The sequence below is a fragment of the Microchirus variegatus genome (genome assembly GCF_963457635.1).
Source record: "Microchirus variegatus genome assembly, chromosome: 14".
Lineage (NCBI taxonomy): Eukaryota > Metazoa > Chordata > Actinopteri > Pleuronectiformes > Soleidae > Microchirus > Microchirus variegatus.
In genome coordinates, this window is record NC_139815.1 from 5,318,465 (window position 1) to 5,434,702 (window position 116,238).

Sequence of the window (116,238 nt, forward strand, 5' to 3'; positions counted from 1 at the left end):
CACTGGAGGCTCGCGGGGGAGTGCTGTGCCTATCTCAGCTGACATAGGGCGATAGGCAGGGTACACCCTGGACAGTTCGCCAGTCCACAATATACATCGCATTTATTAAAAGTATTTTATATATTAATTCATCAACACTGTAGGTGGCGGTAATGAGGCTTAAGCACTTGGCGCCACCCGCCATTCAAACAGTAAAACAAGGAGGTACGCTGCTGAACCAAGATCATACTCGTGTACTCCCGTACTTGGCTAGTATGCACTCCAGTCGTAGTTCTCAAGTACGTACTTACCAAGTATGTGGGTATTGAGAGATTTCAATTTGTGCCCACACGTTGTTCACAGAAGTAACGCTTCGCCTTCTGCGGATTCCGTAGTTGTAGTAAACAAATGGCGTCCGACAGCGAAGAGGACTTCGTGACTTATGGTACGCCCGTGGAGCCTCTGGATGAAGGTACGTTTCACTTTAACTCTTGGATAAACCGCCAACCTGCACCACATCAAGGGTTCTTTTTTAGTGAATAATCGAGACGCGACGTTTCCAGCGGTCACTACAAGAAGCTAAGCTAACAACCTGGTAGCTAACAGCAGGTTCAGAGCTATTAGCATAGCCTCCTGTTAAGAAAGCAGACTTTTATCATCCTGTCCGACCTGTGTTGACGTATAAGTATCTTTACTAGTTTCAGGGAAGACATTTTACGAATGTTGTGTAGTGTGCTGCTTATTTGGATTTACAATTTATTAATTAATAATAACAAAAATAATCAGTAGTTTGACGTCTGACATTTACTTAAATACATTGGTAATTTCAAAAGTCATCTGCGGAGTTTACTTTTTAATTAAAGTACAGCACTTTTTCTGTATTCTGTTAATACATTTAACATGAAACATATCGACACTAAATATGGCATTTAAATAAAATACATTTATTGTCTATAGCATTTGTCCCCTTTATTTTTGAATTTAATCGATGTTGAACTAGGTAGGAAATGCGGCCAATCTTTCTAAAGTCAGATGATCAATACAACTTTTTGGAATGACTTATTCCATTTTCTGTTGATTGTGTGGTGAATAATTTCAGCATCAGTGATATTCCGACCTCATGCATTCATGTTCATCTTTTATCTTCTGCAGCAAAAGATCTAAAATCTTTTTCAAAAATGTATGATGCATGAAATGTCACAAGATTATATGTGTGAAATGTTGTGTATGTTTGTGTGGCATAGATGAGCCACTGAAGAAGCCCATACCAATCCATGAGCAGACAGTGAAAGACGAGAAGGGACGAGACCAAAGGTTCCATGGTGCATTCACTGGAGGATTCTCTGCTGGCTACTTCAACACTGTTGGTTCTAAAGAGGGTGAGTCATGTCTTAGTTGACATGTAATATAAGTGAGCGGCAGTTAGTGGATGTGTTGCAATGCCAGTAGTATGGAAATACTTTAAAATAAGCAATGACAACACAAGTAGAGCAGACTGTAACCTGTGCTCTGCCACACTGTCAAAAGGATGAGGAGACAAATAGGTCCTTCAACAGAAGTAATCCATCTACACATTCCAGGAATGTGTGTGTCTGTGTGTGTGTTATTTGCATATCTCTCGAACCGATGATCCGATTGATTTCAAACGGACAGGTGTCCTGCTACGGGCATGAGTAAGTGCAGTGCCAAGTTTGACGATTTTTGGATAAGTAATGCAAACGATATTGTTAAATATATCAGTAAAAGAAGCACACATTGGCTTTCGCCACTCTACCGTAGCCACTCCCTGTCTCACTCACACAGCACTGTGGGCTACCTGAGAGGATAAACATCTGTGGGTGTCCACAGGTAAAAAGTTATGCAAGTGCAAGATGTGTGGGTGATTATTATTTTTTGTGTTTTTATTTTTAGGCTGGACCCCTTCAACCTTTATTTCATCACGGCAACAGAAAGCTGAAAATCACAATGCGAGGCCAGAAGACTTCATGGATGAGGAGGTGAGAAAAAGAGGGTAAAACATGGTTTTCAAAATTTTGGAAACCTGGGGCCTCTATATATAAAAGAGTGTGCAGCTTTCATACTGACAGATGGTGTACCCAGAAACTTTGAAAAGTATGCACATTTAGAGACTTATCGTTGTGAGCTGAATTTGCAGATCATTTCCACAAAATATGAATTTGGCAGTGTCACATGTCATCATCCAGTTACATACGTATTACGCACAGAATAAGCAGTCAGCGCTCACTGAGTTACGCCATGTAATTATTCATTAATGTCACTGATTGTGTTGTGGAAACTGCGGAGGGAGGAAGAGGGAGGCAGCTGTGATGAAGACGCCAGTGTCTCCAGTGGCTGACATGAGCGGTATATACAACACGAGCAGTAGCGGAATAACTTTTTTGCAGTTATTTCGTTTTTATATGGATTAAAATGAATGGGATAAAGAAAATGTTCTACTCAACTTTAAGTACCAACAAATTATCACCTAACTTTATTTTGTGTCTATTTACATTGCTGTGTTGCTTAAAGAAAATATCAATCTGTGGAAAATTAATTTCAGTCATTTGTGTTTATTGTTAATTTATTATTATTATTATTATTATTAATATTATTATTATTGTTGTTGTTGTTGTTGTGCATCAGGACTTTAGCGAGCATGGCATTGCTCCCTCTCAAATCACCACCAGTCAGGAGTTCTCATCCAGCTGCCGAGATGACGTCAGAGAGAAGAAGAGAGCTGTTATTTCTCAGATGGCGCTGATCCCGGGAGACACTCTCCTGGTGGAGCTAATCACACCTGCCAGGTACTTTGCTGTCATCACTGGAGGAGCCAACTAACAATTAAATTTCACTAAGCATCCGTCTATAAATAAAAGGAACATCTGTCTGTTTGTTAATCGCATAGCTGTACAACAAGTCACTTGACAGGCTTCAAACTTGGCAGGTGAATTTGGATAAAAAAAATGCACAGATAGAAATCTCTCAAAGAGCTGCTTTTATCCATCTTACACGGTGTCCTTTTTGGCGTAGAAAAGCTCTGCCACTTATTTTTTTTAGCCTATATGTCAATTCAGCCATTTAAGAGTGCTTGGGCCCACTTTAAACTCCTTTCAAACTCAACAGACAAGACTAGATCAATACTTCCCATATATATTATTGTTTTCATGGGAACATGGGGATACAAAATTAAGTGCAGATGAATAATTAGTCCACTTCACTATTTCTGAACTTGCATATCTTTCTACACACGCATGTGGTTATTACAGCTGGGCTCCATGGAATATTGTAACATTTTAGCTTCATAACGAATCTCTTATTCTCAAAGTGCGTAAATATCCATCAACATAAATAACAATTTACAAATTAAAATGAACAAATTAAAATTGAGTGGAAATACTGAAATGTTAGGCCTGCATGCTGACCAGCTAACACTGGATGTCTACATGAATATATTGAATGAAACTTGACTGACGTCAAGGTTTCATTCAATATATTCAGAGTTTCATTCCATATATTCAAAGATTAATTTCCTGAAGGGCATGCCATAGTTTATATATATATATATATATATATATATATATATATATATATATATATATATCACACAGCGGACTTATGCGAAGACGGTGTCGCTTCAAACTTCCTTTTTTCAGAGTCTCGTTCGCTGATTGACGCTGAAGGCGGCATGACTCATTGTGTATTTTAATACATTTTGACGGAATGAAATGTACCGAAATACCGCTGTTTGCCGTTGCGCATTGGACCGAACAGGGTGTACCGACCGGTTCAGTAAAATACAGAATAAAATCCGCTGCATCCCTAAAATATACATATATATGTATATTTACATATGAAATGGTTCGAACCTATGTTTTTCGATGCCATGTGGTCTGCAGCTTTGCACAGGTTAATTATTCTTGCTGTGTGATAATCTGTGATCAGTGTCTGAAGCAAATATTGTTGTTATTATCTCACAACAGCAATCATGTAGACAGTGGAGGAGAGTTTTTCTTTTTGTGTCCTCTGGTCATCTCACCTGAACTATTGGCCTGAACTAATGTCTCTACCCCCACCTCATGATTTCCAGCACTACTGCTCCATCACATCTGTTTCACAAGATTTACACAAATGCAGAGCTTGGACACCGTTTTTACCTCAGTTCTGAGTTGTGTTGGATTTTTAATCCAGGTCGTCTATCGGAGTGGAGCTGCTGAGGAAGATGGGATGGAAAGATGGTCAGGGCATTGGGCCTCGTGTGAAGAGAAAAGTTCGACAACGGCAAAGGGGTTTGTGAAAAAAATGAATAATTCTTTAAAATCAGCTGTAATTTTCACCCGTCTAGATGAACACACTGAATGAAAGATGCTTTTCTTCTTTTTTAATCACAGAAGGTGGATCTAGAGTTTACAGCTGTGGTCCGCCCCCTACTGGTTCAGAGGTGTCAGAGGTTGGTGGGGATAAAATTGCTTGGTTTTCTTTCTGTGAATATGTTGAAAATTGAACACGCACTTGGATGACAGATTTCAATAAAAGTAAAGTAAAATAAAGATAATAAAAATTAATACTTTACAGGACGATGATGATGAGGAATTTGCTCCAGAGAATGTGACCTTTGCTCCGGCGGACGTGACACCAGTGGACTTCAGCCCGAGGTCAGGAGTTCAGGGTCTGGGGTACCATGGTCTGAACCCAGGTCTGGCACTGCTGGGCCGTGGAGCTGCTGAACACATTAATCTATTTAAGCCTGAGTCTGAGACGAGGAGTCAACTATTTGGAGGTGCACAAAAAACATCTCGGAGGGGTGGAATCTCTGGACAGGTGTGATATATATATATATATATATGTTTTTCTTAGTTAGTAGTGCTATCACTAGCGTTTGCTCATTCTCTATATGTTGCTTTCCATTCCATTTAATCTGCAGGCATTTGGGGTGGGCGCTCTGGAGGATAATGATGACGATGTCTATCATAAAGACTCCATGACAAGATATGACACAGTGCTGGGCGGCGAGGAGCCCGGGGATGGACTGTATGGCTGGACGGCACCGCAGCAGTACAACAGAAGAGGTAACACTGCCTGGAAAGGGGGTCCTTGAAAAGACACGAATGATCCAGACTTGTGAGGGTTTTCTAAAGATCGATAATTCTTCAATGTTCCAAGTATGAGCTTGAGTCACCAAGGTTTTTGCACATAACAAATATTGAACCTTATATTAACTGATGTTTAGATGTAAAATCACATAATTAATGTAAGGAGCATAGACCTGATTTTTTTTTCAGTGTCTAAAATATGGTCTATTGGAGCAACATTTTCTTCTCTTCAAATGCTGCAACAATAGAAAAACCCTGAGCACACTTTATCAGCATGTTCTGATCTGCTTCTATGCTGCTGACTTTGGTTTGCTAGCTACCTGCAATGTCTTTGTCTTCCCTCATAGATACACACAAAAGCTCTGCCACTTTCTTTACTTTAAGACAAACAGAGAAAAGAGCAGACTCATGATGTGAGCAGGTGAATGGCCACTAATGGTGCGTTCACATTTATTCTTTACAACCACTGATGAATAGCAACTTTCACACACTAAAGCATATGTGTGTGTGGCTCTTTCGGCAGACACCCCCCTACCATGTTGCTGAATTGTACACGATTTGAAACCTAACCTGCAGCGACATCGTGCCCATTTATGCTCATGCTTCAGTCCGCTCTGCCACAGACAGACCAAACGCAGATGCGTTAATGACTTTAATCATTTATAATGTTAGATATTTGAAATCACACCACTAAAAATATATTACAACACCAGTAAAACAGTCTTATCAGTTAAAAAGTTAGAGTCCTTGTTTACAACTTGCAAGTCATTTTGCCATCAATTGTGGAGTCGGAGTCCAAGTTCAGGGGCCTCATTTATAGTTATATCTGAAAACTTGGCGTATGTAGGAAACACCTGCATACGCAAATAAATATTCTAATTTATAAATACATGTGCATACACATAAGCCACTTTCCCTTTTTAAATCACAATCAATTGCAAATCATCACATCTTTTTAAAGCTTCATGCTTGACCATAAATGGTTAGAAAAATGCTCCAGATTAATATTCAATGATTGGGAGTCACGATTAAATCATGGCTAACGCAGAGAGAAGAAGTGGAATTTTACACAATTAGAGGCGCGATAAAGGATTTATACAGTGTCGTCATCACAAATGCCAAAAAAGGTGTTAATTGACTGTGGTAGATGCTGTAAATGCAGAAGAGCAATGGTGCCGCTCCACAAAAGTGCATTCTAAAATTCCACTGAGCAGCCACCACTTACAGTATGTGGGTATCCACTGTCTTCTGCAAGGTGAGTTTTCTCACCTTTTTTTGTTGCGCAACGTCCTACTCCACCCAGAGGGCCTGGGCATAGAGAGAGGGTCAGAACAGAGGAAAAGAGAAGAGGAGGAGGAAGGGAATCTGGCTGTTCTATTGTTGAAGATGTTTTTAGTTTTATAAGTTTGTACAGCATGTTATGAAACATAATGATGTCATCACAAGCATGTAGCGTGAAGAGAAGAAAGAGAGTGAAGTTGTCCCCTGACCCCGAAACAGCTGTGAGGTCATCAGTAGATTATTGGTTTAGTGCTGATGAATTCAATAATGTTTCTGCAAAGTATCACAGATGTAGTTGTGCAATGTGTCATATATTTTTCTCTTGTTTGTAGACACAAGTAAAGCTTTGTCATACCTCGGCAAAATCCTGGAGGGATTTACAGTGGCTCTAGAAACTGCCAAGGAGAAAATGGTGAGACAATTCTGCTGAGATGATTCTATGTTTTAATCATGTTTCTGATCATTTAACTCCCACTGAGCTTTAGTTTTAGTTACGTTAAGTTTGTATGGTCTGTGTTGGGTAGTTTTGATATCAGTATGTTGTAATGGCTGACGAGATGAGTGTGCACCCTCACAGACTCACAGACTTTGAGCTGCGTTCATTATCAGTCATTGAAGGCTTACTTCTATCCCCCTGTGACATCACGTGTGAATGGCACACTTGTGCCCTTTTGGAACACTTTATGACCACTTTTTGAGAGTTTCTTTTTTTCAGAGGGATTTATCCACAGTCCATTTCATTAAGAAACCAATCAGCAACAACTGATGGCAATTATTAAACAGAAAAAAACAAAAATTGTGATTTCTATTTTGTATTGATTTAATTTCAGCCCTCTGACACTGAGTAGGTGACATCATCAAAACCTGAGTGTTATGGTTGTGGTTGGGCAAACAGTGTTCATTATTATTCTGTATGTTTGAGAGGAGGACACACATTGTTTCTGTTTTGCATTAGAAATTTAAACTTTAATTGACTTTGTGAAGAAAGCTGCATTCATACTTGGGTAATGCTAGCGTTTTAGACTTGGATAATTCCGAATGACATAATAAAGAAAAAATAAAGAAGTAAACGCACTCTTTCTGCAGATTTTTCCAGCCCCCGTCTTGCCCCCGGATTTTAGACCTGTCCATGGTTTCCATCCATCACTTTTGGGCACCACTACAGTTAGTCCTGCTTTGCGCCACGCTCTGGCAAACTCCAGAGGTCACATGGTCAAAGAGGAGCCACAACAAGGACGCCACCAACTGGACTCCAGCCAGAGGAGAGCACTGCTGGGAGAGGATGTCCTGCACAGTAAGTGAGGTTTAAGTCATTTTGCTTTGGAAGGTTCCTAACTGAATGAAATTACCCACATTTCTAAGTCATAACCATGATAAGAGTTGTTAAAATTATTTAAATGCACTTTAAAGGGGCTTCATTGCTTCCTTTCAAGTCTCCTTTAGATTAAAATACATGTGGACCATCCTTTACTGAAGCAAGTTATTAACATTTCTTTGTGAAAGACATATTTTAAGTGATGCACCCGTCACCTTTGACACAGACTAGATTAGCAACACAGGACACAGGGTGTTGGGGATTTTTTTAGGGGTCACCACAGCAGATGCATATTTGATTTGGCATTTTTTTTCATACTGGATGCCCTTCCTGACACAACTCTCCCATTTATGATACACTAGATCATGGGCCTCGAACTCAAATGAGCCAGGGGGGGCACTGCTGGCACTGTCATCTCAGTGGGGGGGGGGGGGGAGCACTTCTGTTTTTAAGCATCAACATGAAAGCACAAATATTTCTGAAACGCAGTTTATTTTAAAATATTGTATGATAATAATAAAAAACTATTAAATTAACAGTGAGTGCAAATGTTTTTTCTGTCTAACTGACAGCACTTCTGTTCATACTACCTACTACAAGTGCAGCTCTTCTAGCTGAGCCATATTTACTCCGATGGAGGTTGCAGTTGAAACTCTGAGTATGGCCTCAAGATGAGCATCTGTAAGCCTTGTCCTGTACTTGCTTTTATTAAAGTTCAGAGAATAGAGAAGAGAAGGGGTCTGCAAATAGATGGAAAGTGTCACGGTGTGTCTTAAAATCAGCAAATCGCTCATCAAACTCCAGTTCTAGTTTTCAATGATAACAATGGTTGATAACATGTTCATTCACAGGCACCACTGCCCACCCAATAATGCAGCTATTCTCACTATTACCAACCCTCTGCACATTAATATGTGCAGAGGGCAGCTAGTTGCTAGCAAATCAAATATTGAATCCTCAGACCCCTTTCAAAAAGGTCTTGACCAGAAAAATGAGGGGCTGCAGTGGAGATCGATTCAAATATAGATTTTATACAATTCAAATCACAAATCCGTTATTGAACTATTTAAAAAATGTAGCACCTGTAATTAAACATTTAAATAAAACCATATATTTAAATTGTTTTTATTGGGGACATGTTCATATGTCATTTAGTCATATAAACATCAACAAAGATTTAAATTTATTGTGATATTAAATATAAAAAACGGATTTACCGAATTAAACTGACCGTGGAATATCGTAATAGAAATGTTTAGTTTGGTGTAGTCAAAATATGTGGAGATGTCTGTTATGTGTTTTAATTATTCAATAATCAAATCAGTATTCAAAAATCAGGTCCCAGTTTAGTGATGGAGCTGCTGAGGCCTGAAGATAGACAGCGACTCTACAATCTCCGTAATGACTCCAAGACCACTTCTGCCAAATGCCAGAATGCCATTCACCCAGGTGGGTCAGTGACTAAGTCAACAGTTGTGTCATCGATGCAGCCTTTGCCTCAGAGCTGTGGCACCCCCTCCTCCAGCCTCCAGGAAGACTCTCTGGCAGCTTGGAAAGGTGTCCAATCGTCAACACATACATTCAGACCGTTTGTGAAGAACCCCAGCAAACAGGCACGCTACGAGCAATACTTGTCCCGCCTCAAACACGGAGACAAAGGTAAGAGCACCTGTCCTCCCATCATGCATTGCAGGTAGCTAAACCTTATAGTAGAGCAGATTATTGCATTTTTTTCAAGAAATACTTTCACAAGTGGAAAGCACCTTTTGGGGCATTCTTTTGAAAAATCCCATTAGCCATGAAAATTTCAAAATGTATTCCAATACATTTTGGTATTGGAAAAGACATTTCCAATCGTCTTTTACATCAGAATTTAATTTCCTGAGCCAATTTCAGGGATTTTGGTGTCAAATGATAGGTAAAATGTATAGTTTTTAAATCATTATAAATCCTTTTAATATCTCTTTCTGCCATTTACTCAGAATATTTTCATAAACACAACATTAGTCCGGCAAAACGTGATGGTCAATGTATTTGCTCATGAGGAGCTGAATCCTTTGCTTACTACTGTACATATCATTTGCACAGCATAGCATACAACAAACAAAATGTTCTAACCAATTATAACCTGAACATCAGAATCTATGTACATTTTTCACATTCACATCTGTAATGCCAATAAACTTTTGTTCATTATTTTAGAAAATATAGTATAGAGTCAATGGCAGAAAGAGATATAAAAAGATTTCTGATTTATTAATTAGAATTTTTACCTATCATTTGACAGCAAAATCACTTAAATCGGCATTTTGATGTAAAAGATGGTTGGTAATGGCACCATTTAGAAATTTGTCAAATGTTGGTGCTTCTTTCCAGTTGTGAATTTTTTTTTTTTTGCTAATCTGCTCTACTATTAACCAAAAGTGGAACTGATTTGTATGTCAGATGCTCTGGAGCAGAGTATGGACCCGGGGATGACAGAGTGGGAACGCAGCCGGGAGAGGGACGAATTTGTCCGAGCTTCCATCCTGTACCAGCCCACCTCCTCCTCGCTCTCCTCTCGTTTCACCGAAGCGAAGCACCAGGAGGATGATGATGCAGTGGAGGTCTGTCGGGATGAGGAGGTAGAGCTCTGTCTTGTCTGGTAGAATTTAAAGGTTTTAAAGTTCCAAAACAGATCCAGTTTTATTTGTGTTAGCACATGTTATGTGAGGCTTTGGGTTTTACCATTTTAAATTAACCTCTAGTGTGTAACTTTGTCTTCATTGTAAACACATCCAAACCAATTTTGAAAGTGAACTTTTGATATATGGTCTTAGCGTCATTCTTTCAGAAAGCTTTGCTTTGTTAAATACTGGAGCTCCATGGTTTTTTTTTTTTTTTTGAATTAATAGATTTTTTTGCGGTTGTCAGGGAGACGTTGACAACAAACAAGATGCTGTCAAGATGAAGATGTTTGGAAAACTGACCAGAGAAACGTTTGAATGGCATCCGGACAAACTGCTCTGCAAGAGGTTCAATGTCCCTGAAGCCTACCCTGGGTATGACCTCATAATCACCCGCCCAGTGCCATAGTTATGACATCACTTTACTTCTGTAACTGTCTGTCATTGGTCTTCTAGGTCAGGTGTGGTTGGTCTACCAAAGGTGAAGAGAGACAAGTTTTCAGTCTTCAACTTCCTGACTGTCACAGAAAGTAGAGAGATGACGGGTAGATACACTCAACGAAACACGATACACTATCACACAGTGGGGACTGTTACAGAAAATAAAGGGCAACACTATTTTTTTATAAATACTAATTCCAATACTGATCCAATTTTTTTTGTTTTTTTTGTATCACTGATGCGTTCATCTTTCGTCATAGTTTGGACACAAAACAGTTCTGCAGTTCTAACTGATTCTACACTACTCACAAAAAGTAAGGGATATTTGAAGAATATCCCTATGAAAAGTTCATGCTACAGTGATCATGAAAGTAGAGCATTTAAGTAGAAGGATGCAATGGTCATTTATTCATCTTAAACAAGAGCTAACAAAAGTGGTGGCAATACCACAGCAAAAAATCTCAATGTCTCAATAACTTGATCAATGTTAAAGTGTTGTCTTGGTCTCATGGTGTCAAAATTTGAACATTGTGATGAAGAGGACTGTTTGAATACAAATTGTCATTCAGAACTTTTATATCAGACAGTTGTGATTTTTGCGCTTAATCACCTTGTTAGAGAACAGCATGTTATTAATAATAAGTTCTCAAACATTGAACAATTGGACGTGCATTCATACGTTTAGAGAAGGTTAACTTAAGTTCACCTGTAAAGGTTATTGTGCATTTTAGGTGCATTCTGAAATTGAATCCAAAAGCCAAACATCGCTAACTTTTTGTGAGTTGTGTATTTATTCATTCATTGTCTATCACTTTGTCCCCCACATGAGGGTTGAGGGGAGCCAATCCCAGCTGACATAGGAAAAAAAGGGGCTGCATCCTGGACAGATCGCCAGTCCATCACAGGGCCAACATATGTAGAGACTAACAACCATTCACTCTCACATTGACACTAGGGTTGTTGTCTATCGTGATTGGCTGACTGACTGACTGACTGACCGATTGGCTGACCATCGTGATGCCACGACCCCACCCTGTCAGGCACAAATTCCAGGAATGTCTGTCTGTGTTACTGTGTTAATCTCTGGAACCGATAGTCCGATTGATTTCAAACTTGACAGGTGTCTTGACAAGTTTGAGAAGTTGTTTGGAGAAGTCACACAAAAGATATCGGTAAAAGAAGCATGCATTGGCTCTCGCTGTTCTACTCCCCCTCGTTTTGCACAGAAAGGCCCTTGGTTGTAAACCCAGACCTTTTTCCAGGCCAATTTTAGCCACTATGCTGCTGTGTGACCCTGAATCATAATATTGTTTCACCATCTTCACTTTGTGACATCACTTCCTGACCTCAGCTCCCCTAAAGCCTCCAGAGATGAGGAAGAAGTCCAGATGGGATGTTTCAGAACAGAAGGAGGAGCAGGGCAATGAGGATGAACTACCAACTTCAACTGCTTCACCTGCCAGCATCACTGGTCAGACTCAGGTATAAACTCTGACTGTTTAGAACCTTTCATGAAAATCAGAGATAGAAAACTCACACAAGTGTGTTATATTCCAATTGTTGCAGGCTCAGAAGCAGAAGGGAGATGATGATGAGGAGGAGGAGGCGCAGAAGGAGGAGCTAAGTCGGCCTCCTATGGATCTGTTTAAGGCCATCTTTGCCTCCTCTGATGATAACTCCTCTTCATCAGAAGTAGAGAGTGAGGAGGAGGACACAAAGGAGGGTGAAGGAAAAAGTGACCTCCACCCTCTGAACCTCTTCGACGTATCCACAACACCTGTGACCTCCTCCATCACCTCCTGTTCCTCCCAGCAAACAGGTAACCTCACAGCTCCTGTAGCTACCTGGTTGTTTCTCTGCTGCAGGTTCAAACTCTTACTCTTACTGATTGGGTGATGGAAAAACTGTTTGTCCCATACATTATGCAATGTGATGTCACTGTGGACATGCGATTGTAACTCAGTTTCTTTTCTCTTCAATTCACACCAGAGGTTTTCTCTCAGACATTGGTGCAGGGAGAGTTTGGCCCAAAGCTGCCACCCCCTTCAGGTGCTGACGGTGAGTGTTGGACATAAGAGTTCCAATGAGAAAACAAAAGTCGTCATGGAAACTCGTCATGCGTTAATGTGCATTCACATGCACAGCACTAATTATTATACTATGTTGAGTGAATTGTTGAATAGTATAGTATAGTATAGAATAGTAGAGTCAAGAATCAGCTGTATAACAGAATAAAGTGTGCGTGACTCTTTTCAGTGGCAGTTTGTGTTCACTTAGATTTGAGTGGATGTAAAAAAAAAAAAAAAAAAGACTGAAATCTCGTGACTCGGCTGAATAACTATACCTGCTCTTTCTCTGTTCAGTCAGAGGTGCCACCTCCCATTGTTCCTCCAGTGCAGAAGACGAACGAAGAAAGAAGAACAAGGAGAAGAAAGTCAAGAAAAAGGAGGGCAAACACAAGAAAGACAAGAAGGTAAACAATGAAAAAGATGAATTTAAATTGTTGAAATTGTATGATGGAGTATTAGGGCCACGGTGAAGAAAAAAATATTTAAGCTTTCAAGAATGAAGTCTATTATATTGTACATATATTAAGAACATATATACAGTATATACCATAAAACGTTGTGCCCTCTGTTGTACTGAGGACATGAGAGATGCCCTGCTCGAAACCTCTTGAAGTAGTACACAGATGTGACCAGCTGTAGCCCTACAGTATACCACAATCAGCCATTTCCTCCTCCACAAAAGACAGGATTTCCTCAAAGCCTGAGTGATTCTTTCTCTGGGAGAGAGTGTTTTTTTTACATAATCTTTAAAGCCTTGATGATAATGATCATGTGATGCTGATTTGTATTAATACCAAAAAGCACCTAATTTGTATATATGTATTTGTATAAGTATTTCCTTATTTGTGTAGCCCAAACCCAAAGTATAACTTGACAAGATGCTCCATGTACCTTGTTATGCAGCTGATCATCTCAGATCAGATTTCTTTCTTTCTCTTTCTTTCTTTCTTTCTTTCTTTCTTTCTTTCTTTCTTTCTTTCTTTCTTTCTTTCTTTCTTTCTTTCTTTCTTTCTTTCTTTCTTTCTTTCTTTCTTCAGTATGGTCCTAATACTCCTGTCGTAGGAATTACAGGAGTATTAGGACCATGTTTCAGTAAACATTGTTTTCCAGGAAAAAAAACTGAAGAAACATAAACACAAAGAAAAGCATCGGAAAAAGAGTAAGAAGAAGAAGACGGACAACAGTGATGAGGTTAGCGAGGGACAAGTGTCCACAGAGGAGTTGCTGAAAAGGTCAGTGGTCACAGATGTTTCCTGTTTTCAGAGTAAACATTGACATTTTTTAACTCAAAATGTTTCTTTAATTAAAAAAAAATGTGTGTGGACGAATGTGCGGTTGTGTGTTTGTCTACAGACTGAAGGGCATCCCATAGCGTTGGTAACAGACCTGGTGAAGGACATGTTTCATCAGTGAGGATGTTCTACTTGCTCTACATTTGTTTGTGACACAGGGAAATAAAAACATGTCATTGTTTGATTTTGATTGATTTGGAAAAGAAAAATTGCCATTAAATAGTACCCAGTCTTTGTATCCAGTTGTGTTATTTAATCGCATTCAGATGATACAGTAAGAAATTTCTCCCATACTCTGCAAAAAAGGAAACAAAGTAAATTTACTATCATTAAAGAATGATTTTCACCGAAACTCAGCAGAGATATCCATAATACTAGTATCTCATTGGTAAAGTTATCCTATTTTTTTAAATAACAGGAGTACTTTTTATATCATTTATTAATGTGCTGCATCAATTGTGATCAACCTTTATTAATTAAGGTCTTTTATACATAGATATCACAAGATAGTATATTTTTCTCAATCAATCAATGTCTTTATTTGTCCCCAATGGGGCGATTCATTTTGCAGCAGCAGGAGTACACAAAGCAAAAATATAAAGAATGCATATATTGCAATAAATTACAAATAGCAATACAAACCTAAGTTTACAACGCTATAGTTAGGAGGCTATTTCACCCTGACTACCTTTCCCTTCTGGCATTCAAAAGAAGAACAGTGGAAGGTACAAAGGATGTTTATATCCGTTTGACTTTGCAAATGGGAGTCTAAGCAGTGAAGCTGATGATAAAACCTGAAACTGATTATGTAAGTGATGAGAGCAGTCGGACAAGATGGAGCTTGCTTCCCTGTTCAGCTATTTGTTGTAGAGTTATTGTAAAGTTTGTTGTGCAGGCAACCACTGACACTGACAACCTTATTGAGTAGGTTTCTGTCTTTAACTTTCTAATAGAAGATTTTTATCAGTAGGTCCATTGGTCGTTTTTGGATAGATCACATGATTTATGGTATATAATACCAGTTGGGCTGTATTTTACAAATCCATAAGCTGGAGTACCCAGAGGGAACCCATGCAACTCGAGGAAATGTAATACATAAACGTTTTTTACCATCATGTAGCTTTTATTATTATTATTATTATTATTATTAATAATAATATTGTTGATATTTTTTAACATGAATTGGCAGGCTGTACAAAAATTAAATAATATCTCACATCAATACACCATTAGTCAATCTCTTCCTCCCGACCAGCTCTCCGTTTAAAGGATTAGAGCCTATCGCTTTAAGGGATCTTAAGGCTGCTTAAACTGGCAGCGAGGTGATTCATCTGGCTTCTGACTACCTACATCTGACGTCTATCCCACTTCTATTTATGCTCCCACTCGGAAAAATGATCCAGCGGCATAATGTCTCTTTCCATTGCTATGCCGACGACACAGATTTACTGTACCTCCTGCTGAGACCCAACGATCTGAGAAGCCTGGTTGCTGTTTTAGACTGTTAGACATGAACCTTAGGATGGCCCATAACTTCCTCAAACTAAACAACCCCAAATCAGCAATATTACCACTCACATCAACAAAGTTGATGAGTCCTGCTTCCTCCGCATCAAAACCATTGCAAAAATGTAAAATATTCTATCACAGCCTGACCTAGAAAAAGTAGTCCACGCCCCCTCAAATTCAGATTTTAAGATTCTGCTGATCACGTTTAAGGCTTGTCGAGGTCTGGCCCCTGAATTCATCAGACATGCTGACCCTATGCAAGCCTGTTCACAGCCATAGATCCATGGACGGGTCTCTTAACTGTCTCTCCTTAACTGTTCGGCTTTGGCATCAGCACCAGGTAGTCAAGCCTATTCAATAAATGTCATGCCCCATGTAACCTTAACATTCCTTCATAATGCATATTTCCAATAACACCTACATTAATGTGGAACCGGCAGTGTCACAAAATGGTTCTTAGTATTGTTCTGACACAAAAATGTAGGATAGCCTATATTATGCAACTCAAAAAAATGGGCCTTTAAATTTTTTTAAAATAATTTTGCACTATTCCTATCAATAGATTGATATGTTAGAGACAGAAGGAAACAGACAAGAAAAACAGATGTTCCTGTCAGAAACTTTGGAAGAACAGTATTATTGGCTAAATTAGCTGGTGTTGACATAGCCAACACATATTAGCATAAAAGCTTTTCTTTTCATGTTCATTGAGATACAGAATCTAAATCTAAGTCCTGCTTAGTTTGTAGTACAATAAACAACATCATTCATAGATACTAACCTATGTTTAGGCCTAGCCAGTGATACACACCATGAGTCCCAATCAGTAAGCTTGCGGGAGGAGCGATATGAAGGAGTGTCTAAGTGGCTGAGCAGCATAAGTCAAATGGAATTCTGATAGGCAGTTCTCTGATGACAACCCCCTCCATATACCGCTAGTTTGGTTATATGTGTGTGAAATGTGAGCCATGGCCTGTTTTAGGTGAAGAACACTGTTAAAATCCACTTTATTATTCTGCAGTTCCAATGTGTGATCAGTGTGTTAGGCTGTATGTTGCAGATGAATTGTTTTTCATTTAGTTGCTTAAATACTTAATTACAGCATTAAAAATAGGCCAAGTATTTGTTTAAAGGTGCATTATGTAATAAATCTAAAGCAACTGGCCATAAAATCCTTATGTCACAGAGACTCAGGAATAATGTTCATATAACAAACTGAACTCACCAACAACAACAGAACAGTCAAAATATTTGCATTAAAAAAAATATTTAGCAGACTGCAAATCATGTTTATGTTTTGAAATCATGTTTTGGCATGTGGCGCCACCTACCGCCGTCTACCAATCATTGCAGTCAGTAGAGTCTCATCTGCCGAGCAACCATGGGTTGCCAGTTACATCAGAAAATGAAACCTAAAAGACCTTAGTATTTTGAATTTGAGTGTAGTAACCGTTTTTGGCCACATTCTTAAATATGGAACCTTTAAGTATTCATTTTGAGTAAAATACACATTATCTTTCTGTTTTAATGTCAATTTCTGTTGGTTATTACACAATGCACCAATTGTTACATTTTGCTAAAAAAAAAATGGCAACACCCGCATTATGTAGTAACAACCACAATATGTAATAACTTATTACATAATGCAGCAACATTTATTACATACCTGAGTTTTACTGCATTCAAATATCCGAAAGAACTGACACACAAAAGCAGATCTAAAATGTGATAAAAATCTAATGAGGCAAAGCACATCAGCAATAATGTCAAAGGGATAAATGAGATAAAAATACAAAAACATAATAAATGTGCTGAGGCTTACCTAACCTAATGTTATCAAATACAAAAATGTGTATGAATTAAACTAAGATGATGTGTGATGATGATTTATATGACTGACATGCCCGAAATAAACAAATCAAATCAAATCAATGGAATGTTAAACTTAGAAAACTGGAAAAGTAGAGAGAAACTGAAGTGTATTAGACACTTTAACACAGCAAATATGTTACTTTAAGTCTGTGTGTTCACATACTCTGTGACTGGAGTTTACAATCCTCTACAATTAAGTTTTACGACGGATGTCTATAGATTTTGTCTGAGCATTGCCTGCTCAGATGGATCATCGGTTGACCATAAAGTGGATGTTTAGGTCAGGCATTTGGCCTTTGATGTGCTCCCTAGAGGAGACTGGAGGTTGAATGGCTAACCAAGGGCATAGGAAGATGTAGGAGGAGTAGGTAACCTTTATTAAGTGTGGCTTTGGTCAGGAGAACTTAGAGCTTTTTAGGAATCTGGCCGATGCTGCAGAGCCTGGGATTGACACTTGACTTGTTACAGAATAAAGATCTCTTTGTTTGGTGAAAAGTCTTGTGTCACGGAGTCTCATTCTACATCATCATCTCATCACCTGGTGTTCTGAAGAAGGAAGCCTGACTAAAACGACAAAACATCATTGGCTTTTCAAAGTGTTCCTCATTGTTCATTGAGGCTGTGCCCAAGACTGAGTGTAAAAGCTCTTGTATTCTTGTGTTAAGATCTTCATTTTTGATTGTCCACAATCTCCAAATCTCCATTGAACCACAAGAGGTCTCATCTGGCTTAGGAAGAGACCTGATGCAAGGTGTTCAGTTTTATAGATAACTGACAAACTATCTGGGGAAATGAGGAGAGATGACATCCATCCTACTATGGATAGAGCAGCTTTCTTATCTAGAAATTTGCTAAAGTTTATCAGAAATCCAACACCAACAATCAGAGTTGAGAGAATTGCAGTCACACCTTTCTCTCTGCTTCTATTCGAGCAGTCACCACTTAAAAACCTCATAGAGACTTTGTCTGTCCCCCGACCTACTAAATTAAATAAATCAACAATAAACAGAAAAGGAGTAAAAATCAACACCTATAATATTACAGATTCAAAGAACACCACATTTAAATGTGGACTATTACATATAATAACGTCACTCTCTTCAGAATTTGTTTTGATCAATTATCTAATTACCTTTATTATCATATTGATTTATACTGTGTAAATCAAACAAGGTTACATGAGGAAAAAATGTTAGTTTTAATGAGTTGACACCACCCACTCATATTAATACGCATATCACCAGAAGCTCAGGCAGAGGAGGAGTAGTCTCTCCCTCAGTAGTCAGATGGCCACTGAGGGAGAGATGGAGTCTTTAAACTGATGAGCAAATACTGAATTTTATTAGAGATTTGATTACTATATTGGATGCATTGTAAAACACATCTTCAGTCTGGCTAGAAGACATTGTATGTAGGAAATGTGGGGAAAAAAAAGAGAATATGTTTTTTGTCCGTCTGTCTGTTAACTCAAGATAACTCGAAAAGTCGCAGACGGATTTGGCTGAAATTTTCAGATGTTATCACTGGTTACAACTCCCGCTGTCTGACCCAGGTGCGCTGGCAGGGTGTATTTTGTAGGCACTGAGCTGCCTTGGTGGAGGTCTGAACTCTCCGAGTGCGAGTTGTGGAGGTGTAACACTCTCTTTTTCCCTCTGACTCTTCTACATTCTTTTAGGTTGTGTTTTATATTAAATCCGTTATCAAAAGGCAATTAACATCATGAAAGAATGCAGATGGTTTTGTTTCTTTGTTTTTTCAGGAAAGTATTTGCAGATTTGGTATTTTTTTACATGTTGTCAAATGAACTGACACACATTACAGAAAATATTTCCATGTTGCAGTCAACATTGATGATTTAAATAGAGCATTGTAACAGATGGTAAGAGGAGGGTGTCTCATGAGACGAAAACCGAGGTAGGTTAAGGTGATGGGCTTTATATATTGCATCAGCTTATACAGAATGCTAAAGGGAAAATATTATTTGTAATCTGTTACTAAATATCAAAACTAAACTGACTTTCACTTAGTATTAACAGTACAAGATTCGGTCAAATAAATTGTAAACTATAGTGTAACTGTAGTGGCAGAAAGTATTTGTAGGCTGCAATGACAGATGTTTTCTCATGTATTCTTCCACATAAAAATGATTTACCCATGCTTTCTAATACATTAAATAAAGATTGAAATAAAGACGATAACATGAATATATTCTAGTTATTTTTAAAGTGTCGAGTTGATAAATCACTGGTCCCACTTCATGTTAGATGGACGTAGAAATGACAAGCAACAACACAACACACACCTTGATAAACAACATGTTGATTTAAATGTGGTTATGCATCACTGAAAATTATAAATGTAACAATAAATTATTTCATTCTAGGTAGTTGGCAAGATTACAGCAGGGGAAAAGATTTGACACACACTGGCAGCATATTTCAGTCTACAGGACAATTATGTCCTTAAAAATTATATTCTGTCACACCCTCACATTTTCCAGCATAACTGATTATTATACAGTCTTTTAAGAAAATGCCAAATCATTGATTCAGTTAATTTAAGACAAGATAATAATATTGAAGCAGTTTCTTTCTTTGTTTATAAACAGCAAAGTGAAGATATATGAGTAACAGGTGGTTCAGAGAAGGTCATCCGTTCAAGCCCTTGGAGCAGCCTGGATAAGGCAGGATCAGAGATTCAGAAAGTTTACTCACTAAACAACAATCAAAACAAAATTATGTGCACACGACACACAACATACATGCTACTTTCTACATACATCAAGAAACTCCTGCGTCAGTTAAATTAAAATGCATACTTCCTTTAGGTTAAGGCAAGATTCTTCCCTTTCAGTATGATGTCAATCATGAGAATACTCTCTGCCATAAATCTGTCAGCACACAGATTGCTGTTTTGGATAAAACAAAGGAAAAAGTTTAAGGTTTTGCTGCTCATTATATTAGATAACTATTGTAGCTTGCATTACAAAAGTGTGTGGTTGTGTGATAGATAGAAAATATCTAAAGCATATTATTATTTATGGCATTCAAGGGTTCAAATTGATTTTTATCAAGCTGACACATTATTGCCTCTTAGGATGGCATTACAATTATATAACGATATCCATGGACTACAGAGCAATATTATCATTTATTTGGTACTAAGAACTAAAGTCTCCTTCACAGTCCTACCTACACAGTATTTTTGTGCCTTTTATGGTTCACTATGCAACATTCACACTCATGTTGTATTCACACCAGCCCTTCTCATTTGAATCCCAGTTTGTTTGCTCGGAAAGTCTGGTTCGTTTGAGGAGGTGTGAATGTGCAACCGAACTCCGATCCGCACCAAAGAAGCTGGTCCGCTTAAAACATAGGTCTCGGTTGGCTTCAAGTGAACCAAATGCAGGAAGCGGACTACAACGCAGGGCATTGTGGGTACAAAGCGCATGTAGAACCATACATTTCGAGTTCATTTCGTGATTATGTGACTGAATATAATGACATCATGACATCGTGTTTAATTAACCTCGCCAAACGCAGCTTGAATTCCAGTTAAGTGGATTGAATAATGCTAACACCTATATAACGCCACTGTGCACTGCTATTTGTCCACGTACAAAATGTAATAAAAGACTGTCAAAGTGCTCAGAAGAATAGTACAAAGCAACTGGCTGTTTGAACGAGCTGCATGGAAATGTTCACATTAGTTTAAAGGTTTGGCAGTCTGAGACATCTGGAATAATTAAATAACCCTATAGTCAAATTAACAAATGGCTTGTTCCTTTTATTTACATCCAATAACAACAAGTGATTTGTGGTCATACATTTAGTATGGTCCATTATCACTAAACCTGTTCCCTGCTAGGTTTTGAGATAATGGCTAATTCTGTACTTTCTGGCCTGCTCTTGAATGACTCAAATTCACTTGTGAGACATTTGAACAATTCAGTTTAGGTTTAAGCCAGTTTATATAAAAGTTGTGGTGTTTACTTGTTAACTGTTCAACAGCAGTTAGTGTGTGAGAGGCGTGAGCGTGGCAGTGGTGGGCTCTGTTTGGATGGTGAAGGTGTGGTGCAGTTGTCCTGGTTGTGGTGGTCCTGTGCAGCAAGCCTTTTGCCCTGCTCCTCCTTCATGAAGAGCTCCACCATGAGGATCTTCTCCTTGTGAATCTGGAGGCTGATGTCCTTGGGGATGTCTGGGATAAGCCAGTCCACAAAGTCACTCATGAGCATGACCATGTTCTGGACAGACAGAGGGAACAAAGAGCAGATTGGAAAACCTTAGAAAACCACAGATGTAAACCATTAATTAAACTGCTACAGTATGTTTAACTCCTTTATATCCTGGATGACATTATTATGTCAAGACCAAGTAAAAACAGTGAGTGAGTTTATTATAAATTTAGCAGACTTTGTTTGACAGTTGACTAGTCAAACATTGTGGGAGGTTGGTAGGGTATCGCTTTACAGTTTGATTTCTTCTTTGAGACAGAAAGACAGACAGAGCCTATTGGTCAATGCATATAGGTTCTCTCGAATCTCTCAGTCCTGCAGGTGTGATTGTTCATTACAGTTCTGTGTCTCAGGCTCCTTGTCCAGCACAGTGTCAGCCGTGTGACGCCTTCCTGCGAGTTAAGCTCCAGTGCTACAGACCCCCACCAAGACTAAGGCACAGACATTAAAGTTCTCTGTCGACCACAATAAGTTCTTTGAAGCTCCAACTTCAGCTATTTTCACTGGTGGAACTGGGCAATCTGGCTAGAAATGTCGACAAAAACTGTACAAATGATCATCCCTCTGTGCATGTTTCTTTCATTGTTTATAATTGCTGCACTTTTGAATTCCAACCCTGCCGTGGCCCTTGAACGCACCATAGATGTATCACTCGGCTCAGAGCAAACATCGGCTAAATGATCTCTGCAGTGTGTGCGTCCATAGAGCCGTGAGTTATGATGATTTACTTATGTTTTACTATGTTTATCTGAAATTTGGCGAGTTTTAAAGCCTTCATTTCAGCTCCGTTCACCAGAGCAGGGATGACCAATCAGATTGACCCATAATGAGGTCATGAAGACAGCAATATATATATAAGTAATAGAATAAATCTATGATCTACTGATATTATATCATGAGATTATTTATAGAACAGACTATATAATAATATAAAATAGTGAATATAGTAAGTGTCTTGATAGACTACATTAGTTTAACCACATCTGTATTTACCACTACAACCCTGTATAATCGGGTGAAATATCGATGAATGAGTAAAAATTTACTTAATTTATTTTTTACTCCAACCTTTGCCTGATGGAGTGGAGAATGAGTTGCAAGTAAGAATACGTCAAATAAATAATATTATAATGGTTTTTAAATAAATAAATAAATAAATAATAAAAATAATAATACATTCTATATTTTATCCATCTTGATGGATTGTAAGTGAAAAGTCTGCCTCTGTCTATCTCTGTTTGTCTTGTTTTTGTGTTGTAACCAACCTGAAAGATAATGACAAAGGCAAGGCGTGCTGCCAGAATTGCCCAGAACTCCTTTGAGAGTTCGTATGGAGTGCTGGACCATGGAGGCTCTCTGTAGTCCTTATATCTGGAAAAACCAAGAGTGGCAAAATGTGTTTTAGGTTGGATCCATGTTACTGGTTTTACTACATGTCAAAAACAGACAGTGAAATACAGTACAATGTAAACTATGGTAAATTGAGGGTGCATGTATTGTTCAAACGTATTTGCTCCGTCCACCAGCCTACTCTTTATCAAACCACAATCAGAGATAACACTGTATGTTATTAAACTTGTGTAAATTTAACAGGTTAAATGAGAGTAAGCATTGTTTGACATGAGAATGGCTAGCATGAAACATATCAACTACTGTCCCAATACATTTGCAGTTAGCAGGCTCAGTGTTCTTGAAAGTCAAAGCTTACCTGCAGACTGTAACCTTGTAGCCAAGATGCATAGGCTGCAGTGGGTCTGTGCCTGGCTGAAAGTCACTGACATTAAAGTATGACATTGTGTGATTGATGAAGCCATGCATGGTGCCATCAGGGCTGTACATGTACTGGTAGACCAGCCGAGGGATAAAGTCCGATGTGAAAGAGATGACAAAGGCCTGAAGGAAAGAAAACCTATTCAAATGTATGTCTTCGCGAAACAATGTGTTATTTTTCAAAAGTGATGCATATACAACAATGGTTCAAGAACAGCTTTACATTTGCCTTTTTTAGGTGTTTTAGGCAAAAATGACAGGAAATATGTCTTTTAGTCCCACTCGAATCATTGCGGCTGTCTCGTCCTGGCTCCGCTAGTCTACATGCTGATGTGTCCTTGGGCGAGACACTTAACCCCACGTTGCTCCTGACGGCTGTACCGTATGAGCATATTTGTGAATTTTGTGATATTTAATTCTCTTGTGAAAATATAATTCTGAATAAAAAATCTAAATATTAAATATAAATGTTAAATCTAAATCTAAATGTTAAATCTAAATCTAAATCTAAATGTTAAATCTAAATCTAAATGTTGAGCTAATATGCAAATTCATGTACCAAAATAAAAGAGGAACCAATCAAATAACGAATTAAAACCACCCTAGCGTGGGAAATAAACTTGAACATCATGATAATAACTACCTAAAAAAACAAATAAATAATATTGATAATAATAATAATGAAAATAACAAAAAAAAATGTTCAGAAGTGTTTTCGCTCTGCCCGTTTTACCAAGTATGCATCGGGTGGTGACTTGAGCGTACTTGGGAAAACAATGTATCCAAGAATGCATTTCCTCGGAACGTCGCAGCAGAGAAAACAAACCAATAAATATATTTTTTTTAAATCATTTGGCGCGAGAAATTAGTCATTTAGAATCCAAACATAAGATAAGACGTATTTATAGTTTGGCAGCGACGTTGTCGGAGGTGATCAGCTCCGCCTCTGTGGACACTCTGTACGCACAGTGCCGGCACAGAACAGCGTTACCTCAGCCTGTCTTATTGAAATGATCCGCTGGCTCAGACGTCTCTCTCATCAGACACTTGGTGTGATCGATAGATTTGTTGTTGACGTGTTTTTTTTGTTTTTAATGTAAACGTTTTGACCTGACAATTTGAAAAAACGTTTACATAGTTTAGGTAGTTATTATCACGATAGTGTATGTTCAAGTTAGTATTGTGTTGATCATGAATGATTCACTCGAAAGAACAAATCATTTGAGTGGACGAACTGACTGGGATCACTTCATGAACTGATTCATTCCTTTCTTAGTTCAGTTGAGCTCAGCAGCGATCGTGGCGGCCGGGAGTGGAACTGCCGCGTTCTGTGAATCACTTGTGAAGTCGTTCGTGCACTGAGCGGGGAGGGAGTGACTAGTAAGAAGAACTGTGTCTGCCGTGCTACTGTGTCATGATTCGCGAACGAACTGACACACAGAGATCTGGAGAACTGTGGCTGAGGACATGAATCTCGTTCGCATCACGAACGAACTGACACACAGAGAACTGGAGAACTGTGGCTGGGGACATGAATCTCGTTCGCATCACGTATTGCACTCAGGGAGGACGTGAGTCAGGTAGCAGGGCACTGGGCTCCTGCTAGCACTGAACGATTCGGTGAACTAATCTTTTGAACGAATCATTTTAATGAACGGATTCTAGTGATTCAGTACACTCAAATGAACTGCCGATCCCATCACTAGTTCAAGTTTATTTCCCCCACTAGGGTGGTTTTAATTTGTTATTTGATTGTATAAACACAGCCTGACCTCTTCAAGCTTTTATTCTGGTGTGAATTTGCATATTAGCTAAACATTTAGTTTCAAACAAAACCTTTAGATTCAACATTTGGTAACGCTTTCTTTTACAGTCCCCTAATTACCTGGTATTTAGCTGGTAAATTCATGGTAACACTAAAGTGTTGCTAGGTAATTACCAAGGGTAATAAGATAAGTAAATACAGTGAAACCGTTGCCAAAATACTGGGTAATGCACGGTAATGTACTCGGTAAGTAAAGTAAAACTGTACTGTAAAAGAAAGCCAAGCTTGTTTCCATGTAATTACACACATTTTTAGGGTTAGGTTTGTTAGATTACCCCTTGGGTAAATAGCTAGTAATTAGGGGACTGTAGGTACCTGCTTATTACCAGTTTATAACCCAATAATACACTTACATTTACCATAGTTTTGCCATAGTTTAGCTGTACATACCTTCTTATTAACAGCAGTAATAACACGCTATAATTAACTATATAGTTACCAGGTAAATGCCCAGTATTTTGGCAACAGTTTCACTGTATTTACTTTCTTATTACCATTGGTAATTACCTAGTAACACTTTGGTGTTACCATGAATTTACCAGGTAAATACCTGGTAATTAGGGGACTGTAAAAGAAAGCGTTACCCAACATTTATATTTATATTTATATTTAACATTTATATTTATATTTAACATTTATATTTATATTTAGATTCAACATGTATATTTAACATTTAGATTTAAATGTATATTTATATTTAACATTTATATTTAAATGTATATTTATATTTAACATTTAACATTTAGATTTAACATTTAGATTTAAATGTATATTTATATTTAACATTTAAATTTAGATTTTTATTCAGATTAAACATTGAAATTATATTTTCACAAGAGAAGTAAATATCACAAAATTCACAAATATTGCTGTAAATCTGGTCAAAACTAACATTAAAAAAATGTACATGTTTTTTTTGCTAAATGTGGCAAAAAGTTGCTGTTTATTTTAGCATGCACAACTTTACAACCGGTGCCTCATACTCAGGGAACACCATAGTTTGCCAATTACCCATTCAAAAGCGAAAAATTAAGCACTTCCACACATTCACACTCGTTCAGAGCTGCCAGGACCAGTTTGGGGTTCACTGTCTCTTCCACCATTAGGTGAAAAATGCAGTAACACATTGATTTACTCCTCCCTTTCCCAAACATGTTAGGGAACTATAGTGGCCTTCACAGACAAGAAATACTTTGTCTTTTTTTTACTTTCTTATTAATAAGCTACTACTTAAAATGCTCTGCCTAGTTTGTCCATTTGGGCTGCTGTAGAAACATGGAGGTGAAAGTTATCTGGCTCCATAAAGAAGGCCCTCGTAAGTGCATGTAAAGTATATGGACAAAGCTTATTCTAAGGCTATGAAAGCCAAACTAGCTTTATTTTTTAGGTATTATACACTTACACGAAGAGACCAATGGGGAGAGGTTCAGACGTTTGTAAATATCTCTAAATAGCGGAATCTCCACCACTACAGCTGACCTGACAGTAAGCCCAGTCCAACACCACTGTTCCCATCAGTGCTAGCATACAGTGGGTACAGTGCAAACTACAGAGATGGTTTCTTCAAATTCAATGTCTTGTTTTGGGTATAAAGACTTACATTAACGATGACTGCCACCTTGCTGAGGCCTCTCAGGAGGTTGTACCAGATACCTGTAGGAAGACACAACTGTCATTAGGGAGCACAGCAGCCACCTGTGGATGGCACAAGCAGCCTTGGTGAGAGGTGATGAGACTCCACTGTGTAGGTCTGTAAAGTCCAAGACGACTGGTCCATTATTTGGTCGACACGTTCTGGCTCGACCAAAATTGTGATTGGTCGACTTTTTTATTTTTATTTTTTTATGGTAAATTTCATTAGGTGCTAAGTACTAATAGGGGTGTTTTAGAGCACCCGTGTTTCACAGCTAACAGCGTGTCTTCAGAGAACACCCCTCTTGTTTTCCACTATTTTGGCTTAGTCCAACCCAGTGGTTTGTTGTCGCTCCGTGCTCATGAGAGACAGACAGATTAGCTTTGCCATTAATTAGACGTGAATATTGAGCTTTTCATGTTAGGCTACAGTCAGTCCTCCTGTCACATCCATGTCAAAGACGTCAGCAGTGTGGCAGCATTTTTCAAAAGTAGATGAGAGTAAAAAAGTGGAATGCAAGCAACAGTTTGCTTTTCACAGCTCGACTACAAACATGGCATATCATTTAAAAACGCTAAGCTAAGGTTGCTCCGTCCGTTTTGAGTAAATTAACATATAAGAATTGGCATATTTCAATGATTTAGTCTAATAATCGTTGATTCGTTTCATAACTGCAGACGCACCCACCTGCAACAGCGGCAGTGTCATAATAGTCTATTTGTGTCTCGCCGTGAAGCTGAGCTCCTATGTTCAGTCTCGCTCTGTGTGAGGACATGCACAGAGCCAAATAATCTCAATATTCCTATTATTGTGCTGATATTACTAGTTGACATAATACATTATTTTAAGATATCATGGGCTATGGTTTTGTGCTGATGCACGTAATGCAAAACGCTGTCAGATCCGTCAGACTCTGTTAAACTCCAGCCACACCAGCAAAGCCCAGCCCCCCGATTAGTCGATTTTTAGTCTAAATTTCAGGGCTTTAGTCGACCAAGAGTTTCTTTGGTTGATTACAGCCCTACCACTGTGTTCTGAGACATATTTCCTTCTCCAGTATCCAAGGTCATTTCTGTTTAATGTGAAGACTTACTGATATTTAGGGTGAGTTTAAGGGCTGTATCGCCCTCAATATTGAGATTTTCCGAGACCACCCTTGGGAGCAAGAGCTACCCAGAATGCATTGTGTGTTTTGACATAAGAAAGATGGCGTCGAAAGCAACGAAACGAGTACGCTACAGTATTTTCTTTGTTAATAGAGATATAAAAATGATGAAAACCATTGTATTATCTTAGTTTAGGCCCATATTATGGATAACTGACGTCATTGTTGCGTAACATTTATTTTTATTTTACGATCTTTTGTCAATAGCCGGCCGGTGTGGTTTACTTTTCAATAAGCTGTGGTGTGTGGTAACTGTCAGCTGAATATGTGCGTGGTTGTGGTATTTGTATGAGTATCATCTTATAACTAACTGACAACCTAATAACTTGACTGACAAACGGAACGTAATAAATAATCCTGACGTAAATGTGTTATTGTTCTTCTTTTTTGGAGTTGACAGACTGGACGCAGCTTTCACGTTATTCTGCCCCCTACAGTCTGAAGACGTATCTGCATTTAAGGGGTGTCCCATTTCTAAGTGACAAAATAACCCTCAACACTTGGTTTTGAGGGCCAGTTAAGATTAAGGGTTGAGCTTGAGGGTTAAGATTGAGGGTTAAGATAGGAATTGGAATTGGCCCTTAAAACCTAACCTTGTCAATTTTCTTGTGGTGTGATGAAACTGCATTGTACATTTTAGCTTCTCATTTTTCGATTCAAGAAGATTAAAAGTAGTTTGGTGACAGTTATTTTTTTTATTTTCAGTTATAGCTTACATACATGTTCTTCACCCAAATGAAGGCAGATCAAGAAATCGCGGGCTTCATTTTAGTTGGGGCAGTGAGTGAACACTTACCAATGTCCTTGGCTTTGGCTGCGACTGGCCTGCGCAGCTCTCTTACAAACTTCTTGGCATCCAGGCGAATCTCGATGATGTTATTCAGGAGAGCAAAGAGTGGAGCCAGAGGGAAGGAGGCCACGAAAAGAGTCACCATACCAAACTGGATGACTTGAAACAGAGAATAGAGGGTGAAGCAGCAGGAGTTACTACATGACTGTCAGGACCAGGAGCAAGCAACCCTGTGTTGAACAATGCATAGATATTATTCTTATCAACTAAGAAGCTCTCTGAGGTTCTTCATACCTATACTTCCTTTCATCCCACATGTCCATACTCCTCACTACACCTTCTGTCTACTCTTGACAGAAGGTGTCATCTTGAGATTTCAGTGATCCTGCCTGCCACTAAGGACATTTGACGTGAACTTTTAGGCGAGGCTGCAAATAAAGAAATGTTCACCTCGTACCATCACAAGACAAATCGATGAAACAGCAAAGGACATTGAGGTACAAATGTTAAAGAGGATTATATGAGTCACCATGGTATGCAATCCAGGTTTATGTGTCTACAGATGTTGATAATAATGCTTGTTTTTGTGGGATACATTTTTCAGGAAGTTGTGCCTGAGGATAGGTTGTTCATTATTGTTCTGATCTTAAGGTGCCTGTTTGAGTCTCCACAATTACATTTTTAGAATGTAGTGCTTCGACTAGAGCTCCTTGTTCTCCTTTTCATGAGGTCATACCGTGAGTCTAACTTTGAACTTCACATAGATCTCCTGCAGGAACTCTTGTCCTGGATAACGTTCACTGTGCAAGATGGCTTTCAGCTCATTTGAGAGACATGAGACACATATGTTGACCCTAACCCTATAAACCAAGCACATAAACAGAGCAATGCTCATGTGAAAGGAGAGGGTGGAGCTATTGCTCTTTTGGAAGGAAGGTGGACTTTGATAACTCTTGAAACACTTGGAAGGACACAGTTTACATAATTCATGCAGCAACTCAAAAACCCAAGCAGGTTTTATGGAAAATGGCGAAATTCCAGGTGGCACGAGGGTTAATTTTAAAGGTGAAGTAAGTAGTTTATAGTGCCATCTAGAGGAGAGGCTGAAATTTACAACAAAGAACTGCTCCTCTGCTCACCCCCTCCCTTCCCTGAGCGCTACGGTATCCTCAGCTGGTCAAATGTCGTCCTCGTCGTCTTTCTCCGTGTCAGCAGATGAGGTTTGTGAGGCGAGGGAGAAGGCGAGCTACCACGGCCGTAGCAGACGAAGCGGAGAGAGTGGAGGCGGGACTTCCGCTATAAGTAAAGCGACGCTTGATTTGTTCTCTCACGTTTGTCCTTACAGGCTCCGGTAGAAACATGGCGTCTCGCTGCTAACAGTGGCTATGCAACCGCGGTCCGCGGTCATGTTATTTAACATGACTTTTTGAAACACTACGAAAATGAAACAAAAACTATTATACAGCGACTAGACAATGCAGGAGCACATAATATGTATGAAAAAGTGAATTTTGGATTCACAGATTTATAGATTGTTGAAATATATAAATTCAGCTCACATGGATAAGTCACGTCTAAACAAACATGTTACAACAGAAAAACAACAACCAAGTCAGTTTTTTTAAGCATCAACATTAATATGAGCAGCCGCGGTGACCCTCACATTTAGTTCCTTCGTGTTTATATCTAATTCCAAATGATCAAACAAACAAAAAATATTAATATATTTTTATCAAATTTATACATCATAAATCGTGCGCAGGACTCGGCGTACGCACGGTTTTATAAATCTGAGAATTTCTTTGCGTACGTACTTTTCAAATTTTGTGAGTAGGTCCTCTTTCAGTATGAAAGCTGCGCACTCTTTTATACATGAGGCCCCTGATCTTCTGAGTGAACAAACTGACTGGGATCACTTCATGAACTGATTTGTTTCTTTCTTAGTTCAGTTGAGCTCAGCAGCGATCGTGGTGGCCGGGGGTGGAACTGCCGCGTTCTGTGAATCACTCTTGAAGTCGTTCACCGGCACCGTCTCTCACTCCGGCAAGCGACGCAAAGCCAATGTGCGCCGAACGGGGAGAGAGTAGTAAGAAGAAATGTCTGTCGCAATCACTCACTGCTGGAGGATGTGACTCAGAACTGTCACATGAATCAAGTTCACAGCTGTGACTCACTCATCATGATTAGCGAACACAGAACTGTCACGGATTCACGTCCTCGGCGAAAACAGTTGTGGCGTGCGCTGCTGTGTGTCTATTGTCGAGGACTTCTACACACACACACACACACACACACACACACACACACACACACACACACACACACACACACACACACACACACACACACACACACACACACTCGCCCCATTAACAGACTTAGGTACATAAAGTAATGAGAGGAGAGGAGACAGAAGAGAGACTCACCAATAGCTGCAAGATTTAAAATAATAACAAATGTATATGTACATATTATTATTATACTGTCTGTGCTTCTATAATAATACTAATACTTAAAATAATAGTAATTATGATACTTTTATACTTTTACTTTTTATTTTATTATTATTATTTTGTATTGTCATCATAATTATTATCATAATTATAATGCTCGTCATTAATCCACTCACTGGTGCCTAAAGCATATGTCTTATCAAGCTGTATCCCATTCACCAAGGTGAATTTCCAAGCATAACTTGCTTTATAACTAGAGGACAAGCTGGTGTAGTACGAGGAAAACATCTCCTTTTTTTTTAGCCGTCTGAATTTGTCCATGAGAGCCGAGAGGTGAGGTGCCCTTCTGCACCCGAGTAAAGTTAGATTGTTAGCCAGAGTTTTTAAAGCGCCCATAGACCGGAAGTACTAATTAACGCTGATTTTTGGTGTGTATCTGTTCCATTACCTCGTTTACAAAGCCCTAAAGTTTTGAAACAAACAGTTTAGGCTCTGTTGAGAACGCTGGGTTTTATTGTATGCTTGGGCTCTAAAAGCGCTCTGAAAAAGCCTGGAACTGTGACATAAGGATCCTGTATCCTGAACAGCAGATCCTCCTGCTCCGGGCACTAGTCCGTGCACATCCGGTTGCATACATTGAACTGCAGAAGAAGAATAACGTCCGTTGTGGAGGTAAAGGGACTGTGGCAGGGAGTCGTGACAAAGTCATTTTTAACAATGTTTTGATAATGAGTAGCAGTGCATCTACCGTTCCAGAGGGGGAGCTGCGCTTCTGAGAGCTGACCTGCTAATTACGTCACTTCCCAGACAGTTGGGAAAGCTCACGTTGGCTGGCCAATCACAACTCAGTTCTGTCTTCTGGAGGTGAGATTTTGGTCCGAAACACCACGGCTGACACAGTTTTTGTGTGCGTCATCACAGCATCGTTTCGGTGGTTACCGGGGGAAACAGGAGGAAAATATAGGGCGTCTTTAGGGTGTCCTGCCTAAAAGTAGGGCGTCTAATTTCTTATTATTTTCAGTACAGGGCCCCAGAATGCCTGGACGCCATCTTGGCTAAAAGCCTGTTCTCCGGTGTCTCCATATCCATCATCCTTCACACCAGCAGCTACGTCACTCAAATCTCCATGACAACAGTGCCCAGGTAAGCACACACACAAGCAACACACATGCACACACATCACTTAAACGGATCAGAACTTTACACACAGGCAAACACAGCATGGGTAACGCAGAAAATCACGTTACTATAGTAAAGTAAAGTAGTGTAGTTACCAATATTTTTAGTGGAATGCGTTACTTTGTTACCCAAAAAAGTAATAACATAAGTGATCCTTTTACTTTGTAATTCGTTACCCCCAACACTGGACACAGACACAAGAACCTAATATACTGTGGTGACAGAAGCAAAACCGTGAACATAGGGCGATTTTCATTTGTGAGGTGTAGCATGGGATTTGCGTAGCTTTAATAAGGAATTTGTGAACTTGTAACCTCTGTGTTGTATTTACAGGGTCAAAAAGAAATTCTGATACTTCAAATTTTATGACACACATTTGTGACGTTTGTATGCAGGAGTTTTGCTACCAAGATTGGTAGCTGTCTGAAACTAAACAATGACTATTTTCCCAATGTATGCTTAAAGCTCACATAGAGTGGTCCTGTTGCACATATATGTTAGTTATGGAGGTCTACTTACATACAGTAACTTGTTTTTATGGTCAAAAACCTCCTAGTCGCCGTAAACGAGCCGATAGAAATCCTCTTTTCTGACGCTCTCCTGAGCCACGATATTTCAGACATAAATCTCACACCCAGAAGATAGAGGCTTGTGATTGGCCAGTATATTCAGCACACCCGCTCTCAGAAGCGCAGCTCCCCCCTCTGGAACGGTGGATGCACTGCTCCTCATTATCAAAACATTGTTTTAACAATCTTTATAAATAGCTTCGTCACGACTCCCCGCTGCAGTCCCTTTTATGACTTTGACCCGAAGTCAGACCCAGAGTCAGAAGACACTGTCGCTCGTGAAACACCTCCACAACGGAAGTTATTCTTCTTCTGCGGTTCAATGTACGCAACCGGATGTGCCCGGACTAGTGCCCGGAGCTGGACGATCTGCTGCTCCGGAGAACCGGTGTTTACGTAACCAGACCGGGTTTTTTCCGAGATCTCGCTGAGCCCGAGATTACAATAAAACACAGCGTTCTCAGCAGTGGCTGAACTGTTTGTTTAGAGCCTTCAGGGCTTTGTAAACAAGGTAATGACGCTGATACACACTAAAAAAAACTGCGTTAGTTGGAACTTCCGGTCTACGTCCGGTTTAATAATTACTGATTAGTTTAGACTTACTCATCTCCATGTACTCGGGGTTGATGCCAGCAAATTGACCCAGAAAGTGGTCTTTCTCGTACCGCTTCAAGGTTTTCTTTAGCTCCTCCTCTTGCTTTGTATCCATATCTGACTTCCTTCTCCGCAACATTTGTTTCAGTTTCCTGCAAAAACAAACAGCCAATGAATAATAAACATCTGTCGCCTTGTTAATGTAACCTGACACTACTGCTAATGTTCAACCCATTCTCATCCAGGGAGTGCTTGGCATCACCTTACAGAAACACCAGGTCTCCGTTTCACAAAGCAGGTTCAACAAACTCTGAGTCTAACCCTGAACTCTGAGTTGATCTACTCTGAGATAAGAAACTCTGAGTTTTCGGTTTCAGAACAGCTGATTTGAGTTAGTTTGTTCAATTCTGAGTAGTTTAACCTGGAGTTAAGCTTTTTAAGTATAAAAAGACAGCATCAATGGAGCCCCATTTCAACGAGTCACCATGGCAACGGGGAAGCAAAGGGCGACGTTCTTCACCCAGTGGAGTTGAAAATATTAATGAGCTCATACTGTGAGTTTGAGCATGTTTTTAGGAGGAAGTGTAAAAAATCGCCTGCTGACTGAATGAATGAGGAAATCAAATACCGTGTGTGTCTGAAAGAGGGCGGAGACAGAGAGAAACTCAAGGTTTGTTGAGAAAAACCTGGTCCCGACCAGGTTAGGTTCACAGAGCATGTTACCATGGTAACTGACCGAGAGCTTAAGTTACCTCTCTCTGTGAAACAGGCTAGAGTTACTCCTCTTTCTCTGGTTTGACTTACCTCCCTTTGTGAAACGGAAAACTCAGAGTTTCCCTCATTTCAGGGTTAACAGACTCAGAGTGTTCACTAAACCTGATTTGTGGCCACTGGCTCACACTCACATTACATTTCTAAATCAATATCATTAACAGTTCCATGCCCAGTAACAAATCATAAATAATTATCAATGACATAGTATATATTTTCCATGTTAGTGACTGCTTAGTACCAGCTTGATGCTTAAGGAAATGTTAAAGTGTGCACAACAAACTGGCTACTGCAGGAGTAGAAACATCTGTACTGTGTTGATGATGTCTGACAGTGTCGCATGTGACCATCTAAAACACATTCCCAAACTGATTTGTTGAACATATTTAATAATGATGTTTACCTAAACCTAAAAAAAAACTAAAAAAAAAGATTAATCTGATAAGTGATGTAACATGAATGACAGGCAAGTCAGCCAGTCAATGGAGCCAATAAACAATGGCAAATGATCTCCCTTGAATAATTAGAGACAAATTAGTCTGTGTTATTGTTGGACTAATATTACATCTATAAATCATAACACATGGCTTAGAGGAGGCAGACATATGGATTACAGTGTAAGGAGGAAGCAAGAGAAAAAGAGAAAAAATGTCGGCCGTCAGAATAAAAATGTGTCTATTAGGTTACATTCTGTGAGTATACACTGCACTCACGGTATGCCGATCTCAAACAGGTTGTTCTGGATTAGCTGCTTGCCCAACATGGTGATGCACAACTGGATACAAAGCTCCATGAGGCAGCCTGCATGAGCACACTGCAGAGGAAGTAGCATTATGTTTAATGTACAGTAAAAGTGAGAGTAAAACAAGCTCAAACTTAAGCAGATCAGGGCTACTGAGATAAAGTCCAGCACTATACACTACCGTTTAAATGTTTAGGCTCACTTAAAAGTTTCCTTGAAGGAAAAATACTGTTTTTCAATGAATATAACATAAAAAATTTTTTAACAAAAATTTCCAGCAACCATGCTGTAGGAAACATTTTCAAAGTTTCACTCCAAACTCACACATGCACAAGATTTGAACATAAATTTACACGCCACAGTATGTTACTTAGAGTATCACTCCAGAGGGTGTGAGACTGTCTCATGTTACCTTTCTAAAATTAAAAAAAGTGGCATAATGGCTTCGTGTGACAAGTTGCTTGTTAAAACAAAAGCAGAAGAAAAGCCTTTCCTCACCCCAGCTGTTCACTACAATTAGCTTATTTGGCAGTTGCTATTTCAAAATCTCCACTCATGGTAAAGTTGGGCCTTTTGGAGGAAAACAATCATTATATTAATGTAGAGTGCAGAATTACCTCTTCCATTCTGTATGATCCAACTACATACAAGTAGTTTCCGGGCCGGCCAACAAGTCTGGGAAACAAACATAATCAATATTATGAGCAAAAATTGCTAACTGAAACAAACCAGGTACAAACTCAAGCAATAAGAACATATTCTCTTACCTGCCCCTGAAAAAGGCTAAATAGACAATGGGTGTGAAGGCATTGACAAACTTGAGAATAAAGGTTTTGAAGATGAGGCGCTCCTCAAAGCTCTTGTCCGTCTTTGGAACCTCTGAAAAATAAAACTTCAAATATTGTCTGTCTCACATACACATACATCCAGGAACATTATTGTTGACGTAGACTGCTGGAGCTTTTTGTAAACTGAAGACTTAAGCATTGATTGTCTTGACTTTTCTAGATTCTCCACTGCCATCTTCTTCAGGACCCACCTTTTTAGTTATATATATTTTTTAATGAAGCAAATAGTAAGGGAATATAGATGTAATCTAAGGTATAGGCAAAGGGGAGCTTATGCCATGTTTTGGAATGGAGAGAAATCTGTGTCTCACTGTTAAGCCAGGAAGCTGAAGTTTGGTGGTGAAGTTGAGGTTGATCTACCAGTCCACTGTCCACTGTCTACATTACACACAGCTCATAACTGAGTGTGCAGTTTGTGCTACACAAATGTGCAGAGGATACAACAATGATAAGCACACTGAAACGACAATACTACTTATTAAAAAAGCTGATCAGGAGTTACAGGAATATTGGTGATAGTTTTGAAGTCATAGTGTTTGTTAAAGGAAATAAGGTTGGCACATTTCTATCTGAGGCCTTCACATACAACCAGGGGATTGAGGAAGGAAACCAATATGTTCTCACAGACAAACTCAACAACTTTTTTTGCATGTTTTGAATCGTCAAACCTGATGATGAGGGGAGAGCTGGTCCCTGGATCAAACCATGCCATTCATCACTACATGGTTAATGTGACAGAGCTAAAGTTATTTCCTTGCAACTGGTGTTATTGTGGAAGCTTTAAACATCTGGATTTTGGCTTGACTGATGAATATTTCATGAAGAGGATTAGCCAGTTCATCATTGCAAACTTTAAGAACACATACAGAGATGTTATCAGGACCTGTTTGATTATTTAAAACATACAGGAAAGTTGCTGTAGAGTCTGTCTGGGTTTTTGTCTTCAGTTTACAAAAACAAACAGCAAGTTAGTTGGATAAAGTGTAGATGAGCGATAACTGTCAGAATATATAGTCCTTATGAATATGTCTGAGGCCTGTTTGTGGCATCATATGTTTAAGAGTCAAAAGACACAACAATGGCTCCTGTTTTACTTCACCTCTTCAACATTTTTCCTATGGTAACATCAAGCAACACTCTGGGCTTCATGTGTCAGAGAAATTCTTTACATTTAGTCAAATAATGAGTTTGTAAAATCAGTCATGCTTTTCATGAAATGTGTCTCACCCAGTGTGGTGAGCCAGCGAGCAATGGCTCCATATATTTCATCTAAGATGATGATAACGATGAGGTTGATAATGGCAGCGGTGGTTTTGACAGTGGCTCTGATGTTGGACCGTGCTGCAGGGTAGTTGCTCATGTGCAGCGCTGCCTTAATGCTGATCCGGTACAGGATGACTCCAAAGACTATGGTAAATGTTACGGCAATCTAAAGGTAAGAACATGGAGAAGACAAAATCTGAAGTAACAAAATCTATGACGTGAAACACTAGAAAGCTGTCCTGTAGAGGGAGATGATGTCTAGAATGCCACCTAGTGGCAGAGCTTGACACTGATTTTTTTCCAAATGAAAACATTTAGGAGCACATTGAAACATTTAGGGGCAGAATGAAAATATATCAAATAATGCCTTTTTTTTTTTTTTTACTTTTTTAAATGTATTCCACTTTAAAATACTAAATACATGCCCTAAAATATATTTTGTAATGTATGCCATTAGATCTGAATTAGATTCTGAATACTCACTACATTGTATTGCATAGGTCTGTTCACCATTCAGTGGAATTATTATTATTACATTATTACATTAGATCATTCAGAACACATTTTCAATAATAAGATCGTCGTGGTCATTCATTCATTTATTTTCTACTTCTCTATCCTCCACATGAGGGTCATGGGGGAACTGGAGCCAATCCCACCTCACCCACATTTGTCAAATGCATACACCAAAAAAGTGTTTTATAAAAGCATTTATCAATATGAACATTGGCGTAGTGTACAATCTTAATCTGGCAGCTCAAACCAGGTGTATGCAAATATGAAATCGCGATGGAAAACACTCTTTTGATGAATAAAAGTGTGACGTTTAATGGTAAAATTGTATAGGTGACCCCAAACATTTGAACGGTAGTGTAGATTGCTGTTGATTTCTCTCCACGTTGTTGCTTTCTGACAAACAGAATTCTCAGGAAAGTGATTAATTTCTTTTTACATCTGTACATGCTGCACACCCTAAGGTGTATTTTGTAGGCACTGAGCTGCCTTGGTGGAGGTCTGTGCTCTCCGAGTGCCTTTCTAGTTTTTATCTGTTTTCTGGAGTCATTTTGTTTCTGAATTATCGAGAACTCTCTCGAGAACCTCCAACCTACAAGTGACTCCAATAGACCGATGGTGACTCCTGCCCGCACATACATGCGGCACACCGTGCGGATCCAATATTTTCAGTAGTCTCCTGATCGTCTCGTGAGTCACCACATAGCCAGCCTGAATGCATTTCAAATGCATCATCTTGTATCCATGGAGCATGCCATATCTGTCCAGCTAATCCTGGAGAAAGATTGCTATGTCTACCAGATCTGAATGAGCTTTCCTTCTGAACAAACACAAAGTCCTCAGGTGCCTGCGTAAAGTGGACAAACTAATGATCTATGTGACTTAAGGACAGGACTATATGTCAGTGTCTTAAATCCAGATCAAAATAAAACGTGATTAAACTAAACAAGCCGTCCATGATGTTATAAATCGAACTCTCAATAAAGGAATGCTTGCGTTTATTGTTTCAAATGCTCTCTAAACTCAGAAAGAAAAATATTCAGTAAATCAGAAAAAAATTACTCCGAAAAACAGACCAAAAAACAAACCTTGGAGGCTTCTAAGAAAGTTGTCACCAAATGCTGCCTTCAGAGAGGTCCCCCTACTCTGGATCATTTTTATAGGAATAGATAACTATACATTCTTTTGAAAAAAAAAGAAAAAAAAAAGCCCTTTACCGTTCACCTATAGATAGACAAAAAAAAAGTAGAACAATCACCTAATTTTCCATGTTGAGAAAGGAAATAGCAGAGATAGAACATTTGCCAGCTAGCAGAATCTGTTGTGTGTTGTGTCTGGGTGATTAAAAATAATTTCCTCAGATCATACATATGTTGACTCACCAGGAAGCCCATTGTGAGCACAGTAGTTAGGTAGGCTGGCAGTCTGTCAGTGCATGTCAGCTTCACCTTCTTGCTCTAATCCACACACACACACACACACACACACACACACACACACACACACACACACACACACACACACACACACACACACACACACACACACACACACACACACACACACACACACAGGACAGACCATTTTTGTAACATTAATATGTGTAGTTTTACAACAGCAGCCTCAAAGCAGCAGCAGCATCTCTTTAGGCTCTATATACTGAGGCACTGACCCTGAGTTAGGCCTGACCTACTTCTCAGTATGTTTGGATGTGGCATGATAGCTTTAGGCAGAATTAGCTGTGCTCTGCTGGAGTCACATAGTGTGTACTTATACTTATTATAATATATACTATAAATATAATATTATTATTTTTATATATAATTATATACTTATAGAATAACATCTTCTTCATTCAACATTGCCAATAAAATTAATCAGCATTAAAATCATGAATATTTACATGTTGTTTACATGTTGTATGTTTAAATGTGTTTGTGCTTGCTGTGTGCGAGGCCATGTTAGTCACCTTGTCCTCTTAAGCACTACAATTCTTTTGCCATTTTTTTCAGGGTTAATTTTCATTTCTAATATATTGGAAAATGTGATATAATCATATTTTTATAAAATGCTATAACATAACCCAAACAAAACAAATGTTACCTTTGGGGTGGAATGTTCCAGTTTCATTGTCTTCTGCATGACACGGAACTCATATTCTGCTCTGTTGTGGTCCTGGAAGAGAGACCAGACAGTGGTAGTGAGCAGTAAACTAAAGAGAAGATCCTGATTGCATTTGACAATGAAGACAGACATGAAAGTAGCAGCCTGCCTCCATTAGGTTTTGCAGCATGACATGGTGTGCTAAAGAGTAAATGCAGTGCTCCATGCAAGAAAAGAGAGAGAATTGCATCGAAACAGAAAAGTTTAAAGCATTGTGTTATTGTTTGGTTATACAACAAACAATAAATGATTAAATTATCAGAGCCATTTTGGAAAAGGGAAAAGTGTGTACACAGTAAAATGAATCTTGACATTTTCACAACGGGATATTAACGAAGCAGATCATACTATTGTACCGATGTGAAGTGCAACACAACATGGTTCTGGCTTACTGGAGCTCCTATAAGCAAGATGTACAAATATAATATGAACATGGTTGGTTTGTTTTTCAAGTCAAAAGTTACTGTTCACCGTTAGCAGTCAAATCAAAACCAAATGCAAACTGTAAATTGAAGATGAGACAGTACAATAATACCCTGAGTAATATTCAGTAATCTGTCATTTGTCCAGGTTTTCCGGTTTCCTCCCAGAGTCCAAAAACATGTAGAGGTTAACTGTACACAGTAAAACCCATAGATTTGGGCGAATGATTATTAAAGGTACATTATGTAATAAATCTAAAGCAACTGGCCATAAAATCCTCCATTATGTCACAGATCAGGAATTAGAATTATGTTTTGGCATGAGGCGCCACCTACTGCCGTCTACCAATCATTGCAGTCAGTAGAGTCTCAGCTGCTGAGCGACCATGTGTTGCCAGTTACGTCTGAGCTACAATGGAAATGAAACAAAACGAAACCTAAAAGACCAAGGTTGGAATGTCAAAAACACCAAGATAAAGTTTGCGGCAAAGTAAGGGTCTATATAGGACATGCTTTTGAACGGTGGAGAGAGTTTAAAGTTGAGAGGAATTTCAAAATGCATGCAGAATGGGCTACTCTTCTCCTAGACAGGTAAGTTAAGCTTGGTTAACTAAGTTAGCATCATAGCTCGACTGTCAAGTTCTGTTTTGAACTGTTCCCTCGGTTTTGGATGGCGCCGTCCTGTAGCACCGAAGCGGGTATGGCAGCCACCATGGTGGTGGTTGTGGTTGGTTGGGGTTGCCGGACGTGCAGCCCCCGCCACTGGGGCAGGACAGCGGCATCCAAAACTGAGGGAACAGCCGGCTGTGGCTCCCATACCCTGCAGCCCGCGCCAGGTGGGTAGTCTGCGGCAGCGGCTGCCGTATCTGGCAGCCCGCACCTGGCAGAACTACCACCGGTGGTTTAACATACATCTTTTCTTTTGCGTCTTTTATTCTCTTTCTTATCTCACATAATGGTCTTCTTCTGACACTGACAGAGAGAATAACAGCGGTAGGTGGGTCGGGAAGGTGTCAACATTATTTACCTTATTATTGTATAAAGCATTTATAAGCTTGGGATGCATAAAAAATTACTATAAATAAATATATTGGGTGTGTGGTGGTAATTTGCCCCGCATGCCACTATGTCTCACTCTAAGGTTTTGTCAGAAGTGGGCAGCCCTGCTATATAACATCGTAAAAGGGAAGGCAAAAATGAAGGACAGTTCTGTCAGATATCATGCATAAAGTTATTCCATCTGATATATCCATCCGTAGTCAACAGCTAATGTTACCATAATTTATTATACATCTTGATCTTTACTGAGAGAACAGAATTGTGTGTCTTAGAGCCACTCATTTATGATAAAACGCTTGTTGCTGACGGAGTTACATGCCAACCGCTCTGGCAACCTTGACTCTGGAAGGGAGGGGTGGAGTGGTACAGTCTTGGATTGCCAATTGAACGTATCTCTTTCTTATGTCTTTTACAGTTGTCTCTTATTGCTATCTTGTTGGTATCTGTTATTCTATATTAAATGTGTGTAGTTTTTTTGACTTCCTGTATGTCTCCTTTTATGATTTTGTGTTGCTGAGCTGAAGGCTAATTTCCAGCTTGATGGAATATTATTATTATTATTATTATTATTATTATCATTAATAATAATAATAATAATAATAAACAATAATTGGTCGCTTCGTAAAAAGAAACAATAGGGATATTATTATAACGGTAAAATAACAGCTTGTTCCATGTAAAAACAAAATTTATATGATATATGGAGAGATAACATCCATGAATGAAAGATCATCATTTACCTTAAACCTAGCAACTGAACCTAACATACTCATAACCATGATGTAGAGTGCCTGATTTACACTGGTTGGAAATAATGATTTTATGGTGAGCAGGAATAGCAGGAAACTCCTCTGCATGGAGTCTGTATGTTCTCCGTGTCTGCGTGGGTTTTCTCCGGGTTCTCCGGCTTCCTCCCACAGTCCAAAAACATGCAATATAGGGATTAGGTGAATTTGTGACTATAAATTGACTACAGGTGTGAGAGTGTGAGTGAATGGTTGTTTGTCTCTATATGTGGCCCTGTGATGGACTGGCGACCTGTCCAGGGTGTACCCCGCCTATCGCCCTATGTCAGCTGAGTAAGCTAAAAGGAATAGAACTGTATCACTAGAAGGCAAAGATCAGCGTTAGATCATGTTTGAATGTATCAAACTTATTTACAGATGGAGAGAACTAAACATTTGAAATGAAAAAAAAGACAAGGAGATAAAAATGAATCCTGAGCAACACAGGCTCAGATCAGCAGGTAGTGGAAGTTTAGATGAGCTGAAGGGACTGATGTTTTGAGTAATTGCTAAGATATTTTGATTGAAACTGAAAAAGCATTGAAGCATGATTTACTCTTCTTTAATCAACATTTAATAATTCTTGTTATAGAAAATTTCCAATTGATGTTTTTTCTTTCTTTTGTCTAGTGACAAGCTCTTTTAGTTACATGATTTCATCTTGACAAGTGTATCCTTCTGTTAGCTTATTTATTTGTGCTCATTTTTTCTTCACTAACTGATGGATTTGAAGTTGCTGGGTTAATTGAAAATATTTTAGACGTCTACTGATAGGACAACATGATCACAAGATAAGGAGGTGGTCAGTGTATCATTGAACCATAGAGCAACAGGGACAATACATTTAGATCACACTGCAAGACAAATGTGATGATATTTGCGTCCACTGATACTTGACATCAAAGTTTCTGTCCGGATCATAGATGTAATTTCTGTTTAAATATTTGAAGTTTTAAATCGTTCCTGCTGGTATTCTTTGTAAGCATACACTGGTCTATGTATCTAAAGCTAAAGCTCTGACGATATGGATTTGTTGTGTGTCTGTAAACAGAACCCAGAGGAGGTACAGAAGTTTTGCTCAATGTCAGTTCTGTTAAATGATTAGCCAGTAACACTAAAATATCCTGCCTACAGGGGTTCTCACAAAACTGTGACATGGACAATAGACTAAAGTAATCAGTGTTTGTTAGAAGACCACTCTCAGCTTGGGGCTTTGCCTGTTGCAACACCCCTGGTCTGCTCATAAGGGAACAATAAAAAGAAAACTAGAGCTATGAGAAGCCAGAAGGACAGCAAACTATACTGTGGTGAGAAGTCATAAGCATAGCAGCATACTATATGGGGATGAGCCTTAGACAGAAAAATGAACCTATGAGAAGAGCAAAGGATGAAGCTGTCATTGAGAACTCAGGTTGGTTGTTAGACACCTTGAGGGAGAAAAGTTCACTGTTACACGGTCACAGTGTCCACAGGGCTCATCTGAATCAGTAAGGAACAAAAAGAATAAAGGTAAAGCAGTAAGTAAGACGGATCCAAACCTTGTGTTCCTCCTGGAAAATACAGCACACAAACAAAGACACAATGAGAAGATGTCCATCAGCAGTTTCTTTCTGTGAATAATACAACTTCTAGATAACAAAATAGAAGAATGACAAACAGACATTGCACTGTTCCATTTCATTATGATTGAATTACAGTCAGTACTGATGTTTGTGTGGGATCATGAGGAGTGATGTGTTCTCATGTACATCCTGACCTGATGTGAGATGTTTCCATGGATTCAAAGGGGGTAAAAGGGGGTATTCCATTAACCAGCTAAGTCTGGCATTGCAACTGACACATTTAGTCTACAATTGTCTCCCTAGCATTGGTAATGGCTTTTTTGCCTATTTTCATGATAATATGTTTAAATTCTTCATATAACTCCATTTGAAGAGTTTGCTCTGCTGATGACGTTACTAATTTCATTGATTTCTGTTCGTCCACTCATTTGGCCTTCTTAAATATCCAGGGTATCCATCATTTCAAATGGAGACAATTTAAAATAATGTATTTATTTCCTCAAAAGATGCTGCATGTGTATGAAAGCTGAACCTAACTGTTTACAGTTTTCCTCACACTATTTGCACCACATATTTTGCGATACCTGTTTTTACCTGAGTTTTACTAACATGATTTGACGACTACAATGCCAGTTTTTCTTTGAGGTCTGGCTGCTATAATTCATCGGTGATTGTGAGTATAGTCCTTGTATCTTGATTGTCGGTTTATTGGTACAACAATAAGGTCGTATTTACTAGTTTATAATGCAGTAATTATATCTACTTTAATTTATAAAAAAGGAACCCAGCGGCTTGGGCAAGACACAGCTAAAGTATCTCCATTCTTCCACTGCATCTGCATGATGATGCTCATTTTTTCACTGGGTAAAATGAGCATCATCATGTCGGAAAAGCAGCAGACCACAGACCAAGATCACAGCACCCTGTTTTTTTATGATGAGCATGTCTTTCTCATCAGCTCTAACAGGTGCCTTTTGAGCCTAAACCTATCCAGAGATTACTCACTTACTTTCAACTACAACTGGAATAAAACGTTTTTTGTTGATATGCACAGCTGTAGACATCTAAAAAAAGGAATTTAATCTAGGTTCAGAAATGTAAACGCACATCTGTACGTTTGCAGAAACGTGCATGTGCAACATGAATATAAAATAATGATGTGTGTTGCTGTTGTCTGTTGTCTCACCTCCTCCTCCTCCCCAAAGCCTGTCAGATCCCAGATGTAGTTGAGTCGCATCTGCCGTCTCTTCCAGTGTTCCATGAAGAGAACAGCTACATAATGAAACAGACACAGCAAACTGAAGAGACACTTAAACACACCTCTTTACCTTTAGAATACCAGTTTGTTGGCACTTGTTACTCTTTCTATAAAAATTAAGACATTATTATTTACAATTTCATAATAGTGGAACAGTTGTTTAACTGTTCTGTGGCTTAGGGTAATAATATTGGTCAGTAGGAGACATTGTTGATTAATATATGTCTAATTTTGGTTTGTGTTACCAAATGGCAGCATGGTTAATTACTCTCCATTTGTGAAAGCAACACATTTCTTTATCTACAGCAGTCTTTCAATTAACACTAAGGGCGCATACATTCATTTAAAGATTTTAAGCTAAAGTTTTGCCATTAACCCAATCATGCCCATTAATGCAGCGTGTTTATGCAGTGCTGTGGTTTTTGTTTTTTATGGTGCCAGATGTGCTGGCACCATTCACATGCTGCCAGCACATCTGCCAAGCGCAATTTAGGGTTAAGTGCATAGCTCAAAGACAAATCAGCATGTATCCCAGAGGTGCAGGGGATCAAACCTCTAACCCACAGCCACCCTTGTCAGATCTACATTCAAATTGAGAGGGCTTTCATGATTTGACTCTGCTGTTGTGACACTCTGACAGATGGCAGTGCAGTTTGGCAGCACACGAGGGGAAGTAGGTCTGTGATATCTGACAAATTACATTTCCACATTCCTATTGTTCCTTTCATGTGCTATAGCCCAGGCTCGGCAAAGCTCTGAAGAGACCAAACTATTATATTAAAGTATGCTACTGCTTGGTTGAATACTTTATTCTGATTGGTCCTAATATATGTAGTTATTTGTGCTTAACAGACGACTGAGAAGTAGGCTGCAAAGTAAGGATTATCTGCCGATTATTCTTGATTAATCTATTAGTTGTCACCAGAAAATATATATTGACATTAAAGCTCACATAGAGTGGTCCTATCGCACATATATGTGACTTACGGAGGTCTACTTACATACATTAACTTGTTTTTATGGTCAAAAACCTCCTAGTTGCTCGAAACGAGCCGATCTAAATCTCTCCTCACCGAAGCTCTCGTCAGCTACACTGTTTCAGACTGAAATGTTCAGCAGTGGCTGAACTGTTTGTTTCGTACCTTCAGGGCTTCATAAACGAGGTAATGGCGCAGATACACACAAAAAAAACAGCGTTAATTGGAACTTCCGGTCAAGGTCCGCTTTAAAGAAGATGAAAAATCAAAGTGCTTGTTTTAACTATTAAGAATAAAAAAAACTCAAAATTATCAAAATAATTAATTTAGTAATCGATTATTTGTTGCAGCCATACTGAAAAGCATTGCTCGGGAAGTACGGCATTTAGTTGTTGCTTGTATGATCAGCTGAGAACGTGACCTCACCCCAGAGGGCCATGAAGATGGAGAAGAAGACAGTGGCAGGGTTGTCGAAAAGGTGGCTGGCACGAGCTGTACCACACGCAGTAACCAGCTTCCAGTAGCTGCAGGCACGGTCACACATCGGGCACATGGTAATGTTGTTCCTGGGGTCACAAATCTCCATACTGACAATACAGAGATGCATGAGGAGATTAATTATTCAGAAAGTTGTATACTGATGGTGCAGATAGTTTAATTTAACATTACATAAGAATCAGAGATTCAATGTGGAAAATTATGGGGACATTCCCAACATCAGTGTTTGCATCCCATTCTCTTTGTAAAATTATTCAGTGTCTCCGGAAAAGGGGTTTTCACTATCAGTCTTAATGCATTTCCATTTTACACCAAATGTGAGAAGGATAAAAAAATATCAAAAAAGTCATGGCAGTTTTGCTTTGGACAAGTTAGAAAACTTGATTCTGGTAAAGATGGACAATGTGCATGTTTGCTTCAGTCGTTCGTTGATATACTGTATACATACAAAGATTCTTCCATTATCCTACTATGGTATCATATGTGAGAGAAGGAAAGGCCGGAATTAAGCAACCATTAGACTTCGTGGTAACTGAAAAATGGAAAATGTGTGTGTGCCACTTAATTGAAGCTGTTTACACTTTACTATAAACACAGACATGCTCTAGCATTAGCCCCGGATGGGAAGTCAGGGGTTGTGTTCATTTATGTTCATATTTTCAGCAACTACAGTTGTGTGAGTGATGTAAAGCAAAAAAGCCCTTGTGCCTGATGTGAAAACACCATTAGACTTAGTTTCAAACTGAAAACAGCCATCTAAGTCAGTGTTTTTCAAACGTTTTTGAGCCAAGGTACATTTTTTTAATTGAAAAAATCACGAGGCACACCACCAAACAAAAATGTTTAAAAAATGATACTCTGTAGCCTATATTAACAATTTACTCATTCTTATCAAAGTGTCTTGAATATCTATATCCATATTATTTGCAGATAATTAATTATTTGTTTTAAAAAAATGTTTTTAGACCAATTAGGTGAAATTGGATAAAATCCCACGGCACACCTGACGATCTCTCACGGCACACTGGTTGAAAAACACTGATCTAAGTAATCATCCAGGTTCATAAAAGACTGGAAAGATATAAGAATGATATATTATTAACAGTCTCACATGAAGAAGAAGATAGGAATCATCTAAAATAATTTATAAAAACATGGAACATGTAAATAAATGCTCTACACGTTGTACAGTCCGTGACTACTGTTTGGGTAATGGAAATACCTCAACTTGCTTCCATTGTAAGTTGTGCTAACTTTACCAGTGATGTTTCATCATGGAAAAAGAAGAAGAATCTTTCACTCTGGGGAAAAATAAAGTGATTTCAATTGAATTGAATTGAATTGAGATTCAGGTTCTTCCCTGGACGCAGACATGGTGGTAGAGCTTTCTTCTCAAGAAATATGTATCATGTATCATGAAGCAGCATTGTGGCACTTCAAGGCAGAAGGTATCTTCACACTTTCTACGCGAAAAGCGGGCTCTGATGAACCTGAATGTCCTGGAGGGACATTCCCGGCTGGTTACACTAAAGATGCATGGGGGAAATGGCAAGTCTCATGCCTGGCTGCACTAGACATAGAGGATGTCGAAGATGTGTACATATTTACATTCATGATAATTGGAATGTTATCCTTGGCATGTGGAATGTACATCCAAATTCGGAAGCAGAGAAAGGCCTCCATGGAACAGCTAGAGACGAGGGTGGACATCGCCACGATTAAGAATGCCGTGATGGGGTTGCACACCGACAACTCCGCAATTCGAGACTGCGTGGTGCAGATGGGAGTGGATGCAGCCAAACGAGATGAGCTGGTGAAACTAAGCGTGGTGAGAGCTATGCGAAAGAGGGATGAATAAATCGGCGGAACCGAGGCAACAACTTGAGACTGTGATCGCTGGTGATGGTTCGACAGGGACACATGTACGGCCGTGCATGTAGTCTGTTGACTGACTTGAGATGAACTGCAGCCTTATGCTATTGTTGCTGCGACGTCCAAAATGTCGAAAGTTAACATGAAAAAAAAAAAAAAAAAAAGAAGTAATAAAATTGTATGGGTAATGGGGGCGGGACTAGATAAGCTTTGCTTCTCCCGCTGTCCCTTTCGGTCATGTGTATGAATGTAAATGCTGATGTATGCAGATGTTGATTACTTGTCATGCCCGAAATAAACGATTCATTCATTCATTCATTCATTCATACATGTGCTCAATATGTGTAATATGAAGCCTTTCTCCAGAAATACATGATGAGGCCAAGTCTCAAATTTGTGGTCTGAAAAGACAAATAGGTGACTTACAGTCCCAGCTTTCATAAATCCCAGCTTTCATGAATCACACTAAAAACAACAACAACAACAAGACACTTAAAGATCCCATGACATGCTGCTTTTTGGGTGATTTTATGTTGGCCTTAGGGGCCCCCTACTACTATACCTGAAGTCTCTTCCTTCAAATTCAGCCTTGGTGCAGAATTACAGCCACTACGAGCCAGTCCCTAAATGAGCTTTCCTAAAACTAGTAGTTTTTGCCTGTAGCTTTAAATATGCAAGTGCGGAGAGACCTGTAACGCCTCCCAGAAAGGAACGGAATCAAAAGTCTTCGGTTGGGGGCTCTGCTTGTGCCGTCTGCCTCAGCTTCCCGACGCCTTGGCTGTCCCACATGCACAGTGTGAAGCAGATGGCAGAGAGAATTCTTCCCGTCCCTGAATTCTCAGTGCGCTCTGAACAAGTCTTTTCCTCCACCAGGAATACAGTGAATAAAAAGAGACTGGCACTGGCCTCTTCACATGTGGACATTATTTTATTTAAACAACAGACGGGCGAGCGAACGAGAAGTCTACGGTCTTAAAAGTGTTACGGTATAGGTGATGTGTATGTTTTAGGCATGTTAAAACTGAAATAAAAAATACCTATATACAAGTAGTTATGTCTCCTTGTATTAGTTTGTCCAACTGTTATAATATAATATATTATGTAACATAATGCACATATATATATATATATATATATATATATATATATATATATATATATATGTATATATGTATATATGTTTATATATATATATATATAATAGATGGTTCGAACCTATGTTTTTTATTTTTAGAGGGAATATTCGAATGTCATCTTGGAGCAATTTTGACAGCTCAAGCGCTCTCACAGTCGTAGATCATTTTCACGCGGGTGGGTGGTGAGCCAAATTACCTGGGCAGGCACAGCAGAGAAAGGGGAGGTAACCTTATCCCTTATGGCGAGCACAAAAAGCACACCCCTAGAAACCGGGGTTTCTGTGACGCAAAACGAAGACTGTTAAGAGAGAAACAGATTGAGTGGGAAAAGAAAAATGGCTCCTAAACTCTTGAACAGTTGGTGAGCCACTATTGAGGGACAAATAGGCTGAAATACAGACAAGGTTTCCCAAGAAGAAGCATCATGCCTCATTTGCATGCTCACACTCAAAGCAACAGGCTTAAACCTCACCAAAAGAGATCATTGCTTAGCAGTTAAAGACTGAAATTGCTTATCAGACACAGGTTAACAACAGTCACAAACTCTTTCTATCAGCAGAATCCCACTTACCCATCAAGCCTCTGAATTACTTACTTGAGTCCCGTATCTGGGATATATTAAAATTAACATCACCTTTAAAGGTGCACACTTTTACCTTGGTTGTGCCAGATGTGCATTCAACCCTCAGTTATAATAAGCACCACTACTCTAGATACTGTATGGGCTATTCAAATACTGCACCTTTGATGTTTAGTTTTGTGTCCACCGTCACTCAGAAGAAGAGAGGAAGTCACGGAATTTGCCTTATTTCTAAGGTAATAGGACAGAATACAACTGCTAGATGGTGTATTATACTGAAGAGGCAAGTCGGTACACAAACATCTTATCAGCTTGTACTGCAGCAAGAGCTGAAATCCTTCTTCCTAAAGAGTTTGCATGGGAACGTTAACCAAATGGGTGTGGAACACAACCTAGACCATGTCAGAACATGGTCCTATTGGCCCAAAATGTCCACCAATGTGGAGAACAAAGTCAAAACCTGCATACAATGTAAAAGCTTACCTGAGAAAGACTCAAGTAACCATAACAGACCATTTTACAAAGTATGAGGCAGTGATTCCTGAAGTACCCCTTGAAAAACATGTTAGAATTAAACCTTGTTAGATGTGTGTATATGTGTGTACCTTGGTATGTTATCATCGACAGTGGCACAGCCGTAGAGGAATACAATGACTCCAACAATGGCTGCAGGAATCAGCATCTGTGTGTAAACGCCTAACCAGGCAAAATACAGTCCAACCTTCTCCCCAAAATATTTCCTGTGGATGGAAACATAAGAAGTGAGAGGTGATCTGGTTACAGCAACATGACACATTTCATGCCACAGAAGTATTCTTCCCTGTGTGAACGAACCAAACAGTAATTATGTGACACTAATGTGTGTCTTCTTGCTCATTGTATGTAGCCTGTTCCATCAGTGCTACGCTCCCTGACTCTGAGTATGTTCGACAGGAAACATACATTCAGTTCCTATGTTGAGGCTCACTTTCAGCACATGATAACTTTGTCAGTATTAGATCCTCACTCTGCTTGTGAATATCCTCATCAGTCATTTTGCTGCTGTCGTGAATGTGTCTATAATTAAGATGATGCAAAGAGCACTGCTTTTGATCTGACCTGATGAGTCCAATGGGCTGGTACTTGTAGAAGACACTGTAGCTGGCCCACTGCTCATACAAAAGCTGCAAAGAAAGTGAAGAGTCAAAAACTGATACAAAGAAATCCACTGTAACTGTTGTCTTTAATACACAAACGTAAATTCTTAAAATCAGTTGCCAGATTGGTACAGAAAGTACACATTGCCTTTTCCAGAGAATTTTAGACTTCAGTGCAGGTCTGTTGGTGTTTCTAACTGTCTATGCATTCAGCTGGCTATAATCATTATCCAGGGAATGATGAAGTGTTTGCTCACTCTAGACTGTGTAATTGAGGAAATGATAATTTGTCTTCATATTAATTACAGACCTTTCATTTATAATAAAATGACAAAGAAATTTAAAGGAGTTCTGATCAATGTTATTTACAAGCAAATCAGTGCATTATGATACAATTATTATTATCATCATCATCAAGCCACTGCCAATGTACAAACTGGGGGTAAAATAATAAATCACTGTAAAATAATATCAAATGCAGTCACACAGGCCATTCGTAGGCAGAGCTGTGAGGTGACAAATGAAGGCTTTTAATCAGTGGTCAGGCCCAAAGAAGCATTCAGAGACACAGCACGGCTGTGGGGGAAAACATCACACACTTAACCTCCTATTTCACTTTTCCTCTTATATTGTACAACAAGTAAACACACGCATGCACACACACTCAAAGAGCAGCCTACAGTATAATTATATGGAGTGTTTCCAAGGAGCTCTTTGTCTTTTGTAGCAGACTTACCTTCTCTTGCTCTGATTTTATGGAGACAAAGGCTCAAACATATCATGAGTGGTAAAGCTAAGAAGGGAATGTTTCAGTCATTTAAAGATAATGTACTAAATCTGCATCAGGTGGGAAAATAAATGATCTACATTAATGATTCAACACGGGGAAACCTGAACTGAATGTCAGGGTGGAGTATTCCAGTTCCAGCTAGTATTCTCCGAGAGCTGACAATGACTGATGAATCAGTGTTTGTTAGAGGGCTGGCATTGTGGGTGTGGTGACACGTGCCTCAATTTACTACACTTACCTTCCTGTCATTAGGCTGAGCATTCACTCCCTCGATGTCTCCCTATAACACACACATCCACACACATGACTGACCTCCACACACAGATGTTATATTTCATTTCAGTAAATATACTGTGGTCACCAAGCATTAATAATGCATTTAATTTAAAAACCTGAAAGTCATCTGCACATAGTAATATTTGTAGCAAGTACATGCACCTGACTTCAATATTAGAAAGTAAACCAATATCTTGGAATCAATATTACACAGACTTTCTCTAAATTATACCTCTAATCTCTATATCTCTAAACTTCACACCCCTCAGTGATAAACTAAAACAATGACTTACAGAATTGGAGGTCCATTAATCTCTCACCGGCTTGAAAGATCAACTGTATTTTAATGAATTGTAGCAGATGTCATGTTGCTTCGGCTACATTAACACACATGTTCTGGTCATGTCCCTCCCTCTCGGATTATTTTTATTAGTAGTCTTCAGATTTCTCTCACAGGCACTATCCTTAAATGTGCAACCTAACGCTTACCCCGCCATCTTCGGAATAGTGTCAACTGACCTGAAGAAGGTTTTGTTGCAATGGAAATCCCCCAAACCACACAGCACTTCCTTATGGATGAGTGACCTCAGTCACTTACGACTGAAACGCCCCCGATAACTCATTAATGCACGAGTACTGGATACTAAGGGATAATACATGATGTGCCACAGCCAACACAGCCTCCACATTTATTGTTGAGCTTTACTTTCAAATTTCCTACTTCCTTTTCTTTTTTCCTTTGTTTAATTATTCATACCTGCTGAATCACATTTTTTTTTTTATCAATATCGTAACTTTTATGAATTTTATCCCAATCTCCTTAGATTGGGATGCACAACTTGGGATTTTGTAAGGTAGGGGGGTGAGATGGAGGTGTGCGGGGATTTGTTTATGTTCAATGAAAAATCAAATCATCATCTTTTTTAAAAATATTGTGAAAAAAAGAAAAAGAAAGTAAACTGATCTCAGTTCTGCAGGGAAGAGGGATGTCATGTGGATGTACTTACATCATGCAAAGGATAAGCAGATGTGTAGATGCCATTGGCCAGTAGACTGGTAATCCCTGTAAGAAGGCATATTCAGAGGGTTTATAATCCAGGCAGGCGCACACACACACACACACACACACACACACACACACACACACACACACACACACACACACACACACACTGGTTTCCATGACCTCAGAAGACATTACATTGACTTACATTCATTTCCTGAAGACTTAACTATAACCATAAACTAACCATTATTCCATACAGCATGTCTTCACATTAAAATATAATACTTCACATTATGAGGATTAGCTATTTATCCCCATAAGGAAGACAAGTCCCTGTAATGTCACTGTGTTAACAGCCCACAACATGAGTAACGCCTGGAACACACAGAGTCACGTAAAAATTCAAAAGCAGAGCTCTACAGGAAATGTATCCAGAGGGTTAAAGGTTCGATAATGAGATTCCCACGTCTCTAGGATGTCTTTTTTTTCTCAATAAAGCAGGTACATGTACTGAAGTATATAAATACAACCAAAGCATGAATTCACAGAGACTGCATGCTGTCTGTAGTCATCCATTCATGACTTCTCTGTCATTTCGTAACACCACCGTCAGCCATGCCTCTTGCATGTCCCATAGAGCACCGCACCGCACCTTCTGCCTTGAAGACATTTTTTTCGTGGTGGCCACTCTGGGTACCGCAACAAAAGTACTCATGGAGTTATCTTTATATGTGGCCCTGCGATGGAGTGGCGAACTGTCCAGAGTGTACCCTGCCTATCGACCTATGTCAGCTGAGATAGGCACAGCAGGATAAAGCAGTAGATAATGGATGGATGGATAAAGTGAAACAATAATAACTAGGACCGCTTGTAGGACTCGCTTTCATGAAAGGCTTATGCCAGACTTCCATAGGGCTGATGACTTTCTCAATGGTGAAGGATTCTATGAACCTGGGGCCCAGCTTGTTGGTCAAACCTTTTGGCCCACCTGGTGGAGTTCCAAATCCATCGAACCACATGTCCGTAAAAGCCATGACACTGCTGTTCCTGTAGTCATGGAAAAAGTGGACATTTCCCTGCAATTCATTCAGTTATTACGCAGGAACTGGGCATTACCAAGGATCAGAGATGGCAGGGGGAGGCGAGTAGGTGGTTTCTTCCTTATGTTCAAGGCCTGAAAGACTGCTCAGGCATTGGTGAGGCTTGGCATAAACAAATATTCATAATGTCTGGTAGGAGTCTTGAAGACAGTGTTCCACTCATCCACCGCTCTGAAAGTATCCACTTTGAATTTTGTTGGCTCTCTTATGGCGTTCTGCTTGTTTAAATGCTGTGTGCCGTAAAGCGGAATGTATGCACATGCATGTGATGCGTCTGGGGATAGAGGCTGAAGAAACAGCCAAAGTATAAACAATGGTGACGTTGCGGAAACGATAGAGGGATCATTGATCACATCTCCAGTCCATAAAACAGTCTAATTGTTATAATGCATTTTTGTTAAGGTTGAAAAAATGCCCTGTATTAATTTAAAGTGTATGCACAGCATTTTTAAATTATTCATAGTTTTTAAAATAGTCAACAAATGTCAGTCCATTTCAAGCAAATCAAGTTGTATTTTGAAGACAGGCCGATCGATGGAAAGATGAGAGGAGATATCTAGAACTTAAACAGAGAAGATCTCACACTGCCCTCTTCTTTGCAAGTAATTAGGTTAGAGTCTAGATTAACTGCATATTTAGTTATCCTGTGTGTATGTTAGAGATACTGTATATATAGTGCCTTACCCATGGAGTATTTGGCTCTGGTGCATCTCGTCCTCTTCAGTACCTCATAGACCTAAAGTAACAAACACAATGTTATAGTTAACTAAGCAGTTTCAGTCCTAATATATGATTATATACAGTATACTTGACAAATAGAGGTGGATAATGGAATTTGTATACATGTGAAATCACACAGCTGTTAAGAGGAAAATTAAGGAAGTTTGTGAGAGACTGCTGATAAATTCAGGATAAAACACAACACTCTTCACAGAGCTGGGAACTGTTGTGATTCATCTCATAATGTGATGTCAATGATGTCACTTCAATGTGCTGTGTCAGTGTTTAGCTGCTTTCACACATACATGCAGACTTTTCTAGACTTCACCTAGAGCAGCTGCACACAAGGGATAGTGCAAGACGAAAGCATTTGTTCTGCTGTGACAACCCTTAAAGGGAGAAAAAAGACTCAGAGGAGCTGGATGAGTGAATTAGTGCACTGCATATTAAACATTATTTAGCCCCCCTAAAATATATACAGTAGAGTGAGTCAGTGAGTGAGTGCCCGAGAGACCGAGTGGGAGTGTTGATGTTTCTATCATGTCATCCAGGCACCACTACAGCTGGCAGAATGTAAAGTAGGCAATATATTTTTGGCAGATTCAGTGTGAACCACAACAGGATGGACACAACAGGTATTGACCAAAAGCCTATGGATATGGGACAATGAGCACAATCTGTGGATGTAAAGTTTACAAAGACCAACGGCCCAAAGAGCCACTATGCCAGGATGAAGTGCATGACAGGAAAGCCAGTTGTGCAACAGACAGTTTTACCATCTAGTGAGACAAAGCAGGACCCCAGCCCCGGAGTCACCCTATAGTGCCCAGACCCTACACTCACCACAAAGTCAGAATATCACCAGATTAAATGGCCTGCTGCCAATAAGGAGAGGATGTGGCACTAGTGGAGAGATTCAGTGTAAAGGAACAGCATACAACCAGCAAGTCAGGGTGTCCAAACCAATGACAGATCAGCCAGCTGTCACAGGAACTCAGTGTGCTTAGATGGCAGTTCAAGCAGGCAAGGGAAGAGGACAAGGCTGGACTGGCAGAGTCATGAGGATAAAGCTAACATACCTTTGGAGAGCTGTGTGGCACAGAAGAAGGGGCAAACAGAGAGCCAGGAGAATCCTTGGGCAGAGGCAGCGATTGACAAGTACCAGAGTGCAGCACTTTGATAACTCCAAACAAACCCACTGTGGCATTCAACCTCAAGGAACTGAATGAGGTTGAAGAGGTAATCGGAGCAGCTAGGACCAACTCAACACCAAGTGATGTGCACTATGTTGTGCCCCAGACTCTTGAGGCAACTGGGAAGATCACTAGTCATGTGGAGGAGGGAAACGTGGCAAAACAGTGGAACCATCCAGGGACGACTAACTTTCCAACCAGGTTTATTGCAACATCCCAGAAGCATACAAGGCCTCTGATCTGCAGAACCAAACCCACCACCAGAACCATTCAGGTTTCCACTGGAGGATGCTTCCTCAGCCCTACAGGACTGCTTTGAGCACACACACTGGGAAGTGTTCAAAGAGGGCGCTGATCTTGAGGAATACACGAGGGCCCGGAAGATTCAAACCATGAAGTCTACCATCTTATCATCATAACATAACATCAAATCATACCATCATGAAATCTTAACATGACATTGTACATCATCAGACTGGCCACTGATGGTCTATGATGTCACATTGACCATCAGTGACAGCTATGAGAGGAAGATCTCCATGCAGATAGTTGGGTCGTCTCCAAAGCCTAAGCAGCCTTGTATTGCAACCAGAAGAGTCATGGTTTCCAGGTCAAGAGAGATTATGCTGTACAGAGACTCCAGTGACACTAAAGTCTCCTTGGCTGGCATAGAAGTGAGGATGGGTAAGAAGTGGAGGGCTCAGGAGGCTGTTGACCATGCAGAAGTGCTGTAGTTGCATCAGGCTAGGCAGGACTGGGCAGCATCCCAAGACCTCAGTACAATAAGTCCCAGGGTAAGGAAAGACACCACCTGGTCCAAGATGAAATCCCAGTCGAGTTGGAGGAAAACCTGCACCAGCAGAATGGTCACCATGAAACAGCAGGAGGCATGGATTTGATGGGAGCAGGCAAGAGACTGGAACATCCCTTTTACAGACCTATGGAAAACTGAGCCAAACCAAATTACATTTCTGATCCTGTTAACTTATGATGTCGTGGGGATCATGTGGGGCTTAGCAGAAACCCCCGCATGTCCCCTGTGTCAGAAAAGAGGATCTCTGTAGCACATTTTGAGCTGTTGCTCAAAAACTCTGGGAGAGGGACACTATTGGTGGCGTCACGACCAGGTGATGAAAGTAATCACAGAGGCCATCAGCACAGGGATCACTGTGAGTAGGCAGCAACTAACAGTGAAGCACTATCACTATCACTTTTATCAAAGCTGGAAAAAAGACAAAAAAGAGCACTGAACCAACTGGGGGTCTTCTGGCAACAGCCTGAGACTGGCAGTTGACCTGGGGAGACAGCTCAAATTCCAGACACCATAGCAGTGACCACACTAAGGCCCGACATGGTTCTCATGTCAGAAACATCAAGGCAGGTAGTCCTGCTAGAATTGACTGTCTGGATAGGAGAGGTGTTACCCTACACCCGTCCACTCCGCTCTGCATCGACAAACCGGCTTGCTGCCCCCTCACTGAGAGGATCCCAGTACATCAACATCCGGATATCAGAAAGCCTCCACATCTTCCGCCGCCGACTAAAAACACATCTCTTTCGACTCTACCTCGACTAAGACAACAATGAAAAAAAAATGCACGTACTTGTACATTGCACTTATGTCTAGCTTTGGATAAAAGCGTCTGCTAAATGACTGGGTGAGGGTGTGTGATGTTGAAAGACCCAGAAAACCCAATGACCCAAGATAACATCACTGATGTGGCTTGGATGCACTGTAGGGTGTGAAAAGTAAATAATGCTATGTTGTGAAAACAAGCTTTTTCCAACTGAGGTTCCTTACCAAGATGAAGGCCCATCTCCCTGTGCAATATTGTGCATGCACATAAATCCTCATTAAAAATGCATTGGAGGGTATGTTTTTCTAAAAAAAAATTTTAACATGAGAGTCAATAGGAGAATTTTCGGGCGATTCCCCACGTCAGTCAAATCGCCCCAAAAGAGGCGGAACCATAAAACGTGACTTGAATCGGACGATTCTGATTGGACAATGACAGATAATATGTCTAGAACACTGATAATAACTACCTTTGCTGGCAGAGATGTTGAAAGGAATATTAGTACTAAGGATCTTTGGAATTGCTGAGGAAATAAAATTCTCTTTCTCCTCCTAGTTGGGAGGGCGTCGCCCAAATCGTCCCGTTACACCGGCCGGGCCTGGTATAGTAGTATAGTATAGTATAGTATAGTGAGTATACCAGAGTCCGCGCAATGTGCAACATGCGTGGCATGTGCACAGAAGTATACCAAGGCCTTTAATGTAGACAGTGGCATGACTGCCTTTTACGACACAAGAAAAAAACATGTTAGATAGCCTCGTTTGACTATCTGTCACTTTGTAATAAGGATATTGACAATTAAAGGTACAGTAAATATGCCTATAGTGGCTAATAATTCCATAATAATCTATCAGCATGTAATGTAAATAAATTGATCTGAGAGAAAACAACACCTTCTCTGGGCTTTGTTTACAGTCACACATATCTGTATCTTCTCAAGAGGCACTGAAAAATCAAATCACAGAGCAGAGAGAGAGAGAGGGAGATCAATACTCATTCTATGCATATTTTTGCATATTCTACAAAACAACCTAACAAAAGGAAAGATTCAAGAAGAGAGTCAGACAAAAAATAAACAGAAAATAAACAAATCCAGAAGAGACAGTTCCAGAGATGGAAAGATTGCTACTGTATAACAAGTACATCTGCCCATGCCCATCTAGTAAGAACAGCAGTAATTTAACTTTAAAAAGCTTTAACCATTAATCAATTATTTCCTGAATTGAAAATAGTTGATTCATTAATTAACATCTGTTTCCTTTAATCTGTGCAATTTTGCTGGTCCTCGTGTAATGTGTGGGTATCATTTATACAAGAAAAGGGTGCACATCAACCAAAGGTCGATTCATGTAATTAGCAGAAGAATACATTGAACTTCGATGAGCTGCACCTTCTACGGATCACAGTATCACAACTCAGTCAGAGGACAGTGTGAAGCTACAGTCATGAAGCTACTGCATGTATGTTTTCAAATGGATCAAACAGTGTTGAAACAAAAGTAAAACATTTTGTCTGAGAAAAACTCTCTCCTGTGTGAGTGTGTGTCCTCTGTGTCATCAGAGGGAGTGTTTCTCTGCTGTTTGACTTGAAAGGGTGATAAAAGCAGCAAGCGACAGCCTCATAATATTTTATTTGGCTCACATAACTGATGTACTGCTACTGTGAAACGCTTAAAAAAAAGAACCTTTGCACCTCTATTTTGTAAACAATAGGAGAGAGACACATTTCGGCATCAAGCCCTTATAAGGGAGTCTTGACTCTTGACTCATCTTCATCAGGCAGTCTTGACTTGAAGTCTCGACGCCGAAACAAGTCAGGTAGAAGTGTTTGTTATAAACAGTTCAACATGATCATGCAACTTCAGTAAAGGCATTTTAATAGAAACAATCAGAAAATTCATGTCAAAGCACAGCAGTAGTTGTTGATCCTCTGCTGTTTTTCCCTGTGTCCCCATTAGCAGCCATGCTCAGAGTGCAGTCAGCTATATCCTGACAAGATACCTCAATTACAATCCAATAATAAATGAATAACTGTCCCTTTAAGGCACATGTGTCAAACTCAAGGCCCGGGGGCCAGATGTGGCCCGCCACGTAATTTTATGTGGCCCGCAAGTGATTAATTGGTCTTAAAAATCTGTGTTAAAATAGGTCTATGCTGCTTTAAGGCGTGCTTTGACCATAAACCACATTTCCCACAATTCAGGGCGATTGTGTTACCCGCAAACTGACGGCATCACCATCACGGACCAGGTTACATCTATAATGCATCATATTTGTAACTTGAATAAGTAATAAATACAGAACGTTATTTAGCAATATGTTACGGAGTAGATACCTTTATTTTACCTTTATATTTGGTTACATTTAGTTACATTTATTCTGTCTTACATCTGGCCCTTTGAGGGTAACCATGATGCTGATGTGGCCCTCACTTAGAAGCAAGAAAAGATTACAGAAAGAGCACAGTTTGTGCTTCTTTTTTAAGATCCAATGTGACTTGCTGAAGCAACTACTTTCCAACCACTCATTGACTAAAACCAATACTTACTATTGAGCTCCTGGTCTTGCTGTCAAAGAACTTGTTCCTGTCAGACAGATCAAATCTGGCAACAAAAAGGAAAAATGATTGACGTTAAGTTGCAGCTATAAAACCAACAAGCAAACAAATCATTCAGCTTTCAGAAGCTGCCTAACTTTTGTGTTTTAAAAAACATCTGCGACTATGTCCACAATGTTTTTCAAATATTGAAACAAACAATAAATTGACCAAAAGTCAATAATTGTAAATATAATCTTAGGCCCCTGACTCACTTAGCTACAGCCCTGCATCAAACGCTCAGTGCGCTGTTCACAGTCTGGCTCACAAACAGCGAGTCTGCTGCGGTGACTCTGCATCCGGGCACAGAGAGGAGCGACTGTGCTGCTCCTCGACTCAAGGTGAAGTTTAAACAAAACAGTTTAACTTAAAGTTACATTTATAATGAATGTAATACATATTATTGTTATTATTCAGCGTCAGCGATAACAGCGCGGCCATTAATTAACTGTGAAATCGCTCGCTGGTGATTTGTAAGAGCGTTTTGCTCTATGATTAGTTTTGATTTTAGTAAACACAACAACAACAACTTCATACAATAATAAAACAGTCATGTTTTAATCCATAATGTTTCGCGGGATTACTTTACAACACACTACGCAGCAGTGTGTTGTAGCAGTAGACCTGCTATAAAACCACTTACTGTCGCCTATCACAGCAATGAGTTAAACCAGGTGACATCCTTTACTTTTCTAACTGGGAAAATAACAAATACAATAGCATTAAGTGGTCTAAACATAACTGTTCTGTGTAATAAATATCTTATGATTTTAGATTTGTTATACATATTAGCTACATGGCCCTAATAACCAGAGATTCTCACAATGAAAAGGAGAGTTTTAGTAAGAAAAGTGCACAGCAGAAGAAGAGAAGGAGGGAAATGAAGGAGAGGGTATTGAACTGGAGAGACCAGGAGGCTCAAAGCAGAAGAAGACCACAGAAGGAGATGAAGAAATAAGTGAAGGAGAAGAGGATGTGAGGGATGAAGAGGAGGAGGCTGCTGTAGATTCACAAAGTGAGACAGAGGCAGGGAGTGACAGGGAGGAAGAGGCTCCTCAGCCTTTTAAGTTTGTTTAACATTTTTGATTATTGCACTTTTTATTTTAGATTTTAATTTTGTTATTAATACTTTTACTTTTTAAGAGATGCACTGGGCTTGTTCCTGTTGTTCATGATAAAACAGTCATTTGTTTTAAAGTATTTTTATGTTTGTTGGCCATTTACATTTGGGGATTCTTGTGTACTGTCCTCCCATGCCACCCTGCCAAGACCTCTTGCCCCCGCTTTGCCACCCCGTGTAGAATTTTCTAGATCCGCCACTGACGCTTAAACTACGACTCAGTTGTTGACTTCACGGCACCAAGTAATTGTCAAGTTGAATCAAAACATCCTGGTATGGGAGGGGGCTCCATGTTTATGATGACATTGAATATAAGGAATATAATATTCCGTTTACAAACTTCCATTTAAATCTCCCATAGAGTGGTCCTGTTTCACATATATGTTAGTTATGGAGGTCTACTCACATACATTAACTTGTTTTTATGGTCAAAAACCTCCTAGTTGCTGTAAAGGAGCCGATAGAAATCCCTCTTTTCTAATGCTGTTCCTCAGCCGCGATATTTCAGACTGAACTCTACACCCAGATGTTGTGATTGGCCAGCCAGCGTTGAGCCTTCCCAACTGTCTTGTACCCGGAAGTATAACCCCCCCCCCCCCTTAGTAATACCACCCTCTGGAACGGAACACTGCTCCTCATTATCAAAACATTGTTTTAACAGTGTTTAAAAATAGCTTCTTCACGACTCCCTGCCGCAGTCCCTTTTATGACTTTGATCTGGAGTCAGACCCAGAGTCAGAAGACACTGTCGCTCGTGAAACACCTCCACAACGGAAGTTATTCTTCTTCTGCGGTTCAATGTACGCAACCGGATGTGCCCAGACTAGTGCCCGGAGCAGGACGATCTGCTCTTCAGGAGAACCGCTGTTTACGTAACCGGACCGGGTTTATTCAGAGATCTCGCTGAGCCTGAGATTACAATAAAACACAGCATTCTCAGCAATGGCTGAACTGTTTGTTTAGAACCTTCAGGGCTTCTTAAATAAGGGAATGACGCAGATACTCACTAAAAACAGCGTTAATTGGAACTTCCGGTCTGGTTATTATAATAATAATAGCCATAACTAATCAAAGCCATTCAAACCTGTTTGTGTCAAATTGTGTTCATGTTATTAGGCCAAATCACAAGAGTATGTTAACTTTTGATCAGGGTAAATTTGGATAGTTTGTGTTGTAATTATTATTTTAACAAAGTAAACACAAATATACAAATACAAAGTATTGTCGTTTGACAATAAATGGCTTCCGCCAACCACTAACCATGAGTGAAAGAAAAGTTTTTGTGTTATCATTGATATACTCTGAAAAATGGCCAAGAAATCGTAAATTCTGCCAGGGTATGTAAACTTATGAGCACAACTGTATCTCCACCACATAGATCACATCTGCCTCTTCTCTCAAACCATCCAACTTTGAGCACATTCTGACATCTATATTAACGTATAACTGGATGTCTTCACATCTTGCTGTACACAGAGTTTCCCCCAGTGCATTATAAGCCTGGCAGGCCGCCAGGCTTTACTTGCCCCTCGACAGGCTTAGCGTTGCTTGTTAATATATTTTAAATAGATTTTTTTTATACACCACAGATTTTTCTAAACCGGGGAACAGGGGTGCAGCGCCCAGGTGCCGATTGAGACCCATTTCACACAATCAAACGTGTTATTATTGTCAATAAAGATGTTATTTATAATTCAGCGGCCGAAACACAGCAAGTACACTGTGGAACAGCACCTATTACATGTTGGAAAGTCTCTGCGCAAAAGCGAAACTTGCTTGGATGCATACGGCGCAGATTATGAACTCCCTGCGACATTCACGTCACTCCAGAGAACATTCTCTCTCTTTGAGCAGTTAACTAAAGACAGCTCATCTGATGCATGTCACACATCGGCAGATATGTTAGTTGAGTATTGTTTTGGGATTCACGTTTTTGTTTATTCAAGTGGATGTTTAGGTTAGGCATTTGTCCTTTGATGTGCTCCCCAGGGGACACTGGGGGTCGAATGGCTAACCAAGGGCATAGGATGATGTAGGAGGAGGAGCAGGTAACCTTTATTAGTGTGGTTTTGCTCAGGAGAAGTTAGAGCTTTTTGGGAATTTGGCCGATGCTCTCCCAGGTGATCTGCAGCGCTTGGAATTGACACTTGACTTGTAACAGAATAAAGATCTCTTTGTTTGGTGAAATGTCTTGTGTCACGGAGTCTCATTCTACATCATCATCTCATCACCTGGTGTTCTGAAGAAGGAAGCCTGACTAAACGACACAATAACACATAAATACCAAGGCCCTACCACCAGGTATGAGTAGGTTTTCTGGGGGAAATCCCATGTACATCATATCTACCTATGGGGACCAATAAATTGAACTGACCTGACCTGATCATCAACATCACCATATCTGAGATATATAGTGTCTATTCAAGTAAAGGTCAGTGCAGTTTTTTTTACTCACAGATGCTGCTTTTCTCTGGAGAAAGGATGAGAGAGGGATTTGGCAGTCTCTGTTTTGTTGTTGTCAACCTTTGGATGAAGTGGAGCTGTAACTTTGTGAATGAAGAGCCGGATCTTCTCTACCACATTACTGCCTTGTTCTACTTCATAGACCTACAGAGGAGAAAAAAAAATGTTTTTAAAGATCTAAAATCAGCATTTCTTGTCTTCAAACATTGTTAGAAAATAGTGGGTGAGAACATGTAAAAAAATGACATGTGTAAAATAATTATGGAGTTAAATCTGAACATTTTTAGGTAAAAATATGTGACCTGCCACGGCAAAACTAGCAACAAGTCGGCCCAGCGCAAACCAAATAAACAAAGTTTTAAATTATGCAAGTTGAAATTTCGAAGAAGCCACTACATGCTTCATGTCATAGTATTGTGGATCTTAAAACCATAAACTTTGTATTTGAATTAGGGTTGTTTGATCTTCAAGAAGTTGTGTGTGTTCACCGTTGAATGAACAGGACATGAGAATAACTGGACACCTTGAGGCGAACAGACTTCTTTCAAAGTCAAAGTCAGTAAAAGTTTTTCGAGCAGAGTTAGGGTGAATTCCAATTCCTTGCTTAACCCTCAATCTTAACCCTCAATCTCAAAAATGCGCACTCCCTCTAGTGCAAGTGCTGTCCCGATTCTCAGAAAAATTAAGTTGAGGGTCAAGTTTAAGGGCTGTATCACCCTCAATATTGAGATTTTCCAACACCACCCTTGGGAGCAAGGGCTACCCAGAATGCATTGCGTGTTTTCACATAAGAAAGATGGTGTCGAAAGCAGCGAAGCGAGTGCGATACAAATTAAGTATTTTCTTTGTTAATAGAGATATAATAATTATGAAAACCATTGTATTATCTTAGTTTAGGCCCATATTATGGATTACTGACGTCATTGTTGCGAAAAATTTATTTTTATTTTTGTCAATAGCTGGCCGGTGCACACACGCGATCGTTTGCTATCGTAAACCCTTCAATAAGCTGTGGTGTGTGGTAACTGTCAGCTGAATATGTCCGTGGTTGTGGTATTTGTATGAGTATCATCTTATAACTAACTGATAACCTAATAACTTGACTGAAATAAAATAATAAATAAATAACCGTGACGTAAATGTTTTCTTCTTCTTCTTTTTTGGAGTTGACAGACTGGACGCAGCTTTCACGTTATTCTGACCCCTACAGTCTGAAGAAGTAACTGCATTTAAGGTGTGTCCCATTTCTAAGTGACAAAATAACCCTCAACACTTGGTTTTGAGGGCCAGTTAAGATTAAGGGTTGAGCTTGAGGGTTAAGATTGAGGGTTAAGATAGGAATTGGAATTGGCCCTTAGTTTCAGGTGACACTTATTTATGAGTAATTGTGTGGAATGAGGAGAGTTACAAAGATTAGAATGATTCACATGCATTTAAGTCAGACAGCGGTAGGACCACAATACGAGGATCGAGTTTAGCTATGTAAAGTTGTAAGTAAACCTCCGGTTGGAGCCTGTATGTCAGGAGTATTATAATTTTGTCATGCAGTCTGGGTGGTGGTGGTTATTAAAGATTGTAAATTCGGGTTAGGAATAAATTCTGATTCTAAAAAACAACTCTGCAAATCAGTTCCACACAGTCAAAATAGCCCGACTAGAAATAAGCCAAATGGTCTTAAATTGATTTAAATGTTCTCATTTTAAAAGTCAATGGGGTAAGCAAATTGTAATGTAAATTTTGTAAAACCCAGTTTACAATTTCAATGACTTTATTAGCCCAAGTAATGTCTATATTTGATCCGTTTCTTTGCACTACTAACGTGTTGTTTGTACCTCATATCATAAATTGTATAGTTGAGAGAAAACTTGATAGATAAATTGCATTTTTTCCATAACTCAAGTTGATTTTCTTATTTTGTACAGACAGTGTTTATGTGTGGAATGCATCACAATAAAAGTAGGCAATGTTTTAATTCCACAACAGGAGAATCGTGATGTGACCTACAATTAGTTTTGTGGGAAAAAAGTCAGTATACAATCAGAAATTAAGTGTTGGACAATATCGCCATATCAAATATATATCTAAAAAAGCCAATGTCGGACATCCCTACTAGCCACTTTCAGATTGTAATGTTCCTCAAACTAGGATAAAACAATAAGACCCACTGTTATACCATTCCAACATGACATTCAACTGTCCCAAAACAAACCTACACATGTTTTTTTGTTGTTTTGTTTTTAAAGACCACATTTACACAGTCGGTAAGTTCTGTTGTTTAGCTTTGCAATGTCATTGGATGGTAAATGTATAAATAAGTCTTGCCATCAGGCCATGAACTCATACAACTTGCGAATTTCTTGGAGGAACATCTCCTTGTTTCATTGGAATGAATAAATCAACAGTTGTTGATATTTTGTTGAGAAGTTGATATTTTTTTGTGATTATTAGAATGTCTAGAACAGGTAATTACTAAATTATTATGGTATACATGCATCGAATTAGATTTTCAGCTTGTTATGTGTTTTTTATTATTGTAATTTTACAACGTTTGGTGAAGATGGTAGTCAAAATAGCATGTGCACATTTGCAGCATGCTTTGCACATTAAGGGGACATTGCACTTCTCAAAAATGAAAATATGGAAAAATACTTACTTATATATAATGTATTAGATGATTCATGATTTGTGCATGTGTTTCATATGATTAGACCAGATTTGACACTTAAAGACACTTAAACCCATGTTGCTACTGACGGCTGTGCCAGCGGTGTATAAATGGGTATGAAAGATAAGTGATAGAACGTGCTGCACATAGATGCGCTGTATGGAAATGTGAGTGAATGGGTGTGAATGAGTGAATGGCAAAACTGTAGTGTAAAGTAGCTTTTAGTCGTCATCAAGAATAGAAATGACCATTTACCATCTCTGTGCCGCACTGGATCCATCGTTAGCGCATAGGAACTGGCTACATATGGTGATTAGTGTATGTACAAATCACTGTTTGAACGCACAGTGTGCATTTACAGCATTTACCACAAGTAAAAAAAAAAATCTGAAAGTGGTGATACTGATGATGGCAATTTGGCATTTGTCTGACTATTTATGGTCAAGTGTGGGTATTACATGAAGCCCACAAAGCTGCACCACATTAGTTGATTGTGATTAAAAAACAGAAATTGGTGTGGGATGTGCATGCGCATGGTTTTATAAATACAAATATTTACTGAGAGGTGTGGGCCGAAGCACTGCAACATGCAATGACTTCCTTGGTCAAAAATCTATTGTATGTTTGGTATAAACCAGGCTTAAAGTGACAGTGAATTAAAATCTGATACATCGACAACAGTTATGGGCAGAGTACCTTCTTTGTTGGCATCTTGAGCTTCATGAACTCAGCCTCTCGACACAGAAGATTCCAAGGAGCATGGATCTTCAAGAAGCCAATTCCAGGGATTTTACTCTGAAAATAAGTTTTACATATTTAGAGATTTGTTTTCAGAAATAAAAGACAGTTTTTAACCGGCCAAAATACCTTCAAAAGCCCTACATGGACAATAAATGGTAAAACTGAGTTGGTAGAGTCCCTTCAGCACAGACTCCTTACTTCATTGCTGCATATGAGATCAGGCATTCTCACTTATGTGAAATCACTCCTACATTACAAGACTCACTTCACACCACACAGGTCAGCACAGTGACACATCTATGGAGAAATACAGAGCATCCAATTCAAACTAGCTGACTAAGGGGGCTGTACATAATGTGCATTTCACCATTAAAACACTGAAATGGTTTGTTGGCTGATAACAAGAACTGACTGACCAACTGTAAAATGCAGTTTCCACAGGGGGACCAGTACATATGGTGCTTTTCCACTATGCAGTTGGAGCACGGCACGGCATGACACGGTTTGACTCTTCCAAGCAAACTGAGTCGATACTAAATGTGTTGTCCACAGACTACTAGCCAAAATCTTAATATATAACAGAGGATTCAGGTGTATTTAGCGACAGCACAGCCGAAAGCCAGTAATGAGCCGCATCGCAACCCCTTCCATTTTAAATCAGTGACTGTCGGATGAAGTTTGCGCTCACATTAACTAATATTCCCTATATTGCACCTACTTGACTGGAAATATTTTCCATGTTTCCATGACACAGCTCTCCTCTTGAGATCTTGGTAAACATGACATTGTATCATTGGAAACTCAGACACACATACATTTTTCATCCATCATGTATTATCTTTCTACCTGGAAGCTTTGTTTAAATGTGAGTGAAAATCCATCGTGTGGTGGAAAACTGTCAAGGTCACTAAAAAGAGGGTTTCTGAGAGAAGCTATGCCATTGTAACTTTTGATCTGAGAGGGCCACAAGGGACAAGTTACTTTATCTTAATTGTCATTAGTTATTGTGGACTGGACTTGTCAAGTCTATAGGTTTTTTATAAAAACTACATAAACAAATGTAATTATCTCCATTATTACTGTTGTGGCTTGCCTAAAAATGCCTGTCTTTGAGTTTATCTTGCTTTCAATGAGGAAAAGCCTTTGTTTTTCTTGGCTGCTCAAACAGCTGTGATTAAATTAAACTTTGAAAAAACACTGCCAAACATTCTCAATCCAAGTCTCCATGCTACTGACTCACCACCACAGTAGTAGTGTCAATAATAGCAGGCTACACTGCTGTGATACCTTACACCCCACCTTCACCCACACCCTCAAAACACAAAACACACACTACTAGAAGCCCAATGACAGAGGTCACATTTACACCTGGCATTAAAATGCATTTTCTGTGATCAGATAGCAACCAGATTGTGCTTCACCACATGCATCTACATGTGGTATTAATATACATCTCTGGTGTCCACATCAAGATCCGATCACTATCTGATCATAGTCATCCCCCTCTTAGTCAACTCCCCCTCTATGCGCTGCCATATTAACAACAAAAAACAACAATGTTCGCCATACATAAAGTCACGCTATTGTATGGTCTCCTTTTTGCTTTTCAAAGCAGGGGAAAAAGAAAGCAGATGACAATGTGCACTTTTGACGCCGCTGTCACATTGTCGCCGTCACTGCAATCGAGTACCTGCGAGATCGAGCAACTTGATGTGTTGGGCTAGGGTCATTTAAAGCTGCAGCTTCTGCTTGTGCAAATGAGAATGCCATGTGTTTTATTGCTTTTATCTTAATATTTATCCCTTAATATAAAGTATTAATTTTGTTATCATACATAAGTCCATAATTTTTTCTGAACCCACTGGTAAGCACAGCTTAAGCTGCTTCCTCTAGCCTATTCAGTCATACAAGCTGAATCTGCCTTGTGGCCCACTGCATGTTACACCTGCTTTTCTCTCCAATTCCTCTCTTTTCTGTGATGTCTCAACACCTTATCACATCCAGCTAGACAAGCTCCCCCTTTATAAAAGTCTATCCCATGTCTTACCCTTTCATCCTTCTCCAGCTCCAGCCCTGTCTCCAGGAGGTTTTCCTCAAACTCCTCCCTCCTGAAGCGCTTGTCATCTTCATGATAATCTGTCTGTTGCTCCTGGGCAGCAATCTCTGGATCCTCCTTTGGCTGAAGCGGAGCTCGGCTGCCTCTCATACTCAAGCTGCGGCGAAGCCGTCGGATAAAGTTGTTTTCGACAAATTTGGATGGCCGACGCCTGTCACTGCTGGGTTTCTGGATGCTGTAGGCCAGGACATAGTCCACCCGCCTCTGGCCATCAGAAAAGTATGGGCCTAACTGCGAATACTGGGGTGGGACATCTTCCATGTAGAGATTTTTCATTGGCTGAAAGCAAAACAGAGGCATTGTATCTTAGATGGTTGTGCATTTATAGCAGTCACTTTGAAAATTCATTAATAGTGTGACATCATATAACACACAAACTACATAGCAGCTTGGGTTGAATTTTTGATCCAAGCCTAACTCCTGTCATACTTTTGTTTTATTTTATGTTCAAATCATGGGGACACCACAGCTGCTGGTCTACTGCTGCCTCCATTAGTAGGTGTGTAACAGGTACATTAAAACAAATGATTTCAATCACAAAATAACACATTTGAACTTGCTCATGAAGATGCCTTGAAGATGGTAGACATATTATACCCTATTTATTTTAGTTAGCTATCTTTCCCTTGGTGACACGTCTTCTCCATTTCTGCATCAGTAAATCTGTGATCGACAGCCTTATATGCAGCTCATTTCTACTTATGCGGATGTGTTTTGGGTTGTTGCAGTGTGTTGGTCCCTGTCGGGCACACATACTATATTGTACAATGTATGAAGAACAGTCAGTGGTCATATACTTATGAATTTCCTCCAGGTTCATAGATCCACATTGTATTAAACGTTTATGCTGAGACAAAAAGCTCTGTCTCTTCACAGTCATCAACCCCCACTGCGCAGCAATATGTACACACAAATATGTTCATCTTCAGCTCTCCCGCATCAGGAAGTAGTCATAGCTGGAAAGGTCAGAGGTCACTTCTCTGTGGGCACATGAGGATGCGGTGTATGCATCTTCCACCAATAGGAGTTCTCTTCTCACCAAACCGAGAAAGAGAGAGAGTTCTAAGCCAACCAATAGACAACCCAGCAGTTTCCCACTCAATGATGTTTTTCACAGCAGCAGAGAGCTGCATGAGTTTGCATGTTAAAGGTTGAACTCAATAAATTACTAAAGACATCTGATATAAGCAGCACAAAGAGCTGTGCTGATATTACATCTAATATACTTTGGCCATGTCCAAATATACAAAAACTACAATAAAATAAAATAAAAATGTCCCTGCCATCTAACAATGCCAATGGTCATTACAGGTGTTATATCAATCAGATTATGTCTGACTCTGATAAACAGTGAATGGTAACGAGAGTTTGTCAATGGCGGTCATGACATTAAAAGCTTAAGGTAAATTTACAACAGATTACGTACATACACTACCATTCAAAAGTTTGGGGTCACCTAGACAATTGTTTTGTGTTTTCCACTAAAACTAACACTTTTATTCATCAAAACAGTTGCAAAATGAATAGAAAATATAGTCAAGACATTGACAATTAGAAATAATGATTGAATTTTGCCCTTCAAACTTTGCTTTCGTCAAAGAATCAGCAAAACTGTTTTGAGCTGTGCTAATTGCACAAGGGTTTTTAAGGGTTTTCTAAGGACATTTCTAAGTGACCCCAAACTTTTGCATGGTAGTGTATCTTTAAAACTATTCTCTTGCACTGCAAGATGGAATATATACCACCACGAGTGGACTGGTCGACTGGTGTTAGACGGACAAACAACTCAGAATGCCTACAATTTAGCTGCACTTTGGTAGGTTTATGACAGATGGTCACCGTTTACCGTCCACCTGCACCCTATTCAGAGTTCCTGTCAGAGTTCTCTGAATTCTTATCTGAGTGTAACCAATTATATATGAGATTCCATTTGCCTTGTATTGGATATGTAGTTTTGGGAGTTTAGTGGCTCAACAGCGCCCTCCTTCAGCAGCAGTTGATTAATGCTCAGTGCATGTTAGAAACGCTGCCAGTTAATGGGAGGTGCATTGAAGGTGAGTTGTGCAGCGGCGCGTACAATTATTGTGTATGTACTGTATGTCAATATTCCCTGTCTGTATGAATATAAACATACTGTGGTTATTGAGGATGTTTATGTGCAAACTATAAGTGAGTCGTGGCATTTGTAGGTGTTGGAATGTTAATTTAATGGCGTAAACGCAATTTCTCAGTAAATAGTTAGCCCTCTCTCATAGATAACCTTGTTGATAGTCCAGGGGCCTCACTGCATTTCTACATTAGATTATATTGCCCCTGTGAAAAAGAAAGTGGTGAATCAGATGAGATGAGCACCATGGTTTAATACTCGAACAGGTTTTATGTAGATTAGAAAGAGCGTTCCACTAATCCAGATGAATTTCATATAGCCAGGAAAGATGGTTTTGTAGCATAATCTAAAGCAAGTGGCCATAAAATCTTCCTAATATGTCACAGAGACTCATGAATAATGTTCATATAACAAACTGAACTCACCAACAACAACAGTATAGCAAAAATATTTGCATACAAAAATATTTTGCAGACTGCAAATCATGTTTATGTTTTGAAATCATGTTTTTGGCATGTGGCGCCACCTACCACCGTCTACCAATCATTGCAGTCAGTAGAGTCTCAGCTGCCGAGCAACCACGGGTTGCCAGTTACATCAGAAAGCAAAACCTAAAAAACCTCGGTATTTTGAATTTTAATGTAGTAACCGTTTTTGGCCACATTCTTACATATAGCACCTTTAACAATAAGCAGTGATGAATTCATGAACTTTTTTGTGAATAAAATATCATCAATTTCAGAAAAAAATTATGATCTCCTCCCTCATAGTGGCACTGACTCATCTTTTAGCACAAGCGCTTTAGAAGCACCAGGTGTACAGTTAGACAGTTTCCTATAGATCTCCCTGAGTTAACATCATTAGTTTCATCATCTCAACCATCAACCATGTCAGTTAGATCCCATCCCCACTAAATTGTTTAAATGTGTTTTATCAGCATTATATTAAATCAAATTAATATATACTTATTAATTGGATATGTGCCCCAAACTTTTAAAGGAGCAGTGATTAAACCCCTCCTTAAAAAAGCAACAAGAAAAGGCAGTTGCCAATCAATTATATGAATATTTGCGCATTAATGGCCTGTTGAAGATTTCCAGTCAGGTTTTAGATTACATCATAACACCAAAACAGAACTATTAAAGTTAGTAACAACCTTCTCTTGGCTTCAGATAATGGTCTACTCTCTTTACTTGTCCTGTTAGATCTTAGTTTTGCATTTGACCCCATTGATCATCACATTCTTTCGCAGAGACTTGAGCAGACCCTTGGGATCACAGGTACTGCCCTCTGCTGGTTTAAATCATACTTATCTGATATATTCTAGTTTGTTCATGTTAATGATAATGCATCATTACAAACTAGGGCTGTCAAAAGATTAACAGATTTAATCAGATGTTTCCTACTGAGATGTCATTAGAAAAATCAACCATTGTTGTTTAAGGGGGACGGGGATGCGGCTGCTCACTCATGCATTTAGGCTCCCACTGTCGGGTGCCCCCTATCGACTCGGGGCCCCAAGCAGTTGCCTGCCTTGCCTGTTCATAAACTGCACGTCTACACGTAGCGTGATGAAAGTGAGAAAGTGCGTTAATGTGTTAAAAAAATTTTACCAGTTAATGCGACAAAATAATCATCCTGCGTTCTTTGACAGCCCTATTACAAACAAAAGTTAATTGTGGAGTTCCACAGGTTTCAGTGCTTGGGCCTATATGTTTTACTTTATATATGCTTCCTTCAGGGAACATTATTAGAAAACATACAGTTTCATTGTTATGCATATGAAACATTTACAGTATATGTTATATTTATCAATCAGGTTGTTCAACTCCAGGAATGGCTCAGAGACATTAAGTTCTGGATGACCTGTAAATTTCTACTTTTAAACTTAGACAAAACTGAGGTCATTACACGCAGCCCTAAACACCTAAACCACCAACTTTCCGACCACATTGTCATCACCATGGCTTCCAGTTCCACTTTGAGGAACTTTGGAGTTATTTTTGACCAGGACATGTCATATTTCATTCACACATAAATCTAATTACCAGAACAGCCTTCTTCCACCTGCGGAACATTATGAAAATTAGGAACATTCTGTCCTTAAAGAACACTGAAAAACTAGTTCATGTCTTTGTTACATCTGGATTAGATTACTGTAATTCCTTATTATCAGGATGTTCCAACACGTTTGTTAAAACCCTTCATTAATACGATTTCTGACAGGAACTAGACAGACAGACCATATAACTCCAGTGTTAGCTTCTCTACACTGGCTCCCCATACAGTTTAGAATTCAATTTAAAATCCTCCTCCTCACGTACAAAGCCCTTAATGGTTAGGCCCCTTCATACCTGAAAGACCTCGTTACCTTATCACCCCAACAGATCACTTTGGTCCCAAAATTCAGGCTTACTTGTGGTTCCCAGAGTCTGTAAGAGCAGAATGGGTGGCAGAGCCTTCAGTTACCAGGCTCCTCTCCTGTGGAACCAGCTCTCAATGACAGTTTGCGAGGCGGGCACTCTCTCTGTATTTAAAGTTAAACTTTAAATACACTTATTTTTTTCTTTTATTTTTTTTTAAGTTAGTTAAAGCTGGCTCAGGGAAACCTCTTAGTTGTGCTGCTTAGACCTAGACTGTATGAAATAGTAGTAATAAATAAATAGTAGTAAAATAAGAAGTAAATTATTTAGTTGTTATTTGAGCTGTGTTTATCACATAAAATAGTTTCATACAGTCTTGGAGACCATATTCTGCCGTTTAATTTGATGTGGAAGATCACTATATTCTTTCATGGTTTGTGGACATGGACCTCCCATATCATTGACCCTCTTCGTGGTGTGGAAGTTCTGAAAGTAAACTGAAGTAAGTGAAACTCTGTAACATAATTGACTGTAAATGACAACTTCTCAAATCCATCCAAATGGTGAAGCACTGTGTCATGCGACTGAATAATTAATTTATGTTCCCCTGAAACTCATTATACAAATGCAAAACAAAAAAAAGTATAATTAAGTCAACTGAGTAAATATAACATCTGTAAGCAGAAGAAACTATTAACAGTGAATCATTGGTCTGTTTCTTACAGAAATTACCTGAGATTTACAATAACTAAAGTCCACTCGCCACCATTTCCATAGCCAAGTAAATTCACCAGCAGAAATGCAGAAGGAGAACTAAAACATGTAACACAGTTCACAAACACAATGCTAGGCAGTTATCGGAAGAACCTGAATGAGATCTTGATTTACATCCTGACCTCCTCATATATCACAACAAAGCAACACACACCATAACCAAGCAGCACTCACAGCAATGGTCAGATAGAGATTTTCCAAAATTTGACATTGTGTACTGGGGGACATCCACTCTGACCATCAACGTAAACAGTTTGGGAGAATGATAAATCCTGCTTAATTGAGTGGAATGTCTTACTATGGACTCGCTGGGCTTGGTGTTGTTATAGTCCATGTTGGAATTCTTCTCCTCACCAGGAACTGGCCAGTAGTGTTCATTCCTCCTCATCATGGTGGCTTCTGATTGTGAGAGGCCGTCTGATAGCTCACAGGCCAGAGGAGGAAAACCTGAGAGAGGAACAGAGAGAGCCGAAGTTTATGTGTGTTATTCCTGTTTTTAAAAGTCGGATGTGGTTGTTAAAATGTTTCTACATTTCTTCCAAGTCTCCACGTAGCAAAGGCATTGTGATGTTGCCATGATATGGGCCCTTGAGCCTCTGCCTTTCTCCTACTGGAACAAAGTTCCCAAACTAAAGAAGAGACAAGAGGTCATTGTGGTATGCTTAACGCTAGAACACCATTGCCGGGTGGTTTTCACCCGAGCAAATAAATGTATAAATTTCGATTCCACACATTCGCAGAAAGCTTGCAAGCAGAAGTCCTCCTCACTGTAGCAGTGAGCACTGAACAGCAGGATTCAGTGTCACATGACCACTCGGGAAACGTTTTCCCTGCCATAACCACATCTCAAGAAACGCCCAGTAAACATGCAAGGTACATCCAGCAAACCCTTGCTGTGTCATTCAGAAGTTCTCCCATTCCGGTTCCAAGTAGAGAAAAGAGCCCAAATACCTTTCTCTTGCTCGACCACTTGCGCACATGCGCACACACACCGTTGTGTCACTTGAAGGCGCATACACTCACACACTGAGCTGCATGCATTCATGCTCATGCATAAAAAATACCACTGTATACCATGAAACCTTTGATGATTTGAAAAATTAACTAGTTAATTAATTATTAACTAGTTAATTAGTTGATAATTAATTAACTCATTAACAAACAAATTAACAAGTTACATACCCTGACATAATTTATGATTTGTCAGAGGATATGAATGAAAACACAAAACCTTTTCTTTCACTCATGGTTAGTGGTTGGCTGAAGCCATTTATCGTCAAAAACTGTGTTTACTCATAGGACATACCCTGGTGATTTAGCCTGATAACATGCACACAATTGGACACAAATGGTTTTGAATGGCTATTAAAGGTAACCATGTTCAGGAAAGGGATATAAGAAAATATCAAAGGAATTGAGAATGCCAATCACTGTCAATGACAATGCTAAACTCTAATTAAGAAGTTGAAAATGAAGAGTTCTGTTGAAACCAAACTACGGTCAGGTAGACCAACTAAAAACCCACAAATAAAAAAAATGTGGTGTGGCTGTTTCAAGATGCACAATAAGGAGGCACTAAGGAGAACAAAGATGGGCTACATGGTCGAGTTGCTAGAAGAAAGACATTACTACACAAATACCACAAAGTATCCCACTTACAATACACCAAACAGCACAGAGACAAGCCCCAAGCCTTCTGGCACAAAGTCATTTGGAGTGATGAGACCAAAATTTAAGTTTATGACCACATCCATAAACACTACATTTGGAGTCAAAAAGGTCTATGATGAAAGGTGCACCATTCCTCCTGTGAAAGAAAATTTGCACTCATCAGCCCGGAAGCTGCGCATGGGACGTACTTGGACATTCGAACATGACAATGATCCAAAACACAAGGCCAAGTCGACCTGTCATTGGCTACAGCAAAATAAGTGAAGGTTATGGAGTGACCATCTCAGTCTCCTGAACTCAATATCATTGAGCCACTCTGGGGAGACCTCAAACATGCAGTTCATGCAAGACAGCAAGACAATCTACAGCGACTGGAGGCTTTTTGCCAGGAAGAATGGGCAGCTTTACCATCTGAGAAGATAAAGAGCCTCATCCACAACTACCACAAAAGACTTCAAGCTGTTATTGATGTTAAAGGGGGAAATACATTAAGAACTGGAGTATGTAAACTTTTGATCAGGGTCATTTGGATAGTTGGTGTTATGATTATGATTTCAAAAGAGTAAACACAGTTGCTTGACAATAATGGCTTCAGCCAACCACTAACAATGAGTGGAAGAAAAGTTTTTGTTATCATTCCTATTTTCTGAAAAATGGTTAAGAAATCGTAAACTCTGCCAGCACAACTGCATCCTTGAATGCTTAAGAAAAAGACAATAACAATTAATGACTTGTAACTCAGACAAGTAAAATCACATCTTTAAAGGACATCACTAAACTATCGAGTGAGTGAGTAAAAGTGAAATGCTGATCATTTGTGTCAGTTTATGATGGTCTTATTAAGTCTGTGAACACTCTCTGTGACACAGATGTCCCTGAGAAACACAGATATTAAGCGGAAGAGCTTTTGAAACATGACACGTTTGCTTGTCACCAGTCAACATGGTTTACATCCAGAAGAGAGGATTTGTTCTGTCTGACAAGTAATAGCCCCAAAAAGTAGCTTCATTGACCTCAGCCTGGTTATCAGCTGTAGGGGCATTGTCGCCTGGTGAAGATGCAGCGCAGATGTCATTTCTGCACAGCTTACATTTGTTTACTGCAGCTAACAACATCAGCACTAATATTGATGTGTCACGGAATTCAACAGACATGTGTTAATTGATACATTTTAATGCATTAAGGCATTTTCAGGTCAACCTATTATGTCACAGACAACAAATTTAGCTGGCGGCTTGTCGTTGAGTGCCATTCCTTGATTTCTATCAGCCATTTTTGTCTGAAATATTTTTTTAATTATTTAATTATTTAAGAGAACAGAGCATTAATTCAGTCACGTCATCACTCCAAAAACAAACTGGACTGGATTTGTTCATGTTTTTTCACTGTCATTTCCTTCTTTTGTGTACCTGCTTCTATTATTTCCAGGTCAAAGTCTATGGGTATGAACTATGGAACCTGCATTGGAGTATCAAACCAGTTTCAGTGCAACTGAATGTATAGTAATTCAACTCCCAAACACATATTCTGGTGTGTTCAGTTAGACAACATGTTTACATGTTATGGTGGACTAACACAGCAATTGCAGTTCTGTATGGAAGCAAATTAGTGCCATTATTCAAATTAAAATGCATTAACAGAAATGCTTTTTCATTTTCAAAATGGAGCTGCATTTTGTGACTCATAAATAAAATGAATAATATATATTTCAAAATGCATTTTCATTTTCAAATTCAAGACTCCTCATTCTGTGACTTAATTAAAATGATAAAGAAAATTACATTTAAGATTGAATTTTCAAAACATCCTCCAGCAAAAAGGTAACAAAATCCAATTTGAAATGTCAAATTTGAAAATTAAAATGCATTAACAGAAATGCTTTTTCATTTTCAAAATGCAGCTGCATTTTTGACTCATAAATAAAATGAATAATCAATATTCCAAACTGCATTTTAATTTTCAACTTCTAGACTACTTATTGTGTGCCTTAATTAAAAGAATACGCAAACAGAGAAATGCTTTTTCGTTTTCATGTTCGCCGCAAAAAGTGTCTCAAAATTCAAATGAGTTCGCAATACGGAGCGGCGCAGGATAGTGACGTCACTGACCACTCCCCTTCTTCTGGCTCTGCTACACACAGCCACACAAACGAGTGGAGGAACATCGCGAACCAGACTTCTCTGTTAAATATTGAAATGTCAGACATTTCCCTGGTAATTGTCGGAGATTAACCCACTTTTTAAGGATTGTTAAAGTAGTTTTAACCGATCTACAGTTCAGCATTATTGTTTGGCTCGATCCCTAGACCAGGGGTGTCAAACTCATTTTCACTGAGGGCCACATCAGCATAATGGTTTCCCTCAAAGGCCCAGATGTAACTGTAAGACAGAATAAATCTAACAAAATGTAAACGCACCCTCAGAAAGAGACTTTGAAGCATGGGTGATTTCTTCAGCCACATTAAAGCTAGCTTTCACTGCCACATGGTTTATAAGTTATGGCTTTTGTGAACACATTCTGCTGCGATCACAGTTTGCCTTTTAATTCTTTGACAATTTGTTATTTTTCTTGAAGGCTAACTTTGCCATACTTGGCTCCTTGTTTGGTGTCATAATACCGCCAAAGATCATACTCTTTGACGACCGACACCACCTCATAACACAAAAGACATACCTGTTTTTCTCCTTGAAGCATAAACATGTATTCGCCTTCCCATCTTTCTTGAAACTGCCTTCCATCTGCATCAATCTTTCTCTTAGTGGACATTTTGGGATCATTTGTGGATATTTCAATCTCAATTTTATTCATCGCATGATGCATATACAATGATACTCTGCAATCTAGTGACGAGATACTGTCACTTCTCTTCTCTTCTTCTAACACAATTGCCATGCTTTGCGTTACCGTTACATAAATGTAGTTTATGGTCAACACAGGCCTTAAAGCAGCATAGACCTCTGCACGCCACATAAAATGATGTGGCGGGCCACATCTGGCCCCCGGGCCTTGAGTTTGACACATGTGATGTAGACAATTGAAATAGGAATGAAAAGAAACAATTACTTGATCACAAAACAAATGATCCTAGACTAAACAAAACTTTTTGGAACATGCCACAGTATATGTCCCCCCATGACATGTAGCCCATAAATCCACATGTAGCACATCTAACTGATGTTTAATCTCTTACAGTTCTGCTGACACCAGTGAACGACATGAGGTCAGGACAGGAAAGAGGACTCCGTTATCCCCAAGTCTCTGACCACAACAGCCTTCGCTACAGGCTGTGACAAACCCAGTGATCAAGATGGATCCTGGCATTTAAAGACGTTTTACTTTCTATTCTTTGTAATTGTGTATTGTATGTTTTGGGTAACATCTACTTCACGTCTGTCCGTCCAGGGAGTGGATCCCTCACCTGTGGTTCTCCCTAAGGTTTCGACCTTTTTTCCCTGTTTCCTAGTTTTTCCTTACCCTGGGCGAAGGTCTAAGGACAGAGGATGTTACCAACTCTGTGAAGTCCCCTGAAACAAACTATTATACTATATTATACTATATATACGTTTTGTCATTTTGGGCTATGCAAATAAAATTGGATTGATTCATTGAGTTATTAACTGGCTCACTGGTTAATAACTGGCTCGTGAGAACTACACCCATTTTGCAATTAGCTGGAATTGATATCAAAAAATTACTGTATGTTCAACCTAGAAAAACTATTTATTGATCATTCATAGAAAGCACTAGAGAGTACAAACATCCACCTGTGTTAAAACCGATCACGCTCATAGCAACAACATAGCAAATGTGAGGACTATTCTGTGCTTCAACGTCAACATCATCACATTCCTGCATTCAGACGAGAAGCCTGTGAACAGACAAGGAAGGCAACTGCTGGGGGCCCCGACACTCGGAGCCTGAGGGCTGTTTTTACTGAAATGTATTAAAAATGTGCAGTGACCAGCCGCATCCCCGTCCCCATAAACAACAATGGGCAATTTGCAATGAAATCTCAGTAGGAAACCTCCCTATAGGGGCCCCACCTCACGTTAACCTGTGTGAAGTTATCGTTCTGCAAGTTGTAAATGAAGCTGAAGGAAAATGAAGAGGAGTTATCAAACAGGAAGTTAGAAGAGGAAGAAAAAAAAGAGGAGGAAGAAAAAAGAAAGAAAGACACAGTTGTAAGTGATGCTGCAGATAATGATATAATCATAACATTAACAGTAAATGACTGCTGTTACTGAACAGTTACTTTGTCTAACTAATGCGGACACAGACTTGAACAGCAGCTAACATTAGCGTCAGAATGCTAGCTGACGCTAACGCTAAATAGTAGAAACAGTGCTTCAAAGGTGCTGATGAGAAATTTCCTGCTGTAGGTTTAGTACCGCCAAGAAATGTAACTTCTATACGTTATATTTTGTTTATAATGTGAGTTATTTACAGTGTAGTGTATATTTAAGTTTATATAGGGTTTTTTCAAGTTATTTACAGTATTTTATTGTTCTATATATTTATATTGTCTTATAATGTGGGTTCTTTACAGTGTAATGTGTATTTTTTTTTACTAAGTTTATTTAGTTTTGTTTAGGTTATTTACAGTATTTTATTTTTCTTGACATATATTCACATACTTTATTTATTTTCAAATTACAAGGTTTTTCCATGTTATTTCATTCATTTGGAATAAAAAAAAACTTTTTGACTTCAGACATTTTTCGCTGGTGTCAGATTATTTATGACATAATGGTGATAAACACTGGTCAGAAGAGTCCCCTGGGAATTTCTGCTTCGGCCCCGACAGACTCTAGAATCGCCTCTGCCTGCATTCCTGACAACATGGAGAGAGGCATCTGTGCAAGAACGAAGTGCTCTTACCTGGCTCCTGCGCACTCGCCTCACCTCCATCACCGTGTCGCTCCATTGGGTTGAAAAAGGCGCACAGTTCCTTCAGAGAGCCAGATCTACCGAGCCACGGCTATATATTCCTGCGTATGAGCGCAGAGCCTGACTGCCTCTGTTGCATAGAAACGCCAGACACTTGGATATCTAGCACTTGTTCATTCTTATAGGAAACTGGCGGTCTCCTGACAGTATTTCCCTACACACGCGCACACAAACCAAGAAACAGTCAAGCTACTTCAGCTATCAATAATTTTGCCTCGTGACATGATCCATTCTGTGCTGAGACGCGTCGCCTCTGCCTGTGAGGACGTGCTCCGTTTAATGGGATTTTTACACAGAGACGCGCGCAACCAAAACACAACCACACACACGCGCGTTTCGCAGACGCGTCCGTGTACAGCAGCATCATTACTGATCTCAGCCTGATCAGTGATACTTTGGGTTTATTGTTTGTATAAGCCTGCTATGCAAACAACAGAGTGATACAGGCAAAATTTACAAATAATTAATACATACACATCACCACTTGTGGTTATATAGCCAGTATATAGCCCAGTATACACACACACATATATATACGTGTGTGAGAAACCCCCCCTCCCTCCCAAAAATAAATAAATATAATAATATAAATAATAATAATAACAAAATTAAATTCACCACCACTGCAGACAATGGATTCTTCTTTTACAGTGATCACTATATACCAGGTACTGTCATGAATCATGATGCTGAAGCACCCAGATACATATTTGGATAAGAAACAATGTTATATTTGTAAGAGAGCGTCTTTTGCTTCTGTAACCTGCAAGAACAGCAACAAGGACCTATTGGGCTCTCATGCGCCCCCCTCAGTGCGGCAAGGTACTGGGCAAGGGTCTGCCTCACCTTGTGTCTTTTCACTGCGCTTCTACGTCCAATCAGCAACTCTAAATACACACACATTCATTAAATATAATAGCCAGACTGGAAAGTCAGGGTGTATAATAAACGTGACAGTCCAGAGTTGGAGGGGGTGAGAACGGAGAGTCTTCCGTGAATACTGCAATACAACATGAACGCAGTATCACTACGACAGCAGGTGCCGCCTACGCGTGCGTCAGGCGCGAGGTGGAAGAAAGAAAGAGAGAAAGAGAGAAAGAAAGAAAGAAAGAAAGACAGAAAGAAAGAAAGAAAGAAAGAAAGAAAGAAAGAAAAACATTCCTCTTTCCGCTTCTCTTTGCACAGCAAGAGCACCTGATCTTGCCCGAAAGTCAGTGCGCTGGGGACTTAAGTCACTGTGAGTCTGTGGCACAGATGAAGCTGGTAAAGGTGACACCCTACCGGCGTCCTGATCCCCCACCATCACCTCATCCCGCTGCCCTGTCTAGTCCATAACGACAAATAAGCCAAGGACTTCAGCTCCAAACTCACATAATGGTTGAAAATAGAGTCAATAAGTGTGGTTCCTAGTAAAATAAAGTCATAATTAGAAAAGAGTGCTAACCGTTACGCCCGAGTGAGCCGGTATCCGTTCCAGTAGCAGCAGGTACACAAGGTCTGGCAACACTTCCCACTTACCTGGTGAGACTGAGCAGAGAAGGAAGTGCTCCTCAGGTAAATTATCTCCTCCTACTTACACTGCGCCCAGGGACATGTCAGTGGGGGTTTATGATGACACACACAACCACACACACACACACATCGTGAAGCGGGTGACTGTATGTATTAGACCACCTGTCATAATATAAAAATGAGAAAACACAAATGTTTTACAATTCTTAAAAAACTTGCTTAAAGCTAAAAATGTTATTGTTATTTATTTGACACCTTTTTATGCCCAAATTTAAGTTGACTTGCTGGGCTTCTATGAGAAGTCATAAATGAATCATATTATCCAACCATTAAAATTATTACCACAAAAGTAAATAGTTTGATAGTCTGATTTTATCTTGATTCTGACATTTAGAATGTTTTTATTGAATTTAAAATACACTATTGCACTAAGGAAACCAAATACACTGTGACATCACCTCAATGTCTGCTGTTCTTGCACAATGGAAGAATTAGTTAGATTCTGTATGAGATTATGTGTTCAACATCGTTTTTCAATTGAATGTGGCCTGCAGTGGCACTGCTGTCCAGCACAAATATCATTCAGCGACAAAGTTTATCTTGAATCTTGAATCTTGACAATAAGAGAGGGAGATAGATGTGTGTTTCTATGTGCAAGTGCGCAGAGAAATGTAAAACTGCTTAAGTGAGAGGCATGTGTGGACCTGCAGTGGGACTGTAGTTACGTACCTCTCACAGACACAGTTCACTGCAAAGAGTGACAGACAGACATGGAATCAGCAGAGCAAAAGCTCCAAGTGCTTCAACAAAATGCTTGTTTACTTATTATATACTGTATATGTATATATATTTATGTAAAACGGTATGTTTGTCACTGTATCTCTTCACAAGACAGTCTTTTCCAACTGTAAAAAGTGTGTTTCTTTGTAAACTGCTCATTGCCCACCTCAGTGACACAATCTTACCAAACAAGGTTTGTGGGTGTTTACAAAGCAAAGTAAATGGTGGTCTTCAGACTCTATAAGTACTGTGACTGACTGGTGAGGATATAACCAGCCTTTCACCCTACGTTTGCTGGTATGGGCTCCAGCTTCCCCCATGACTCGAACAAGATGAGCAGAAGAAGAACGAACAATTCAGATTACCATAGTATCGTAACCCAGTCCCAACATCTGCATGTCTGCACAAGCTGCAACTGGAATGCAGATATCAAATGAGTGAGGAATTGTATTCTCCCAGACCTGTGAGTTGCTCCTTGGGAGTTTGAATAGGCATGTCTTGCTGCTTGTCTGCCTGCATTAAGGAAAAACGTGTGCAGACATGCAGTTATACTCACAGTCCTAGTCACTTCTTAGACATTTTAATTGAAGTAATTATATCTGAATTATTTTAAAAGTGTGACTAAAACAACATTGAAATGTCTGCTACCAAAACACAGCTTCAGGACATTTTGGAACCAGAAGCCACCTGCTGTTTCACACATGTAGTGGCAAATTAAAACCAGGGAGTGCTATTTTTAAAATATTTTCCTAGATAGGTGTCATTTCAAATACTGCTGAAAAACTGCTGACAGAAACACAAACACCCCCGGTACTTTGGGTAAGGGACTGAGCAGTGTATTGTCAGAGGTCAGTATACATTTGCATGAGCTTTTTCCTCCATCTATTATGTTTCTCAGTAACACCATGGCATTCATAGCCCTGGGTGTTGTTTTACACGCCACACCCAAAACCTGCAGAAAAGCTGAAACCAGACGCTTGCTCGTATTGTATCGGCTATTGGTGGAATTTTTCACTTAAAGAGTAAAAACCCTCAAACAACTTTTTTTTCAGGTTAAAACTAGTGTATATGGTTATCTTGTAATATTATTCAATTGTTTATTGTAAAGTATTAGAATTACGTATTTTGTGTTAACAAATGGGTGTGTGTACTGCCTTCCCTGGATAAACACCTCCCATCACATTTCAATGTTCCTATTAGCTGGCTCTTACCAGTTCTACGTCACCAACCGTCCTCCTCAAGCCCCCCCCCCCCTTCTCTTTTAGGCTGCAAAGAGGGAGAGGAAGTAGGAAAATAAACTTCCGGTTTACTATTCAGAATAAAAGCTCCTGTGTTGACACCACGTTGTATTTCACTTTACTTCATTACAGTACTCGCAAGCTCCATTCCCCACTATTTTTAATATAAAATATTTAATACATTTTAACTTAACATCAAGTGGTTGTTTTACATTCTGTCCACTGGGCCATGCATGGGACACTGGCGGCCTGCAGGTGCCTCTCGACAGCTCCCATTCCTTTAAATATGATGCCATATTCACAATTTGCTTTGTCCTTCCCTATTCCCCACTCCTCCCTGAATACACCTTATGCTACAGATATGGGAAACTGCCCATAACAAAATAAAACACATAGAAACTTCCTTTGTGTGGAGTCTGCATTTCAACCCTTTCTAAGACTTTATGAGAAGTCTGCTTTGAAGGATGGCCTCTTTCTTCTGGGGGAAGTGGGCCCTCTTTGCTGCAGTTAGCTTTGTCCATATGTATTTAACTCCAATCAACAAAGAATAATGGAGGTGCCCTGAAAATACATCAAGGAAATCACCCTGTCTGATTAACTCCTGAATAAAATACTCCAAACGCTCTGGGCATTGCTCTTGTGGCGACTGGTAGCAGGTGTCCACGTCTGTTTGTTTGTTTGTAGCCTATATTGTCTGGGTCCTTATTTTTAAACTATCAAGTTTTTATCAGTTTGTGTACGGGTGTTCCTCCGTGCGTATCGAGCCTTACAATGGTGATATTTTTCTTCCTACTACAGGCAATTGTGCTGAATATCACTCTGGGTTTGTTTGTCAAGCCTGACTCAGTATACAAGGATCCAGTATACAAGGGACTTTCTCCTGGGATTTAAATCAAGCAAGTACGTGGTGGACCTAGACGCAACTCAGTTATTAAGTTGTGGGGTGTCAGATCATTCTGACTTTTTAGTTGGTGTCAATGATCCGATACAAAGTTTTAAGCGTCCGGCTACTCCTGGTAAACAAACCAGCAAGTGAGAGAAATGTCTTCCCTTATCAATGATATTGCTGGCTAATGTTCAGTCCTTAAATAAGACTTATGAACTGCAAACGTGTGTGGCCTATGCATGAGTTCAGGGACACACGTGTGTGATGGCTTCACTGAGACGTGGCTGACAGGCACTAACCTGGATCCTACCATGAACATTGATGGTTTTGGGGTTCTGATCCATCTGGACCATAGAAAACTATAAAATACTGTAAATAACTTAACGTAAAACGTATATAAACTTAGTAAAAAAAAAAAATACTTTACACTGTAAATAACTCACATTATAAACTTATAAACAAAATATAAAGTATAGAAGTTAAATAGTTTTCTTGGGGGTACTAAACCCAGCGTCAGCTAGCGTTCTGACGCTAATGTTAGCTGCTGTTCAAGTCTGTGTCCCTGTTAGTTAGACAAAGTAACTGTTCAGTAACAGCAGTCATTTACTGTTAATGTTAGGATTATATCATTATTTGCGCCAGCAGCACCACTTACAACTGTGTGTCTTTCTTCTTCATCCTCTTTTTTCCCCTTTTCTCATTACTGTGAGGTGGGGCCCTTTTAGGAAGGTTTCCTACTGAGATATCATTGCAAATTGCCCGTTGGGGACGGGGATGCGGCTGGTCACTGCAAATTTTTAATACATTTCACCTCAGGCTGCGAGTGTCGGGGGCCCCCTATCGGCCCGGGGCCCCAAGCAGTTGCCTGCCTTGCCTGTTCACAAGCTACGCTTCTGCCTGAAAGTCTGCATTTTCTCCGGCAACATGGCGATTCTGCAGCACGGTGCGGCAGCTGGTCAAGCAGGATGAGGAAGACTTTTTTTAAACGAGGGCTTGGACCTTGCCAAAATGGAGACCATTTCCTGTTTGAGAGGTGTGGTGAAAAATGTTCTCCACATGGGTGTAGAAAGTGTATAGGTACCCCCTATCAACAACCCTCCTTCAGGATTTCCATCACAGCAGACTAGTGTCTGTGTGGGTCAGGCCTTCACTCACCAGACTGAAGGTTGTTTATAAGATGTTTGTTAAATAAGATGGAGATGAGAACCTGCAAACCTCCAAATGTGCATGAAAGAGTTGATGGAAACAACAAACCTCAAAGCAAGAAGGTGATCTAGGCGCAGCAATATTGCAATGAAATGATAAATTGACAAAGATGAAAAAAAAAAAACAGATTTGTCAGAATTTAAAAGCTACAGCCATTGTTAAAAAAAACAAAAAACATTGTCACATTTTGTTTCACATTTGTGTCTCTCCTGTCAGTTTACAAAGCTATTTTACAGCTCATTTCTACCCTTGAATCTATCGTAATGTCTATGTCACGATCCACTCTCACCTCACCTTCCAGCAATATTATTGTTTGTTTTCCTCTGCTGCTTCCGTGTGCTCTCTCTCTCCTCTCTTAAGAGAAATGTAACAGTCTATCTACAGTCTGACACCTATTGTTAAAAACAAAAACTGTCATATTTTATTAACATTTTTGTCTCTCCTGTCAGTTTAAAAAGCTTAAGCTTAATGTCTGTCTACAGCTAAACTACAAACCCTCAGTAAGAAATGAATGGTAAGACTAATATTAGCACAGGTTGCCATATTTAGCATTAGTGTGAACAGGACCGACGTCAAACAGCCCTCCTCACACCAGTGTCCCCAGCAAAAATATCTCCTATGTTTCCCATGTGTACACCATTCCCTCTGCTTCCTGTTGTCCGCCCACTCCTCCAAACACACACTGCGTCTATCGCTGTCTTGCTCACGCACACATCCATACACAGACTTCCTGCCATGACAAGACTGAAATTAAAACATGCTCTTAGTTTTAACCCTTCCACAGACAACAAGAACATTTTCTCACAGTCTCAAATAGATACATAGTGCTGGTCAGGAAGGATCTTTATGTGTGTGTGTCTGCGTGTAGCAAATTTGAAGAATTAAGAAACGTAAGGTTAATAAACAATAACTAATAACCAAATTGAGCCTGTGTTTTATGTGTTCATAAATTTACCGCCTGGGAATTTCCTTATTGTTTAGTAACTAGTCTCACTAAAAAGAGACCTTTTTAATAATTATGTGTCTATTTTCCATGGTGGTGAAGACAGCTTTTGGATAATAATCACATTTTCAGTGAGTAGTTCAGAATTTTGAGGGTTTTTGCTCCACTGCTGCCTCCATGGTGATTGCTGATGTGACTCCCACCTACATAGAAAACAGTAGGGAAGTATGGGCCAAATTACATCAAATGTATAGACTGTCGCACCATGTACAACCGTATGGTTCATTATGGTTTAATCCTACCATCCGTGTTGGTAAAGTGTAGGTGTACTGGAAGCAGTGGCGCTCAAGGGGTATCGGTACCATAGGAGATCTATATAAAAATGGACAATTCATGTCCTATGAGGACTTAATCTCCGAATTTAAACTTGAACATTTTTGGAAATTTCTACAAATCAGGGATTGTCTAAAATCTCAAATTGGTTACTTTTCAGATAATTATATTATGGACTATACGAATATGCCACTGGAGCACTGCACAGCTTCACCAATGAGTGCAGGACCTCACAGCCCAACTGTCATATGGTGAAGTTTGCTTACGATACAGTTCTCCTGTCCCTGCTGTCCGGCCCCACCCAGCACCATGGACCAGCCCCCCAGAAGTTTGTGGAGTGATGTGACACCATCCAATTGGAGCTGAAGGTCAGCAAGACCAAGGAGATGATTACCTTCTCGTCGATGGAGGGAGCTGGGGACCATCTTCGACGACCACCTGAGGTTCTCTTCTAACACTGAGGTGATCCTGAGGAAGTGCCATCAGAGAATGTACCTACTAATGAAATTTGAAATTGAACTCCTCTGTCAGTAATAAGATCCTACTAATCATATTAACCTCTATAGTCTGCTGGTTCCAACGGCTTCACAGTACAGTCCAGTTGTGTTCCAGAATTATTGGACTAACCACTCGCTCCCTGAGCACAATCTACGTACAGCAGGTTCATGGCATGGCTGCCCGGATCCTCAACGACCACTCCCATGCTCTTTTTCCTACATTCAAGAGACTGTTGTCTGGTCACAGGCTGTGGTGTCCGGCCTGCAGGACCCAGAGGAGGAGAGCGAGCTTTCTTCCCCAGGCTGTTCTGCTTTTGAGGTCTTTGAATTCCCTGGGCTCTCTTGTGGCTGAACATTGATACACAGGCCTCAGTGTAATGATATGTATGTTCTGTACTCGACCACACATGTAGGCTGTTCCACTGCACCTTTCTTTGGTGTCCCCAGTGTGCCACTCTTTGCTCTTGAATTGCTCCTCTAGTATAAATAAAGTTTTCTGAATCTCAATCTGATATTTTTTTTGTGATTGGCACTTGATAGACCCAAGCTTATAGGCTTGATTCTCTTTGAAATCGCGAAGTTCTGTGTTACTATTACTAATTAATTCAAACTTGAGAGTAATTAGTTAATTTATTGCCAGACGTAATATATATGTATATATACATATATTCTATTTAATGGCATATGTGTCACGATCCACATTCGCACCACAGACTGTTGTTGTTATTTTTGTTCGTTGCTGCTCTGTGTTCTCCTCTCTCCTTCTCCTGCAGGGGGCGTGGCTGACCTAGTTTCCCTGATGACACCAGAATGACTTCCACCTGCGCAGCTCCAGCCCAGCTGCTCCTGATCAGCGATCACGTGGGCTTATAAGGCGGAGCTTCGCGTCTTCTGGTGTCAGATCCATGTTTTCGCTCGCTTGGTAACTACTCGTTCTTTGCTGCTAGAAATCCTGACTTCGTTCGTCCTTACCTCACGTCTTTGTTCAGGTCACCACGTCTCCTGTCGAGAGAGGATCACGGAGTTTCCTGCGGATTCCTTTCCACCCCGGAATCGCTACCTCCTGTTCCTCTCCGTTCCCGTTGTCATCTCCACGCCAGCATCGCCTCGTCGCCCTTCTTCGATCTTCGTGTGCTTCCCGACTCCGCTCTTCGTCATCTCGAGTGAGTCCGTTCCCTGGAGGAACAATCACGAACTGTGTCGCCACGAAGAGTCGTTGAAGACGCTGACTTTGCGTTCGCTGGACATTCAACCCGTTTCTGTCTCTGTCCCCGTTGTCACGTTAGCTAACACAGCACGTGCTCGTCGTTTGTTTATATATCTATATATATCTATAATTATATCTATATTCTTATATCTATATTGTTATTGTTATATATATATATATATATATTCTTATTGAGTATACCGCTGGTCGGCTATTGTTGTTTGTATATTTATTATTATTATAATAAATATTGTTATATTGATACCTGGTTGTCCTGCTCTGCATTCGGGTCCACGCCTAAGTCCTCGGCTTTTCCCTTTAAAGGGAAAAGCGTAACAGTTGGATCTGACCAACCATGGACCCGGCAGACAGAGACCAGGTTATACAGGCGCTCGTAGCACACAGCGAAGCTATCCGTCGGCACGAGGGGTTGCTCACCGACGTAGCCTCCGCTCTCCAGGAGCTAGCTGCTAGCGTTAGGCCTCATAGCTATTCAGAGCCCATGCAGCTGGGTCGCACTCGTCTTTCGACGACGGAGAGACAGCGTCGGAGGCAGATGGGAGCCTGCCTATACTGTGGACAAATGGGTCACCTCATCGCCGCTTGTACGCTTCGCCCAAAAGCCTAGGCTCACCAGCTCATGCAGGAGTGCTGGTGAGCCGGACCATTTCCTGTCCTGCACCCACCCGTGTGTCTTTAAAGGCCCAACTTCGCTGGGGCCAGGAGAACATTGCCACTACTTGTTTGGTGGATTCCGGAGCTGATGAAAGCTTCATAGACACTCAGTTCGCTGTACAGGCCGGCATTCCGACGATACCATTAGACAAACCGAAGACTATTTCTGATCTCAATGACAAACTACTGGCCGAGGTGACTCACCGCACCGTTCCCCTTACTCTGACTTTGTCCGGGAACCACGTCGAAGAGGTCCAACTCTTCCTGATCCCCGCTTCCTCGGCGTCGGTGGTCCTGGGACTTCCCTGGCTTTCCCTCCACAACCCGTCGTTCGACTGGCCCTCTGGTCGTCTCTCCGGTTGGAGCGTCTCCTGTCACTCCCGATGTCTTCGTTCCGCTCAACCATCCTCGACCAGGCCACCCAGTGAACCGCCAGCACCCCCAGACCTCTCCAACGTTCCCGAGGTGTATCACGACCTCTCTGAGGTCTTCTCTAAGGACCGAGCCCTCTCCCTACCTCCGCACCGACCCTATGACTGCTGCATCGACCTCCTGCCTGGCGCCAACCTCCCGTCAAGGAGGCTCTACAACCTCTCCCGCACCGAGCGCCAGAGTATGGAGGACTACATCAACCAGTCGCTAGCAGCAGGTCTCATCCGACCATCATCGTCTCCTGTGGGGGCAGGGTTCTTTTTCGTGGAGAAAAAAGACGGGTCCCTCCGCCCATGTATCGACTACAGAGGTTTAAACGACATCACTGTCAAGAACAGGTACGCTCTTCCTCTCCTAGATGCCGCCTTCAACCCCCTCAGCAAGGCCAAGGTGTTTTCCAAGCTGGATCTACGTAACGCCTATCACTTGGTTCGAATCAGGGAGGGGGACGAATGGAAAACAGCCTTCAACACACCTAGTGGACATTTTGAGTATCTGGTGATGCCATTTGGCCTTACCAACGCTCCTGCGGTGTTCCAACACCTCGTCAATGACATTCTGCGCGACATGCTGGACAAGTTCCTCTTCGTTTATCTAGACGATATCCTGATTTTTTCTGAGACGAAGGAGGAACACGTCCAGCATGTCCGCCTCGTTCTCCAGCGACTGCTGGAGAACAAACTATTTGTAAAAGCTGGAAAATGTAGCTTCCACTCACAGTCGGTTCCCTATTTGGGGTTCATTGTCAAGGAAGGCAGTTTGGCCCCTGATCCATCTAAGATCTCAGCAGTAAAAGACTGGCCCACACCCACATCTAGGAAGCAATTACAACGCTTCCTAGGATTTGCTAACTTTTATAGACGTTTCATTCGCAACTACAGCCGCATTGTTGAACCGTTAACTAATCTCACCTCTCCCAAGCAGACGTTCCTGTGGTCCAACGATGCGGAATCTGCCTTCTTACGCCTGAAGGAGATGTTCACCTCCGCTCCCATCTTGTCGCACCCGGATCCTGATCTCCAGTTCGTGGTCGAAGTCGACGCATCCGACACTGGGGTAGGGGCGGTCCTCTCCCAGCGCAGCCACGTCGACCAGAAACTCCATCCCTGCGCCTTCTTCAGTCGCAAACTATCCCCGGCTGAAAGAAACTACGACGTAGGCAACAAGGAGCTCCTGGCGGTCGTCCTGGCCCTGCAGGAGTGGCGACACTGGCTGGAGGGGACCGCCCAACCCTTTATCGTTTGGACGGACCACAAAAACCTGGCTTACCTCCAGAACGCCCGACGGCTCAACTCCCGGCAGGCCCGCTGGGCCCTTTTCCTGGGCCGATTCCACTTCACCCTGACATTCCGTCCTGGCTCCCGTAACGTCAAGCCCGACGCCCTCTCCCGAATCTACTCACCTGATCCCCCGGAGCTGGAACCAAGCACCATCCTACCCTCTACCTGTATCCTCGGCGCAGCTACGTGGCCTGTGGAAACCAGAGTCCGCGAGGCTCAGGCCAACGAGCCTGACCCCGGAGGAGGACCTCCCGACCGGCTATTCGTGCCGGAGGTCACTCGTTCGGAGGTTCTCCAATGGGGTCACTCCTCAAGACTGGCTTGCCACCCTGGGGGCGCTCGTACTCTCCAACTCCTGAAACAGCGCTTCTGGTGGCCCACCATGTCTCAGGATGTAACCTCCTTCGTCTCGGCGTGCCCCACCTGCTCGAGAGGAAATCGTCAAATCGTCCCCCATCTGGATTACTACACCCCCTTCCCATTCCCCATCGCCCCTGGTCACACATCGCTGTCGACTTCGTCACCGGACTTCCCACATCCAACAATCACACCACTGTCCTCACTGTCATCGATCGTTTCTCTAAGACTGTCCACTACATCCCCCTCCCCGCCCTCCCCTCTGCCATGGAAACAGCAGAGGTTTTGGTCCAACACGTCTTCCGAATTCATGGTTTTCCAACGGACATTGTGTCGGACCGGGGTCCCCAATTCGCCTCCCAGGTGTGGAAGGCGTTCTGTTCTGCGCTGGGGGCGTCTGCCAGTCTATCCTCAGGCTATCACCCTCAGTCAAATGGACAAACGGAAAGGGCCAACCAAAGTATGGAGGTGGCCCTACGCTGTGTCGCTGCCCGCCATCCAGAGGAATGGAGCTCCTTCTTACCTTGGATCGAGTATGCACACAACTCCCTCACCTCTGCGTCAACAGGCGTCTCCCCTTTCATGGCGTCTCTCGGCTACCAGCCCCCCCTCTTCGAGTACCAGGAGAGAGACGCGGCGGTTCCATCTGTCCACGCCAATATGGAGCGCTGCCAGGCGGTTTGGGAGGAGGTTAGAGCCTCCCTCCTCAGGGCGTCCCAACGCTCCCAAGATCAGGCCAATCGCCACCGGACTCCTGCTCCTGAATATGTTCCTGGCCAAAAGGTTTGGCTTTCTACCAAGGACCTACCCCTACAGGTCGAATCCCGCAAGCTGGCACCCAGATTCATTGGCCCCTACCTGGTTGACAGAATGATCAACGCCACATCCGTCCGCCTCAAGTTACCCCAAGCTCTGAAGATCCATCCAACCTTCCATGTGTCCCTCATCAAGCCGGTGGTCGAGTCCGAACTGGTCCCTCCCGCCGATCCCCCGCCTCCGCCCAGGATGATCGAGGGCGGAGAAGCGTTTACTGTTAACAGAATACTTAACATTCGCAGGCGCGTGGCTGACCTAGTTTCCCTGATGACACCAGAATGACTTCCACCTGCGCAGCTCCAGCCCAGCTGCTCCTGATCAGCGATCACGTGGGCTTATAAGGCGGAGCTTCGCGTCTTCTGGTGTCAGATCCATGTTTTCGCTCGCTTGGTAACTACTCGTTCTTTGCTGCTAGAAATCCTGACTTCGTTCGTCCTTACCTCACGTCTTTGTTCAGGTCACCACGTCTCCTGTCAAGAGAGGATCACGGAGTTTCCTGCGGATTCCTTTCCACCCCGGAATCGCTACCTCCTGTTCCTCTCCGTTCCCGTTGTCATCTCCACGCCAGCATCGCCTCGTCGCCCTTCTTCGATCTTCGTGTGCTTCCCGACTCCGCTCTTCGTCATCTCGAGTGAGTCCGTTCCCTGGAGGAACAATCACGAACTGTGTCGCCACGAAGAGTCGTTGAAGACGCTGACTTTGCGTTCGCTGGACATTCAACCCGTTTCTGTCTCTGTCCCCGTTGTCACGTTAGCTAACACAGCACGTGCTCGTCGTTTGTTTATATATCTATATATATCTATAATTATATCTATATTCTTATATCTATATTGTTATTGTTATATATATATATATATATATTCTTATTGAGTATACCGCTGGTCGGCTATTGTTGTTTGTATATTTATTATTATTATAATAAATATTGTTATATTGATACCTGGTTGTCCTGCTCTGCATTCGGGTCCACGCCTAAGTCCTCGGCTTTTCCCTTTAAAGGGAAAAGCGTAACAATATGTCCTGCTTCAGAGGGGGCCCTACATCAAACCAAAGCTTTGGGACTATGTTTCTATCCATCCTTTACTTAGCCAATGATAACACTTGAAGATGGCTTTATTGCTGTGGTAGAACGTAGCTGTTCTCATGGCTCCGTCTTTTCTAAGAGTCCCAGGTAATTGCCTGCTTTCCCCATATTGCGGCAGACACTAGCAGTAAATTGTTCTGGCTTTCACACTCTGGCCTATACACTGCAGAATTCTCTGACAGCTCTTCTAAAGTTCTCTGATTATTGCAGGCTTGTTTTGTATTTGAGTATAGGCCTCAGTGCCAAGATGGCCTTAAGTGATTAAAATAAATGGTGAAATTACTTAATTCACCTGTGTATCGAGTATACATTACTTTCGTTGGAACTGAAACTGATGAAATTGATTCATTAATAATTGATTAAGTTGGTAATTTGACTAGTGTTTTTTTGTGGAGCAATATAAAAAATTGACTTTATCTCCAAAACATCAACTAATTCCTAATCCTATCCAACCTCAGATGACATCATTTGTTTTGTTTTTATTTTGGCAGCCTTGATTTTGACACTACACAATATATTATAAATCATTTTAATGTGAAGTGAAAGAAGTACATATAACCACAGTAACATTTTCACTCTTTTAGTTGGTACTTTCTTCACAGGGCCACTTCGTCTCGTCATTAATCCACTCACTGGTGCCTAAAGCATGTCTTATCAAGCTGTATCCGATTCACCAAGGTGAATTTCCAAGCATAACTTGCTTTATCACTAGAGGACAAGCTGGCGGCGTAGTACGAGGAAAACATCTCACATTTTTTAGCCGTCTGAATTTGTCCATGAGAGCCGACTAACTTCACGACAACACTGCTACTTAAACGCTGAGAGGTGCCCTTCTGCACCCGAGCTGCTCGCGCATTCACAATGTTTGTAAACAACCAAGAGCCCTATAGAGCCAGACAGTGTGGCATTATTCTCCAACTCAAGAGAGTGAAATCAGTCATCACTCAGACTCCACTATCTTACATTGTGTTGAAAAATAGAAACTACATTCTTTGAATAAAAAAATAATAAATCATAAATAAAAAATATTCATATAAACAATGAATCACATGATTGTGTATCATGCTTAACAGTTTCTCATTATAACAAACCTGCAGAGAATTATCACCAACTAGGTAGGTCCTTGATCATTGCTCATTGCTCAATGCTCAGGATTTCATCAACACACTCTTATAAGCCCACTGTACTTTCAACTGGCTGGTGAGAACCCAACTGGAAGCAAACCTGAGCATTCAACAGCAATGTGCCAAATATTTCCTGTTTATTCAGTGAAACAAATCCAAGGAAAGTGAACACTGGACCCACTGTATGTACTCCTCAGGTTCCCCGAGGTTAAAAAGACACAAGCCACACATCGGCTGGCTAACTGGCTCTATTCTGCTGTGCTACCTACCCCTAACACTTCTGCCTCAGTTCAGACCAGTTTGGTTTAAAGGAGCTTATCGCCACTTGCCAGATCTGCTCTCAGCACAAGACTTATCGCCACGCCCCGTCCGGCTGCAACCTCTGCCTATTCCTCATCTTCCTTGATCCCATGTCTCTCTGGACTTTGTCACCGGATTGCCGCCTTCAGAAGATAACACTACCATTCTCACCATTGTGAATAGATTTTCTAAATCAGCCCAGTTCGCCCTGTTACCTAAACTACCATCTGCTAAAGACTGCTGAACTCATGTTATACCATGTTTTCGGCCTGGACGGCCTCCCCTGTGACTTTGTCTCAGACCGGGGGCCGCTATTCACCTCTCATTTCTGGACAGAGTTTTGCCAGCTGTTGGGGGCCACTGTCAGCTTCTCTTCTGGTTAACATCCTCAATCCAGTGGACAGACTGAAAGGATGAACCAGGAAATGGAAACCGCCCTACGCTGCATTGCATTCAAGAACCCATCCACCTGGTCCAAGTTACTCATATGGGTAGAATATGTTCATAACACCCTCCTAAGCTCTGCTACGGGGCTCTCTCCATGCCAGTGCTCTCAAGGGTACCAACCTCCACTATTCCCCGAGTAAGAGCTAGAAGAACGCGTCCCGTCTGTCCAGGCGTTCATCCGCCGATGTCGTCGCACCTGCCTGCGGGCTCGTTCTGCTCTCCTGCATTCATCCAACCGGTTCCAGAAGAGTGCCAACCAACGCCGGATCCCTGCACCCTGCTACACACCCGGAGAGAAGGTGTGGTCTCGCGACGATAAGGAAATTGGCTCCTAAATCTGTGGGGCCATTCCCCATCAGCAAAGTCATCAAAGTCATCATCTGCGTCCACAGAGGTGGAGCTGATCACCGCCGACAACGTCGCTGCCAAACTATAAATACTTCATATCTTAATACACAAACCACATGTTTAGACTCTAAATGGCCAATTTATTGCCTCAAATTATCTTACAACTGCGTTCCGTGACACAGAAAAGTGAGAAACAGCCACTGTTTTAACAACAACAGTATTTCGCTCTCTTTCTCTCTCGGACGCCATTGCTCACTGTAGCCAAAAGCACAACAACCTTGTGCAGCGACCCCTACTGATCGGGGGGAAATTGCAGCGCGTATCTGTCCACGACGCAGAAGTATGAAGGCTCGAGGGGTATCCGTGGTTACACAGTCGGAGAAGTATAATGTGGCCTTAACTCTCATGTCATTCCAGACCCTGTTACCTCCTCCTCCTGCCGCTCTCAGTCACCTGATCTGCCCACCCCTTTCACACGCCTGCCCCTCATCAGCTAATCACTCTGCTATATACTGGCCCATGTCCTCCTGCTCTCTGCCAGATTGCCTAGCTTAATCCTTAGTAGTCCAGTGTTAATTTCACTCTGCTTCTGATATTGCCTAAACCTGTTTCTGACCTGTGGATCTTCCCGCTTTGATAAGATAAGATAAGAAGTCCTTTATTCGTCCCGCAGTGGGGAAATTTACAGTGTTACAGCAGCAAGACAGTAAGGATAAGGATAATAAATAATAAACATGCATTACCAAAAAGAAATAGAATCTATAAAGTACAATATATAAAGATATTAACACTGACTATAAAAATAGGTTTAATAGAATGTACATTACAACCGGTCTGCAGAATATACACAGTATGCACATGGTATTTATAGTGTAGGTAAACAAGGCTGAGCTATTAAATAAGGATAAGTATATTGCACTGATGAGAAAACTACAGTATAAAAAATTTGACAGTATGAAAAATGACAATATATTGCACTTAAAAAAAATTTACATTATGAAAAAATATATACAGTATATTACACCAATGAGAATGAACAGTATATTGCACATGGAGAGTGGAGTGTGTGTGTGTGTGTGTGTGTGGGGTCTACTTAGAGCAGTACTTGTTGTACAGTCTAACAGCTGCAGGGAGGAACGACCTGCGATAACGCTCCTTCAGACATTTTGGATGTTTTAGTCTGTGACTGAAGGAGCTGCCCAGTGCTGCGATGGTGTTCTGCAGGGGGTGGGAGAGGTTGTCCATCAGAGATGATAGCTTGGTAGCCATTCTCCTCTCTCCCACCACCTCCACTGGTTCCAGGGGACATCCAAGGACAGAGCTGGCTTTCTTAATCAGCCTGTCCAGCCTCTTCCTGTCTGCGGCTGTGATGCCACTGCCCCAGCAGACCACTGCGTAAAAAATGGCTGATGCCACTACTGAGTCGTAGAAGGTCTTAAGGAGTTCTCCCTGAACTCCAAAAGACCTTAGTTTCCTCAACAGGTAGAGTCTGCTCTGACCCTTCCTGTAGAGCGCAGCAGCATGATCAGACCAGTCCAGTTTATTGTTAAGGTGAACACCCAGGTATTTGTAAGATGTCACCATCTCTATGTCCTTTTCCTTTGCCTGCCCCTTATCGGATTTGTTTGACTCATTGACCAATTTGCTGGTTTGATCCCTGCCTGTCGTCTCCTCATTGGTTTGCCACACGGACTGACTTCCTGGTGTGAACTCTGCTTTCCGAATAAATACTGCCTGTTACATCTGAACTGCTCTGTCTCCGTCTGGTGTCGTGCTATTGGGTTCTTACCTGCCATTTTGTAGAGACCTGATTGTGTTCCAGTAACCTAGATGAATTTTATATAGCCTGGGAAGATGGTTTTGTAGCATAGAAAAAAGCCCTACATAAAGCTAGAGCTGCTTATTATTCTTCTTTAATTGAAGAAAATAAGAATAATCACAGGTTTCTTTTCAGCACTGTAGCCAGGCTGACACAGAATCACAGCTCCACTGAACCATCTATTACTTTAATACTGAGCAGTAACCACTTTATGAACTTTCTTTGTAAATAAAATAATATCAATAAGAGAAAAAAATGGATCATCTCCTCCCTCATTGTGGCACTGACTCATCTTTTAGCACAAGAGCTTTAGAAGCACCAGGTGTACAGTTAGACAGTTCCTCCCCTATAGAGTTAACATCATTAGTTTCATCATCCAAACCATCAACCTGTCAGTTCGATCCCATCCCCACTAAACTGTTTAAAGGTATTTTTCCTTTAATTAATAGCTCTATATTAATTCAAATTAATCTATCATTATTAACTGAATATGAGTCCCAAACTATTATTATTATTATTATTATTACAACTATTAAAGTTTTAGCTAATTACAGATCTAATCTTCCCTTTGTTTCTAAAATCTTAGAAAAGGCAGTTGCCAATCAATGATGTGAATATTTGCACATTAATGTCTGTTTGAAGATTTCCAGTCAGGTTTTAGATGACACCATTGATCATGACATTCTTTTGCAGAGACTTGAGCACTGAAAAATTGGTTCATGCCTTTGTCACATCTAGCCTAGATTACTGTAATGCCTTATTATTAGGATGTTCCAACAAGTTTGTTCGAAACCTTTAGTTAATTAAAAAATGCTGCACCACGAGTTCTGACAGTAACTAGACAGAGAGACCATATTAAGATTCCCTTATTAGTCATATACCTCCAGTGTTAGCTTCTCTACACCAGCTCTCCATACAGTTTAGAATTCAATTTAAAATCCTCCTCCTCATGTACAAAGCACTTAATGGTCAGGCCCCTTCATACCTGAAAGGCCTCGTTTTACCTTATCACCCTTGTTTATTGTGTGCTTGTATGCTGCCCAATTTACACCAAAACAATATAATAAAAATTTTTACCAAAACAATACAAAAAACAGGAAGTGACACAATATGTTACAGCGCAGTTTGCCTCTCAATCCAAAACAATATGTGAAAAGTTAGTAAAACTGGGCATAAAAGAAAAGATTAAAATGAACAGAATACAATATTTAGTTTAGCCGCTTGGATTAAGTTGAGAAATTTTTTCAAACCTTTAAAAGAAAAATGTATTTTCTTTCGTTAAGAACTCACCTAAAATATTTTTTTTAAGTTATGAATTTCTTATTTGCTGTGATTCTACTTAAGTCTCACGTGTTACATGGTGTTACAATAGGTACCTGGTGTTTCCACCTATTGTAGTTGTCCTCATTTTCTCCACCCACTATTTACATAATTGTTAGGAGTCACTGTGTTGTTTTCAGCTTATTTTATCAGTGGAAAACTACCAACATCTTAGGACCACACATTCCTCTTTACTAAGTCTATTCACTGGAACGTCCCTCAGCACAAACCTGGTGGGCTGGTTTTTTTGTGATGCAGGTGGATGGGTGTGGTGAGGCATTACAATGCTCCACCAGTTACTCAACAGCGCAATGTTTAGCCTGTCAAAACAAAGGTCCTGTTCACACTTGCCATTGTCTGTGCCTCTGGTGATCCAGTCTCACATATGGAGACCAACTGTTTGTCTGTTTACATCTGCAAGGAGTGTCTTAAGTGACTGCTGAAAATAATCACGAAATGAATGTATTTAAAATAGTGACAATGTAAGATATATGAATCATACTGCTTCTCTGTGTGGTATGCAGACACAAATGTACTTCAACGTATTTGCTTCTTTAACACGTTATGATTATAAAATGTGTGATCTTGTTCATACTCACTGTATACTTTATACATTGTTTTGTTTGCATGGCTTACAATGACAATAAAAACATTCAGTTCAATTTAAGTCTGAGCATGCATGGTCAGTCTGCAGTCAAGACAGTAACGTGTAGTTCATTGTTGCCACCATGTGGTGGTTTGTGAGACATGTTGCAATGGGTTTTGTTGCTTTACATTAATACCATTTATTTTTTCATTGCTGTCATGCATTGGTCAGCATTGAAGCCAGTTTTTTTTAAGTCTAAATTCTCACTTCCACTGCATACTCAATCAAGGTTTCTTAAAATAAGAAACAAAAAAACAGCTATCATTCAGATTTTCCAGAATTCTCAGCATCACATAGTTTGTGAACTTTATCCTTTAGGTTTTAATTATTGTTAACATTAATCACATAATAAAGAAATGTAGCATTTTCCTTTATTTCTACATTCTTGCAGATAGTGATTTTGTTAAAAAATGCATTTGCAATATAAATGGAACATGTGGAAACATGGCTTGTCATATTAAAAATGCTTATATTACATCAAAGTTGAGTGTCTCATTAAGTGTCCACAAAAGTCTGAGTGAAAATAACTATTCATAACTATTTAAAAACCTGGTTTGAAAACAGGTCATTTTGTTTAGACTGGTTTAGACCACTGGTCAGGACAGTGTGGGCGTGTCAGATAACGCTCTGATTGACAGCTCTTGGCAGACTACGTCACGCACACATCACCTTCTCTCTACTGTGCATGTCGGTTGCAGAAAGCGCTGTTGTGAGCAACACAACATGTCTTGTTGTGCTGTTGGTTGCACAAATCGTTTTAACAAACAACACAAAAGCCTAAGAAGTTTTACCGGATACAGCGTTGCAGCCCTTTCAAGACTAACCGGAGACGTCTTTGGTTGCAAGACATCAGGAGAAGCGACTGGAACGAGCAAAATTATTACTATGCATAACAATGTTAAAAAAACAATGTTTGAGAGCAACAGCGTAATTAAACTCAGCTTTAAGTCAAACTACCGTAGCTTAGGCCGCTTTCACACCAACAGCAGTTGGTGCGCACCAAACGATCCATTCGAACCAAAAACTCTAGTTCGTTTTGTTTTCGTTGTAAGTAGTTTTTTTTTTTTAGTTTTTTGTAGTTTTAATTTCTAGCATTGGCTTTTAATTGATTGTGTTTGTCCAGTTTTGTCCAGAGAAAGATCCAGAGAGTGTGGAGAGCTGATGGTTGTCCATGAAAATAAACATCTTTACCACTACAGCACACTTTATCTTACTGCAAAATATATAGGTCTTTGTATATTTGATTACTTATTTAACTATTCAATTTAATCAACACATTTAATTTTAGATTTTCTGCAGAATTAGTGTACATTTATCTGATTTGCTTTTACATAGCAATGCTGACACCTATTGGTGATATGCTGGTACTACTGCCTTAACAATGACACTGGCAATGTAGAATTTGCATTTAATTTAAATATAGCATTTAATAGACCCTTGTAATAAGGTATAAATAATAAAAGTAAGTGTGTTTCATGCACGACACATGACTTATTTTGGCATAGAAGAACTAACTTGTAACCAAAGACTATGCTCTGTAAAATGTGTATCAACTTCTTATTAGTAACTTCGGTAAGTTTCAGATTTCAAATCATAAATAACATTGACGGTCTGCCTAGTGTAGTCCATTTATTCAATCCAGCTCTGACCGTACGCACATTAAGGGGAGTGTGGTGAAACTGCGTCTCTGATGGTAAATGGTTTGTATTTATATATATTATTTATAGCGCTTTTCCAATATTGATGACCACTCAAAGCTGCTTTACACTACACACTACAGTTCCCATTCACCCATTCACTCACATAGGTTTTTCTATCACTCATCTTTCATACCCACTCACACGCTGCTATCGGCACAGCCATCAGGAGCAACGTGGGGTTAAGTGTCTTGCCCAAGGACACATGTAGTGCTGTAGACTAGCGGAGCCAGGAATCGAACCCACAACCTTCCAGTTGAAAGACAACCCGCTCTCAATGATGGCAGAAGGATGAAAAACCAGAAACTGAAAAATGACACCACTGTGTAAAATAAATTAAATTATTACTTCTTCTTTTTTTCGTGTTTTTTTCACACATGGATGATACTTACTTTTGAACAAATAATGATGATTTAATGATATAATTAATATAAGATTATTATTATTATTATTTTATGTATCATTATTATTATTATTATTATAATAACTATCATTCTTAGGCATATATTCTCTTTTATTTACTTTTGAAAACATGACATACACACGACCTTACACAAAACACAGTGCCCATTTAGAAAAAAAAAAAGACAGGAGCAAAGTAACCCCCCAAACACTTTCTCACATCTCAAGATCCTTAAAATATGACATTAATGGCCCCCATCTCAAAGAAATTGTGTCTGCCCTTCAACACATAGGTTATCTTATTCTTATACTTATTTGTATTATTCTTATTATTCCTATTAGTGGCTGCTGCTGCAAGGCATACTAGTCAGAATCTCACTAGAATGCATCGCAGCGGAAGCATCTATTGTAATCGTACTGTCACCTGTGTAAGCTAGCATTAGTTTTGTCAACAAAATCATTATCTGCAAGAATGTAGGAATATAGGAAAATGTTACATTTAATTATTATTATGCGATGAAATATTGATTAATGTTAACAATAATTAAAAGTGAAAGGATAAAGTTCACAAACTGTGATGCTGACCCAACCCCAAATGAAACACAATAACCCAGTTAAAAACAGCCTGCAGCTAAAGTTAGCCAAACTTACAAAGCACAGAAAACAACTTGAAAGCAAACACGCTCACTTATCTCATAGTAATTATCATTTTCAAATTACACATTAATAAAATGGAACTGTGATTTATTTATCAAACAGTTATGGGGCTAATTTAACGGTCAACTGTGTGGTAAGCTAGCATGAGTTTGGACGTGACCCAGCCTCGAATGAAACACACAGGTCGAGTTAAAAAAACAAACAGCCGGCAGCTAAAGTTAGCCAAATTTACACCCATGACGCAAACTCTAAAAGTGTGAACTTGGATTTTCTATTTTCACTGAAATAACACAAAGCACAGATAAAAAAAAACACTGAAAGCAGTTAAAAAGCAAACAGGCTCACTTAGCTCTTAGTATTTATCATTTTTATATTACACATTAATAAAATGAAGCTGTGATTTATTTATCAAACAGTTATGGAAAAGGCTGATTTACCTATAAGGCGATACACAAATGGCATAAAAATGGTCAGAAATGTTACAAAGTACACAATTTGCTCTTGTTGTGAGTGATCACTAGTTGTGTCAGGATGGTTCGTCACCTTTATAAAGGGGGGTTTGGGAAAAACCACCCTTGAAAACACAATCCTGTCATTAGTTTGATGGCCCTGGTCTTTCTTCTGGCCTGCCTTTCAGGTAAGTGTAGTATTTGGTCACAAGGTTAAGCTCTCCTGAAACATCTAAAAAAAAGAAAAATGTATATTGTTAGTTATGTTTCAGGTAGATTAATTTCAGGCAGCAATAAATGTATTGAATTATCAGTGATCCATGGACAATGAACTGATTGATTTATACTTTTTTACCTGGGAATGAGTAGTTGTCTGTCTTCAGTGCCAGCTCAATCGATTCCATCAGGGTTTCCTCGAGTTTCTTCAGTATTTCACCCTAAGTCACCATCATAATTAGCCATCATTATTTCATTATCACATACACAGCAACATAATGTCAATTATATGAATCAATTGTTTAGTGTTTTCAGATTGGTCAAAGAATCAAAGTCTACATTAACACAATACATTTGACAGTGACCAGTTTTAAATCTCTATTGATAAAGATAATTACAAAAAAATAACAAACCTTCAAAGCATCCAGTTGTGTCAACATGTCCTTTTTAGCCATCTCAAACATTGTGCTCCTTGTATTACGTACATGAGTCTCAATAATGTCCTTCATTTTTGACAGTGCACCCATTCCACGACTCTCTTTTGCATCTGTAATAAAAAGGTTCCCTTTTTAATTGTTTATCAAACATGTTTCTGTACAATCGTGATTAACATAATGGTGTTTTACTGTTGGCACAGGTTTTAAATGAAATGATCTTGATTACCGTCATAGCATGTTTTCATGTTTGCCTCAATTGTGTCTGTCAGGCTGCTGTAGATCTTTTTCTTACGATCCCGGATGATTTTGTTGAGCTGTAACTTGATTTTGTCCTCCTACAGACAGAGAGACAGAGAGACAGAGAGAGAGAGCATGTATATTTGCATGGTCAATATAGTGTCCAATTATCCTCTGCATGTTTTTGGATTGTGGGAGGAAACGCAGGCACACTGGAACATATTATGAAAAATGATTATCACCATCAACTGTCATTATACAGAGCCACTTAACTAAAGATTTTCACTGATATCAATGTTAAAAGGACAGTTTATGGTTGTAAGAGGACTAAAGAAAACACTTTCTCACTGATAAAAAAAAAGAAAAGCCATCTGCTGTGAGGCTGCAGTAGTACATGTATGCTCTTCTTTGTGTTTTCTCTACTTTTTCACGACTACATTTCCTCATTTTAACAGACTATTAAAGAAAGTGACAGTAGCCAGGGAAGGCATATTCTTCAGGACAAAGCCATCTCAGCTCGCTAAGTGAACTGCTGATGACATGTCTTTATTCCATAATATTTTACTCAATAGTTGTATATTTTTCTTTTGCTTTACACACACTTTAAGCAGATGCAAATTGTATTTGGCAATACTCAGGTTTCCTTGTGTCCCCTCTGGCAGCCATGTTTTCAGTTTTCAGTTCGTACCTCACGCAAGTACAGTAAAAAAACCAAAAAAAAACCTCTCTCTTTAACAATAACAGTATGTTCATAATGCAGTCCAGCCGTGAGGTCACTGTGCATTGAAGTAAATGTTTTATCACCAACCCACACACACATTCACAATATTTTACCTCTGTCTTGAGAAAAGTGAGTTGCAGTTGGATTTCATTGTGCTTTTGAATCAGCGTCTCTGTGTTCAGTGAAAACTCTTTGATGACATTCTTGAAAGGTCCACAGTTGCTTTCATTCCTGAAAAATATGAAATGCTTTTGGTATGAATGTACATAGCGATGGACTTTCTTACGTTCTCATTAAGTAACAACTCACGGGAAGGTCTTCTTGAATTCCTCATCGATGCTGTCAGTCAGATGTGAACTTAACTTCACATTCAAGTTTTTAGGTTTCCCTTTCTTTGATTTGTAGGTGCCATTGTTCTCAACTACAAACTTCAGTGTCCTGTGAAAGCTACTACCTGAAGTCTTTGGCTGGGATAAAACAAACAGAGTGCAATTAAAATGAATCAAGTAAAAAAATATATATATATTTTTTAATGATGATGATGAAAATATATAATTGGGATACAGGTACATACAGGATTTAAACAGGACTTGATTGTTTTGTCACATGAAGTCATTGATTTTTCAACACCCCCAACAAGGCATAATTCAAAAGCTGTATGAGCCTCTTCCATGGACCTGTTGACTTTGTCAAGTTCATCTCTCATCTTCACTTCAAGCTCCTGAAACGCCTCTGCCTTTTTACCAGCCTGAAAGTGGAAGAAAATAAATAAATGTGACAGGTGACACGATCTCACATCCACATCACCCTGACCTTCATTACTGTTATTATTTTGGTTGCTGCTGCTGCTGCTCTGTGTCTCTCCCTCTCTCTCTGCAGGAGGTGTGGCTGACCCACTTTCTCTGTGGACGCTGGTGATCGATTCCACCTGCGCGGCTCCGCCCCACCTGCTCCTGCATCACTACATCAACAACCATCTGCTAGTCTTTCCGACTCGAGACGAGTCTCCAGATCTAGACTCTCTCATTGATTTAGCTATTCATATTTATAACCGACTTCGGGACAGACGACGCGAGAGGAGACGTTCCTCACCTCAGCTCTCGGTCGCTACTCACCTCACACCCGTTAACCACCAACCTGCGTCATCACCCCCTGTTACTCCCGGTACCCATGCAGCTGGGTCGCTCGTTTGACACCCAAAGAGAGACAACGCTGACTGAAGACTGAATGAGATCACGGTCCGAAACCGCTACACCTTGCCTCTGCTCGTTGCCGCCTTCAGCCCCCTCAGCAAGGCTCGAGTGTTCTCCAAACTCGATCCCCACAAAGCTTACCACCTAGTTCAGATAAGAGAGGGGGACGAGTGGAAGACGGCATTCAACACACCCATTGGCCACTTTGAATATCTGGTGATGCCCTTTGACCAACCAATTCTCCTGCCGTCTACAAACACCTGGTCAACGACATCCTGAGCGACCAGGCGGACATGCTGGACATGTTCCTCTTCCGTCTCTGAAAAGATCAGGATGTCGTCTCGTTAGACGAAGAGGAACGTGTCCAGCATGTCCGCCTGGTCCTACAACGCCTGCTGGAAAACAGATTGTATGTGAAGGATTAGAGATGCTCTTTCTACGCCCAATCCGTGCCCTTCCTTGGCTTCATCGTGGAGCAGGGCAAACTCTCTCCAGACCCAGCCAGGATCAGCGCAGTCAGGGACTGGCCCGCTCCCTCCAGCCGCAAGCAGCTGCAACGGTTCCTGGGTTTTGCCAACTTTTACAGAAGAAAGAAACTACAGCAGAGTCGCAGAACCACTCACCAGACTCACATCCCCCCTGAAGACCTTTGTCTGGTCCGGTGAGGCTGAGACTGCTTTCTCTCAGTTAAAGGTACTGTCCACATCTGCACCCATCCTGATCCCGACCGCCAATTTATTGTGTATTCAGCCGCTGCCTCTCCCCCGCCGAGAGGAATTAGGACGTGGGGAACCATGAACTACTGGCTGTCGTCCTGGCTCTCCAGGAGTGGAGACACTGGTTGGAGGGGGCCGCCCAACCTTTCATCGTTTGGACAGATCATAAAAAATCTCCTACCTCAGAAACGCCAAACAACTGTTACTGAACTCCCGGCAGGGGGTGTGGGGTGTTGTGGGCCTTGTTCCTAGGCCGCTTCAACTTCTCTCTCACCTTCCGCCCTGGTTCCAGAAATGTAAAACCAGGCGCCTTATCCCGCCAGTTTTCCCCGGACCCACCTTGCCTGAAGCCCGGCCCCATTGTATCTCCCGCCTGCATCGTTGGAGCGGCTTCATGGCCTGTGGAGGAGCGGATCCGGAGGGCACAGCGGACCGAACCGACCCTGCAGGTGGTTCCCCTAACCGCCTGTTCGTCCCCAACACAGTTCGTCCTGAGGTCCTGTAATGGGCGCACGCCTCCCAGTTCGCCTGCCAACCATCTTCCAGCTGGTCTACTTCATCCACTCTCCAACCCACGCCGTCCTTGGTCCCACATCGCTGTGGATTTCGTCATTGGTCTCCCTCCGTCGAACAACACCACCACCGTCCTGGCTCCCCGATTCATTGGTCTTTTCCCAGTGGATCGTATAATCATTCCTACATCTGTCCATCTTCCAGCTTCCACGATCTCTGAATATCCACCCCACCTTCCATGTGTCTCTTCTCTAACCTGTGGTCGAGTCAGAACTCGCCTTCACGACATCCAGTTTCCAGTGAGTCTGTACCTTGGCGGAGCTCCCTCTTCAAACATTTGGCTCTCGCCGAGAAGCTACACTCCTCACCCAGCTGCATCGGCGTTCCCCCATAGACTCACTCACTCACAGTTAGCAAGTTCGCTCACTGTATTTATTATTTAAATAAACACACTTTAAGTTTTACTCTGTGTTCGTGTTCGTCTATCTGCATTTCCGGGTCCTATTTACTAATTAGTTTGTCTCTCCTTAAAGAGAGACGTAACAACAGGTACATCAATAAATCAATCCGTTTGGTCCAATAATAAATGGCCATGTGTATTGCAGTATCGCGATGGCAACAAATGGAGACTATTATTTTAATTAATTATGCTCATCATTATGTATTTCAACAAATAAGACCAAAAGAGTCTTTGAAATAAATTGCAGACATGTATATGCAGCCTGTAACAACTTACCACATTTTAACTGCTATGCAGCAAGGTTTACAGACATGCTTAAGATGTGTGTTTTTTTTTAAATAAATATTAAAGGCATATAAAATGATCAATGGCATAATGATTGCTCTTACCACTTCCGTGCATCTGGCTCCTTGAATCAGGGACAAAATCCCACGCGCTGCAGACACATAATTTAATGTCTCTGAGTGACAGTCGTTCAGGTCTTTCAAAAAATTCTGCAATCGCGGAATTTCTGTCAAAGAAATATGCTGTCATTTTAAATACTTATACATAATATGTAATGTATACCATACTCAAAATTTCACACAGACATCTGTTATGGAGAAAACACTACTTACCGGTTTCATCTGACTCCAGATATTTCTTTTTTAGAAACTCTTTGGAGCTCACAGTGAACACTTTGAAACAGTCATCACTGAAGTGTTTCTGGGGGGGAAAGCCTGTGATTTTAGCAGGGTTCTAGTTGTCGTCTTTGTTTCAGATTTTCTGTTTTTAATGTAACGCACCTTAATTTTGTTTTGCTTTCTGAATTGTTTCATCACTCCAATCTTGACATTTTCATTTCGTTGAAGCACGCCTTCATGAACTTCATCTTGTGACCTGCAAGAGATTTCAACCTGCAACTCAGTCTTCCTGGAACACTATCCCCAATATATCTCTTCGTCTGATCAACAGCAGTCCAGGATCAACAGAATGATTGTTTTAGACAGATCATCGATTCATAACTCAACGAATGTGTACTTACTTAAAATCTGAATCATTAATTTGATCAGACTTGCTGCAAATGAAGTGAATGTGCCGACACTCGCCGCCATTTCCCATAAGACTGCTGGCATTTTCCAGGATCTCCCAAGCTTCTTTCTCTGCTGTTGATCGAGTAGTTTCGGTCACAATCCACACAGTGGAACAGTTACCAACAATCTGCAGATGCATTACAGTCAATAAAAAAACAAAACTGTTTCTAAACAATACATACATTAAACAGAACTGAACATAAACAGCTTGCCTCTTTCCACATTTTATCTCTGCTTTTGTTACGATCCCCAGTTCCCGGAAGGTCCACAATTGTGACATGCTGAAGAAGGTCATTTCCAGGCACCCTGAGAGTCACACACTTCACTAATGGCCAATACTGTCTCCTTACGTCTTTAGACTTTTCCTCTTTGGATTGATTTCTTGTGTATTTGACACATTTTGCTGCAAGTTCTTCAGCCTGTGATAAAAAATAAAATAAGGTATAATAGACGTTTTGTTTATACATTCGTACCTCCCTGAAGCACTTACCTGCCACTTCCATGCCCTGTGCATACTGTTGAGCCTGAAGACTGAACTCTTCCTTTAGAACTCACTGTTCAAGCTGCTGAAGGCTCTTTCATTATAGGTCATTAACAGCTGCCTTTCTGTGTGATTGTATTGCATTTGGGCTCCATCACACCCCCTGACAATTACCACCATAACTCTGTCACTGAGCTCCAAGGTGTTTTTTTTGTTCTTCCTCTGACTCGTTTTGTTTGTGACATGTGAATGATGTCACAATTCATACAAAGGTGACAAGGGAGGAAAAAAAAAACACCACAGGCATTTGGAATGGTGTTACTTGCCATTAAGCGGCTTCAAGAATCCCGGGTATCACCACAAATGTTAGTGTTAAAGAAGCTTTACCTACCGAGTCACATTTTATAATCTTTTTCTTTGACTGGAGAAATTCTGGAATTTCTTTGAAATATTTGTTGTCCATGCCGTTAGAGATTTCTTTCCTATCTTGTCCATACAGTGCTGAGATCTTTTCCTCAGTGACACCATAATCATCATCATGCTCATCCAGAATATTGTCGATAGACCACAATTCATCTTTCCACTCCTAAAATAAATGAAATTATTTGGAACAAATTTGTTACGAAATGACACGTGATATCTGATGGTGAAAATGAAAAGAAGACAAACAAAAACAACAAAACATATTCACCTCTGGTGTAATGAACTCAATGTGTGCCTCATATCTTGGTGTGTCCATGTTTGCCTCCACTTTTATCATGACTGAGGTACATGCATCGACATCCCCAGATGGCAGAAGATTCTTCTCCTCAATGATGGCATTTATCAAAGAGCTCTTTCCAGCTCCCGTTTTTCCAAAGACACCAACCAGTTCCCTTTTTCCTGTCGTCAAATCTTTGATCTTATCCCTGTTGTACAAAATGTATATGGTTTTAAAGAGTAGCATTTAGTCAGAACAGCAGACAACAATTCATACAATCAGGTGATTGTGCACTTTTTCAAATTTAATTTGCATACAGTAATACAGTAAACAGTATACAGTAATTAGTATTAGTATATTAGTAGAGAACAATATGGAGAGCTACCATATTAATATTTTATGCAATTTACCATTAAAATTATGAATGTTATGCATTCAATTGCATATACTGTTGTGGCCAATTTGGATCTGTGTGCTTGTGTGAGTGAATGTGGGTGTGTCAGTGGTTGTTATGGGTTACTTGCACACCTGTGAGCATGGGTTGGGTAATTAGTCACACAAAGGTTAGATAGGGGAGACACAGCTGAGGAGGTGGAGGGAATTAGGATCAGGGAAGCCACACAGTTTTTCAACCGTGTATGTGTGTGCAGTAGTTGAATTGTTTTGTGTCACAATATTAGTATTTCTTATCTTTTATGCACAAATGTCTTGTGGGACCCAGCTTTTGTAATTGACATTTAAAAGATTTGCAAGCTAATAAAAGTGTCAAACTCAAGCCAATGGAGGACATCATTGTTCACACCACGCGTTGGAAATAGCTTCAAATTCCCTCAAGTTGCCTTTTGGTAGTAAGAATGCCACTACAAATTGCATACATTAATTGCAGTGCTTACTCCTAACGATTATCACACTTTTTTAATAAATGATATCAATGATATTTACCAATGGGATTAGGGTTAGGGTTTGGGTTTCCCAATGTTTTACACCCTGGAGCTGAAGTGTTATTGGGTTACTCTTACTTTTTTGAAGATAGAAAACATAATACTTACTTCAGGAAGGCATTAAGCCTTGTGTTGTCTTCATTTTGTAGTTTCTCTGTGACAAAATCAACTGTGTGTCTCACACCAACCTGTATGACTTTGTCTATCAGAGAGAAAATAAAGAGCTGTTAAAATGGAATTATGATACACAAAGCTAATATTTTTCTCATGAGATTCACTGAGCTAAAACATCACATGTTATTAATGATCATGCGTAGCTTTAGTACAGGTAGTACATTGTCGACTGCTCTGATTGGACACTGGTCTACTACTTTTCTGTGGCCAATTAAAATACTGGACAATAAAATTGTCATGAAATAAGATTTTACAGTTGTGGGTTGCTATTGCTGAAAATGTTAACATGAATACCGGAATATGAAAGTGATGGAATGACACGTTGACGTTTCCTAGGTGACTCCTCCTGAAGATCCAACTGTCTCCTCCCTTATTGAAGAGAAAAAGTTTGCTGCAGTAGTCCCTCCCAAAAATAAATCTTTGTCACATTCAAGATGTTCAATCGAAGAAAAAACATTACTGCCTTGAAAACACAAACTAACCCTTCATATCATTCAAATACACAGTGTGTAAGATATAAGATATTTCACCTGTGTCATTTATGTCACTGGTGGATGGAACCTGAGGAAGAACATGATGTGACTTGACAATAGATCAAAAAACATATCATACACATCATATGTTGTTTAACAGAACAAACCCATGAACACTTATTTACAATTCATGCCATGAATCAGAAAAGGCCTAACAAGTGATCAGTGTTGTTTTTCCTCAGTGAACAACATTGAAATCAAGCGACAATTATCCAGCCAGAGGCAACTGTGTTTCTGTGCACATATTTCTGCACCAAAAGCATACAAATGGAGAATTAGGGAACATTTGTTGATTTCAAGCCTATGCAATTCAGCAATATCTTTATATGAGAAGCATCAGGTGTACATTTGACTGTAGATGGAGCATACAGCCATGTGAAAATATGAGAAGGCATTAAATACAGTCCCTTTCTCCACAATTAGTGGCTCAATGACTGTATTTAACTGTCTGCAAATTACCGAACCAACCATCAACCATTACCTGAGTTGATGGTGGAGTCTGTGTTGCAAAGAGACAACAGAAGACACTTATCCGTAACGGTAAATACATTATTATAAAATAAAAACATATCTATGAGTGTATTCACATTAATATTGTTAACCATGTGGCCAGATAACTGTATTTATCTATCTACAACTTACTGGAGGATGAAAATCAACCATTGCCTGAGTTGCTGGTGGAGCCTGTTTTGGAGACAACAGAAAACACAACACTCACACTTTTATTCATCAAAAGAGTTGCAAAATGAATAGAAAATATAGTCAAGACATTGACAAGATTAGAAATAATGATTTTTATTCAAAATAATAATTTTGCCCTTCAAACTTTGCTTTCGTCAATTATGTTAGCTGTGCTAAGGGCACCATAGGGCACAATCCCACCCCTGAGAGCAGATCCATAGGAACAATCACCACCCAACACTCCTCAAGGGCCCTTTAGGTAGAATATTTACCTGTCTGCAGTCTACTGGAGAAGGTGCAGCAACATTTTCCTGATTTGATGGTGGATTTAGTGTTTCCTGTAGACCGCAGAAAACATTTAGTAAATGTACTATCTGTGTATGTATTGACATTGATTGTAATTTGATGTTGTCATTTACACTGCTTGTATCAAACAAGGGAAAAAGCAGTATTCATGGTAACAGCTGTGTGTCAGAAGTGAGCAGATTACATTTACTGCATTTGGCTCAGGTCGGATTCAAATTGGAAAATGTAGCCACATTATGCACTAATGTAATCAGAACTTATCAGAAGTTCATGTTCATGAGAGCATGTTTCAGTTCTGACTTTAACAACATGAAAAACATCATGATATTACAGACTTGCCTTCAAAAACTTAAGTTTACTGTTGAAGATCATCCTTGGTCCTCCTTTTGGTATCAATTGGTCAATTAATACATCATCAAGAAGGTAAAAACTTTGCTCATTTATCTCTTCATCTGTAATCAAGAAATATTAAATGAAATCAGTCGTTTTCATCGTTGTGTCATGTGAATGCATATTTATTTTCTTCTGTTGAGATGGTAGGCCTGGGTGATATATCGATTTTATCGATTAATTCAATGTTTTTGTTCCGACGATTTAAAAAAATAAAAATATTGATTATTTTCTCCTCTTACTACGGCGCACTTTTTTTTATGTTCGCACTGGGGAAATGTTCCGGAGAACGCTCATTCGTGGCACCACCCGTGCATCTCCTCACAAACACTCACCAGGGTTTCCCCCAGTGCATAATGCTTGTTTATTTACTTTATATACACTTTTTTTTATACACCACAGATTTTTCTAAACCGCGGAACAAGCGTGCTGCGCCCACATGTAACCGGCGAGCATCCCCTTGTCCAGAAACTCAAGTCACACTATCAAATACGCCATTATTACGGTTATATTGTTATTGTCAATAAAGATGTTATATTTAGGAATGCACCGATAATTCGGCGACCGAGTAAACTGTGGAACAGCAACTATTAAATGCTGGAAAGGCTCTTTGCGCAAAAGTTAAAACTTATGAACTCCCCTTTGAGCAGTTAACTGAAGAGATCGGCTCATCTGATGCATCTCTTATTCCCTTAATTGCAGCGTTGTAGGGGTAAAATTGCGTGTGGAGAAACGATCCAGTCGGATCTGGAGAAGCGCACGGCGCAGGAGAGGGAGAACGGTACAGCGCAGGGGCGGTGCACAGAAATCTGTCTGCACCAGATGAGGGGGCACTACCACTTTTTAATGTATGTTAATTACTTTACTTTTAAATGTAATTAAAAAATAAAATTTTAATTAACTGACACTGAAACAGTGTATGTGTAAAACGTCATGCATTTACACATAGTACATCATATGAATAATTATTTTCTCTTTAGTAGTTTAAAAAAATGTTTTATTATTAAAAAAACATTTATTTTTTATTAAATAAATCGGGGATTTTATTTGTAGGCCATATCGCCCAGCCTTACTTCTAGGTATCCTGTGATCATAGCCAAAACATGCAAAACATACAAAACATGCAAACAAGACTTTTTCTCTCAATGTTATGTCTGCGATGCACTGCAGACCAAAGCTGCAGCAGTCACATCTGTAGGAGTAGATATTCATTTGTTTATTTTACACTTTATCTTTAACTTACAAAGAAACATACTTTACCATCAAAATTAGTTATCCACTTGCTGAGTCCCCATTCATGTAATTTGTTATGAACAAAATTGTCCATGTCCCACAGCAGAAACTGAATGGTAGATAAATTGGTTTACTTAGTCATGAAGTCATACATGATGGACATTAGTGAAAATAAAACCAGTGAAAGGTATGCTCACCTAAATCCAATCCAACTTTATTTGTTAAGCACTTTGAAACAACCACAGTGGACCAAAGTGCTGTACAGAATAATAAATAAATGACATAATAAATAAAAGACATAAAAGCGTACACAAGGCAATACAGTGCACATAAAAAAACATTTTTTTAAAAACAGTGTCAAAGGCCAATCAGAAGAGATTTAAAATAAGAAAATTCTGATGTGCACAGGCAGATCATTCAACTGTTTAGGAGCCGTAACTGCAAAAGCACAGTCCCCTCTGAGCTTGCAGACCATTACTTCTGTCCACTCTCTTTCATTAAAATGTAAAAAGTGAAGGGCCATCCATGTCAAGACACCTAAACAATAATGGTTGGATGGATATGTGTTGTTGTTTTTTTTTCTTTTAGGCGGCACATAAATCTGACAATCGTCTGCATAACAGTGGATGAATTCCGGGTCGCCTAAGTATAGAGCCAGGTGAGAGCAGACAGAAAGAGGTCCTAAAACTGAGCCCTGAGGACCCAAATCAATGAGAGGAGCAGAGGTGGATACAGAAGGTGAAGCACATTTTAAAAGAACTGAATCTGTGCAGTTTTAAAATTAGATTGGAAAACCTTGAGAAAGGCAAATAATTGACTGTAAACCATCTTCTTGAGGATTTTAGAAATAAAAGGCAGCTTGGAGACACACCTATAATTAGCGAGAACATTCCTGATCAAGACCTGTTTGTTTTTTTTATTAGAGGTTGCACAGCTCCATTTAAAAAAAATATTCAGGGACCACACCTGAGCACACTGTTATTAATAACTGCGAGTACAGATGGGCCTACAGTGGGCACAGTCCCCTCTGAGCTTGCAGACCATTACTTCTGTCCACTTCCTTTCATTAAAATGTAAAAAGTGAAGGGCCATCCATGTCAAGACACCTAAACAATAATGGTTGGATGGATATGTGTTGTTGTTTTTTTTTTCTTTTAGGCGGCACATAAATCTGACAATCGTCTGCATAACAGTGGATGAATTCCGGGTCGCCTAAGTATAGAGCCAGGTGAGAGCAGACAGA

The 116,238-nt window shown here is 40.1% G+C and overlaps 3 protein-coding genes across 4 annotated transcripts; 1 reads left to right on the forward strand and 2 right to left on the reverse strand.

Moving 5' to 3' along the window:
* Nucleotides 1-320: 320 nt before the first annotated feature.
* Nucleotides 321-14,341, forward strand: gpatch1 (G patch domain containing 1). Its single transcript, XM_083900780.1, has 20 exons — nucleotides 321-451; nucleotides 1,224-1,358; nucleotides 1,891-1,976; nucleotides 2,623-2,783; nucleotides 4,168-4,265; nucleotides 4,368-4,426; nucleotides 4,552-4,797; nucleotides 4,901-5,045; nucleotides 6,683-6,762; nucleotides 7,437-7,644; nucleotides 9,004-9,324; nucleotides 10,111-10,289; nucleotides 10,579-10,706; nucleotides 10,788-10,876; nucleotides 12,124-12,254; nucleotides 12,339-12,591; nucleotides 12,762-12,830; nucleotides 13,136-13,245; nucleotides 13,952-14,073; nucleotides 14,195-14,341. Exons 1-20 carry the CDS (start codon nucleotides 388-390, stop codon nucleotides 14,211-14,213), a joined length of 2,703 nt encoding a protein of 900 aa, XP_083756906.1. The 5' UTR covers nucleotides 321-387; the 3' UTR covers nucleotides 14,214-14,341.
* A 7,176-nt stretch (nucleotides 14,342-21,517) lies between these two features.
* Nucleotides 21,518-90,088, reverse strand: ano1a (anoctamin 1, calcium activated chloride channel a; the record flags this gene model as incomplete). Its single annotated transcript, XM_083901030.1, has 28 exons — nucleotides 21,518-21,757; nucleotides 23,014-23,119; nucleotides 23,457-23,641; nucleotides 26,944-26,996; nucleotides 28,938-29,090; nucleotides 33,736-33,878; nucleotides 35,211-35,311; nucleotides 35,857-35,914; nucleotides 36,007-36,118; nucleotides 37,315-37,516; nucleotides 39,246-39,320; nucleotides 39,967-40,038; nucleotides 43,831-43,842; nucleotides 45,041-45,126; nucleotides 46,516-46,676; nucleotides 50,781-50,915; nucleotides 51,274-51,338; nucleotides 52,340-52,381; nucleotides 53,385-53,440; nucleotides 55,168-55,219; nucleotides 60,521-60,575; nucleotides 64,144-64,295; nucleotides 67,513-67,611; nucleotides 69,605-69,952; nucleotides 75,216-75,364; nucleotides 89,061-89,278; nucleotides 89,903-89,932; nucleotides 89,991-90,088. 28 exons carry the CDS (start codon nucleotides 90,086-90,088, stop codon nucleotides 21,518-21,520), a joined length of 3,258 nt encoding a protein of 1,085 aa, XP_083757156.1.
* A 12,944-nt stretch (nucleotides 90,089-103,032) lies between these two features.
* LOC310936433 (nuclear GTPase SLIP-GC-like) lies at nucleotides 103,033-115,252 on the reverse strand. 2 transcript variants are annotated; one of them, XM_083900496.1, is made up of 22 exons: nucleotides 115,193-115,252; nucleotides 115,023-115,104; nucleotides 113,712-113,824; nucleotides 113,339-113,404; nucleotides 113,028-113,069; nucleotides 112,383-112,413; nucleotides 112,147-112,221; nucleotides 111,787-111,880; nucleotides 110,729-110,945; nucleotides 110,429-110,623; nucleotides 109,769-109,975; nucleotides 109,508-109,683; nucleotides 109,269-109,362; nucleotides 109,101-109,188; nucleotides 108,873-108,994; nucleotides 106,176-106,349; nucleotides 105,911-106,068; nucleotides 105,715-105,832; nucleotides 104,870-104,978; nucleotides 104,620-104,753; nucleotides 104,346-104,427; nucleotides 103,033-104,222 (listed from the first exon to the last, which is right to left on the reverse strand). In XM_083900496.1, the coding sequence occupies exons 2-22, from the start codon at nucleotides 115,087-115,089 to the stop codon at nucleotides 104,137-104,139; spliced, it is 2,448 nt and encodes an 815-aa protein (XP_083756622.1). In that variant the 5' UTR covers nucleotides 115,090-115,104; nucleotides 115,193-115,252; the 3' UTR covers nucleotides 103,033-104,136. The 2 variants fall into 2 exon arrangements, with proteins under 2 accessions (XP_083756622.1, XP_083756623.1); XM_083900497.1 differs by lacking the exon at nucleotides 113,028-113,069.
* Nucleotides 115,253-116,238: the final 986 nt, after the last annotated feature.

What these genes read in the sequence shown, in the direction of transcription:
- gpatch1 (XM_083900780.1), top strand. Translation starts at nt 388, where the DNA reads ATGGCGTCCGACAGCGAAGAGGACTTCGTGACTTATGGTACGCCCGTG. An exon ending in CTGGTTCAGAGGTGTCAGAG is followed by an intron (nt 4,427 to 4,551) that starts GTTGGTGGGGAT and finishes AATACTTTACAG; the next exon opens with GACGATGATGATGAGGAATT. An exon ending in AAACTGCCAAGGAGAAAATG is followed by an intron (nt 6,763 to 7,436) that starts GTGAGACAATTC and finishes CTCTTTCTGCAG; the next exon opens with ATTTTTCCAGCCCCCGTCTT.
- LOC310936433 (XM_083900496.1), bottom strand. Translation starts at nt 115,089, where the DNA reads ATGGACAATTTTGTTCATAACAAATTACATGAATGGGGACTCAGCAAG. An exon ending in GAGCCAGATGCACGGAAGTG is followed by an intron (nt 106,350 to 108,872) that starts GTAAGAGCAATC and finishes TTCCACTTTCAG; the next exon opens with GCTGGTAAAAAGGCAGAGGC. An exon ending in TCACTTTTCTCAAGACAGAG is followed by an intron (nt 104,979 to 105,714) that starts GTAAAATATTGT and finishes CTCTGTCTGTAG; the next exon opens with GAGGACAAAATCAAGTTACA.